Below are 121,896 nucleotides of genomic sequence, written 5' to 3'. Positions count from 1 at the left end.
ATTAATGAGAATCGATTGTATTTGGTTTAACTGAAGAAATTACTGTGTATAGAGCACATTGAATGATTGTAACTTTGATGGTTTAATCATTTCCTAAATGAACTTTAAGCTTACTATGTTAAAAATTGATTATGTGCCTGATTAAGTCTTAGGTACGAGTATGCATTAACCATATATATACTTCTAAAAACCTCTTCAAGATTCAAATGAGTCAAATCGTAAGTGTTTTTTTTGTCTCTCATGGTTTTATTGTGATTAGTTGCAGTGAATTTCTTTATTGAACTGCCGTATTTTTCCGAGCAAGGACTCCATAAAAAAATACTTCATGTTCTGGTTGCCAAATTGATTATGTGCAGGAAGCAAATGTGCATCTGTTATTGATTTCTATCAATGTTGCTACATTATGACCTGTATCCTCAACATGATTTCATTTTCTTAAACTGTGTGAACTGAAGTTTGCCTTGCCTGTTGTGATTACAGAACATTGACGGTTGCAAACGCAGACAAAGGTCCACAGCTTCCAAACCTTCCATTATGATGTCCTCTCAAGCAGTCATCAGTATATATTTGGAAAGTCCTATGGTTAAGCGTATGCAATTAATCATCTAAAAAATTTAGTGAAACATCAGATTTCAATTGCAGTTATCATTTTCCAATCAATTACTGCAAATTATTACATATTATTTATATGTTAAGGCATAAGTAGTTATATAGGTCCAATTGAGGGACACCGTTAAAGATGGTAGATACATTTTATGAGGAAATAGAGATCGGTATGCAGAAGGTTCATTCACATTTGGCTGAACTATAGGTTGAAATGTAGATAGAAGTGCTTAGTACTGAGGTTTTAAATCATTTGGTGACTAAATACACGATAACTTTGCTTCCAATAAATTTTAATAATAAATAAAATCTTCTTTTCACATATGAGCATATTAATGAATAGTAGAAATTCTTATTAAAAAAATGTGGCCATTTACTTTATGCTCAATTATGTTTGCAAAACTAGAGAAAAATTAAGCATAATGAAGCGGCCGAATCTGTTGCAAGAAATGTGCTAAGGCATATGGAGGATTACACAACTTAGTAGCGAGGGAAATGTGAAACACTACCGTGTGAAGGGCATTTCTGTTAGAACAACAGTGATATATTGCATATATAATTTAATAAACTGAATTATAAATAATTATAAAGCAGAAACCAAACGTATAACTCTAATAACGAAGAACACGAAAAGAAATTCAACCAAAATACTGAACGATTGGTGATGGAAGAACTAGTCGAGACGTGTGTGATACCACACTGTCCTTAAGACGTTTACGCCTCCTCTACCGGTGCAAGGATGTTTGGCGCTTGTCTCCCAGGATACAACGACTAAACATTTCTAGGAAGTTGCACAACTAACTAGAATCCTCAACGAACTCGAAAGATACCTTTTTCTATCACCAGAGAACAGCTAAGAACTATTGAGAGTGAGAGAGCAAATTGTGTTTTCGATGGATGATTTTACAAAGAAATAATGGTGGCTATTTATACAGTGAGGATTTGCAATCAGTAATGAATAAGATGGCTGTTATTGAAAACAAAAGATCATAACATATATGAGTTACATATGTTACAAGCATTGATTTCAATCTGTTATAATTCTTCATAACACACAATAACTTAGTTGTTACAAAAGAAGAATTTGAACAGTCAAGAGAATTTGAAACTTCCAAAATGAATTTTCGAAAATGCAAAAAGAATCTGCGTTCCGACCTTCAATTCGGTATTGCATTCGTGTCCGCAGGTCGCACGGGCATACATGAGTTTCCCTTGTGACCTAAGATTCCTGCGCGTGCGTGAGAGGGTATAAGGGAGCTTACACACTTTACAATCCATACACAATGGATTCTGTATAAAGTCTTTTCAACACTTCTCTTTTCCAATGTGGGACAAACACTTTTCCCTCATCCTAAGTAGCCATCTTTGAGTAACAATTTCTTATTCACCCACAAACCAAGTTACACAAACAAACATATAATCTCGTAGCCCTCATTATGGAGAACTCAAATTTATGTTCATCTTTGATTAATTATAAGTTTAACTTAATTTAACTAATCAATTAAAATTTGGTTTTAAATGGTTTATTAACCATTTTTCCAACAATTCCCCACATGAATGAAATTGGCCACCAAAGACTCGATAGAATTTGGTGATAGATTTCTACAATTGAAACCTGCATAGGATAGGTAGGTTTGACCCTTTGAACCTTCCCTTATAAAAGTATGTTTACTTTACTAACTAAATAGTAGATGCGATGTCTTTGAACTATTCGTCATTTGTGTAAATGATGACATACTTCACACATGAGTCTCCCTGGTACACTTCGGTTCCCTTTTTTGTGCCCATTTTGGCCATGAAACACACGCCTGGTTCTACAAGTAGTTTGATAAGAGTTATGCCCTCATTAACTCCTCTAGAAACGGCCCCACTTCTCTCTTGCATAGGTGATCTCTTAATTAAGAGTAACCCGCATTACTCTACTCGATTTCTCGACGCATAAGAATCATTAAAAGTTGTAGCTTAACCTCATCCTTACGGGTATCACTGTTTTTCATCATAGGAATGGACTTGGGGAACTCCCCACAGTGATCCGAACTAATCTCCACAATTTGATTTTCCCTTTTGAACCTAGATCTTGGGATCTCCAGTCAGCTAGGTTGGGTATCCACTATAGTGATTTTTAATTTTCAATGAGCTTTAGTTTCATTCTCTTCGATGATTTTTCAACTAACTCTCTGTTTAACCCTTTGGTTAAAGGATCAGCAATATTATCCTTAGACTTTACATAGTCTATATAGATAACTCCAGTTGAGTGTAGTTGTCTAATGGTATTATGTCTTCGACGAATGTGTCTAGACTTACCATTATACATCTTGCTATATGCCCTGCTAATTGCAGATTGACTATCACAATGTATACCAATCGCAGGCACAGGTTTTGTCCATCTAGGAATGTCCTCTATGAACTGACGTAATCATTTTGCTTCCTCCCCACACTTGTCTAGTGCTACAAACTCAGACTCCATTGTGGATCTAGTTATAACTGTTTGTATTGAGGACTTCCAGGACACGGTTGCACCCCCTAGCGTAAATACATATCCGCTAGTAGACTTTGAGTCTTTCATGTCAGATATCCAGTTCGCATCAGTGAACCCTTCTTTAACAGCTGGGTATGATGTGTAGTGCAACCCATATGTACGAGTATACCTTAGTTATTTGAGTACTCTTCCAATCTCTTGTCAATGCATAGCTCCAGGATTACTCGTGTACCTACTTAGCTTATGAACCGCATAAGCTAGATCTGGTCTTGTACAACTTATTAGGTACATGAGACTCCCAATTATTCTTGAATACTCTAATTGAGAAACACTTTCACCTTTATTCTTGGACAAATGTAGATTCATATTTACAAGAGTTCTAACAATTCCAGAACCTTCCTTATCAAATTTTCCAAGAATATTGTCCACATAGTGTGTTTGACTCAACACAAGCCCTTCTGATGTTCTTGTAATTTTAATTCTTAAAATGACATCAGCAAGTCTCAAGTCTTTCATGTCAAATTTAGAATTCAAGATGTCTTTAGTGGACTTGATCATCTTATCGTTGCTCCCAACGATAAGCATATCATCCACATACAGACATAATATGATATATTCATTTTCAGTGTCTTCGACATATACACATTTATCACCTTCATTTATTATAAATCCACTGGTGATCATGGCATTATCAAATTTCTCATACCATTGTTTTGGTGCTTTTTTTAAGCCATATAATGACTTAACCAGTCTGCACACCTTCTTACTCTGAGAAGGAGCATAATAACTTTCTGGTTGTTCCATGTAGATTTCTTCTTCTACATCTCCATTTAGGAAAGCCGTCTTTACATCAATTTTTGGCTGCAACGATGCTTGTTGCAAAACAATTAATGTTCTCTCTAAACAAGAAGAACAACAAGAGTTATTAATTGATTTAATTGCTAGAATTGATAACCCTAACTTAAAAACTGAATACCTCAAAAAATTAAAAAAATTAATTACCCAAGAAGATGTTAGTAAAACTCCCCCGCCAAAAGTCAGCCTTACCTCAACATTTGATAGGTTTAACAAAAATAAAAAAGAAATTACCATCCAAGATTTACAACAAGAAATTAAGAGCATTAAAATAGAAATTCATGCTTTACAACAATCTCATTCCAAGCTTATAGATAATAATATAAATATCAAACAAGAATTAAACATTATAAAAATAAATGATGCATTTTCTAACCTAGAAAATCCTCAATTAATGAAATATTATATGAAGAAAATAAAAAACCTAATGATGGAGAAGTATCTGAACAAAATATCCTTAGTGTTATTAATCATATTCAACTCAAAAAATGGTATACCAATATCCAACTCAGGATCAACGATTATTAACTCACGACAATAGTCATTGTAGATTCAGGAGCCGACCTCAATTGTATCCAAGAAGGTTTAATAGTTAATACCTTCAAAATATTTTGAAAAATCTAAAGAATCTCTCAGTTCAGCAAATGGTTCAAAGATGAATATCAAATATGAAATCCCTAGAGCACATATATGTCAGAGTAAAGTTTGTTACAAAATATCATTTGTCCTACTTAAAAACCTAACCGATAGGCTCATCTTAGGTCTACCATTTATTACCTTAATTTATCATTTCCTTGTTAATTATGATGGAATCATTACTTACCCTTTTGATGAACCAGTCAAATTTAATTTTCTTTCAAATCCTGAAATTCATACTCTAAAAGCGTTACAAGAAAATTTAGTTACAAAGACTATCAATCGTATTCAAACAAAAACTAAACAAATTAGTTTTCTCAAAGAATAAATTAATTCTAAAAGAATTGACAACCAACTTCAAGATGCCACTCTTCAAAATAAAAATAAAAAGTTTGAAAAAAATAATAATTAAAGAACTGTGTTATGATCTTCCTACGGCCTTTTGGCATAGGAAAAAACATATCGTTTCATTACCATATATAAAATAATTCAACGAAAGAAATATCCCTACCAAAGCTTGACCAATACAGATGAATCATGAAATCATGGAATTTTGCAAAAATGAAATTAATGAATTACTCAGAAAAATAATAATTCAACCTAGTAAATCTCCTTAGTCATGTGCCGCCTTTTATGTTCAAAAAAGTGCTGAGCTTGAAAAGAGTACATCTCGTTTGGTCATCAACTATAAACCATTAAATAAAATTTTAGAATGGACTAGATATCCTATTCCCAACAAGAGAGATTTAATCAACAGGCTAAATCAATCACCCGTTTACAATAAATTTGACATGAAATCAGGTTTTTGGCAAATTCAAATCAATGAAACTGATAAATATAAAACTACATTTGTTACCCCGTTCGGCCATTATGAATGGAATGTGATGCCATTTGGTCTTAAGAACGCTCCCAGTGAATTCCAAAATATTATGAACGACATATTTAATCTCTACAGTCACTTTTCAATTGTGTACATTGATGATGTTCTAATCTTCTCTCAGTCTATTAATCAACATTGGAAACATCTTCACCAGTTCTTTTCCATTATAAAAAACAACGGTTTAATGGTATCTGCTGCAAAAATAAAACTATTACAGTCAAACATCCGATTTCTAGGATTTAATATCCATCATTTACAAATCCAACCCATTAACCGAGTAATCCAATTTGTAGACAAATTTCCAGATGTCATACTAGACAAAACCCAATACAGAGATTTCTTGGATCATTAAATTACATAGCAGATTTCTATCAAAATCTTCGAAAGAAATGCAAACACTTATTTGACAGATTAAATAAAAATCCTCCTCCTTGGATTACTACTCATACATCTATAGTCAGAGAAATAAAAAATCATGTTAAAACATTACCTTGTTTAGGAATTCCCCTTCCAGATGCTTTTAAAATAGTTGAAACTGACGCCTCCGATATAGGATATGGTGGTATCCTTAAACAACAAATTTCTCCTAGTCATCCCGAACGAATTGTTCGTTTTCATTCTGGAGCTTGGAACCCGGCTCAGGCTAATTACAGCACAATCAAAAAAGAAATTTTATCTATTGTCTTATGTATTAGCAAATTTCAAGATGATTTATTAAATCAAAATTTTTTAATAAGGGTTGATTGCAAAAGTGCCAAAGATGTTTTAGAAAAAGATGTTCAAAACATTGCTAGTAAGCAAATTTTTGCCAGATGACAGGGCATTTTGAGTGTTTTTGATTTTGAAATTGCATTCATCAAAGGAAATGACAATCATATTCCAGATTTCCTAACCATAGAATTTTTACAGGGATCTTCATCATGTAGCCAGCTTCGGCCGTCCGACGGCGAAACACCGGAAAAGAAAAAGTCAATCCTACCACACCAGTAATCAATCTTGCAACACCATCTCCAGTCAAAACATAAATAATTAAGTCAGAAATTCCTGAGTCATCCACCAGTTTAGTCCCTCACACAGGCCATTCCTTATTGCCAATCACCAAAAGTACAGCCCGTTAGGTACTACTCTCAGTCCTATAAAACCAAATTATCAGTCAGCACTAGTTAGCTCATTTGACCCTTATAAGTATGATCACACTAGTAAACCCCCGGTCTTCATTAACATGAAGTCATCCCCTTATCAACTTAGGCAACGTGATTTCTGCCTTTTTGTTAAGCCAACTCTAAGTCATTTAAAATCCCCAGCCGCCATAATCAAAGCCTTTTTTTGCCCAAATAGTCATTATCCTTCTAATAAATCTTTATCATTTTATAAGGATATTTTATATAAAACCCAGTCGATCTCCATTAACTCAATCAAAGATCCCAATGACCCAAATAAAATATTGTATCATTCCCTTTACATTAAACAAATCATCTATTTATCACAGTGGGAAGAAACCCCATACATTCCTCACCAATCATTTGCATGTACTTACCATGAGTATATTGATGCATGGTACAAGATCTTCCTCTTCCAAACAGAGGATTTCAATCATTCATGGTTTCTTAATTTTGATAAGAATTTCAAACGCCAATTTCCCCTGTGGTTTGGTGAATGGTGGGAGTACTATGGAGCTTTCTGTGATCTCCTTCTCCCAGAACTTCAAAACTTAGTCACTAAGTATTCTGAAGTAGTTCCCCATTTAAAGTATGAACAAAATTTCACCCATACACTATTATTCATGTCCAAATATAAAATCCCTTGGATCATGAAATGACATTATGAATTACACGACATAAATGTCGTCTCTCGAATTTTCTTAGTCAAATGGTGGGACAAATTTAAAATAGAAAGAGTCATATAACAATTCACCAGAGAATTTTCAGTCATACCGTAAACACTAGTCACTACACAATCTCCAGTTGTTATCTAGTCTTCTTCCACAGAAGCAACTTTGGTCCACCAGCCCTTCACGGCATCTCCAATCCAAGCCCAAATTGCTCAAAGAAAATCAATTCAAGCCCAGTCTTCTTCAATCAAGGCCCAACCGACTCAATCATCTTCTAGTCAAATAGCAAAGTCAATTAAATCTGCCACTACCACTGCAGAAGAATTACAAGAAATGGCTGATAAGCTATCCAACTGGCTGTCAATCTCTCTCAGCAAGCTGCCAATTTATCAGTAAATAGTGAAGGAGGCGATATCGAAGACGAAGATTGTTCTTCATCATCTGAAGCAGCTCCAAGTCAACCGGCCAGATGGGCGGACTACCAAGATAGTCAAGACTCATACGAACTATAGACAATCCAGTATGTCTCAAACACAGTTAAGATTCAAGCTCAAGTCAAAGATCCAAGCAAAGTCAAAATAAGCTTTTCCACCGAATCTACAGTCACCCGGCAAAACACTATTCACTCACATGTCAGACAATCCACTATTCAGCAACAGTCAACAGTAAAAGCATATTCATTTTTTTATATAAGGAGGTCCTCTCCTTCATTAGAAACCACCCCGGAATTTTCCAATTCCTCTCTTCTCTCCCTCTCTGGACAATCCGAGAGTTTCTTCATTATAATAGTTCTTTCTTTGTAATTCATGCATAAGTTCTTAGTCAAATAAAGGTATATCGGATTCAAGTATGAGCTGTCCATGGGCGGCGTTCTCTCATTGCACAATCAGTTCCTCTGCTCCAGTACCTTTAAGTTTAATTTAGTTTTAATTTTGTAATATTACTGTCATCTAGTAAATAATCAATGACTTTTATAATACATGTTTCCGTGGTCTCTGGTATCATATATATATATATATATATATATATATATTGTAAAAGTAAATGGTGACTGCAAATAATCTTCTATTGCTGTTTTTGAAAATGATCTGATAATTTCTCAATGTGCTGGTTCAGGACAAGTGTTGAAGCATGAAAATCTTGATGACTATTTCAATCTAAAAGTTCCAAGCTTGAGAAAGTTTCACGATGAGAAGACAAATGGTGCTGTAAAGGTTTCGTCAATAAAACTGCTTGCTAATGTTGCACAGTTTCTTCAAAGGTGAGGTTACTTGGCCATTAGTGAATCTTATTTTTGATTTGGGAGGAAGGTGGAACTCTTGAACTAAGGGTTAGTGGATCATCTGATGATATGGTAATTTTATAGAAACAGATATTTGCAAAAATGTGGATGTCTGGAAATATTGGCTTAATAAACATATGCATTGAATTAGTGACCAATCATTAAGATTTAAAATTTTGATTTACATAACTCCAATCCTCTCTGCTGAAGATATGAAACCTATAATTATTCGAATTGCTCAATCTTAGATAATAACATATTCAATGCTGCTTCTAGTATAATTTGATAGTTGTACATGTTTATTGTTTGTTCATAAGAAGGCAGTTTCTCACTTTTTTTTTGTTTTCGTTCGATTGTCTTATCGTTTGTGGTTGCTTTGAACAGACATGAATTCAAACATAATCATGGCGAATGGATTAATTCGGTGAAGCCTATTTTGGATCCTGCTACTTCAGCTCAAATATGTGGGTCAGCTGAGCAATGTTTTAAAAAACTCGCTTCAAGACTCGCCTGAGGGTTAAAAAGTTTAAAACTACTTACATAATGTCTCTGTTTTTTGGTCTGGACACCGAGGCTCGCCTTTTACGCCTTATGTTACATTTTTTTACGCATTTTACTACGCCTTAGAAAATATCAAAATAATCTTTTTAAGTATCTTTTTATATTTATTTATATAATGTGTTTAATTTGATGAAAACTATCTAAAACGTTTGGATTATGAATTTCATTATATCTAAATGCAATAAATTGGTAAGTTCTTATGTATATTTTTTCTTTTTGTATGTGTATAATTATATATTTACACATTTAACTACTACATTTTTATAACATAAGGCGTAAGCGTCTCAAATTCTAAGATTCAAGGCCCTCAAGAAAACGCCTTGGGGTACGCCTTCGTTTTTTAAAACATTGCACCAGAGTCATCAAATATGGAGGTTGATATCTGCAAGTCCATTAAAGATGAATTGAATGCAGCTGTCAACTCTCTATTATAGGTATTATGATCTGTCCAAAGTGCTCAGGGGGAACAGTCCGTCAAGCTTTAACAGTAGTGTGAGAAGATAAGTGTTTATTGATTTATTACATATTACATACAATTGATGATCTATATATAGCCATATTATACCCCTTCTCTCCACAAATCACGGAGGAAATCACGCAGTGATTTCCTCCTTCAATTATGCTCAATCGCACTCACATCCCACTCACACTCCCCCTCAAGTTGGCACATATACATCAACCATGCCCAACTTGCTAAGTGAGTCATAAAAAGCTTTCTTAGACACTCATTTTGTAAGCATATCGGCAAGTTGCTCTTTTGTAGGAACAAAAGGAAAATTAATGATCTTTGTGTCTAGCTTCGCCTTTATAAAGTGACAATTAACTTCCACATGTTTTGTACGATCATGTTGCACAGGGTTATGTGAAATATCAATAGCCGTTTTGTTTTCACAGTACAACTGCATAACACTCTTAGGCTCAATGCCCAAATCTTGTAGCAAATTAATCAGCCATAACAATTCGCACACTCCCTGAGCCATACCTTTGTATTCTGCCTCAGCACTAGACCGGGCTACCACTTACCCCCAACAAAGGTAAAGTACCCTGATGTGGATCTCCGATCTGTAATATTTCTAGCCCAGTCTGCATCTGTGAAGCCATAAATTTCAAGGATTTTATTGTGATTAGAGAACATTACTCCTTTCCCCGGAGCTGACTTCAAGTACCTCAAGATCCTTACAACAGCATCCATGTGATCCTCGCTGGGATTATGCATGAACTGACTTACTACACTTACTGCATATGCAACATCTGGTCTGGTATGTGATAGATAAATCAGACGTCCAACTAGCCTCTGATAACGAGGTTTGTCAGTAGGGACTTGATCTGGATACTCTGCTAACCGATGGTTCTGCTCAATAGGAGTATCAATGGGAGTGCAGTCCAACATACATGTCTCTGTTAGTAGATCAAGAATGTACTTCCTTTGACACAGATAGATATCATCACTTCCCCGGGCTACTTCAATGCCTAAGAAGTACTTGAGTGTACCTAGGTCCTTCATCTCAAACTCTGTGGCAAGCTGTTTCTGTAATTTATCCACCTCAACAGAATCATTCCCAGTAACCACCATATCATCAACATATATAATTAGGGTTGTTACCTTCCCTTGTTGATGTTTGAGAAATAACGTGTGGTCTGAATTATTCTGTTTGTAGCCAATCTTCCTCATGAATTGTGAGAATCTTCCAAACCAAGCACGAGGTGACTGTTTAAGACCATACAAAGACTTTATCAATCTGCATACAGAGTTACTTGGAGAAGCGGCCATATATCCAGGCGGAAGATCCATGTATACTTCTTCCGTTAGTTCTCCATGAAGGAATGCATTCTTAACATCAAACTGCCTAAGTGGCCAGTTCAAGTTAGCAGCGACAGAAAAAAATACCCGGATAGTGTTTATCTTTGCAACAGGTGCAAATGTCTCATCATAGTCTATGCCATATGTCTGGGTGAACCCATTCGCTACTAAGCGTGCTTTATACCGGCTTACTGACCCATCTGGATTATGCTTCACTGTAAACACCCAACGACATCCTACTGTCTTCTTGCCATATGGTGGAGGTACAAGCTCCCAAGTATTGTTCTTTTGTAATGCTTCCATCTCTTCCTCAATTGCTTTCCTCCATTTTGGATCTCGCAATGCATCCTGCACTTTGTTAGGTACTGATACAGTAGATATTTGATTCACAAATGACTCATATGACTTAGATAATCTTTTGGTAGATATAAAATTCGCTACTGGATACTTGGCTGTAGTCTGAAGGGTAGGTTCATATCTTTTTGTTGGTTGACCCCGAGTAGACCTATTTGGCAAAACATATTGTCTACTATTAGCTCTAATAGAATGACTAACCTCAGGTGAGTGATCTTCTGTACCAGGAGAGCATTGGTCAGGTGTAGAAACAGTAGTATGGGAGATATGAGGGGCAGTTGTATTTTCATCTGCTGGTTCCTGAATCTCTGGAGTGACTACACCGCCTGAACCATCCGGTGGTGCCTGTGTAGCTGCTACATTGGTAATCTCAACTGAACCTGTCACCATATCTACTGGCTTACTTGTCTCCCCCTCTCCATGATACAGCTCTTCAAAATAGGAATTTTCCCCCTAAAGAGCAGTATCAGAAGGGGCAAAATAACTCATGTCCTCAAAGAAAGTAACATCCATAGTGACATAGTACTGCTTGGTAGGTGGATGATAGCACCGGTACCCTTTTTGATGGCCTCTATACCCAACAAACACACATTTAACCGCCCGGGCATCCAATTTAGACCGCTGATGTTTTGGAAGATGGACAAAAGCAACACAACCAAAAACACGGGCATGAAGATTATGAAAAGAGGGTAAGGAGACATGGGATGCAAGTACCTCATATGGAACTTTACCCTGAAGGACACGAGAAGGAAGACGATTAATGAGGTGGGCGGAAGTGATGATAGCATCACCCCAAAGATACTTAGGCATTGAAGTAGCCCGGGGAAGTGATGGTATCTATCTGTGTCAGATGAAGTACATTCTTGATCTACTAACAGAGACATGTATGTTTGATGAACAATTCCGTGTGAGTTAAAGAACTCCTGAAAGACATGATTCACATATTCCCCCCATTATCAGAACGAAGAACTCTAATTGTGGCATTATATTGTGTTTGCACAGTGGTATAGAAGGCTTGAAAAGCCGGGAAAACCTCATTTTTAGTTTTAAGAAGAACAATCCACGAAAGACGGGTGCAATCATCAATAAATGACACATAGTACCGCATTCCTGACACAGTAGACTATTTGGAAGGTCTCCAAACATCATAATGAATTAATTCAAAAGGAAGAGTACTTTTATTAGATTTACTAGGGGAATAGGTAGACCGATGACTCTTGCCCAAAACACATGTTTCACAATGTAAAGAGGACTCATCCACACTGAAAAACAAAGTAGGCATAAATTTTTTCATAACACTAAAAGATGGATGCCCTAAGCGACGGTGCCCCTGGTTTCTCCCCCGCATATGTCTGATCTAGATGAAACAACTGGCCCCTCAGATACCCCCGACCAATTAACTCTCCGGTGAGAAGATCCTGAAATATCACATACATAGGAAAAAATGTCACAGAACACTTAGCGTCAGTGTTTAATTAGGGAACAGATATCAAATGATGAGATAAAGCAGGGACATAGAGCACATTGTGAAGCTCTATAGTGGGAGTAATGCGAACAGACCCTTTTCCTAAGACGGGAAATGCCTCACCATTAACATTAGTAACATAGGGTACAGGTGAAGGAGACAATATGGTAAAATAAGATTTGTCATAAGTCATATGATCAGACGCACCAGAATCAATAATACATGTATCAAAGCCAACAAAGTGAGAAATATTTAGAGTTATACCAATTTTACCATGACCAACGATGGATGCGGTAGGGATGAACATTATTTGACAAATCAGAGGTTATACAGCGGAAGCACCAAAAAATGGATATAAACCTGCCTTGGGTGTACGTGCATTGTCAGTGAACCTGCACTGACAAACAAGACAACCAAATCTGGACCGGGTCGGGCAGAAGATGGACCGGGTCGGGTCGAGTGGAGCTGGGCTAGGCTGGACACTGGGCTGGGCCGGGTGTTGAATGTTGGGCTCAGAAATCCGGGCCGGGTCTTGGAATGGAGCTCCACCGAGAGAAGGTATTAGAATCGGGTTAGAGGACTTGGAAGTTGAAGATGGGAAGTCTAGAAATCGTGGGTCGGCTTCGGAAGCTCTACTGAGAATGGCGACGCGAAGGGGTTGGCGGCGTCCTCCTTGCCGGAGATGAGCTGCTCGGGGTGGAAGAGCTGGCGGTAGGTGCCGGTGTGGATCTCGTCGATGACGGTGGGCTCGAGGTCGACGAAGATGGCGCGAGGGACGTGCTTGCCGGCGCCGGTCTCGGAAAGAAGGTGTTGAAGGCGTCGTCGCTGCGGCCGACGGTCTTGTCGCTGAAGACGGCGGCCGGTGAAGTCTGCACCGGAGAAACTTGCTGGACGAGACTCGCTGCCGGAAGGGTCGGGAAGGAGAAGAAGACAAGCTTGCTGCCGGAAGGGAAGGAGCTCGCTGCCGGAAGGGAAGGAACTCGCTGACGGAAGGAAAGAGCTCGCTGGACGGTGGCCGGCGAGGTCTCTGCTGCTCCGCCGAAGCTCGTCTGCTCGAAAAGAAACACATAAAAAAATAAAGACATCCGATTTTTGCTATGATAACAAGAAGATAAGTATTTATTGATTGATTGCATATTACATATCTATATATAACCAGATTATACCCCTCCTCTCTACAAATGACGGAGGAAATCACGCAATTATGCTCAATCGCACTCACATCGCACTCAGTGTGCTGGGGGGCCATGATTCGGAGACTTTCACCGGATCCAGCAGCAGCAGTAGCAGCAGCGGTGATTGTTGCTCTGGGAATATTACGGAGGAGGATGAGGATGATGGCTGCCTGGATGATTGGGAGGCCGTGGTGGATGCCTTGGCGGCCGATGAGAAGCCGAAGAATCTGCCTTTGGAGCCGCCCCGGATGCATGAGCCGATTGCGAAACTGGTTCCTGCTCGTCAGGTTGAGAATTTGAAGCCTCAGTGTGGGAGAGTTATGCCGAAAGCAGCTCAGCTTGCCGAATTCCATCAGGAAAGGATTCTGTGGTGGTAATCCGTGGGCCTGTAACAGTGTGGTGTCTCCGCTGTCCTCGTGTCCTATATGCTATGAAGATTTGGATTTGACAGACACCAGCTTCTTGCCGTGCTTGTGTGGATTTAGGCTGTGTCTTTTCTGCCACAAGAGGATCCTTGAGGGGGATGGTCGCTGTCCCGGCTGCAGGAAGCCCTATGAGAATGAGCCTGTTGAGGCGGAGAAGAGTGTCCATGGAGGTAGTCTTACATTCCGGTTGCCTCGTTCGTGTATGCTGGTCGCGAGATATGTATGCTGGTCTCTAATTTCGTTTCTTGGGATTTTCGTGCTCTAGCAATTTTATTATTTGGTTCTACTAGTTAGATGTAGGTATAGGGTTTTGAGCGCTCGGGAATTGACCTGCTTCTATTATGAGTTGGTTCTTATGAGAGGACTCAGTGTTCGTATGTGAATAGATAAGGCGGTATAGAAATTCAATACATGAAACAGACATACAGTATGCTATGGTATTACTTTTCAATTTTCTTATTTTCTTCATGGTTTTACGTTTGATTCACTTACATCTTTATATTATGTATTATTTTTTGTGTTTTATTGTTTTGTAGTCATTGACTTTGGTAATTGATGATGCAGAAGGCATCATTGTAAATGAATGGTTCGAAATGGTCTAAACTGCATTGTTGTCTCTTCCTAGTTGTACGTCTTTAGATTTGGTTTCAAATCAGAGGTCCGCTTTCATTTATCTTTTGGTAATCAATATGCTCAATTAACTGCTGAGATTAATGTATTGGACCTCCCCATCGGTACTATGAATGGAGATGGTCTTTGTCCTCTTATGTTATGGTGTATAGGATTATCATTTGGAGCTTCAACAGGGTATGGTTTGTGCAGGATAGTTGACGCCCGTAGCATTTTGCTGTTGTAGCTTGAAACTTGCTTTTCATTTTCTGGTTTAAATCTATTTATTGTTCTATATTGCTGAACAGGGGTTGATAATTGATTACTTTTGCTGCACCTTATCAATTCTAGCTATGTGGTGTCAAAGATAGTATCAGTGTTGGTTTCTCTAATGAATTCTACTGTCAATTGGGTAAGATTGTTGCTCATCTTGCCGTTGTCCTTTTGTGACATGTTGATTTCATGTGTAGCTTTGCTTTTGCTAACGAGTCTCCTTCTGAGGTATGAAGGCCTTTTATGCTTCTGTAACTCCGCTTTTAAAGTACTAGGTACGTGTTGCTTCTTAACTGGGGTACCTTGAAGGAATATAAAGTTGCAAAACAGATATAAAAAATGAAAGATTTGTAGTTTAAAATGAAATAGGCGTAAGACTTGGCTGTATCTCTGATATTAATGACCGGGTCACTTGGAGGTCAATGAAACAAAGGAGTCTATCTGTTTCTATCATAGTGTGCTGTCTTGGTCTAAACAGGAATGAGATTTTATGTTGATCTTATAAGGAGATGGAAGAGGCTCGTTAGCATCCGATGGTGGATAGGGGTTTATAGGGTAACATGTCTCATTTATAGTGGCCTGTTTCCTTAAAGGATTTAAATCTTGATAAGGATGCTGGTCTAGGATTTAAGTCTGGTTTAATGTGGTTATTAAAGTTTAAAGTAATATAGGGGCTTGTACCTGACTTCTTTCCTTTTTAAGGTATTGCCACTCTCATATATGCACGTATCATCTAGTATTCTTCAATATGATTTTTGTGCTGGTGAATGGATATCCCATTTAATATGTGTGAAATGTATAATCAGCAACTGTGGTTTCCTTTTAAGGAATCAGTCTATCTTATAGAACCGTAATGCTGTTTTAGTCGAAAAGATAGTGGTGCTAGGAGTTGGTCGCCATTGTAAACTAAACATGTTCTTACGCATCTTCAGAAAGGTGATACATGACAAGGAAGAGGTAAATTAAATCACAATAATATAAAGTTAAGGAATATAGGTAACTGAATAGAATTCAAGTTCTATCAGGACTTTTCAAAATTAGTAAGGATGAGAAGGACAAGCCTTTGGTCGCCTTTCTTTCACGAAATTTTCAGGTGCTTATAAGTTGCTAGCTGTTAATACATGGATATTTTATAAGAATAACACAATTGTTCTAAAAGGATGCATAACTTCACTTTCTTGTTTAAAACCTTCCATTTTGAACGAACTACTCATGTCTATAATGATGCCACCCTGATTCCCCCCCCCCCCCCCCCCTCTCTCTGAGATAGTCATCATTTTCTTATCAATATTCAATCTTATTAGTGTATCCACATAATCTTCCTACAGGAAGAGAGAAATAAGGCAGCTGCCTTGAAGAACGCATATGTTTTGATGGGTAGGCATCAACCTGGAATTGGCTGGTGCTTTCTTTCTGCTTGGAGGTGATACTTCTTCTGCTGTCAGTATTTGTGCGAAGAACCTTGGGGATGAATAGCTTGCTGTTGTAATTTGCCGGCTTACTGAAGGGCGTGACGGACCATTAGAGAGACACCTAATTTCAAAGTCTCTACTACCATTTGCAACTGAGAGGGGGGACTCCTGGTTAGCTAGCCTTCTGGAGGTGCCTATTTTTAATAATCCTAAGTATTTCTCTTTTGGAGGACATGGTCACTAGCTGTGAGACAGTCCTGCATTTTCAGGTTTCATGCCTCACAGATGACTCATTTATTTGCAGTGGGAGCTGGGAAACTACTGTCAATCTTTTATAAAACTGCTTGGACTCCAGATAAATTCTGCAACAGAAATGTATGCTACTTTATCCAATGGTGGTGCTTTTTCAGACCCAAATGTTGGCCTGTATTGTCAATTGCTAACAACCAAGAACAGCATGAGGAATGGTATAGGGGAGCGAAATACTGCAATCCTCGGTAGGTGGGCAGCATTTATGACAGCTAGTGCCTTAAAGAGATGTGGACTTCCAGTAAGTTTACATTTAATACGTTCATGCAATTGTGTTGGATTATATATGCTGGGTGATTTACATGTTATTCTGAATATTCTTATTTATATGAATTTATGCTATGTGTTCCATTATTACAAGGATATGTGACTAATCTCTTTCGTACTTTTTGAAGCTCGAAGCTTTGGAGTACCTTTCATCTCCCACAACCAATGTTGGAGACACAAATCAAGGGACTGTATCAGATATTGGAGATTTTGAGAAGCTTCATGAAATTCTGAATCCTTCTCCAAAGAATTCTTCATATTGGTTTTCAAGTAATGTGGCTTTCCATCTGGAGTTCCATGCCCGATTAGATTTGGCACTTCAATACTTTTCAACGTTGATAAGAGAGCATCCAAGTTGGCCAGATACTGTTTTTGCATCTTTCGGAGCTAATTCACATACAAATGAGTGCGAGAATCATGAACATGTAATCGTTCTTCAGAGTTTCCACCAGAAACTACTCACAGCAGTTCATCACTTGGAACAAAAGTTTTCAGTGGTTGCTATTGATCTGATGAGCATGGTACATTCCCAGACTATGATATTAAGATGTTTAATTAGCTTATCTCGATCCTTGTTTCTCCAAAAGCTTCGTCGCCGGAAAACCACTCGTTGACCGTTCACACTGTGTTGAAGACGAAGACCACCGCATCCGGTAAGCTCTGGTCAACAAGAAACAGCTCCCTGCTGAACTTATCGTTCAAGGAAAGGCTGCAACTTTTCTTGATATGATCCTCACTGATTTGCTCTCCAAGTCTCAAACCAGCCATGTTTCTGAACTCTTTGTATTGATTTGGTAATAATATTCTTGATGTTTTAGATGCTCGTCTGGTGCCTTTATTTATAGAAAGATGGAGAAATGAGAATGGTGGGTGGAAAATTATAAGGACACCCCTTGACTTGTGCTCTGTTTTGGGTAATGTAGAATGATAAACGATGAGTCTTATTGTCATTACACCAGGTATTTGCAAGAAGCCAAAGACCATCAACCATTCAACCTGAAGTCGATTACAATATTGCATACAGTAAATTTAATAAAGTTATCGAGGAAGTTTCCCTCTTTACGCGTTAGTCTATCTTGATACTTTATTCCAGACTTGGACCAATTCGCAGGAAGACGATGCTCTGTTATTGCTAAACTATTGCACAAACTTTGTTTACTCATTTCATGGCGTTTCCCTTCTCCTTTCTACGAGTGTTGCTGCCTAGCTAGTTGGTACTGCAACACATGGAACTTTGGAAAAATGTAGAGATGTGGTAGTGTGAAAATCCCAGCACTCCGGGTTCCACAAGCTAACGTTTCATAATGGAACGGACACTTTTTTTCGAGTGATTGGCATGATGTTTGGTTCTTTATAAATTTATTCAATCTTGAAATGCTCATGTAATTGCTTTGTTTACTTTGGAAGTCTACAATGAAATTGTGTTGGAACAATCATGGAAGAAGAGCTCTACCTTTCTTTTTGAAGTCAAGACACAGAACTATATTTTGGTATTTCTTCTTATCAACTGGAGCAGACCTCATGGTCTTCTTAATTCTTATACAATTCTTTTTTGCTCCTCTCACCACCTCATGGTTTCTTACTTAGTAACTCCAAGGAAAAACAGAAAAACATGTCAGTGATGAGGCTTGTGCTGGGCTGCTGGCCGAGACTTGGTGACTGAAATTTGGAGTGGCCCTTTTGTTATTGGGCCTGAATCAAGTAGGTTTTGTTTGCCCTATTGTTTGAAATCTGGGATTTTCTATACATTTTATTGAATTTAAGCTGCAAAGGAAATGTAGGTAAAGTAAAACAACCAATAAGAATCATTTTACTTGAAAATAATTGCACAAGATCAACTTCTGAAATCATCTTCTGAATCACTGGAAGATGATGACCAAGACACATGTGAATTGAAATGTGAGTGGAAGTTCTGTAATTTCTTTGGTGTTAGGACTGAAGGTGACAATGGAGGCGATGCTGATCCCACAGTGGTTGTAGAAGTACTCTTCCTCTGTACCTGTCTTGAAATTTCTGCACAAACAAGATCAACCATGTCTAGGAAACCTCTAACAATCACAAAGAGCTGAAGTGGCTGAGCTTCTTTTTCTTTCGCAGCTCCGGCTTGGTAATACTCAGTGGTTCTCTTCACGAGTTCCATGACCCTTGTTTGCTCTTCTCTCACCACCTTAAGCTCCTCCTCACATTCCTCCAAAAATACTTTCATTTCTCTTGCAAAACCTCCTGTCTCACTCTCAGCACTGCAGCATTGTGTCAGAACCTTTCGGATTTCATCTACGCGGCTAGTGAGAGTGAAGCTTATACGAATGAGGCTATCGTAGTCTATTGTAGCTGCTTTCTTCACATTGGATAACTCAAAACTCAAGCCTCCCAACAGTGGTAGCCCTTGGATTAAGTACTTCTCTCTTTTCTCTTCGGCTGTCAGATTATCCGAATTTGGTTTACTAGTTTGGCTTCTCTGATTGATCACTAAGCCTCTACCCTCAGATTGAGCTACTTGTTCAACCACAAAGTGAAGCAGAGTAGTCTTTGCATCAGTGCTTTTGACATCAGATAGCTTCAGAAGAGCACTTAGGTTGAAACCTTGTGCATTACCTCTAGCAGTTCCAGCATTCATTCGATTTCCAGCTTTGAGAATTGCTTCAAGGAGTTTAAGGAAGAAACCTCGAGATCTTAGCTCCTTGCAACCGAGTTCAAGTGTTTGTAGTGACTCCTTGAGGTGAAGGATTTCAGGGTCATAATTTGCCTGAAAAAGCATTGCATTAAATCGACTGAAAGCCGAAGGGACAGCTTTGAGAATGTGGTAGAGGAAAGACTCAGCATCTGCAAGCTTATTTGGATTGCCATTGAATTGGAGGATCTTGATCTCTTCTTCTTTGGTTGGAGAAATTTTGGTGAGTTTTTCGAGTGTTTCTGAACCGAGCCCATGACCATCAAGAAGACCATTTATGATTTCTTTTCTAGAGATTGTGAGAGACTTTAGCACTATAGCTGTGTTTTGAGACTTTCTGGGGTCTAGAAGGAAAACTTGAGCTGTTGGGGCAGCATTAGACTTCGTTGAAGCAGACACATTATTATTTGTTTCTGTGGTTTGGCCTTTTGTGATGTTATATCCAAACAAATTTTCCATAAGCTGATCATCAAATCTGAAATTCACATACGAAATTGATAAGATTATATAATGAAAAAGATGTGATCAAATGTTTAGACTACACAAACGAATAACAATATAAAGGGGAGACTGAGACTAGATATTACCTGAACGATCCATCAGTGATTTGATCCCAGACCATTGAATGATCAACAGCAGCCATAACCTTGTCCCAGTGCAATGGCTTCATCTTTGTTTGCCCGATGACACTCACTCTTGAATGAGTTGAATCGTCCCCTGCTGAGGCCTCAGCCCTACTTTTGTTCTTCGGTATGCCTTTAGGTGTAGGTGGAGGTTTTGGTGTCAAAACATCACCACCAAGCTTAGGTGGAGTAGGTGGTAGAGATTTTTTTCTTACTATCCTAGGCAGTTGTGGCGGCAGTGGTGGTGGTGGAGGAACAAATGGTGGAGGAGGTGGTGGGGGTGGTGGCGGTGGTGCAGATACATTTATTGATGGTGGGGGTGGTAGAGGAGACAATGATTCTAATGCTTGCTTTTCCAACTTCTTTGGTGGTGTTATTCTGAATGGAGGTGCATGAGATTTTAGAGGAAGCCGTTGTTGTAGCTTTGGCAATGAAAGCAAAGCTTCTGAAGTTGGATTTTGTGTGAACGGTTTCGGTAATTTTCCTTGATTGATCAAATCAGATGGCTCATTAAGAGAGTGAACAGCTTCAGGTTTTGGCATTTTAGCTCTTTCTCCTTTAGTATCCACTCTCTTTTCTTCTTCTTCTTCATCATCGTCTTCATAACTCGGGTTGAATACTACTTTTGGAAAATGTGTTTGAACCTGGCCACCTTCTAGTTTCCTCAAGTAAAAAACATCCACACCATTCTCATCAACAATCAACCCCTTCACATTTCCACTGCATTGCCTGAGCTGATCTTCCCGAGTTGTCCTAACTTCCTCCCTGCGAAAGCTTCCACTGCCTTTATCATTTAGATGGCGCCGAGCAACTAGGAATCTGTATATGAAGAAGAAGATTCCGGCAATGAAAAAAGTCGTTGAAGCTGAGGCTGCAATGATCTCGGCAAGTACTATTCCATTTGAGGCTGCCATCCTCTATAATTTGGCACCTGGCACAGACAAAACAGAGAATAATCTGATAACGAGGTTCAATCTTCCTGTACAAGTAAAAGAGGAGAACTACTTCCCCAAAAAGCAGTAAGATGACAAGTGCTTTCTGAAAGAGTCCCAAAAGAAGCAAACCGAACTTTGTTAAGTGTCTTCTTTGTGTTCATCATATTCTGGTAGCAACTTCAATTGTTGTGTTTTGTTGTTGGTTTGCTGACACTTTCAATGAAGGTAGGTGTTGTTGCTGGGTTTTAGTTAGGGGAAATTACTAGTTTACTACCATGGCCCTTCTGCGTACAGCATTTGGCAGATGGCTGGTGTGAAGTTTATGATGGCCGTCCTTTCATTTCCAGTGTTGTTAAAAACGCCAAATGCATGAAACTAGAGTTTGTTGCTGGAATCAAATGAAGTCCGTGTTAAAATATTTAGGATACTGATTTGGATTGACATACTGTAGACTTCATACTCCAGCTAGGGTTTGTTGGCATCATAAATTCTTTGGTTAATGGATCCAAATTTCATCCTAATATGCATAGTACCAGGAGATACAGTGTACATCATTGTTATTAACAAAGTTTGAAGTCTGATTATTATAAGAAAAATTCCAAGCTAACACTGACCCACCATCACAAAGCTGTTGAGTGATCCGAAATGGAAGAAGAAGAAGAACCAACAACAACAACAAGAAACAGAATTAGTGGGCCTGCAGAAGAAACCAATAAACAAAAGGGCATATGAGCAAATCTTATTTGGGCCCTTAGAAAATCATGTGAACCTAAGTAGCTAACAAGTAATAATGTAGACGGTCTACATCTGTTTGCCTAACTTCAAAGCAAAATAATCATATTGCTGAATCTGGAGACAATTGCAAAATTCTGGGACCAAAGTAAGATTGAGCAAGAACACAAGCACGTGCAACGATTCCAACAAAAGAAAAAAAGAAGGGTAAAAAAAAATCACAAAATCAAATATTTGATTGATCGAAACAGGAATAAGATCATTCAGGTAAGAAAATATTCCCTTCACTATTTGGGATTTCATTGATGATTTTAATCTGGTTCCATATGCAACATCAGCAAAAAGTGAAACCCCAAGAGAAAAAAAAAAGAAACTTTAAATCCTAGACTTTTATACCGTTCCCTACTTTTCCTAGTCCCCAGTGGAAGTTTCATGTTAGAATTTACATGGTGGGAAGTGGTAACAGACATACATGGGAATCTCAAAATTGGAAAAAGGGGACAGTATTGAGTTACTAAATTTACTAATGGCAGACAATATTAATCCATGCTGTGCAATCTAGGTCTCTTTGAGGAACATCTGGGTAAGGGAGATGATGGCGATGAAGATGACTGTAGTGAAGCTAGATTACAAGCAAACGGACCCGACAATTGCGGTAATGGCGAGGGTGGCGATGATGCATTGTTGTAGTCAACTTGAAGCGGCCTTTTCTGAACCTTCCTCGCTCCATTTTCTTTTCTTTCTCCTCCCATCATGAAATTTTTCAAGCGGTTCACGTCTGAAAGTTTTACCGGCTTTACTATAAACTCTTCGGCTCCTTCCTCCAAACATCTGTTAGCCAATTGTGAAAAAATTACTGTCAGAAACCTTCCTAGAAGCATAATTATCAGTGCATCTTGTAAAATATAAACTTCATATTTAAGTCAGGAAATATGATATAAAGGCTCCTAGGGTCACTGGTAAAAGTTGTACAATAGCCTTTTGTATAGTCATTATGGGCAAGGCAATGATTAAGACAACACCATCTATACAGATCATGCCCATGGGCTCTTAGCATGGCTTATTAGACTCATGAAGGGGTCAGCTGTACTTAACCATGAGAGGTCAAACAGAACACACCATACCTAACATAAAATATGATTTAGCAATTGCTAATTAGTTGTACATTGAGTGTTTTATATAGTCAATGAGTTTAGATGATAAACAATATTCCTTTTCAGAAAAAAGGAAAAATTATTGCAAAAACCATGTGAAAGACTTTTCTTAAAGATTTGAGAATCCATTTAACAAACAAAAAAGATTTGAGGATCCCCACCAAAAGATTTGGAGAGTAAATGATCATTATAAAAGATTTGGGAGGGTTAAGGCAAAAGACAAGTCAGATCTTGTAAAGATTTGATCATAATTGCATATTAGACAAGTCATCTTGAAGATTCAGAAGACAAATCACCTAGATCCACAGATCATATCTTGTTAAGAATTTGCTACTATGTGATTAAGACACAACAAACCCTAACAACAATTTATGATTATGAACCTAATAGCTCTGATTATCACCAAAACTCTGTTTTAAATGGCATACAAATGAAACAACTACAAACATATCAAAGTATCACTGAAAAATTGCACAGATATGCTTAGTCTACGACCATACCTATCGATACGAGTGAGGATGTTCTCTGAGGACATGATCACCACTGGAACTTCTCTAAAAGCTGATGATTCCTGTATAAGATTCATATAACACAAATCAATCTCCTAGTTCTATGCTTCTAAAGACCCTTAATCATAAGCAAAATAACATATAAAAGTGCTACAAAGCCTAAAATGACTAACCTTGATCTTTTTCAGCAGCTCATATCCTGTCATTCCAGGCATTGAATAGTCTGTGATTATTAGATTCACCTTCATAGCCTGTAACCAAATCAAGCACCCAAATGTCAAAAACCCACCATAAACCCAAAACGAGTATCAAAATTGTTCCTTTTTTTTCCTTCAAACAACTTTCATGTACAAAATTTTAAAGAGACAAAGATTTCTTACATCAAAATCAACTGAGCTCTTCTTCTCTCCATCCAAGCCTAGATACTGCAGAGCCCTTGTTCCACTCTCAACAGCAGTCACTGCAAAACAAAATCCAATCTTTCTCTTAGAAACCAATCCAAACCCGCCATTTGGGAGCCAATCACAATTCATTCACAAGCATATGGCTTACCTTTACAGCTAGAAATCTTAAGCAGCTTCTCAATGACCTTCCTGTCTATGATGCTATCATCCACAGCCAAAACATGAAGCTCCTTCTCAGAAAAATCAAAACTTTCCGGCACATTTCTCCGTAAAACGTCACCGGCGGTGGCCATTATGATTCTATAGATGGGTTCTTTAAGAAAACAGTAAGTGCAGGGACCAGAGAGAGAAGGAATGGCAGAGTATGTTTTTGGAAGCGTTTGAGAAAATGTGGAGGTGGGTGTACAAGTTTTATAGTGGGTAGCTTTTTTTTTTTGTTTTTTTTTTTTTGGAAAGACGAGAAAAACTTCATTCAAAAACAAGAGGAAAATAGGAAAAAAGAGGTAAAGCTGAGATTGTGAGGATCCAATATTATCTGTGAGATTTTGTTTTCTCTGTGCAAATCTAACAGAGAGGATTATACCACCCAACTTGTCCATTGTCCTGTCAACCTTTCTATATTTATATTTATTGCCTCCTATTTATTTTCACTCTCTCCTTCTCTCTCTAGTAAATTGGTCATTGTCAGTCTTTCTCTCTCTTGTTGTGTATTTTGGGATTTTGTATTGAGGATTCTGTGGGGTTGCATTTTAGATTTTCTGATGATTCTCTGGTTGGTTTGAGTGGGAAGGAAGATATTGACTTGGCTACAGTTCTTTAACCTTTTCAGTTACTCCTTTATTTCAATTATATTCAGACTAGTCTCTTTGGGAATTCTCTTTCAGTGTGCTGAAACCATTGGTTTGTTAAGGTTATTTTTTACTACAAAAAAAAATAGTATGGTTTGCTCCACAGGATGTGACCTAGAAGTTTAGAGACAATCTAAATGAATAAAGATTTGATCTTGATTATGACAAATTTGACTATAAATCAAAAATCCAAACCAGTTGGTCAAATGGTCCACTGGGAAAATCTTGAGCAATATCTTGTGAAATATTTTGCATGGAACTTTCTAAATAATTTCTAGGAACATGCACTGAAACTTTCAAGTTGAAACCAGGTCTCCCACCTTTTAGTCATTTTGAATGAGGTGAAGACTTTTAGTAAATAGTAATTCTGAGCGAATTGGGGAAAGTGCTTGGTGGAAAACTGGGTTGTTTTCTGCTGGAGACATCAATATTCCTGAGGTCTTTGGTTGGGAATAGAAGCCATTAATTGGTTGTTAATGCATTGTCATATCCATATTGATTGTAAGATCTTGAAGATCAGTAAAATGAGATAGTCACTGTAAAATGGTATTACTAGTTCACCTAAATTAAGTACTTAACCATGATAGTTAGGTTTGGAAGTTAAATGCATTTACACCTCACCACCAGTAAAACAAGACAGTAATTTTATGAATTATATGATTTATATCTGATCAAACAATCTCTGGCTTTATGTAGAAGGATCATTTATATACTGAGATCTATGAACTCATCATCACATTGGCTTATATTAACACTGAACACATTTAGTATACAATGGAAGATTTTCTTAACTAAAAAATATATCTTTTTAGGCCTTTTTAAATTTTCTTTTAAATTTTCTGAAAGCTTCTATCTTTAGCACTAATGCATCACTAGATGTCTGGATCCTTTATCAACACCCATAGGTTTTCAGGTTATGTTTTGTATTCTACAAGTGATTGGTGCATGACAAAGCTAGCAGACACATTGGGGAAGTGGGATCACAACCAATAGCAGTATGATATTACACCAAATGGATACCAGCCTATGAAATTATATCATAGTAAATTACAGAAACAGGAAGCAAAATCCCATTAACATTAACAAAGGGATCTTTATTGTTTCAGAACCAGAAGAATGCAGGTTTGATGTGATGACATCTGAACAAGATAGATAGAGTAGTAGATCTCTGATCCTATGATTCCTATTTTCAGCTCTCTTTTTCCAGTCTTGACCGCTCCACTGGTCAAATATTAATTTACAGTGCATTCATTTTTATTTTTCAGGGTTATTTTTTGGCCAGTGAAATCAACCCCAGTCGTCCCATACCGGCGGCGTCAAGAAGGGGAAAGCCGATTTCATCACTGAATTATATTCACTGTTGTACGGACACGACGATATCTTTGCATGATCCAGGTGGGGTATCAGTGCCTCCTCCATTTGCGTGAACCGTCACCAGTTTCCTCTTTAAAATATAAATTGATTTGACAATTTGTCATCCCCAACTGTGATCATCATCTTAGGAATTTGGGCCCTGCTGGTTTGGATTTGATCTCCATGATCAACTTCGGATTTCCAGCACACCCCATTCTGATCCTCTCCCTGTGTGCTGTGCTGCCTGCTGTGTGTCTCTGAAGATCAATATATATATATATATATATATATATTCATGTATTGCTGACCTTGTTGATAATGAGAGGCTTGGTGATGATCACATTTTGGGTGTGCAGGTTTCATTTTGCAGGGTTGCTAAATCTGGAAAAGTCGAGACTTAGATAGATCTGCTTACGAAATAGTATCTGGAACATAATCATCTCTAAACTGTACGGGTTTAGTGTCATCCAGAAGCCCAGAGATCGATCGATCATATTTGATTTTATTTTTCGTACATTTGATTTGCATTTTAGTACTTGTTTGTCCATAGCAAGAGATGGTGGTCGAATACAACTAGCCAGGCTAACCACATTATTAAGGAGGGACGTAACGTTCTACGGGAGTGGTGCATGATCGACATTCGTGTCCATGGGGTGTTCGCGTGTAGCAAAATGCGATGCCTTATATCAAGTAATGTTCCAACTAATTCGATCCATTTCATCATTGTAGTGACTTAGGGGTTATGATTCGTTAACATATAAGATTGCATAGTATAACACGCCTCACGAACATAATGTATCGATGAAATATATACATGTATACAATAAATGAGTCATATTACTTGATAAAATCAAATGAAGATTCCAATCGAGTTTGGTAAAATAAAAGAACAAACAAGTCCATCCACAATTGCACATGCCTAGAACCTAAATTGGGAAGCAAGTAGGGCAAATCGGAGCAAGTGTTTGTTTGTTGTGTTTCTTTGGAGTGTAATCAACATATCCAATCATGTGATTCATGTCGATTGTCGAGTGACTCAACACCAGCTCAATGTATTGAACAATCACATCGCCTCCGAGCTACAGAGCTTAATTATGTACAAGAACTCCTAGAAAAAAAAAACATTAGCATTCACCACTGAATGGGCCTCTAGTTCCATTCAGGAATGGGCCGTATATGGCTTTTTAAGTATGCCAAGCCCAACCCATAACGTCGTCCAAAGCTGGTAAATAAATAAAAAAGGACCCGCCACCGATTCGGTTGTGCGTCGTCGGAAAATGGAGGAAGCAAAAGCGGCGGCGTACTACGAGGATCTGACCCGGCGCGGCGAAGGCGCCGCCAGGTTCAAACAAGGCCTCGGCTTCTCTTCGGCCAAGTCCGACTCCGAAAGTGTCCCCGCGCGTGGCTCGGCGCTGGCGTACACGTCGTCGTCGTCGTTCATGAGCAAATTCGTGAAGGCCTCTAGCCCTGGGAAGACGTCAGAGCTCGAAAAGCAAGCGCAGGTTCAGTCGATCCAGAACAAGCTGAAGCGGAAGAAGACGGAGGAGCTCGCTGGAGAGGAGGACAAGCGGCGGGCTAGGGTTTCGGAGAGGGATAGGGATTCGAGGAGGCGGAGCAGAAGTAGAGAGCGGCAGTCGAGGCATCGGAGTAGGAGTAGGAGCAGAGAGAGGTATAGAGATAGGGAGAGAGATAGAGAGAGAAGGCGGAGGAGTAGGTCTCCTCGGAATCCGAGAAAGGAGCGGCGGAGGAGCCGGAGCAAGTCGCCGGCGAGGGAGAGAGGTTTGGAGAAGAGTAGAGGTAGATTGGAGAAGGAGAGGATTGGTGGTGCTGACTATTATAGATTGATTCAAGGCTATGACAAAATGGTATGATTCTGTTACAAATTGAATTACTTTGTTTGAAGTTTTAGGAATGCAATGAATTTGATGCTTACTTTTTATTGCAATGATCATATATTTAAGCTTTATAGTTGTGAGACCATTGTATGTGTTTACCAATTTAGTTTTAGCACTGAGAATTTGAAGAGTGATACAATGTGTTATGACAGTCTGCAGCGGAGAGGGTAAAAGCGAAGATGAAACTCCAACTTGCTGAAACTGGTGAGTTCCGGCTGGTGTTTATGGGATGTGTGAGTCTGTAATGTTTGGGGTAGAATGGAGTTGTGGAAATAATTACCATATTGTGTTTAATGCAGCGGGGAAGGACACAACCAAAGGCACAGAGGGTTGGGAAAGATTTGATTTTGATAAAAATGCACCACTTGACGATGATGAAATTGAAGGTAATCAATATCGGCAATGCCAAGTTGTTTGCTAGAAAGTAAAGATTTTGCATCTTGTTTCTGGCATTTTTGCCAGTTAAGATTTGGGATATTTAGATTATCTTGGTGACTTCATAACTGTGTCATATGCAGAGAAGAAGATAAACGGCATACTTTGATAGTATCAATGTGTATCTTCTTGTCTGTCCTCGTCTTAATTGCTATGTCTGCATAAGCATAAAAGCTCTGACACAGGAGTTGAAGTATATCCTATGTGCAGCTCCTTTGATGATAATAATATTATGTACTCTCAAGCATCATATTCTTGAGAGTATATGATGCTTGTTATTAGAAAAGAGTATCACACAACAACAGGTTGTTTCCCAAACTAGATAGTATAGTGGGAATGTAATTATGGCCTGGCCATATCAATAAAATGTTTAGATGATTGTTTTAAGCTTGCACCCCCACTGCTTGGTAATCGTAGAATATAATGTTAATGAGTTGCATATTAGCTATCCAAGAGAAAGCCAGTGTGCAGATTATTTGTTAATTGATTATCATAGGTTGGATGAGAAAGAAATGTATCATTAGATTGCTGATCATCGATTTTCGACTTTATAATCAGTGATCAAATACACTGTCAAGTTGACCTATTTAGACTGTATGTTGCAACTCATTATAGCAATGTTACTATGTCAATAATTGCAAATCTTCACCTTCTTTGTAGTTGCTGAAGATGATGCAGCGCTTGTCAATCACATAGGCAAAAGCTTTCGGTTTTCGGCCTTTGAGGTATTTTTTTCATGTCTATTACTGTATACTTATTTAAGATCCAATTTGATGTCCAATTGTGCAATCTTGATTCCATAACATTTGGTTTGGTTCTGATGTTACTCATTCTACGTGAAGACGAAAAAGGAGGAGCAGATCAAAGCTGCTCATGATGAGGCAATGTTTGGTGCATCAGATAATCGGCCAACCATTGTGATAGACAGGGAGGTTGAGGCAGAGAATGATAATAAGGACTGCAAAGAGAGTGAGCCTCCAAGCCTCTTGAGTGAGAAGGTAAGTTAGTTATATGTTGCTGCTAAGCCAAAACAAAATAGATTTATGGTAGTGAGGAATACAATGGGTATGTGAATCCAAATTAACTGTTTCCTTGGTTTTATAGGTACTTGCCAAAAAACAAGGTTCGTGGCGTGATCGTATACGCCACAACAATTGACACAGATGGTTGGGGGAAAGAAGTCATTGATGACCTGATTCTGAATCACTAACGACTTAACAAACCTTGGTTGATAACTGTTGCCAAGTGAGTGTTGTGCATCTGTGCATGCAACCTTCAATTTTCATTTGAACTGAGCCTCACAGTGGAGAGGAGCTGCGTCGAAAATCAACAAGGAAGAAGCTCATATCTCTCACGAGGGCCACGAAACTGCACCGGTCCAGTTGTTTCAATTATGCAGTTATGCCATTTTACATTTTTACTAGTGATCAAGAGATGTTTCTCGCAAAGCGTCTAGTAAAAATTCTTTGTTGCTCACAGCAGTGATCTTGGTAATCTTTGTGGTTAACTTCCTGTATTATATATGTAAATCAGATTCATATCCTCTAACTGCTAGACCGGTAGCTGAAAAATGAAAAGCATACAATATACGAGTCGTTAATCTTGCTTCTTAACATAAGCTAATAAGCAAGAGAGTTCAAATCCAAAACGACGTCGTTGAGATAACAGTGCCAAGTATACCGCCTGTCTCACCGGCCGGTGACTCGGAACGGCGCCCATAGTATTTTGTTTCCCATTAAAAATGTAAAACCGGACCTTGAGAAGCTAAATTAGTGACGTGCCACTCACTGATTCGCCCCCGGACCAGCCAATCGAACTCCACCATGCCAATAAACAAGTCAGAAAATTACAGAGGATAAAGTCGGTGGCTCAGCTCAGTACTCTCATTTCTCATTTCTCATTTCCCAAAAGCCTTCAGCTCTCTCGAATTTGCTCCGTCCATCGCAATCAATGGCTAGCCGGTGGTTGAGGCCTGAGGTACGCCGTCAGATCTACCCCTCCGATTTTGCTTTACTATTTTTGGTTCGGTATTTCCACGGCTTTCATTTTTTGACCTTTTGTGTGCTAATCCGGCGTCGTTTTTGGTCTGTTTAGGTTTACCCGCTGTTCCTGGCCGTTGGAGCTGCCGTCGGTATCTGTGGGTTCAGTATGGTCCGCCACATGTTGATCAACCCTGAAGTCAGGTCTAACTCTACACGACTACACTAATACGCATACATGTTTATGTAGAGACGTGTATGGAAGTTTTGTGTTCAAAGTTTGTTGCTTTAATTAAGATTACTATTACTATTATGCGTTTGATTTCCTTTTTGGGGGAAGATTGGATTCATGAGTGAACTGAAAATGCACAATTAAAACTAGGATAAGAAAAGTCCAATTATTTTTGGGTTTTTTGTGGGCTTATTTTAAGCTTTTGATGCTTAATTTAAACCTATGCAAACCTGTGTTCAAAGAGTAGTGATTAGAGTGGCTGAGTAGATATTCAGGACCAAAAGAATGGGACTTTTGACTTTTTGTGTTCATTTGAAAGTCCTCACTTGGTCCTCATTACAAGGTCCTCAATGGAAGCTTTTTCATATGTATGCTATGCAGTTAGAAACAAAATCAGTGTGGCACGAGCAATCAGATCATTCAAATAGGTTTTAATCAGCTAAGTATCTAGGTAATTTATATTTGATGAAATTCATTTGGGAGTTTAGAGGTTGTGAAACTAAACAGAAGGCATTTGGATTATGAACTTCTTGGTGTAAAAACAACTGACTGATCTTTTCTTTGTAGCTATCATGGATGTTGTGATGACTTATAATAACTCTGTTTCTTGCTTTTATAACTGGATCAGAGTGTCCAAGGAGAACAGGGCTGCTGGAGTACTGGAGAATTTTGCTGAGGGAGAAAAGTACCAGGAGCATATGCTGAGGAGATTTGTCCGTAACAAGTCCCCGGAAATCATGCCAGGCATCAACAGCTTCTTCGCTGACCCAGCTAAGTAATTGAAATCATAATGGAAATGGGGCATTGTCAGACATGGTGACTTTGAAATCGCTGGTTGCAACTGGAACTTGAGTGGTTGTGTTAAATTTAACCCGGTTGTTTGGGGTAAACAATGGAAATAAATTCAGTGGATAATTATTATGTAACCTGAATTTGGTTGGGAGAAATGATTACCGATGGATGTTTCCTTAAGCGTGGTTTCATATTGTTTTTGCTGCTTATAGATCTTAGATAGAAATATTGTTCTTTTGCTGTGCTTCTGGCTTCTTTTAACAAGTTCAAGAAAACACACGGTGAAGTCCTACAGTTGGCCTTTGTGCATGATTTCTATTGTCACCAGTAAGGAACATATAAAGTTCATGACTACCAGTCTGCCATACACACAACACAAGATAAGCACAGAATGATATGAATTTTCCTAAATTAATAGGTTGCTGCTTACAATTCAGTCAAGCTTGTAACAAAAAAAAAACAGTAAAGCAAGATAAACCACAACAGGGAGCAGCAAATGCTTTTGAAGCTAAAATTATGCCCTAGAAAGACTAGACAAGACTACAGCGCTAGACTTGGATCGTCTGCGGCAATCAGACCCATAAACAATCTGCATAGCAGTTACTAAATTACACATGAGAACAGATTCAAAAATCTTGCTTCACTAATAGAGTCCAAACAATGCTCAATTGCAGCTCCCATCGCCCATGAAGTTGATACTTGTGATAGGTCATGGCGAGAAATCAAGGAGGAAAGCGCTCAATATCCATAGAAGGAAGACCAGTTTGTTCCATTCTAATTCCTCGAAGTAAACTTTTTGCTCTTTCCTTTTCCTGCATTAGTGGACAAAGAAATTACTAATTGTTATCAACTGATTCATATTTATAAAAGCTATCATAGGGGTAATACACATTTAGAGAGAATTGTAACTCACCGGACCGGTATAATCCATAAGACGGGTACAGTAGACCTCTGCTTCTTCAATTTTGTTCTGCTCTCTGAAGTACTTAGCAAGAAAGAAAAGGGTTTCAACCATATTTGGCCCTTCCCTCTCTTCTTCTTCCATCCTCTCCAGATCTTTCTTGTAGTAATAAACTGCCTCTTCAGTACGTCCAAGCTCAGCATTTAGCTTAGCTAGCTGGTTCAGGGCAATTGATTCCCTGTCATTACAGTTTGCTGCCCTTTCATAACATTTCATTGCTTCATCAATCATATTCAGCTGATCAGTTTGATAGCAATGAGCCATGGCAATCCATAACCGAGAATCACATGGCTGGAAAAACACCGACTTCCGGAAGTAATGGAGAGCATAAAAGGGCATACCCATCATCTCATAAGCCTGTCCTAATCCATACCAAGCACGATAATCACTCGGATTTATATCTATAGCATGCCGATAAGCGTCAACAGCAGCTGGTGTGTTTTTCATCTCAATAAATTCATGGCCCATAAGGGTCCAAGCAGATAAATAATTTCTATCCAGTTTGAGTGCCCTTTTGAAGTATAGAACTGCTTTCTCATGCAGCCCTTTTAAGCTGTAATAATTCCCAATAATGCAACAAGATTCAGGTCTGTATTTATCGGTCATAAAGACTCTATGGGCAAGGTAACTCAGTGCCGATGAGCATTCCTTTGCATATAACACATTGGAATACATATCCATGTCCTCCACTCGATAAGGGTCGTTCCTGAGAAGATCTTCAAAAATCCCTTCAACTAGATCAAACTCCCTCAAACTGTACTGTACTTTTGCAATCTGAGCCTGAATGTAATTACTAAAACCAAAAATGCCATGCAAATAATCATATTTCGACAAGGACTCTTTGTGCATCCTTAGTTCTTGGTAAGCATTGGCAAGAAAGAACTCCTTCATCCAATGATTATTGAGACTCAGGCTGTTCAAGATGTCAACCGTAGTGCACAAAGACTGCAGCTCTAACCAGGCATTCCAGTTCCACGGGTAGCTATTAACAGACTCCACAAGAACTGTACGAGCAAGGTTCCCATTCCCTTTCGCTTTCAGCACGAGGCCATACAAGTACAGTCCAAAAGGCTCAATCTTACCATTTTTCCGAATAGTCGATAGCTCCCTCTCAATGGAAACCAGCTCACGATTCACAATGTCGCTCTTTCCTAGTGGCCCCTCAAGTTCCATCAATTCTTCCTCTTTCCGCTTCTCTCCAGCCTTCATTAAGCAATTCAAACAAGAAAGTACACATAAATACAAGTATCAAACTAGGTAGAAAATAAGAATCTTGTACATTAAACTGAAAACCATCTATTAAATATCATGAAAACTAAACTATTGAAGTCTACCCTAATTGCGCAATCGGAGCTGCTGTTACACCAAACTCTACTATATGTTTGATCCTAAACTCTACTATTTAACGTAATAATTGAATCGAAACAAGCTCACAAAAGGAGAAGATAACTTTGAATTGAAGAGAGTGTAACTAACCTGGTAAAGAGCATAACAGCGTAAAAAGACTGATTTTTTACCACCTTGATCCCTAAGAGCATGAGCAGCTCTTCTATACTCCCTGCAATCAAAGTAAGACTTCGCCAGAAGGTAAAAATCGCCGTCCACAATCTCATCCTCCTCCATAATCGGAGTCGAAACATACGACACGCCGGCAATTGGCGTCGCGATGACGTCAGTGAATCTGCGGCGAATGCTGGAGCTGCCGCGCTGGAATCTGGTGTTGGCCGGCGTGAACTTGGCCGGGTCGTGCTCGATGCCCACCAATTGCTCCCCCGCCCTGCAAAAAATCAAACCCGGGGTTTAGGGTTTTGCAGAAATTTGGGGATTTAGGGTTTTTCGAATTTGGGGTTCTTACCATTTGGCCGCGGCGTAGAGACAACGATCGGTTAGCTGACGAATGGCGGCGCGGAGCTCGATGCGGTAGTTGTCTTTCAAGTTCATCGATTGGGGTTTTTATCAGTCGGCGACGGTGGGATTTGACATGCGGCGGTGGCGGCGGTTCTTCAACGTGCGCCGTGAGTGACGGAGCTCACTGACTAACACCCCGCGCCCAGATAGAGATTTTTGAAAACGAGGAGAAAGAATTCGGTGGACTGGTCCTTTGTGTAGGTTCTTAGTTTGGACAATTCTCATTTATGGGCCTCTTTACTTCCTAAGTTTTGCACTATTGCCTATGTTCTTTTACTCTTTATGATTCTTCCCATGTATCTTGCTTATATTTGCAATCAGGCCCTAGATAAGGTAACCTTTTTCTTTTGCTTTTGTTTGTAACACAGTTTTTGTGAACAAGGGAGTCGCCTTATTAGTCTACCAACATTATAAACCACTTGTGATATATTTGACCATCACATGGACATCGCATTACTGCAATATACTCAGCAGGTAATGAAAGAGTTTTAAATTAACTTGTTTAAGAGTTCGACTCTAATTATTATTATTCTATCGATTTATATTAGCGTTTATTATTTTGTTATATGGTAAATAACTAGACCTTCGCACATCTGCTAATAAGATGCATGAGTAAAATCCACTTCATATTTGCGAGAACGTGTAGAACGAGAATCTGAAAACAAGCATGAGTGCAGATACGTGTATAAATAAAAAGTGATTTATTGAATATCAAGCGCGCGGTTACAATCTTTGTGAACTCCTATGATTATATCTCCATATGTAACTTGGCTCAAGGGTAACGTGCACTTGATCTTGATAATTTGAGTTTGATTTGGATATGGATTTGAATTTGATGAAGAACGATCGATTTGTTAGCTTGATGATTCTTCGTGGACTTGAGTTCGGATTTAGATTTGATGAAGAACAAGCGATTTGGTAGCTTGACGATTCTTCGTGGACTTGAGTTCGGATTTAGATTTGATGAAGAACAAGCGATTTGGTAGCTTGACGATTCTTCGTGGACTTGAGTTCGGATTTGGATTTGATGAAGAACGAGCGATTTGGTGGCTTGACGATTCTTCGTGGACTTGAGTTCAAACTTGGATTTGATGAAGAACGAGCGATTTGGTAGTTTGACGATTCTTCGTGGACTTGAGTTCGGACTTGGATTTGATGAAGAACGAGCGATTTGGTGGCTTGACGATTCTTCGTGGACTTGAGTTCGGACTTGGATTTGATGAAGAACGAGCGATTTGGTGGCTTGACGATTCTTCGTAGACTTTAGTTCGGACTTGGATTTGATGAAGAACGAGCGATTTAGTAGCTTGATGATTCTTCGTGGACTTAATGATCTTTGTGGACTTGAGAAACATTAGGATTTCAAGTCTAATAGAAGCGGGTAATAGCTTTATACCCCTACAATTATCGGCCCAAACGTACATAAGTGATCTAACCCATTAAGTATATTTGTGATCCTAACATCTTGAAGTACGAGGGTTTAGGAGTGGCCGGGAATATATGAAGTGGGAAAAATGTAACCGCCAACGGTTGCAACCCCAGAAAATGCTCACTCTACTCCGCAAAGCTCAACCAACTTCATTTTCAATTCCATTACACCACACCCTAACCACCTCACCGCCGCAACCGCCTCAGGACGCCGCCTTTGCCTCCCTTATCCTCAAATCCGACCCGCAATCCATACCCCGGATCCTCCACGACCCGAACATCCACTGGACCCTGGACTCCGTCAACAAAACCCTCAAGCGTCTCTGGAACCATGGCCCCAAAGCTCTCCAATTCTTCAGAGCCCTCGACCGCCACCCCACCTACACCCACGCCGCCTCCTCCTACGACCACGCCGTCGACATCGCCGGCCGCCTCCGCGACTACAAGTCCCTCTGGGCCTTCGTCGCCCGCATGAAGGCCCGCCGCGTCGGCCCGGGCCCGAGAACCTTTGCCATCATCGCCGAGAGGTACGTCGCCGCCGGCAAACCCGATAGAGCCGTCAAGGTATTTCTCTCTATGCATGAACACGGCTGCCCTCAGGATTTGAGTTCCTTCAATACTGTTCTTGATGTGCTTTGTAAATCGAAACGTGTGGAAAAGGCGTATAATTTGTTTAAAGTTTTCAGAGGAAGGTTTAGAGCTGATTGTGTTAGTTATAATGTGATTGTTAATGGTTGGTGTTTGGTTAAGAGGACTCCCAAGGCTTTAGAGGTTTTAAGGGAGATGGTGGAGAGAGGAATCGAGCCGAGTTTGATTACGTATAACATAATGCTTAAAGGTTATCTTAGAGCTGGGCAGGTTAAGGAGGCGTGGGAGTTTTTCTTGGAAATGAAGAAGAGGAAGTGTGACATTGATGTTGTTACTTATACTACACTTGTTCATGGGTTTGGTGTTGTCGGGGAGATTAAGAAGGCGAGGAGGATTTTCGATGGGATGGTGGAGGATGGGGTGCTTCCTTCGGTTGCGACTTACAATGCTTTGATTCAGGTTTTGTGTAAGAAGGATAATGTGGAGAATGCTGTGGTGGTTTTTGAGGGGATGGTGAGTAAGGGGTATGTGCCTAATGTGACGACTTATAATGTGTTGGTTAGGGGGTTGTGTCATGCTGGTGATATGGACAGGGGGGTGGGGTTGATGGAGAGGATGAAGGGTGATGAGTGTGAGCCGAATGTTCAGACATATAATGTTGTGATACAGTACTTTTGTGATGATGGGGAGATTGATAAGGCGTTGGATGTATTTGAGAAGATGGGTAGGGGAGAGTGCTTGCCTAATTTGGATACTTACAATGTGTTGATAAGTGCCATGTTTGTGAGGAAGAAACCTGAGGATCTGTTAGTGGCAGGGAAGTTGCTAATTGAGATGGTTGATAGAGGGTTTTTGCCCCGGAAGTACACCTTTAATCGGGTTCTAGATGGGCTTTTGTTAACTGGTAATCAAGGTTTTGCAAAAGAGATTCTCAGATCGCAGAGCAGATGTGGCCGTCTTCCCCGTCAGGTTAGATTATAGACTTGAACTGCAGAGATTTGATTGTCATTGGATAAAAAACACCGTGACTGCTCCTAAGGGATTTCACGTTCCTGCTGAAGCTTTCACGCTCAATGTTACTGCAAAGCTCTTTCCTGTGCCGTCTCACTACAGTTTATAGAATGAGTGGGCTATATTGTAAACTAGCATTGAAGCAGATATTTATGTAGCACCCAATTTGAGGGTTATGATGACATCTCATACCGTTTGGAGATGGAGTACTCTTTGTGGGTTCAAGTCAGGATTGTCATTGTTCATGAATTTCAAGGTTCAACATAAGCTTGTTTCATCCTGATTAACAGTCAGAACAAGGTATTCATTGTGAAATGAGGCTTCACGGTGTTTTAACCTTTTTAAACAAAGTGGCAGTTGGTGTTATCATAACACGATGCTTAGTGCTTGCCCTGTCCACCATTGCATCCTGAATGTCAGCAATTGAGTCTGTTGCTTGTGTTCTCAATCTGGAATGTGTCAACAGCTTACAGAGCAGTGTTGAGGGAAAATAAATTGCGGGATTGACATACTCGTTCTTCAGATGCACTTGTACCAGGTTTAGCTGGAGTTCTTTTACCCGTGAAGCTGAAAGTGTCACTTATTGAACTGCAAGCTGTTGCTCTGCACTGATTATCGTTCGCCTCGGAAGATTTTACTCCCAGCACCAGGTTTCTGCAGTAAAGCAAATCAAACTTCAGTGCATATCTACTGACCGCAAATTTCCAGCCCCAGTTGGAGCTTCAATGTAACAAGAAAAAAATTCAATGAAAGTCACAAATAGTCGAGTACAAACAACTCAAACAGAAAAACCCAAGGACAAACTCCAGAAAAGTTGACCCGGCCCAATAATTGGAAACCATAAAGCGTTATATTTGGGTACCAAACCCAAATAAAATCCAAAACAAAATAGGGCGTTAAATTTTCCCGCTCATTCAAACATTTGAATTCTCTCTTCTTCTAGAAACCCAAATACTCCCATCCCTTCAATTTTCAAATCCCTAAACCTCTCCCCGCCTTAACGGACCTCTATTAACCCCACTCCTCCCACCTCCTTTCCCTCCATTTCTGAACAACCCCACCCATGGAGTCCGCCGCACCTCCGCCGCCGCAGAAGGAGAACGGTTCCAGGCACCACGCTTACAGCCGGAAGCAGAAGTCTCTGGGCCTCCTGTGCTCCAAGTACATCCCTTTCTTCTTCTTCTTCTTCTTCTTCTCTCTTCAATTTTTTTTTAATCTGACTGTTTGGTTCTGATTTTGACATTTCTCGAATCTGGAATCTTTCAGTTTCATAGCGTTGTACGATCGCGAAGGCGTCATCTCCGTCGGCCTAGACGACGCCGCTACTAGATTAGGTTCGTAATCTTTTATGTTAGTCTCTGAAATTTTTCTGGCCGTTCGATTTTGGGGATCTGAATTGGTGTGGGAATTGTGCAGGTGTGGAGAGGCGGCGGATCTACGATATCGTTAATGTTCTTGAGAGCGTTGGGGTTAGTTTTTTTTTTTGTGTGATGAGATTTGGGGATTTTGGATTTGTACCCAAATTTAGGGTTTTTAATTTTGGACCCCCAAATTTAGGGTTTTTGATTTGGGTGTTTACAGGTTCTTGCGCGAAAGGCGAAGAATCAGTATTCATGGAGAGGATTTGCGGCAATCCCTAGTACCTTACAGCACCTCAAGGTTTCTGCTTTTTTGCTGTTTATGAAGATTCAGATCTGATTTAGTCAATTTTAGTATTGAAAATGTGGAAAGTGATTTTGGGTTTGGTGGTGTAATAGGAGGAGGGTATGAGAGAGAATTTCAACGCTTTCCATGGCCATTCGCAGGGAATTGATGACCTAAAAGTAAGTGAAAGGACTGTTCTTTTGATTGTCAGTGTTCAATTTTGTTAAAGTTTTTTGTGGAAATTTGGTGGTTTGATTCTGGTACTCATGATACTGCTGTTTTGTGTTTTTGCAGTGTTCACAGGGTTCAGATGATGAGGAAGGTGATGAAAGTGGTCTGGCTACCGGGAGTCAGAATGATAATCTCAGTGTCAATCCCAAATCTTTATCAAACTCGAAAAATGGCAAGTCTTTGTTTCCTAAAATTTGGTAGTTAGTCAGGTCAATCATACGGTGCTAAGTTGGCTTCTTAGTTTGGTAGGGTGTGTGAAGCATTTCGGTGACATCCTGGAACTTGTTTTGGTAAATTTTTGCAGAAAATAGAAGGGAAAAGTCTCTAGCCTTACTTACGCAGAATTTTTTGAAGCTCTTTGTCTGCTCCACTGTGAGTGCAATGCTTATTGTTACTTATTCATTTGTTTATTATATGTTATTTTGGGTGAATTTTGATTGTGTAACCTATGAACTTGTAGGTAGAATCTATCTCCCTTGATGAAGCTGCAAAGTTATTACTTGGGGATGTACACAATGCATCTGTAATGAGAAGTAAGAAATCTAAACTTGTATTTGTTTGTTTCAAATCTTTGTGACATATTACTTGAAAAGGAGCTGAAACGCTTGCCTTTTTCTACTTGATGAAGCAGCTAAAGTAAGGCGGATTTATGATATTGCAAATGTTTTGTCCTCCATGAATCTGATTGAAAAGGTACAACTTGTAGAACTTGTAGTGGTGAAGTTTAGAATTCATCATCACTTAAACTGCATGTATAATGTACTTCCATGCTAAATTGTGCCTTTGTTCATAAATATGTAGACCCACACAGCTGATACAAGGAAGCCTGCATACAAATGGTTAGGATTTAAAGGAAAAGATGCCACGAGTTCAGCTTCAGATGAGTCTAGAAAGAGAGCCTTTGGAACTGATATCACAAACGTCAGTTGTAAAAGGGGTAGAGTAGAATCTTCTATTACTGGGAAATTGGAAGCTCAGAAACAAAAGCAACATGACAATACAGTACTGCGACGTGAGAGCGTAGTACGTACGGTTGATAGGAACAATTTAGAGGACTCAAAAGAAGGTACAAAGAGCTACCAGTTTGGTCCCTTTGCACCAGTTACTATTGCCAAGGCTGGGAATTTCAGCATGAAGAAAGTTGACTGGGACAGTTTGTCCTCTACTTACCGTCCCCACTATCAGAATCAAGGTATCATCTTATGCTTCAGCATGATTCACTTGGTAGTAAATGGTGTTGCTGTGTTTATCAATTATCATCAGTCACCTAATACAATACCTTTTAGGTATAAATTCACTCGTAACCAACAAGAGGTCTTGACTTTTGTTTATTGTATTGAGAGATGAATGATGGTTCCACCTTTTCTCTTGAGAGCTTCATTTTCTCCTCAATGACCTGTGTATTATTATCAGCCTCGGACCCCTTTTGATGTAGGAGCAGGAGAAAATTGTGAGAGAAAGAGGAAAGAGGAGGAAAGAGAAATAAACAGAACTGGAGACTAGGGGAGAGAAGAATTAGAGAACAAGAGGAAGTTAGGTTTCCATTTGCACAGGTTGCAGTAGGGATTATTTATAGGCTGTCATCGCTCAGTGTAGAAATAGTAGGCAACAAAAATAGTGTGGTACATGAATATAAAACTCCACACTATAAGTGACAGAAATCCCAATCTGAATACAGTTTTTGTTGTAAATTACCAATTTAATGGTTTTGTGTGATCTAATTTGCAGCTTTGAAGGAGCTGTTCTCTCATTACGTGGAAGCATGGAAGTCATGGTACTCTGAAGTTGTTGAGAAGCCAATTGAAGCTTGATCTTTCTCCCATATCGTTACATGCCCAAAATGATCGAGGATATTGCTTCTGTTGACTCGACAGGGAAGGGATCACCCCATGATCCATGTTAGAATAGCAATCCTCAGGATACTTTTCACATTTTGTCAATCTGTTTATTGGCATTCGATACAGATTCTATTCTTGATTTATGCAGCTGATTGTTAGGAATATGCTTAGGTTGAAGCAAATGTTGTATATTATACATGGCAGGCTTATTTGCTCCAGTCAATAACATTACTTTCGTTATCTTTCTGGAAACAAAAGTACGCAGCACTATTAATAAATTCAATTTTGCAGCAAGCTGATTCTTGTTTGGTCAATCTGGTAATCTGGTTAGTGCTCTTATTAGGTTTGAGCGGCTGGCCTGGGGTTAACATGCAGCCAAGTTCATGCCACTGTTGAGTGCAAGAAAATAAACTACTTGAAAATCAACACTAGATATGGTTCCCACAACTCATTTGGGAACTTAAGAGGGTTTATATCTGAACTATTAACATATATTTTTTATTAGCAGGACTTCAAATTACAAATGAACAATCACCTACTTGAATTACAAATCATGACACTAAAGGGCAATCAAAGCTGTATAATAGTGTGAGATACTGTAATGTAAAGTTGGGTGGCTAGCTACCCTTGGATTATCACAGAATTATTTCCTCTTGAACACTGAGATTGAGTGTCTTGTGGGGGAGGACAATGCTGTTGATAATCACTATTTCATCTTCAACTGTCACATCTTCACCTGCATTATTAAAGATAGTATCCAGATCAGATAGTGCAGCATGTGTTTTCAAACAAAAATCAGCGTGAAAAAGAACCATGTATAAACAAACATAAGCACAAGTACCAAGGATTGTGATCCCGAGCTTTGAATTGTAATCCCCACTAGCCTGAAATCATAGTAGCGAACACAACTAAGAAAACAAATTGCAACAATCGAAGGCATATACATGTTCTCTTAATGAACATAAATAGAAATGAAATATTTAGGCTCGCCTGGACACGAGACCATTTTCCAATAGAAGATTTCCATCCAACAATTGCATGAATAACGACTGCATTTTCCTGCCAAAAAACATTACAAATTTGTTAACACAAGGTAAATTGAGTTTGAGTTGCGCTCCTGATCTTTACTTAAGCTGTTTACCTTAATTTCAACATTGTCGAGTATGATACAACTTATGAGCCTCACACCAGCTCCTATACGAGCATTTGCAGATATAGAGACATTGGGGCCAATCTGAGGGACAAGATATCAGGAGATTATTAATATGTTACTAGAGCCATACATTAAAAATTGATCAAGACCAATGCTAATGCTAGGTTCAGTGTGCATACTTTAGCACTGGGGTGTACTTTTGCTGACGGATGAATGTAAACATCACCCAAAATATTGGCACTCTTTGTACCATCCCCACTCACCAACAGATGAGGGCTGGTGACTCGGAATTGTGAAAGATATAAACCAGAACATTTCAAGGACATTCTGCAGAGAGAGCAAAACATATACTAGATTATTAGAGAAAAATGTTATCAAAGCAAATGAAAACTTGATAGGCTAATTTTACCCAGGTGTTTTAATCTGTTCCCAAAAGTCCATGGTTTCATATGCATACAACTGCTTCTTTCCTGCCAGAGGGGATAGGATGTCTTGATCCAACCTTACAAAGTGTGTGGATGCACTCCTATCGAAAGAATATGTATCAGCTATTGAAACTTCAGGACATGATTTCTAAAATAAAGTTTTCTATCACCTAAAAACAATGTTTTTTTTCCCTCTTTCACAAGATGTTTTTCTTACAGTAGTTCTAAATGGTCATTTGGCTGAAGGTTTTCACTTTCTTTTTGTTGAGTGACCAATAACTATTCTGGGATAGAGAAAGCAAACAGGGTCTAACTAGTAACAGTTTCTAACTTTCTATATAGCTTTATTGTATACATAAGTCCTTCCATACTAGAGTTATGAGAAACCTTGTTGCGGAATGCAGGGCTTCAAAACTGGACAGACGTCTTAAGTCAGCTGCAAATACCAGAGAGATCACATGTCAACACGATGAAGATTTTTTGGTTTCAAGGTAAATGATACAATGAGCAATACTTGTGACAGCAGTCTAATTTGTCAAACTATCTCACCATTGATGCAAAACAAAAGCAGATACTTCTGTTAAAATCTTAGCTTTCATATCAATAGACATTTTTTGTTAATTTGGATATCTTATACTGAATATACACAAGTGCATTGCATACCTTATACTAAAGCACATAAGTACTATAGGATAGCCTACACATGGAGAATGTATCACTGACCTCTGTCCTTCCGCTGAGAGGAAACACCCTCTATGGCATTAAAAATATCTGGTGTGAATATGTAGACACCACAATTAATCCTGTCACTGACCTGAATAACATAACAGCATCATAAGAAGGGTTAACAGAAAAGCAAGAGGCATGCAGGAAAGAAATCTTAATTCAAGTCAATTGAGGCACTAAATGCAAGTGAAACCCGATTTAAAACATACAAAAGTCTCAGGCTTCTCTGTGTAATGGAGCAGTTCATTGGTGACCGGATCAGCTACAAGTTCCCCAAACTGACTTGCTGACTCGGCAGAAACCTACGCAGACAAAAGAAGATAATATAAACATGGAGAATTTTTAGTACATGATAAGCCATCAACAGAAGATATAACTTCGCAGAGTTCTATCTGTGCATATGGTGATTAACCTTGATGACCAGGATCGTTCCCATCCCACCATATTTTCTGTGAGCCTCTGCAGATAGGAAAAAAAAAGGCATTAATTAACTTATGCAGGCCATAAATTGAACAATTATTATGTTAATACTTCACAAACATCAGCAGCCCATTAATAGTTACCAAGCATTTCTGGAAGCGGAAAACTGCAGCAAACATCACAGTTCAGCAAGAATATGTGAGACTGCAAGCCAAATCAGCAATAATGTGCCATTAATACGAGTAAGCATGCCATCAAAACATCTATGAGCGTGGCCACTATGCACAATTACAGTGAGGAAACAGAAGGAAGCAGGAAAGATATAGACAACACCGAATCAATTAACCCAAACAGAAAGTAGTAGGGAAAATGTAAAAACCGGGCTGTCTTCCATGATCAGATCTCTGAAGTTATAAAGTCCACCAGCTGAACCATGTGGTCTTTCTTCCCTCAAATATCTAAACAGCACAAATGATGAGTAAACTAAAAGTCAGTAGCCAATTCAACATTTTGAAAACTAATGACTAAAGAAGAATGAGGAAAGAATTACCTAACGGGGACCTTAAGCTCATTTGAGAGTGAAGATGCATATAATGCTAACTCACGCTCCTCATAGAAACCAATGAGAAAGATTTGTGCCAGGTTAGAAATCTGTAAAACAAAACAAACATATTGAACTACTAAGCACGGAATAACACATCAAAGGCAAATAGAAGTTCAAGAATATACCTTTTTACAAGCGGAAATTGGATGATGGACCATTGGTTGTCCTGCTAAAGGAAAAAGTGGCTTCGGAATATTCAATGACAGTGGCCGGAATCTAGTGCCTGTATAATTTCATTTCAGAACTTCAAATATATTAAGAAATGCATAATGGATCACGTCATGATTCAACTACCGAACAGTGAGAACACTCTATCACAAAGTTCCAACATATTTGCCATAGATTTGAATGAGGAACTATACCAAATCAAGTCATATCTCTTCAAATTTACAGACACAAAGCAAATCATCTCATTGCAATAAAACTTCATCGTTGGATCCAATAATCACAGTAACTCTTAACAGGATCATACCTTTAGTGGGCCCGCCCACCATGATCACAGCAACAACTTTCTCATCTGAGCTCCCCATCTTGCTCTAACACAAAGCCGGATCCTTAAAGGCAACAACAACAACAACAACCCTTTTCTGCTACAAAACTAGAACCTTGAACGAGCTCAATGAACTCAGAGAACCCAAATGTATAACTTTATGGGGAACAGTTTTGTACTTTACAGAACTAGAAAGCTACAGTTTTGTACAGAAAGATTTGTATTTTACAACTCAGAAAGTCAGAGGAGTGATGCAGTAAAAAGTGAGTGACGGGTGAATATATGGAGAGAACGGTAGAAACATCACCACTCGAACAACGAAGCTTCCGTTTTGGTTTGTCATTGCCTTTTCGGGAAGATGGGGAGGAGCAGCGTGGGACCGTTGGAATATCAGAATATGAGCCCCCCGTAGCGCTATGAATTCGCCTCGGATCATTGGGGACCCATTAAGTTATTTACCCTAATTTTTGTTTTTTTTGTTTTTAAATTAAATTCTCCACCCTAAATTTGATTAATTTTTTTTTTCATCCGGTAAATAACATACATTTTCTACAACTAGTCTCGCACGGGAGACTATGAAGCTAGAAGAAATGTTATTATGCAAAGTTTGATCGGAGATCAAATTTGTTTAAACGTTTCTTTTTTTAATGAATAAAATCCCATGAAGTGAAGAGTACATTATTTTTGGCAGTCTTGAAATTGAAAGATGCAACTCTGAGATGTGGACACATGGAAATGAGCACATGAGATAAGATTTGGCAGATGAGTCAGCTAGATCGGAAAATGTTAGGCTGTGCTTCATTTTATAATAATGCTCTTTCCCTTTCGATTAATTATGGTGGTCACCTATGTTGACTATAGAAGGTAAAAGCTGAAAGCAGAAGTTTAAAGTTTAAACTTTGAGAAAGGTTGTAGTTCGCCGTAACTTCTGTGAGGTTTAACTCTCAACCCTTCTCCCTTGTGACGCAAGCAACAACGGAAAAACGATAACATTTGGAATTTTGGATCAACAATTCAAGACTTGGGTAGGTTTTGTATGTGTTCCACCTTCCAACTTGTATTAAATCCAGACTACGTAACTTATTGTAATCATTTCACATACAGGTGCACTAGCTCACGAGTGACACAGTAAGTGCAGTGCGGCTTATATATCACGACTATGATCCTAAATGAGTAAATCTGTAAATGTACCTCAAAATACAAAACATGCGACTCTCGGCTGTTAAGAAGACTTTAATCTAGTTATTTCGGAAACTTTTACATCAAATTAACTGCAAGTAACCCCTTATTTCTGCTGATGTAGAAAGCTTGCAGTTTGCTCAGTTCTATTTGGAGGAAACCTTTTCACAGTTTGGAAGTTGAAGGTGACTGGTACCAACCCCAAGGTTCATCAGATACATATTGAGTAACCTGCTTCACAGTCATGTAATTCTCAAGTCCCCTGTAGAAAAGAGAAAAGATATATACCATCAGCAGTTTGTTCATGGTAATAATTGGATGCAGTCTAGATTCCAGAAGTAACAGCCTGGTTGTGTTTGAGTAAAATTCAACTAGGACATGTTTCTATCAGGTAACAATTTGAATAAGAGCCATACCATGTTCCTAATTCACGCCCAAAACCACTACGTTTGTTGCCACCCCAAGGAGCCTGAGTGAAGCATGGTTGTGAGCAATTGATCCAGACAATTCCTGCTTGAAAGGCCTGAAAAACAGAACAGAGAATGCAACCCATGATTAAAATGCTGTTCTACGAATATTCGGGAAGGAAGACTCATCGACACTAGATATATCATGAGGAATCTCACCTTAGAAACGCGCTCACACCTCTCCAGATCATTTGATATGACAGCAGCACCCAACCCAAATCTGTTAAATATGAAAACAGTTAGAAAGGAGAACTCCCAGATCCACCACAAAATTAGACGAGGAAAGTGGACCCAGAAGTAACAAAACAAAACCAGTGAAAATAATTTCCAGTAATTAACGAGGAAAATAAGAATCAACTCACTGGGTTTCATTCGCTAATTCAATAGCTTCTTCTTCTGAACTAAATGTTTTGACACACAAAACAGGTCCAAAAACCTCTTCTTTCCAAATTTGCATGGAGTTTGTTACATCGGTGATGACGGTAGGTTCAATGTAAAATCCTTTCTTCAAATGCTGCCATCAATTTAGAGTTAGGGCATTAGTTACAAATCATAAGGCAAAATGGACTTAAAAGGTTATACTATAAAGGCAAAGGACATACCTCGGGACGAAGCCCACCGCACAAAACTTTTGCACCTTCACTCTTAGCGGTTGAGATGAACTTCAATATTTTCTCATACTGACAGATGGAGCAAATATTAGATGCTTCAATCATAAACTTATGACTTACTGAGACAAACTCTACATAGGAGGTATCTATTAATTCTGATTTAGTAGTTACAACAAAGTTTCCGGTCTTCCAGAATATTTCCCAGACACAAACACCAATAATTCATGATTATCATCTGCAAAAGCAAACTCTGCGGACTCTAATCTTTACACAAACATCACCATGCAATTTTTTCAGCCTTTTCAGGAGAAAAAACATCACCAATCTGTCTTGAAATTTTGTGTAAGCATAACTCGTTTGGAAAAGAAACCTTTTCAAGTTAAAAAATTGAAACTATTTACTAATAGTAGAACAAGTTTAAATTTAGTAGTAAAATCAACCTTCCCTGCCCATACCCAACCCAAGCGTCTTCGGTGAACACCAAACAAAAATCCTGAAATAGTTTCAGTGAGGAGGTGCGGCATCTTTTTAAGTCTCTAAGGACCCTCCCCTGGAATCTTCCTAGATTATTTCACGGAAACAATAACATCTTCTGGAATACGAATAGTTATGTAGATATTATATGAATCAATGTGGATAAAATTGTGTTCTCGAGTTAGAGAAAAGAAAAAAAAAAGCAAGGTATTGATTGTATTCTAGTACTTGTGTTTTAATGGACCTGTTAATTGAAAACCCTCTCTCTAGAATAGACAACATACAAATATAAAATAGAATAAAATGCATAAATTAATAAATATGTACCTGCCCTTGAGAAACAACAGGGCCAAGCCTGCAACCTTCTTCCAAAGGATCTGAAATCTTGATATTTTTGCACCATTCGGCAAGTCTCTCCAAGAATTTTGATGCGATGCTTTCCTGAAACAAGCAAAAGAAATTAAAGATGAGTGGGCAATGCTTGTTTTAAGATGGCACTATGGTTAGAACTCCTAGTCAACTGTTTATCTTCACTCTAACTACGCTCAGGGAGGTAGCAGACTCGTATACATTAATATTGTTTTAGTTGCACAAGATTACCACCAACTACATGATGTAGAGTTGTGGAACTGACAACCAATATCTGTTCTGTTCAAAGATATCAATTCAGAAGGGAATTGAAGCAAGCAATGTAAGATCTATCTACCATACTTACATGCAGTATTAGACGGGATGTGGCACTGCAGATCTGACCATTTGTCCAAAAGACGCCAAAGGCGGTCCATTCAGCAGCTGATTGTATCATAGAGAAAACAAATTATTATCGTGGTACAAGGAGTTGTTGTATGTTATTATTTTTCTTGTGTAGATTATATGTGACCAACTATTCTACAGGCAGTTACATATTTACCCAAGAAACACGTATTGTCAGTCATGTAAAGATGTCGTCAACAGAAACTAACCTTTGTCAATATCAACATCGTCAAAAACAACAATTGGGCTTTTCCCTCCAAGCTCCAGCGAAACAGGCTACCATAAATGAGATAGGAAAAAGTATATGAAGATCAACTGATAAACACAAATAAAAATGACCAATTGCCAAATTACAGAAATAGTATACCTTAACTTGTTGAGCTGCTGCTGACATAATCTTGCTCCCTGTGAGAGTACTTCCAGTAAATGCAACCTGTTGAATACAAGTTAATAAACTACTACAGCATGGTTGCTGAAAGAACTAAGGGAAACAACATATTTGCAAGATATAAACTGAGATTATCAACACAAGAAGAGGAGCCGGAGTTCAACCTTATCAACATGGGGATGAGATGCCAAAGGAGCACCAGCTTCATGGCCCAGCCCAGTCAGAATATTGAGGACCCCAGCAGGAAGACCAATCTCTCTACACACCTCAGCTAGCTCCAAACAAGTTCTGGAATTGAATTTTAAATGGTGATAAGCATACAATAAGTAATCTATGTAAGAACTGAAGTACATATAAACCAAAGGAGAACATACACTGATGCCAACTCAGACGGCTTTAGTATTGCAGCACACCCAGCAGCCAAGGCAGGAGCTACCTTCCATGTAGCCATTAGTAAAGGGTAGTTCCTTAACATAAGAAAGAAGCACCTCGTTAACATAAAAATCATAGAGATTCTCCATAGTCTCACCACAAGACCATCCACGAGATAAAACCCCGATGATACCCACAAATTTTCCTTGCGAACCAAACTTTTTAGGACCATTGGAAATCCACAAATTAGTTTTACAGATGACTGATCACTTTAAACGCCTCAAGCAGGAAATAAGTAGTGCATACTCGTTTAATTATAAGAAGCAGAAAATACCATGGAGTAATCAACGCAACTACACCAATCGGCTCCTTAAGAACATGAGTCTTAAATGTCTCCATGGGAAGAGCAATAGAAACCTTTTGCTGCTTATCCAAACCTTCAGCAAGGTCCGCATAGTACTCAAAGCACCCGGCCACATCTTCCTGCATTCCACACACCAGCACATAAGTAACTACGCATAATAAGCAACAAACTCAACTAAACAATCCCTACATACCATGTCCCATATCGCTTCATCCAGCGGTTTCCCACAATCAGTTGCTTCAAGTTTCGCTAGCTCAGTTTTCCTCTCTGTTATCTAAACGCAAAAACAACAACTCAGAAGCAGAAAAACACAACAATCAACACAAGAACAGAACCAGATCACTGTCGATCACATTAAAATAATGAGAGGGACTACCTTAGCAGCAATGGCTCTCAAATACTTGGCACGAACCACCCCCGGTGCCGATGCCCAGTCTTTCCCCTTGTTATTGGCAAGGGCTTTCCGAGCCGCCTCCACCGCAATCTCCACATCTTCAGCTGTAGCTGCCGGAATATCCCCTGCACAACAAACAAAACTCATTCATTAAATCTCAGATCATCACAAATCCACGACTCTGAAAAATATTATCCAAGTCGATCAAACTGAAATTAGCAACCGATCAAAGTGACAGTTGATGTATGAGTTGAATCAAAGAAGGAGAGGGAGTTTACCGATGGTTTGTTCGGTGGCGGGGTTGATGATAGGGATGCGTTTCTTGAGAGCTGGCTCCCTCCACTCGCCGCCGATAAAGAGTTGCCGACTTGGTATTTGGATCGCCATTGTCTCTGAGCTTTGTTTCGTAAGTGATGGGAGTAGTTTGAGTTCAACTATTTGATTGGTGAGACTACGTGAGAGATGATAGATTGATTGGTGCACGTTTTTCTATATATACTACACGCCCGTAACACGCGTGTCTTGCTATCTCAGCTCTGTTGAGTTACTATTCTATCTAACCAAGCTAAAGAGCATGTCAGTGTTCTAGTGTGTTTAGCTTTAGAATCATTATCAATATTGATATTGGTATTCTAGGTGAATAAGGAAATCAAAGTCTCATGAGCTCAAATTAGATTCTGAATGTGATTCAGTAAGTTACAGTGCTTTCTTATCCATATCAATGAAATACAAGTCTCTTTTGTTTTTCCCCATATATAGGGAGGTTCTAAAACGGACGTCCGCAAATCCGAAAAAATGGCATACTCTTTGTTAAATACGTAGATAGAATTGCACTATGTAAAAAAAAGGCTATTGGCTTCCTTGTGCATATAAATAAGTCTTTCATAATTGTATACATTGCTTCCCTATGGTCTTATGATAAGAACAAGTACGATGTGTAGAAAACCAGAACCATAAATGATAGTGATCGCGAACTCTTTGAGAAATTCAAATTCTAGTAAAGGATGTACCCAGGACAACTAGGCCTCCAATTTATTCCACAATGAAGCACATGTAAAAGCAAAACCGTCAAGTTTCCGATGTCTCGGCTTCGAGTGATTGTTCTGTGTCCCGCAATCGATTATGAATTTTTAATTGTGATCCAAAGTTTGGGCTTGAAGAATGTTTGGGCTCATGAAATTGGCAATGTTGGATTTGACAGGCTAAACTAGGATTTCCTATTCGGGCTGAACCGGCCAAACTGACCCGAATAATCAACATTCCCAAGTAGATTCCACGACATTTTAGCATCGATACCTTATGCTATAATCATCTGTAAATTAATTTTGGTCAATAATAAATTTATATAGGCGTGTTTCTTGCCAAAAAGGCGAAAGAGGATACATGAAGCCACAATATCACGCGTACGTAACCGTCAAATACCAAATCCATCTAACAGTTCAGCGAATCATCATATTACCACATCCACCAATCCAAGAAAACTAAGGTCATCCATTCAAAAAAAAAAAACTAAAGTCGTTTTATTAATCTATACATCAGAGATCGACGACGAAGATACGAATCAATCAAACGAATCATGAACAACACAACAAAAATCATCATAAACGAAAAAACTAAGAACTAATCAAAAGTTCAAAACAACCCTAGCGATCTGTGTCTGGGAATAATGTTTTTGATAGATCATAAGATGGAAGAAATGATAAAGATTACTATAAATCATGATCGATCATCACGCATGCGCGCATCAGCGTTTTTGAGTGGTCTTGTGGTACTTGTCCTTGATCCACTGGAAACCGGAGGCGGCGCCGTCCTTGACCTTCTTGGCTCCGGTGGAGGCCACGGCCTTGGTCTTCTCGAGCCCCTCGCCGACCTTCTGCTTGCACTTGGCGGCGGTTCCCGGCTCGCCGCCTTTGACGTCCATAGGGTACGACGAGTTGTTGTTGGTGTAGTCCCACTGGTCCGCCCACGACGTCGTCTCGTAGCCACTTGATTTCTTGTCTGTCATCGCTGGGTTCGGTTGGTCGTTCACCGGCGACGGAGAGGTGAAAAGAGATTGGGAGATCTAGAGAGAGGTTGGGAAGGGGGTTGATGACGAGGACGATGATATGTATTTGTGAGTTGTGACTTTGTGTTACAACAGGGAAGAGAGATCAGATCAGACTTGGGAGGGTTTTATAGGTCCGATCTCAGCAAACTCCAACCATTTTGAATGGGACACGTGATAGACGTTAATAAGGAAGGAGAAATATTTATTCCTAAAACAAAAGGAGAAAAATAGTTATGGTGATACGTGTCTTGGTGTGAGTGGTTGATATGTAAGTCAACAAACTTGTTCGCCGTTTTTCCTTAGAACATTGGTACCCTGGAGTAATTTTGTGCACTGACACACCACCACGTGACAGTGCCATATTATGTGTTTAGCCAATTATATTATGTTATGATATATAATTAACATATATACGGTGAAAATGACAAAAGTTTATTTTCATATAAGAATCAATGAGAAACTACAATTGTAAAAAATAGACCAATAACATTAATAGGGTACGCCACATGAGATATGTGGCGGGTATATATAATAATTTCTCTGTAGATAAGTAAATAAATCAGATAATTAGGTAAAAGGAGAATAAAAACACTATTTGGTTTTGGATTATGATGAATTGAAACTTGTTAGTCTTGTGGGAAATCAAGCATCATTGGATCATGTGAGCTGAATCGATTTATCATCACTTCCCGGACATATATATTTCGCATGGTAAACGTCTAAATTTCGTTCTTGTTGTTCTCCTCGTTAATCAACTATAACATTTAGTAGTTATTGATCAATAACGAAACTCATGAGTCAGACATCCCAGAATTCGATGGGCAAAATCATGAAGTCTAAAGCTAACTAGCGTGTGTTATTTCCACAGCATCTGGATTCATCGAGAACAAGACTTTTGACCAATGACATTAAACTATAACACACCGTCCAATTATTCTTGGCGGCCAACTTCAGTTGCCTCCTCGAAATTTCATCAACTTCGTTACATTTCCGTTAGTCAAAACTAGTGCCTCATTTCCGGCATGAAAATGACCCAATTCGCACTCTGAAAACGAAACCATCTGAAACATGTTGCTCTTACATATATAACTATATGCCTTACGTGCATGCGTGGGCGCATCACTACCCTTCTTTAATCCCCATTTGACTCATTAATCAGAGCAAAAAACTCTTCTTAATAAAAGGAATACAGTGAAGCAGTTTACTCGATCAATAGGCTACTGCATGATGGCAGCTTCATCCAGTGATTCTATGTCATCGCTTCGTAGGTACTTCTCGTAGAGCAACCGAGAATTAGTCACCGCATTTCCGGTGCTTTTCACCGGGAATGTGTTCCGGCTGTTTTGCCAGTCATTTGTAAGCTTGATCCACTCTCTCCTCCAGCTCTTCAAGTCAAAATCACTACTCTCGTCCAAGCTTTTTATCAGATATTTGAAGTATATGGCTGCTCGGGGACCATAGTAGTCTCGCAGAAGCCCACTCCAATACTTGTTTCCTAGTAACACCGGGAAATAGAAACACAACAACAAGTAATTTTCAGTATCTTTGATTGTGTATAGGATGTGAATTCTTGTGAAAGGGTTCACCAATTTCTCATACCGTAGTCGCGAAGAAGACTTGCTTCCTCTTCTGTGTTGTCGAACCACATAGTTATTTGAGTTCTAGCATTCCATTCAAACTGCATATTTCATTTTATCTTCACATATATCAATATTGGTATGATTGATGAATGATGATTCACAGTTTGATAGGATCCAAACCTGTATTTCCTGCTCTTTGTCTTGGGCGAGTTTCTTTGCGCTTTCCAGCCACGGTCCAAGAAGAAATCCATCATGGCATGCTAAGAGTGTGTCCATGTCTTCAATCAGTTCCAAGAACTTCTGGCTGAGGCCAACTACTTCGAGGGTATTACTTAAATGATAGGCTTCTATGACATTCAGAAACAGCTGATTTGCATACTTGGCTAAAGCTTGCCTAGTCAGGTCTACAAGGTCATACCTGAGTATATGTGACAAATTTGATCATAAAACTACTGGAGAGAGTAGTGTATAACTGTATATCGCGAGCAGTGTTATCAGGTTTCCAAAGTTGAAAGCGCTAACCTGTAAGTGTTGCTTTCTGAGAGTTCATCTCCACTTGCAATGAAAAGTTCTAATGCATGTACTACTTCTGAAGTCGAATACCATAAATGAGGTCGCTCAAATGAATCAGTGATCTCCTCCAGAAGTACTGCTCTTCTTGATATTAATGATTTTTCATTTTGGTAATAACCTTGAGGTGATCTTGCTATAAGGGATGGATGAACGTCCGGAAATGCCACAATCACATCGCGGTTTTTGTCCTGTTCACCATCAAGGATATCAAAATTTAGCACAGAGTGTGAAAAGATCTATTCTTGTAGCTATTAGTAATGGGACTAATGCACAACCAATAGTGAGGGTATAATTAAGAACTATGGTTTCACAGACTATGCATGCTTCTCGGAACAAAATCCGGCCGCGAATTTTGCAAAGTAGAAGAGATCAAATGCCCTTTTCAAAGGAATATATACAGGCCACTTTGTCACTTACGTAGGCACCATCAGTGCAATTATAGGTAGTGTGATGCAATATACTCCAGGCAGCTTGCACTAAAGGAACTGCACGACCATAACGTCTCGTTGAGTACAGATTAATCCAGTCCTGAAATAGCAAAAATGAGTAAATAATGTTCTTGATTGAAAAAGGAGATCGATCAGTAGGTATATCCTAGGTCTAGGAAATGAGTTGAGCTTACCTTAACATCGACTTTGTTCTGTTGAAAAGCCATCTCAGACATAAGATCATAAACAACAGGATTTTGTTCTATACCTTCCATTGACATTCCAAGCCCAACCTTAAGAAAGTAATAGAAACAGTAAGGACTACATATTCAAAATGAAGTTTCGATCTAGTGAAATGTGGAAAGGAGGACTAATGGAATCTGTAAGATGAAATTTAAATTGGAATTCTCTCTTTCTCAACTTTGTACTTTCTATTTGGAAAGAACCGAAGGTAAGAATATGATTGATCACTGGAACCACCAAACATGGCCAAGGGAGAAACTTCACTTATAATAGTAGGTGCATTGAAATAAATTTCAACATTTTACCATAGTTGAGTTTTCACTTGTCCAAGCATCAATTGGTCCAGATGCTATTGCATCCAAAACGCCGTACATCTCAACGTTTCCTGCAAAGTTGTGCAGCATACACCTGTAGTGTATAACCAAGTAAATGAGGATCTTCTAGAGAAGAACTGAGAAGAGCTAGCATATACTACAGAAGAACAGTGAAGAGCATACATAAGTTGTACCAATTGGTTTAAATTTATGTTAGTAGCCATCGGTATGGTTTATGTCAGCATGCAAATGCTAATCAATTAAAGGGTCATAAAAAAGGAGCAATGACTTTCCAGATGTAAGGAACACCATAGAACTGATCTGATGTAGTCCATATTGGTTTCACTTCAGCAAACAGATCAAGGACTACCATTCTCCCGGCGGGAACAGAATGTAATAGCGCCTGGAGACAAGCATGTTTCATTGTTAATGACAGCAGATAAATAGACAGGGAACAAAATACCCGACAAAACAAAAATTGTGAATATACCTTCATTTGTGCAGGCCTCCAGAATGGATCATATGAAAATAACCACCCCTGCAGAATTGTACTCATTAGTATACTGATACCAAATAGAGTGAAGTCTAGTGACTTTCGAGCAACAATACAAGTAACTAGCACTTAAGAAAGTGATCAGAAAATGAAAAACAAGAAGTCTTAAGCACAGTGGGTAAATAAATGAAGTATTTGACGAAAAGGAAAATGTATCAAGTATGTATGTTGATTTCTATAGAAACATAGATAAGAAGGCATGGCTACTGTTTTTTATTTCCAACGTAAGCAGCTATATTCACATAAAAGAGCTACTCAGAGTATTGTAAGAATCAAATCAAACCATTCCTTGTACCTGCATTAGCCAGACCCCATCCTTATCTCCACTTTGGAGTCCCTTAAATATTGTTTCACCTAATGCAGAGATGTACTCTGGATCATCAACAGGTGGAGTATTCTCATCGAAAGTATCACTGCAACAGGTTTGGTTACCAGTTTGATTAACAAACATTACATAGCACATGTCGAGGGAAAGAATAATGGAACAACAAGCTATAATAGAAGAAACATGGAGGGAGCTGTATACCAGTTGTATATGTGACTGGTCCTTCCATATTCTGATCAAACAAGTAATACAGCAATGAGAAGAATTAGAACAGAATAATCCTCACAAGTCTTGCATGTTAAATAATATAGGAGAGCAACTGATTCACACGGCCAACCTTTTAGTTGTTCCTTAATGAATGCTTTCCCAATTTCAACAAATAAGGGATCAGTTGCATCAAGAAGGTAAGTGCAGGTCCATCTAGGGTCACTCTTAACAGAGAACCTGAAGAAAGCTTGGAAATATTAAATAGGTAAAACCGACATATTCAGTTGATGGTTATGTGTGAAATGTGAAAACTAAAAATAAAAAAGGCATGAGATTGCCAATATTGCAGTTTGGTGGAGAATGATTAGCATGGAGAAGCATTTACCAGTTTCCTAACTGTGTTATCTTAGCTGATGGATATATAGTCTTGAGTGCTGCTGGAACATTCCCGGAGAATGCTGGAAGGACTGGAGCAGAAATACAAACATCAAGGTCATTAACCCCACACCTCCTGAGAAATTTAACTAAACTTATATTTTTTATTTCCTTTCAAAATATAATTTTGCAGTAGTTGCAAATCATAGGACTATATTTAGCAAAGTGATGCTGTTACAAATCTGCAAGACCAAAAATTGTGTTTGATTTTGTTCCCCTCTCACTCGAATAAAGAATATTATTAGTAGTTAGTACCTGGAGTCATTCCAAGTTCATACATTCTGTCAAGAATTCTTTTCTGCAGGATCAGCTGTTGATCAAGCCAACTTTGCGGGAGAGGTCCACCCCATCTGCAGAAAAAAAAATGTCATAACATCAAGGAAGCATATATACTGCAAATGTTATTGGTCAGATATTGTTGAAAACTAAGTATCCTTTAAACAAGATCAGCAAACTCACCCATGCAAATTTCCCATTCGAGACCATGCAAGGAATGCAGGGCCTCCAAAGAAATCATCCAAATCTGATTTGCTTATATTAAATTTCTGGTGGAGGCAAAATGACAAATAGTGCAAAGAAGTTAAAGAACAACCATCAGTTGGTTCATTAATGCTCGAGTACTAACAAGCAAAATTAGAGGCAGCAATTAATCACCTGGAAAACTTTCTGCCATATAGCCTCTTGACCTGTAAATGCTAGTGGCAAATTGATACCCTGGATGGCCATCATATCAATCTCCTTTTCCCATCTATTCCAGTCCCACCAAGCCAAAGAATCTTCAGAAACAGAAAACGAAGTATCATTCGCAATTCACAAAAGAACATATATGAGAATTATATCCACAACTTTAAGAATAGATTCTATGCAAGGAACACTAAAGAAGTAAACACAATTTCTTCAGTGTAACAACTTACAGCTAGATGTAACAGCATTCTGGTAATAGTTCCAAGGAACAGGTCTCTGGACTAAAATGCCACCATCTCCTACACGAGAGAGTAACCCTGCTTTTGGGACTGAAAACAGTTGCGCACCACCAGTTTTATCCCAAGATATATGTGAGCCACACCAATTCTTCAGATACCAATGCAGACCGGCCAAAATCTCCACTCCAGTGACTCCGGAAATCCTAGTTCAAGCATTCATTTGCATGTCACATGATTGTATCTTTTAGTTACAATATAATAGCCCAAAATGGTTTGATCAAATGTAAATTTTCTTGATCTGAAACTGCAGGTGTTCATCGTGTACAAGGGAATGAGAAATAAGTTAACTACATAGTACATACAGAATCTCTTGATCACCTCGTCTACGAAAAGAGGGATGATTCTTAATGATGAAGCAGGATGAACCACCACATTGCTCCTGAAAATAAAAAGAAATATGAAAAATCTACCGAGTGTGTGCAATTCTCAATAGGGAATTAGAAGCATCAGTAGTACAAAATTCCAGATATTGTACATGAGCTTTCAATAGTTGCATTACTTGCATATAACATACATGCAGCTATAAGTTGATGATAGAAACAACATAAAGCATCATATTTACCCATGAAATTAACATTCATTAATGTAAAGGTTATATCTTTATTCTTAAATTTCAAACAAAAATTGAACTTGCAGGAAGCTAAGGGAAAATAAAAGTTGAGAGACCTTAGATACGATGCGGAAGTCGAAGCTGGAGGAGTGAGAAGGAAGAAGGCGGCGGAGTACACCGCGAGCGGCGGCGACTTGGACATAGGGCGGGGCCCTTTCACGGTCCTGAAGCTCTAGAACGTTCGAAATGTAGCCGACTCCTATGGTGGATGAGGATGAGGGAACGCACAAGGTGAGGAAGAAGAAGAAGAAGAAGAAGAGTGTGAACAGGGTAGTGACAAAAATGGCGGGAAAAGTGGTGGAAGCCATTGGAGAGGGTTTGAGGAGGTTGAGTGAGCGAATCTAAGGAACATATTAAGGAAGAAGAAGAGGAGGGAATCACGAAGTAGGAGACAAAAGTGAAGGCCGGCCGGTGATAGAGACTTGGAGAGAGGCGCGCAACGCATTAGTCTTTCTTTTCTGTTTTGTTCCTTCTCTTTTGTTTGATTTGATTCCACTTCTTTTATTTAATTAGTTGCAGGGGCCTTAGGTTCTTTCTTTTCTAAGAAAAAAAAAAGATAGGCAAAACTAGAATAAGTTTGTCTGTCTTTTTTTTTTCTTTAATCATAAGTTTTATCATAAACATAGTTCATTTCAAAGACGAATCTCAACGACACTATAATATGTACAAATGTGAAATGTGTGTGTTGGTGGAAAGAGCCATGAACTTTAATTGATTGAAATAACTATGATCAAGATAAATAATCGACATAGAAACATAGGGTGATGTGATGTATATGTATTTCAAATAAAAGATGCTTATTCATAATGAAGTAATGAGCTTAGTCAACTGAAAATACCTTAAGATCATTATAATGACCTCATTCGTCTTCACTCATAACTTGGGCCCAGACCTGCTGCTAAATGGACTTTCATATTTTGGGCCTTATAGAGTGTTGCTTTATCTTAGTAGATTATCCAATAGTTCGACTCATTTGAAAAACCAGTTTAGTCAAACAAATAAAATGAAAGTATCAATAGCAAAAGGGTTAGGTCAAGTAGAGTGAGGGTGGAATCTAGTTAGGAATTTATGGAGGAGCATAAGGCTTCCGTAGGCATGAGCTAGCTTTACACAATAGTTTGATGTAGAGCAGCCCTTGATGGTTTGCTGACCCTATAGGCAATAATGTCATAGTATGCTTGGGACCAACAGACAAATATGGGTAGTGCGTTGTTCTAAGTTGGGATTTGTACTAGTGATCTGTTTCTGGATATAAGTTCAGTGATGGGAAGACAGACCCCATCATACATTTTCAGGGATCTTCATGTATTATCAAGCTGGAACAAATGAAGGTGGGTAAGGTTTTACTGATATATGAATACATATTCCACTTTCATATGGTTGCTTTCATCACCATAATAGAATTCATTACTTGAGAGGAAAGCTGATGTCCCTCCCTTCAATCCCCACCAATAGGTGGTTTAGTGCATCTGCTATATATAGTTAACATCACATGCATAATGGAGTTGAACTGGAATTGAAAGGGTTAAGTATGGCATACTTTGTGTTCTTCTTCTACCGTACACTACTGTATGACATACAAACGAAATTCAATGGGGGAAAAACGCTATATCTTCAAGAGCAGAAGGGACGACTCATAGGTTAAGAACCAGTTTATGTCACATTGATCGGTGCGATAGAAGTTTGATTTCCAATCTGGAAATGATAAGACACCAATTTCTTCACTATGCATTGCAGACATTAATGAAGAGAATAACCATACTTCTGACTTCTGAAGACTAGATTACTATAAACTGAAGTCACTTACAATCTGTATTATCCACTGTGTCTCCAATTCAATGTTTTGTTGCCATTTCTCAATACAATATTATGGGGGATGGCACATAAGACATGGGAATCACCAGAAATATCACAAAAGATGCGATTTTGTCAAGTAAATATGGGGAAATTGTACAAAATGGATCCATCAGAAGGCAATTTGACCAAGAAAAAAAAAGGATCTATCAGAAGGCAAGGACTTGTTAAAAGAAGTTTTCTTTAGTTCATCAGAAGGCGATTTTGAAAGAAATGATTTGGATACAAAAGTGTGCCAACCACTCAATTATTTTCAAACCAATTCATAATTTGTTCAAATACATTGAACTTATTCATGGGTTCATACTACTCGGTAGCTGCAGATGCAGCATTTAACTCTTTTTTTAGAGTTAAAAGTAAGATTAGGATTAGGATCAAAATAAGATTAGGATCAAAGGTAGGAAAAAGCATCTATAGTCTTCTTCAACTTGTATTTGTTCATCTTTGCCATAATAGACCTATCAATCACTAAGCAAATTGCATGCAAGAACAATTAGATCCGCAAAACATCATTTTCATTATCTCATTATGCTTTTTCAGATTGTCGCTAAAGTTCCTTTCAGGTCAGAGAGCGAGTCACTGTCAAGTACTGCACTTTACATAAGCCAAAAAGACCATAAATCGTTAGCCGAAAATACGAAAAAATGAAAAATTGTACCTAAAAGATTGTATTTTGATGGAGACTAGTATCAGAGAGTACATAACACTTATCACTCATTGATAGGTCCCAAGGGGTTTCAAACTTCCAATCATGGATACTTTGGCCCTCAAATTTCACATTTCTGGAAAAATAACCATACCAACTGATACCAGTAGCAAAAAATAGTGAGACACACTACGTGCATTGCAATAGGAAAAGACTACATGTCAAAATATTATGCACCAAGGTAAAGCTGAGCTCACATGGGACTACAACTATGCCTGGATTCGAATTCAAAAAATTCCTGTCCTCCTTTCTCTTCTACAGATCCTTGGATAATTTTAAGAGAAACACCAACGAACAAGTTCTTTCTAAGCACAAACAACCTTACTTGTATCATGCTTGTGTGAAGTAGGTGGCTTAGTTAACCTTCACAGAATGACAGCCTTGAGCAAAATTTGGAGCCTAAGTTTGTATTTAGCCAAAAGTTATGGTGGAGTGTTGTGGTTGGAGGAGTATTACTACAGGTTTAATTTCTCCACCAAAACAGGGGAGCTAAATATTTTTTAAAATACTATAGTGGAAGGTCACTGGGTCAGGCTGCTTAGCTCACTGATATGGACAAAACTTATCAGTCAAATTAGGGCCACAACAGTAGAAATTCATCTCAACATTATTTTGTTCTAATAGATATCAAAACTTTATACAGAGAACTGATTCTGTCCTCTTGCTTCCTGAGTTTTAGATCAATAAGGGAAGTAATGCAGAGCATTTGATAGGATCAAGATCCCAAATGAAGTGCAGAACAGCCAATTCCTATGCTCCACCCACCTAATTAAATTAGCCCAATATTGCTTCATCACTTTTTGCCAACAAGGTAGTATCTATTTGTATATATCTTTTAGCTTTATAGTTCATATAGGCCTTCTAAATGCTCCCATTTTCTTTCTAGCTTAGCTAGCCTCATTCTCCATTCTCTGTATAAAATAGCATACACTTCATTTTCTTCTCCCACTCTTCTCTATCATGAACCATGGAATACCACCAGTCCTATTCGTACTCAAACAATGATTTTCAGTCTCAGACAAATTATTTTCATGGTGATCAATCAGATCATTACCTTACTTCTGAGCCAAGCCTCAAGTCAGTTGCTTCCTTGACCTCACGATCCAACAACCAAGAAAATCAGCCCACATACCACCACTGCCTCACCACCCTGCAAGGCCACAACTCCTACATATCCTCTCTCACCATATCTGGAAACTTCATCTATACCGGTTCTTCCGACAGAGAAATCCGGTCGTGGAAGTGCAACCCTCATGTCGAGTCCAATAACGAAAACTTGAGTGCTGATCATTGCATGGTGTCAGCTGGAAAGGGAGCAGTGAAGGCCCTAGCAATTTCAGGTGACAAGCTCTTCAGTGCTCATCAAGATCACAAGATTCGAGTCTGGAAAATCGACAATAATGAACCAGACCACCAAAGGTACTCGCGCTTAGCCACGTTGCCAACGCTTGGCGACCGTGCTGCTAAGCTTCTGATGCCAAAGCACCAGGTCCAAATAAGAAGGCACAAGAAGTGCACTTGGATCCATCATGTGGACACTGTCTCTGCACTAGCCTTCTCATGGGACGAGTCACTTCTCTATTCTGTTTCATGGGATCGAACCCTCAAAGTATGGAGCACAACAGACTTCAGATGCTTGGAGTCTGTGAGAAATGCACACGATGATGCTATAAATGCATTGGCAGTATCAGTCGAGGATGGACATGTTTATACTGGTTCAGCAGACAAAAAAATTAAGGTGTGGAAGAAAGAGTCAGGAGCAAAGAAGTATTCTCTAATTGCTACATTAGAGAAGCATAACTCTGGGGTTAATGCACTTGCTCTGAGCAGTGATGGTTCTGTGTTGTACTCTGGTGCCTGTGACAGGTCCATTGTTGTTTGGGAGAAGATAGATAGTGAGGGTAACATGGGTGTTGTGGGTGCTCTTAGAGGTCATACCAAGTCGATACTATGCTTGGCAGTTGTGTCAGACTTGGTGTGCAGTGGCTCTGCAGACCAAACCATACGAATCTGGAGAGGGGTGGCTAAAAGTTATTCATGTTTGGCAACGTTGGAAGGGCATAAAGGTCCAGTCAAGTGTTTAACTGCTACAGTTGACCACTGGAACACATCTGACACTTCTAATTATCTCATTTACAGTGGAAGTTTGGATTGTGACATCAAGGTTTGGCAGGTCTTTGTTCCTTGTCAGTAGAAGACTCTTTCTCTTTTCCTTCTTCTAATCTTCTTCCTTCAGCTTAGTCTTGCCTATTGAGAGGAGATCTTGTTTTTCTGCTTCCTCTTTTGCTTATGTTAGGCCTCGTTTGGTATACGGAAAGGAAAGTAGTTCCTTTGGAATTTCCATTAGTTTCTCTTTCCTCTACTTACTGGAGGCTATTAGCCACTTGGGTTAAGTTAGGAATGTCTGCGTAAGAGATATCAGATATGAAGTGTATGATTCAAGAGACTGTGATCTTAGCGGGTGAGATATTGTTGCGGAGATGGAAGTATGATGAAAGAAAAATGTAGGCTGTCATATAATAAAGAAGATCAAGAATTTATAAACCTTCTGTATCTGTTGCTTATTTGAGTTATTTCACACGTCTATGAGAGGGATGACAAACTTGATAAACAAATATGCAGATGAGGTAGAACAGTCATATGAAACAGCAAAATTAAGGAGAAGATAACAATACTAAAGAATTATCAATAAAATTAAACTTAACTCACAGAAATCCAAGCTTAAAGGCATCAAATAAAAAAATTGGAAGAAAACTCCACAAAAGTTTCTTAAAAGAGGGAAATCACAATAATAAATAATATCACATATAATGCATAAGGTTCTATCTTTCTCAACAGTAGTGTGGTGTGCCCAACTGCCCAAGCAGGACTGGTTGGCATGAATTTTATATGTGATGCAGTGGCCAATGAAGTGTCACTACTTACTTTTTTGGCGAGGATTAGTTGGATTGTGGGGAGCAATCCAAAAAGACAGAGAGAGCTCATACAAGGGTCTGGGCTTAGTGAAACTCACACTCATTCTCTTAATAATCCTACCTTCCATTGTCCAAAATCTCAGTATATGAACATACATATAGCTTTTGATCTAAGTTGGGTTTCTTTCAGGCAATAAAAGCAAACACAAATCTATATCTACCTCAGGTAGGTATGCAAAGCAGGATTTATTCTAAGCTGAGCAATTAGAAAGCATAAACACGAAGGGTATTTAAATCAGTAATCAGCAATCTGATAAAGAAGGAATCACTTCATAACTTCACATAAGGATCCAACTTTGACCAGTAAAATGTATTATCAGAAGTGGAGGAGGTAGGTAACAGTCATTTTAGATACTAAACAGCACACCAGTAATTTAACCTAATTCATTTCTCTTTGTCTCAAATCCATTTCCCACTTATCATGCAATAACGTTGTTGACCAGAAAGAAGGGAATATGATATGATATGAGATTTATTTTACTACCAAGCTCTCTGATTGATAATTATCCTATTAAAGAAATGATAGAGTGATCTAATTTCAATTTCCTGTGTACACCTGTCTACTCACTGGCGTCACTGTGCAAGATAGCTTCCGTACAACAAAGCTCTATCAAGTATCAAGTACCTAAGTTAAATCAGATAATATGAAAACTAAAAAATAGTTCCAGCCCTCTACTTGTTCTTTTTGCCAATGGTAAACTATGAAAGTGCCTTTACTCCCTAAAATTTTTTTATCAAAAGGAAAAGATGGTGTTGGCCAAAGATGAAGCATAACATTAAAGTGTTTCTCAGAACTATAATGAAGAAGTTCAATATGCTTCCATAGACCAACAGGGAGAAAGAGGAGAATGAAAAGCATAGATTGAACCAAAGGGAGTAGAGGATACAGTTTGGCAAATGTAGGCAAAATTGCCTCCAAATGAGGTGCCCTAATGAATCAGCTAGCAGTCGCTTGGTGAAAGCACTCAATTACATCACTAGTTAGGCATAAGCTGACCTAGTTAAAACAAGTTTATAATTAGTCAACATTAGTTCACACTCCATGATATCAGTTGCTACGTGTTCTTGATCGCCTATTTCACCTTATTATACCATAATAATATTTGTCAATCTCTAAAGCTGTGAATGACTCTATTGTTTTAGTTTTACTCTTTAAGCGCCACAGCAGAACTCAATTTTGCTACAACATATCATATTACTATATGCATTTCCAGTTTTCCAGCAAAAGCAGCATCATTCAGGAAAATTACTTCGAACTAATTATGGTGAAATATAAACTAAAAGTGTTTACTGCTCCGGGAGTAGTCTACCAAGTTTTACTTCAATAATCATATTTTGGGTTTTTACATTGTTGTAAGATAGCAGTGCCTAGCCCTATAGGAATGCATTTCATCTGTATAATCACCCTGTACGTGGACTGCCTATTTTGTCTTTACTTAAAACATTTTACCTATCGAAAATCCTTCAAGTAAAACTGTTAGCTACTTGGATCGCAGGGGATTTCATTAAATTTCTCTTTATTTACAAAATGCGTACTTGTTTTCTTGAAATTCCTCAACTAATCAACACTACAAACAGTCTAAGAAGAATATATATGTGCATGATTGATTAGACTGCACATCAATCACAGTGGACAATAGTGGACCAGAAGTAATTTTATTCATTTTTATTTCCAAAGTGAAGTTGTTACATGGAAAACTGAAAAGGGGTCGAGGAGGTATGGCAGGCCAACAAAATAATACATACGAATTAGGCATATGAACTACTCATAGTGGTACTTTCACCGGGGTACCTGGATCACGAGGATACTTCTTTGGAGTGGAACTGGTTTTCAGGCATACAATGGCCGTTCTTTGTCCATATGGGCTGTGAGATTCCACTGAGTACAGATAGGGGTCACATCATTAGAAATAATTTAGCTATGAAAATAATACATATGTGCGTGGTTGATTTACTTTCATATTGGAAATAAGACATACCTGGGCACAGTTGCGATATTGATGCACCCAAAATTTGAATTGCTTTTTCTGCATTCCTAACTTCCATCTGTTCAAATGTAAAATATTCGTTTTACAGACTGATTAATAGTTCATATCTTCATAATTCAAGAAACAATGGACAGTTCCACTTGTTGCTAGAGAATTAAAGGTCCCCAGAAAATGTACAACCAAGATTTATTGTTAACATAGCTTGGCTTTCTGCATTTAATACTGATAAATAGGTTCCTCATTCATAGAATTCTATAATTAAACTTCAGAACGAACTGGTTAATAGATAAGACTTCTAAAAGAACAAAAGTTTTCATGTTATGGAAGTTCAAACACGAACCAAGAGAGGAACTTGCACTATGCACTCCTCTCAACCAAAATATGTTGCTCTTTAGGAATGCTAAACTATTGATCGGTGTATGCAGAACTAATAATATACCTGAGGATCATGTCCCTTTGCAGCTACAAACAAGCCACCAACGCGAACCAGAGGAAGACAGTATTCCGCTGACCACCAAAGTAACACAAAATCAACAACTCGAACATATAAGAACGAGTCTTTAACAGATACAAGCACAAAACAAACACAAGTATTATTCATTCCAACCTAAAATCCTCATTTCCGCAACCGCTCTGGCCACCGCTACATCAAATTTCTCCCTGAAGCAAACATCCTGACCCAAGTTCTGTCCTACACCAAAATTCAACACACTTAGTCCTATAACACTTAGTCCTATAACAAAGTTCCATCAGTATGTGTTTCGTCTGCAAAATACAAGACACACTACCTCTGCTCTTCCTCTTACAATCTCCACATTCGACAAACCAACATGACTAACAGCATTCTCCAAGAAAACACATCGTTTGTTCATCGACTCCATCAGGGTCACTTTCCATTCTACAAGCAACAATGAACTTAAAAATCATCTCCAAATATAAATGTCACTCAAAATTTAGCAAACAGATATTGTACCAGGGCAAGCAATGGCCAGAACCAAGCCGGGCAGGCCTGCGCCGCTTCCGACATCCACGAGGCTGAGATTTCGACAGGAACCACCACAATGAGAGAGATAAGAGTCAGTTATGGGCGGTATGATGGCCAGTGAGTCTTCAATGTGCCTCTCCATTACCTCGCCGGCTTCTCTAACCGCGGTCAGGTTCATTCTCTGCATAGATTATAGCAAGTGTAATCAATTCTAAGCTCAAATTGGCAATTGAGGAATGATGTGATAGAGTGACAGAGTGAGAAATAGACCTGGTTCCAGTCGAGAAGCGTGTCGACGTAGAGATGGATTTGGTGTTTCTGGCGGGAATCCAAGGCGTCGAAGTGGGAGGAGCACTGGATTGTGGTTAGGGTTTTGGGTGGAAAGATGGGACTTGGTTTTGAGCGCGGAAGGTGTTTGAAGAAAGTTCCCAGAGAGATTGGGACTCCTGGGAAGCAGCGGCTGCCCAACAACATCTTGGCGCGCGCGCGCGCTCACCTTTGTTTCGTTTTGTTATATATAATGGGCTTAAATTTCTTATTTGAGAATTAAAATGGAATTTTATATGGGCTATCTAAGCCCGAAAGCTCATGTTATTGTTCACACACTTGCCCAAGAAGGAAGTTATTGACCATTTTGTGAAGCAAGTTCGCGAATGAACCTCTAAGAGGATTGGGAATGGGCTTACTCAATGCCACAGTTGCCACGGATACCCAAGCATTATATAAACAGTGAAAACTAGTTTGGAATTGAAAGCTTCTGTGCATGCTCTGCTTGTCAGTTTGATTATTATTTGTTCACAACAGCTTTACAATGAAGGGTGGTGTCAACCCACTTTCTCAATTGTAATCATGATACTCCAGACTTGAAAAACCCAAAACAGTTCATAGTGCTTGAAGAATCAAACTCACTTTTCCCCTGTTGAGAGTCATAGGAGCCTCACTCACTACCACCTTTTTGGTTTTCTTCTCTCTTCTGTTTGGTATATACCGTATATTAGGATCCTCATTGCCTAGTTTCATCAACACTGTAGATGATTCACAAAGATTAGTTAGCAAACAGTGAACTAGGGATATAGAACTACAGACATGTCATTTAGTTACCATAGTCAATTATTCATAGCTGTGTATGCCTTTACAGATCAGTAAGTGCTAAACCAGTACCATGATCATCTAAACAATTGGCAATGTGTTGGGAAAATGATTCTTCTTTTGTGGGATATTAACATAAAGTTGTGAGTGAATGAGTTTCTTGCTTGTTGGATCCACGGAGGCAAGCATGGATGATCAAAGTTAATAAGCACAGATCGGTAAAGAGTACTCTGGGAGCGAGACATGAAATACTGTGAACTTTGTGAGCTTTGGTTTTGGACGATGTTTGGTGCTAAAAGGATTTGAATCTCCGGAAAAATGTTTGCGTTTCTGGTTGTTGTTAGCTAGCCCGGTTCTCCTTTTTCTTTAGTTTTCCAATCGGACTTGTATTGGTGGCAAAAACCTACAAAGTGGAACAAAAGGCTGGTTCAAAGTTGGTAACTTTAGCATAGTCAAAACATAAAAAGTCATTGCTTTGTATCATAGCAAGGAACGCCTGCTCCAATTTGTTTCCTTCACTTTATTCTGAGTGTTTAGTTTGGGATACGTACATGTTTATTACTGCTGAAAATAGGCTTCTGCAGGATTAAAAGATACTTGGAAATTAATTGAGAAATGTCCAACTATCCACTAAGATATGATGTTTGATGAATTGCTTCCTGATTTCCTATATATAAAAGATAGTAGTATACGCACGATATATTTTCATTTCATATTCCTAAAGTATCAAAGTAAAAGTATGAGTTGGTTTATCTGATAAAGTCTCTAATTGTGAAGTTGCAGCTAGGAGCCTAGGATTGAATATTCCTGCATGCCTTGTTCAGGATATTTAGGAATTTAGGATTTTCATATTTTTCACCTGCACAACAAGTTACACAAAAACCATGTATATAAGAGAATTCATGATTAATTGATTGATTACTTTCATCATCTCATGGTGATTGGAATAGGTTACAGGTTGCCATTGACTACTACTAAGTACTGAGATGACCCATTGATCAAAATATGCTCATCTGGGATTCTGGGAATATTATCTTTTGTCTCAAGAGAAGTACATATACATATTTTATTTATGTATTAATGTACATAAATATAATTAGTGTAATTCCCAGCTAGCTAGCTCCCTCAAATTTTAATCTTCATTCTTCCAATGGATAAGAAGATTGAATAATTAACCACCAGACTGCTTTTCCCCTCCAAGAAGAGAGAGAGAGAGACAGAGACAGAGAGAGAGAGAGACCAAAATGCTTTTGCAGAAGTACCCAGCGTGTAGTACTTATTTACTTTGACACTTGATTCTCTTGTATATGCCTTCTGTCATTCCCCAGTTCTAGATTCCTCTGCCAGTCTAAATTCCATTTCATATATTATACACTATGTGACAAGCACATGTAAAATATGATGTTGGCCTGCCAATTGCATCTTTAACTAGACCCAATAAAGCTAATCTTTGAGGATTACGTAAACTCCATATATATACAGTCACAAACAGCCTTTTACTGTAGACATAATTTAACAGAGACTGAATAAACAAAAGAACCAGGAAAACATTGACTACAAAGTACATCACAGCTGAGCTTCTTGTCAATAGCTACTAGCTACACACAGGCTGCGGTAGGCTTTATTCACTTTAAATTACCAAAAAACTTATATTTTTAATTAATTTTTAATGTAAAAATTTAAAATTTAAATATTAATTCATCCTAACATTCTATATATAATTTATAAATAATAGTAATTTTTTAAACTTAACCCGATATGAAATCCTGGCTCCGCCACTCCTTCTTAGAATCTCAATTACCAAAAAAAAAATAACCATATATTAGTGCAATTCTACTTAACCACTTACAAATCAAGTTTCTTAAAGAATCCGTTAAGAATATTTTATTTATTTATTTCTGATTAGTAAGATGATGTCTCTATATACTATTATCTATAAATTAATGGAGAAAGGAATAATTGTACAAATTAACAAAAGTAAGCATTTGGAGGTAAGTTGATTGGGGTGTGTTTGGAACAAAGGTTTCCAACAATTGCTGCAGCTGATTCCTTTACTCCATAAAAAATGAAAACCTCTTTTCTTTGGAACAGGAGCTGTGAGAGTGGGGGGCATGGGAAAAGTTAGGCTTAGCTTGCACCAACAACAAGGCTTGGTGATCATAAAAACGCAATAATAGCTATCAGCTTTAATTAGATTTAAGCTCAAAGTTTGAAACAGCAAAAACCCCAACAGCTAGCAATTATGATGCTCTCCTCCTTAGCCTTCTTAGCAGCTCTGACTCTCTACACAACCCTCATCATCATCGTCATCATCATGAAATATCATGATTACCCCCATCACCTTCTCTTTTATCATCATCATCTTCTTCACCTCTCACCACCAAAACCAACCCAATCTCATCATCACCAACAAGAAGGAGGAGGAGGAGGAGGAGGTCAAGAAGAAGAAGAAGCAGAAGAGGGTGCTGCTGGCTTGAGCTTCACTGCTACTGTTACTGATACCGGTACTGCTTATGATCATGAGCTCTACTTGTGATTATATGAGGGAGGGATCCTTTCTCGATCTTCTCTGAAACGAGGGATCCAGAACTGATCTTTGGCTCAAAGGGGAATCAAGCGCCTCGGTCCGATTATTTGCTAGCTAGCTTAACTACTTCAACCTAGCTTAGCTAGCAAATCCACATACCTTGTGAATTTTTTACTACTTTTCATTCCAAGGGTTTTTTTCATTTTTACCCTAGTACGTTAGCTTATTTCTAAGTAAATTTCTGTCTCCATCTCTCTCTCTAGTTTCAGTTAGATTGATTAGTGATCTTCTTCTACTGATCATCCTATTTAATCAGCATTATGTTAAAACTCTTGCTGTTTATTAATGAAGCAAAATATTATCGATCATGATCCGTTTGCTTATGTTCTTTAATCAGTATTATGTTTATTCGATCTCTCTTTGTTCCTTTCTGCTTTCTAGCTAGGGTTTAATATATTTGGTTTGGCTTTACTTTAACTGATGACATCTGATATCAAGAATTTAAGATCAATCTACATGTATATTAATCATCCTAAACTGATTCAATATATAAAACTCTCAGCTCTTCAATGGATCATGTCAAGAAAAGCTCTTCTTCTGTAGTTATCTGTACGTACTATCTTTAATTATTGTTCATAATAGAAGTGATCATCATGTGAAGCCAAAAGATACGAATGGGGTATATTTATTGAAGACGATGCATGTTTTGCAATTTAGTGAAACATGTTTCTTGTCCTTGCAGGAATTTCTCTTTGCCTATTCTATTATTGGTTTTAATTATTCTTTCCAAATCCATAAACACATTGCATATACATAATAAACAACTACCCTTCACGAAGAAGATTTAATGATTAAGCCTAGGCATGCCCCTTCACTATCAGACTATCAGGACGTCTGTCCAGTTCTGGGAATATCCAGTACTACTTTGAATTTTTCATGTGGAATAATGGCAGAGGGGTTTTTCTTTTGGGGTTTATTGTTTAAAAGTAGAGCAATTAGAAGTGCTTTATTCCGTAAAAACATTTGCATCTTCATAAGCGTGCATATGTTACTGGATTTATCTGTAAGCGACAGCGTGTACTTTAACTAGCTAGGTTGCAGCTGCATAGAGTAAGAACCAAAATATACTTCTCCGTAGTAGCATAGTAAAAACATTCTTACTCAGAAAAAGAGAGAAGTATGTGATTGGAATACAATGAAAACGAGATCTCACGGAGATGCGGGTTGATGTGTACTGAGACTAGCTTCAGCTTTGTTTTTCTTAGACAACTGATCGAAGAAGGCAGAGGGTGGATGAAGACTTTAGATAGGGTAACAGGTAAACGTACAGGAGGCATAAAAATATAATTCCTATGTAAGATGGTCTATATATCCAATTGCCCTTCTAATACCATAGAAGACGTCCAGACATCACCTTCTAAATCAAATGAAAGATCACCGTACTTTGTTCTTCAGTTTGAGACTTTAAATACTACGTACTTGCAAACAATATTCCAATTTCCAAACCTACAATTCTACAAAGCATATATATAACCGAAATTCAGATCATCTCTGCAATGCAATACGTAAAATTTTCAGTCTTGAATAGATAGAGGTGAAAACTCCAATGACATTACCTTGGCAGTCGATGGAATCCGAATTCTTTGTTGCCCTTATTTTTATTTTTTCTTCATTTCAGACTCTTCGTCAAATGTGTGCATAATCGTTTTCAATGGAAATAAATTTGACGACCACCCTTTAATTTTCCACCTTGTGCTCACAATTCTAAATTTATGTCATGTGTTTAATTGCTTAATTATTATCTAAATATAAGTTGAGAAAAGACACAAGATATGTGTTTAGAATAGTTGACACAAATTGAATAAATGAATGGTCGGTAAATTTACTTCAGTTTTTCAATGCCCAATCTTTCATTCTTGCGCTCGGACACATATCACTGGTCGAGTTCATTAGTCATTTAGTCATTACTATAAAAATAAGTAGACTTGAAAGCACTGGCCAGGTTGCATCTAGTTGGGCCATGATTTCATGTACATAAAGAAGCAGGGCCTATATTGTGGTCATGGATAAACAACCCAACGCACAAAAGGCTCATATCCAATTGGATATTCGAGTGTTCCCAATTTATACTTTTTTCTCAGTTGTTCCCATTTCCCAAATTACGGTTTATGTTACTCTTGGAAAGAGTACCGACAGTTGTTGTTTACTTGTTCTGATGCATCGTTTTCTTCTACTCGAGTAGAATCCTAGGCGTCTCAAAACATGTTTAAAGCTCAGTTTCAAACGTTTGGCCTTTTGGAGTTTAGGGTAGCTACAATTTTGCAAGCTGTGAACTTGTGAAGTTCTTGGAAGTTTATACGCGTACTATATGGTTCTAGAAACTTGGTTACATATATGATATATGGACCCCTGGCTTGTCCTTAAATTGAAAATTACTTGAAGTGGTGATTGATATTGGTGACACAAATATTAAAATGGGGCGATCGCAATCTCTGCTTGTTCTTTAGAATATTGTTCCTCTCATCTGAGCAAACTTGTCCAAATACCAAGTAAAGTTTTAATATCGATCGGAGATTTGACCTACAATACACTGGATAATTTGTGCTAATCAATTACTTAAGTGACTCACTCAACGAGTAGTCTGGGTGTGACATCCCTTTCGTTGAAGAGATCGACTAATTGTTATTCATGTGTAATTTAGTATGTTGTCTAACGCCCTAACCTGTCATTGGTTCAAACTTCAAACCAGGATTATTTAACTAGGAGGCAATTGCAATTAACTTTTCGGGTTCGTATATGTGATCATCATCATGCATGACATAAAGAGCTGACTTAATAGATTAATTAAGTAAACCCTAAATTGTAATTGTAATTGATCATTTCTGGAAGCCATATATTCCACGGTTTCCCCAGCTCAACTATATATCAAAATCAGAATAAAATCTGGCAAACCAGGAACGTGCACAATATCATTAATTTCATGCTTCTGATTCAGTGATTCTGATCTGGGACTTGTTCCTCCCCATCATAAGTCATATATATAACCACTACCAGTAGTTGTTGCTGCAATTCTTTATAATTAGTTCATGCTGATCGATCACTCAGCTCAGTCTTTTGGGTTGGCATCATATATATATTATGACAGCAACCACGACAGGAGTTGAGACTCTTTCAGATCAACTCTACAAAGCACAAACACAATCTATGTCACTCATTGTGTATGAAGATGTAAGCTGACTTTCGTAGGCGTGACTCAGATTTCTTCAACTACCAGTACAACCATTTCTGGGATGAGTTTAGTGCTTGAGACCAACCTGTCATTCTGTTTTGTTTTGGCTTTTACACAATAACAAAACTTTCAATAATAGAAGAATATGGTTGTTTAACATTGTTTGATTTTTAGGTCAAAACTTTCAATAATAGAAGAATAGGGTTGTTTAACATAGACAGTTGTTTGATTTTTAGGTCATTTGGAAATGAACATAGCTTTGATCAAGCATACGATAAGAACTTTAAAACCCGTTGATATATCATGACAATTTATAGAAGTAAAAAAAATATAGTTGAATTTGGTGATATATACTACCAAATATCCATCAGTACTAAACTAAAGCATGTATGATGTATATATATATCCTTATCTCTACCTACTCCCAAAATGACAATATCCCACTGTGAAACAACGTACCTAGCTCGAGTTGTTTGCAATCATAATAGTATCACGTTTAAAAGCTTTTAGTGGTAACATACACTTCTCCATCTAACACGCTGTTGCATTCACATCACAGAACATTATGTCAAACACTACACCTTTCAAAGACAATGTCAAATGTTCTTGCTTCATTGTCCTTGCAATACTTTCTTTCACTAGCCTAGCTCAAAATTTACTTCTCAGGCATCTTATTCGGTCCTAAACTTTGAAGAAAAAAAACAACACACCAATTTAAATCATCTCGAAATTATATTAGTCATGATACTTGAAAATAAATTTACCGACCACCATTCTTCTGTCCACCTTGTGCTCATTCTTTTATACTCCATCAAAGTATCATAATCTTCAGATATCTGAAGATAAATATGGAAAGGTAAAATATAAATATCACCCGTCCTTCTTCAAATGTTTGAATTGTGGTTTGATGATGATGTTAATTAAACACAGTAATTGTAATAATTTAGCGCCATAAAGCGGGTTCGTCTACCCAAGACTGGTCAAACAAACAGCTCACACAAAACGTAAAAGACCAAGCTTACCCAGATACTCGTTAATCTCGTTAAACGTAAAAGACCAAGCTCAACCTCACCAGTCACCACCGTACCCCTCTCTTCCCCAAAGTCCACTCACTTCTCCCTCGAACTCAAAAGCCCATGTCCCCCAAACCAACTCAATTCCTCAATAATTGAAACTCGATCAGTTTACTTCTCCGATGGGTGGTAATGGAAAGCACAGGTGGAAGATCTCCTTCCACCGCTCCAACTCCTCCTCCGCAAAGCAACCCCCTAAAGAGTTCATCTGCCCCATTTCCGGCTCACTAATGTCCGACCCGGTCATCGTCGCCTCCGGTCAGACTTTCGAGCGCCTCTCCGTCCAGGTCTGCCGCGAATTCGGCTACTCCCCCGAGCTCCCCGACGGCACCCGGCCCGATTTCTCCAACCTAATCCCCAACATGGCCATCAAGACCACCATCCTCAACTGGTGCGACCACAACCACGCCGACCGCCCCCAGCCGCCGGACTTGGCCGCCGTCGAGAAGAACGTCCGGACGCTCATGGAGGAGAGCAGAGTCGACGAAGGGATTAGGGTTTCGGAGATGGAGCTGCTTAAGGGAGTCGCTGACCGCCCGCCGATTATGTTCTCCCACGCCAACACCGAGCTCGGCCGCGGCCGCGTTGATCATTTCTACTCCAGCTCGTCGGAGGAGTCCGTCGTCGTCGCCTCCGGCTCCGGCAGTCCCTACACTCCTCTCCCCTTCGCGACTCGGCCGTCTTGCTACTCTTCTTCTTCCCCGTCTTCTTCGGAAATTGTCGAAGTTCCAGCCCTAAATCTCAACTCCGATTCCAATTCGATTAATTCGAGTCCGGAAGAAGCGGAACTGATGACGCAGCTGAGCAGCTCCGTCATAGTCGAGCAAGAAGAGGCGGTAATTTCGCTGAGGAAGCTGACGAGGACAGAAGAGGACCTCCGTGTTTCTCTCTGCTCGACTCGGCTTCTCTCCGCCCTCCGATCCCTGATCGTCTCGCGCTACAACACCGTCCAAGTCAACGCCGTCGCCTCGCTGGTCAACCTCTCGCTGGAGAAGCCCAACAAGGTGAAGATCGTGCGGTCAGGATTCGTCCCGCCGCTCGTCGACGTCTTGAAGAGCGGGTGCAGCGAGTCGCAGGAGCACGCCGCCGGCGCGCTCTTCAGCCTAGCTTTGGAAGAAGACAACAAGATGGCCATCGGCGTCCTCGGCGCGCTGCCGCCTCTGATGCACGCGCTGATAAGAGCCGAGAGTGAGCGCACGCGCCACGACTCGGCGCTGGCGCTCTACCACCTGACGCTGGTGGAGAGCAACCGAGTTAAACTAGTGAAGCTGAACTCGGTGCCGACGCTGCTGGCGCTTTCCAAGGCGCCGGGGACGGCGGGGAGGGTGTTGCTGATACTGTGCAACCTGGCGGTCTGCGGCGAGGGGAGGTCGGCGATGCTGGACGCGAACGCGGTGGAGTGTCTGGTGGGGATGCTGAGGAGGAACGAGTTGGACTCGGAGTCGACGCGCGAGAACTGTGTGGCGGCGCTGTACGCGCTGAGCCACGGGTCGATGAGGTTCAGGGGGCTGGCGAGGGAGGCGAAGGCGGTGGAGGTCTTGAGTGAGGTGGAGAAGAGAGGGAGTGAGAGGGCGAGGGAGAAGGCCAAGAGGTTGTTGATGATCTTGAGAGGCGGCGGCGGAGGGAGGCCGGAGGAGGGTGTGTTGGATTGGGAGGGGGTGTTGGATTCGGGTACTGGAGCTGTGCTTGGCGGGACCCGTTACAGAGTTGGGCCGGGCAGGAGCTTGAATGCTGCCAACTCGACGACCTTTTAGTATGTTTATTTTTATTTTTTGGAAAAAAAAGTTTTTTTCTTGTTAGGTGTAGCCTTGTAGCATGTAGGGTTGTAAATTATTGTTTAAAGATGGAAATGAGAAAACTAATAAAAAGAAAATGTAATATAGGGTGAGATGGTTAAGTACAGGATTGAGTGGGAGGATGTTCTTTGCTTTTGTTCTTTATCTTTATTGTGCTTTTTGGATTAGTGTTTGTGATTAGGGGTTTAAGGATTTTGGGATGCAAATTATGCACGTAAATGGTTCCAAAAGATTCAATGGATAAGGCCATAAGGGACAATTTGGGATTTTACTGGTGTTGTGTTTTCTTTTAATTCTAGTTTGAGGGATCTCTATTCTCTAACCAAATAAGGAGGATTTGCATTTTGTAATGCAAAATCCTTAAACCCCTAGACACATTTGGGGTAGGTGCTCAAATGTGACAAGATTATATATATAGCTTGGTGGGCATGTGATTCTAAAGACAAAAAGTTAGTAGCCTTGGATTCTATGATTTCTTAATAGGACTCTAAATTTTTTTTTATTCTTGAATACCTTGAGCCCCTATAGAGGTCATTGTGATTATCACTAGAATCCAACACATAATTGATGTTGGTTTGATGGGTGATTTAGCACATTAGCACTACTAAGGATTTGCTCAGATTTCTGAAACCAGAGTTTACAGGGCGATCGCAAATACTAGAATTCTGGGACCTCCTTTTATATATTCTGTCACCACCTTCTTCCACTTTATGCTTTGTAGAAGAACCTTTCCTGCTTATCACCAATTCACCATGTAATAGGAAAACGAGTGCAAGATAGGGTAAATGAAAGCACTTCTACGAAAGAGTGACACAAGTTGCAACTCAATTCTATTGAGAAATCGATAGGATGATGTTGTTGCTGTCTGTGTGGTTTTTGATTTGTACGTCTCTAGTTTAATATTGGCCTCTTGTTCTGGGATGTTGGTAGACGCCCTAGCTACTTTTCTCAGTTCCTACAAGCTCAGCCATTTTCTGTGTTTTAGACAAGAGCTTTTGCACATTGGCTTTTGGCCTTATCTGGCACCCATGCCCTTTAGATTGCTTAACCATGAAATAAACTGAAGTATTTGTCTCAGAACCTTATGTGTTATAAAATGGTGGGGAATATCTCTGTTTTAGCGAGTTGTTAAACTATGATCAGTGGCTTTCTTACCCAATGTGTTCGTCAAACAATCATAGTTGTTAGTTTTGTTTCACGGTAAACAAGACCGGCACATAGTCAAACCAGGTTGGTTTTAGGAGCTTTGACACTAAATAATTCAAAATGAATATGTATTTGCCATGATACTTCCATGTTCATTTTTCCAAAGTCAATATGATGAAAATTGATATCACTCTAGAACGTTAAGGGTTAGATCTTTTCGGTCAAGATTGTGTGTACATGATAACTCACTTCAATTGTAAATTATACAGTTCAAATGCATGTCAATGTCAATTGGAATCCCACAACCAGAGAGTAAACTAGTGAAGAATTCTCCACCCTTTTAACCGGTAATACTTGGGTAGAGTGAAAGATATGGTGATATTTGTGTTGTTTGAAGGGCAAATTATTCTTTGGTATTATAAAAAAAATAATGAAAATTCAATTATAAGGTGGTTATCACATTTAATTAGAAAATACAAAAAAATCAACAAGTTTCAAAACAAATTAGAAAAAATAAGGTTTTAAATATTTTGCTTACTATTTTGTCATTTTGCACATTTTTCTTTTTCATTATTCTTCTTATTTTAGTCATAACTTTTTCTTCTGACAATAGATTTGAGCGTGGTCAGTACCGTTTGAAAGATTTTTTTTTCTCTTTTTCATTTGGTATCATACACACTCTGAATCGACTACCGTATAAGGAGGAGAAACCCTCGAAAGGGGTTGCCGCCGTCTATGGCGATGCTCCAAACTTTTCCGGCAAATCCGGAGCCCAAGGCAAAGCTATTCTCTTGATTTGAACACATTCAACCGATATCCTTTAAATATTAACATATTAGCGGATTTAAAAAATTTCTCGGCATGTCACACTTGCAGTCACAGTTGTAGTCACACTGGTTGTAACAATAACAACATTGTGACTGTCATTGTATCTAGTAGTGTGATTACTCGTGTGTCTAGAAGTGTGACTGTTGTGAAAATAAGAAAATGTGAAAAAAATGAAAAAAAATAGAATTGATATATAACGAACTTTTGTTTACTGTAATGTGATCTTGAACTTCTTAAATAAACTAATACAATCCAAATATCGGCATTGACGTTAGGGGTGGACAAACTGACCCGAAAACCGAAAAAAACCGGACCCGAACCCAAACCGAATCCGAACAAACCGAAACCCGAATCAAACCGAACCGAAAATAAAAAAACCGAACCGAACCGATTCTATTTGGGTTGGGTTTTGGGTTCAGTCCTTTAGAAACCGAACCGACCCGAACAACCCGAAGTCAATGGTCAACGTTACAAAACGACATCATTTTGTTATATTTATAATTTTACATTATTTTTTTTAATAAAATAAATAGTGTGGTCGGTCTCACAGCCGCACATAATTTCTAACCTAATTGACCTAATGTATAAGAGGCGCATTATTTAGCCATCTTGTTTCCTTCATAATGCGATAGTTTTATTTTAAACCTAATATAAATGTTATGATACATTAGTTGACACTTAGGAAATCGTCAACTCTAATTCGAAATATGATCGATCGACACCAGCAGATGTGATTGGTATATATATTTAGGGACCCCGTAAAAATTTTGTCCGTTTTGGACATGGTTTGACCGTTCGTACCTACGGTTAACTAAAAAAGAGGCGTTTTCACATATTGAAACCCTATTGACCGGGACTTTGCCAAATATATTTCTTTAATGCGACCGCGCATGAAAGATAACAAAAATTAGGTGATTTCAGATATGCAAACGGCTTTCGGCGTTCGCATATTTGTAATAGGTCCTCCCTTATGGCATAATAGTGGTGTTTTCGATTTACCAAAAATTCTGACGGTTAAATGAGGTCCGAATTGGATGAAATTTTTATAGGGTTACTAAATATATATACCGATTACATCGGCTAGTGTCGATCGATCCCTAGAAGTTTCCTTCATATAGTCGCTTCATAATGCGATAGTTTTATTTTAAACCTAATATAAAGGTTATGATACATTAGTTGACACTTAGGTGATCGTCAACTCTAATTCGAAATATGGTCGATCGACACCAGCAGATGTGATTGGTATATATATTTAGGGACCCCGTAAAAATTTCGTCCATTTTGGACATGGTTTGACCGTTCGTACCTGCGGTTAACTAAAAAAGAGGCGTTTTCACATATTGAAACCCCATTGACTGGGGCTTTGCCAAATATATTTCTTTAGTGCGACCGCGCATGATAAGTAACAAAAATTAGGTGATTTCAGATATACAAATGGCTTTCGGCGTTCGCATATTTGTAATAGGTCCTCCCTTATGGCATAATAGTGATGTTTTCGATTTACCAAAAATTCCGACGATTAAATGAGGTCCGAATTGGATGAAATGTTTATAGGGTCACTAAATATATATAACGATCACATCGGCTGGTATCGATCGATCCCTAGAAGTTTCCTTCATATAGTCGCTTCATAATGCGATAGTTTTATTTTAAACCTAATATAAAGGTTATGATACATTAGTTGACACTTAGGTGATCGTCAACTCTAATTCGAAATATGGTCGATCGACACCAGCAGATGTGATTGGTATATATATTTAGGGACCCCTTAAAAATTTCATCCATTTTAGACATGGTTTGACCGTTCGTACCTACGGTCAACCAAAAAAAAGCCGTTTTCACATAATAAAACCTCATTGACCGGGGCTTTGTCAAATAGATTTCTTCAGTGCGACCCCGCATGATAAGTAACAAAAATTAGGTGATTTCAGATATGCAAACGGCTTTCGGCGTTCGCATATTTGTAATAGGTCCTCCCTTATGGCATAATGGTGATGTTTTCGATTTACCAAAAATTCCGACGGTTAAATAAGGTCCGAATTGGATGAAATTTTTATAGGGTCACTAAATATATATAACGATCACATCGGCTGGTGTCGATCGATCCCTAGAAGTTTCCTTCATATAGTCGCTTCATAATGCGATAGTTTTATTTTAAACCTAATATAAAGGTTATGATACATTAGTTGACACTTAGGTGATCGTCAACTCTAATTCGAAATATGGTCGATCGACACCAGCAGATGTGATTGGTATATATATTTAGGGACCACGTAAAAATTTCGTCCATTTTGGACATGGTTTAACCGTTCGTACCTACGGTCAACCAAAAAAGAGGCGTTTTCACATAATAAAAACTCATTGACCGGGGCTTTGCCAAATAGATTTCTTCAGTGCGACCCCGCATGATAAGTAACAAAAATTAGGTGACTTCAGATATGCAAACGGCTTTCGGCGCTCGCATCTTTGTAATGGATTCTCCTTTAGGACAAATTAGTGGTGTTTTCAGTTTACCGGAAATTCTGACGGTCAAACTAGGTCCGAATTGGATGAAATTTTTACATGGTCACTAAATATATATACTGATCACATCGGATGGTGTCGATCGATCCCTAAAAGTTTACTTCATATAGTCGCTTCATAATGCGATAGTTTTATTATAAATCTAATATAAAGGTATGATACATTTGTGGACACTTCAGCAATCGATAACTCCAGTTCGAAATATGGTCGATTGACACCAGCAGATGTGATCAGTATATATATTTAGGGAACCCGTAAAAATTTCGTCCGATTTGGATATTGATTGATCGTCCATACTTATGGTCAAGAAAAAAGGCGTTTTGACATTAAAATCCTCATTGACCGGGGCTTTGCCAAATGGAATTTTTTGGTGCGACCGCACACAATCGGTGACAAAAATTAGGTGATTTCATATATGCAAACGACTTTTAGTGTTCGCATATTGGTAATGGGTCTTCCCTTATGACATAATAGTGTTGTTTTCGGGTAAAAACCCATCGGGCTTGCGGGCCTCGACGAGCTTTTCAGATCCACGGGCTAAATGATGAGGCATAAGTCAATTAGGTATGAAATAATCATTAGACTATTAGTTTTTCATTTTTATGTTAAATTTTGTACTTTTAAAATTAATATATAATATTACGTATTTTACATACGGGTAAAACCGAAAAAAAAACCGAACCGAACCGAACCGTACGGGTTGGGTTGGGTTGTGGGTCACAGTCTCTAAAATAGAAAAACCGAACCGAACCGAACCGAATTTAAAATTTGGGTTGGGTTATGGGTTTTGTCCAAAACCGAACCGAATAGACCCGTGTTCACCCCTAATTGACGTTGTCACACCAGTAGTCACACTGGTAATCATGCCAATAGCCACACTCGGGGTCACACCGATGATAATCATATGATTAGACATTACATTTAGAGTCACTCACACGACTTCTGTGACTAGAAATCTAATCAGATACACTACATGTTACACTACCAGTCACACTAATATTATGTTGTGAATGGTAGTTTGACTACAATGTGACAAAGAAAGAGAAAAAGAAATATAAAAAAATGATGTGGGCACCCAAAAACTGCTTTGGGCATCCACATCTCCACCATTAAGCTCGGGATGCTGAGGTCTCATCCTATCCTATCCTCCTCATTGCCGTCACTCCATCTCTGCTACTCCGCCAGGGTTACTCCACCAAGGCGACTCATGCTCCGTCCAAAGAACCAACAAAAACAACCACCACCAAATTTTCGAAGTCGGCATCTAAATCCTGATGTTGTGCTACTCCTCCTCGTCGTTGATGTCAACATCGTCACTTTTCACAATAAATTTTCATTTCGATTTGTTATATATGAGGCCAAAACAATTACTAAACAAAGATCAAATTATGATACTAGAAGATTCAAACTCCAATTATGATACAATTTGATTTTCAGGCTTAGCTAATCTAAGCTCGAATCTACTTCACTTACTTAACAAAGATCGAAGTGCCTTCAGTCCTTCAAAATCAAAGCTCGAATAGACTCCAATTCAAATTCAACGCAAGTTATACTAAGATCCAACTCACTAGTCACAACAAACATAATAGTATGAAATTTCAAGTCGATTAACTTTAAGTTAACGAAAGTACAGAGAGAGCGAGCGAATTAAAAAAGCTAATATCGTGTTGGATAAACCTTCTAGTTGGATAATAAACATATGCGGTAATCTTCACCTTCTAGTAAACAATTTTGTATTGGATAAAATTATCAATATGTGGTAATCTCAACATGTGTCAGACAATGTTATTATACCACTTAATAATCGTAGTTTTCATCTCTTACTAAATAGTAGTTTCCTCCAATGTCTTACAAAATGTCTATTTGGCCTAACAATATTGAGAAGCACGCTAAAACCAGCTGGGAATCAAGTATAAAGTATTTTTCTTCATAGCAACTGCATGAGATTTGATATCACGTTACATATGTGGGAATAGAAAATGCAAAAGAAACTCTACTGAAGTTTCTTCTCTTATTCCACTGGAGCTAGCTAGCAATTTCCAAGCATAAATTACCCCTTTTCACATTAACTCTATATCAGAGTTGAAAACGCAAAATCAAAATCTTCCAACAACGCAAGGGTTTACACAACTAGATTACTAGTGTGTCACACTCAAATTCACAAAAGATTAGTGATTATCATTGCTGATCAGCCCAATGAAAAATGAGCTACCAGAACCACATGCAACGCCAAACAGCCGAAAAAGATAACTGCAGCTGGACATTGAGCAATAGTCTACATACTATCCAATAGGTTTTCTCTTTGTTTCTCATACTTGAGCTCTTACCTATACTTTATTCTTCTCCCCTCTTCTTGTTTTCCTTGATCCTTGCCTAAACTCAAGAGTTGATGATCAAAGTAATGTGGAATTTGTTTTCGAATTTTGCAGATGTCGTATCCGGAATCGGCAAAAGTTGAGAGACTGATGGCAACAAAGCCAGCAACAGCAAGCAAGCTAGACAGCCATGCGACTAGAAGACGATATTTCTTCAATCTGTGGGGGCACTAGGGTGACGATGTGCTCAGCCGATAGTGTTTTACCAAGTCCCCGCACAGAATATGAACCATGAGGGAGTAAAGCTGCGAATTATAAGTGTAGAATTTGAGGTAGAGGTTACATCATATCGTCTGCTGAAACCTGTGGAATTCAGTGTTTGATTAGCTCTAGTCCCACACTGGAAATATGAGAAAGTTTGCTTGGATTTATAATCCTCTGTGGACTTATTAAGTGCAACACCACTGGACAAGGCGATTGGGCTGTGATTATTGGAAAATAATTGGGCTCAGGAAAGTCCCCGGGCCACTACCTGCAGAGATGCAGACCTGGAAACAGGTAAGCTCTGCTGAGTTGGAGTCCTATTGCTTAATGTGATGAGGCTGAGACACGTGTGGAGCCTTAATGGGCTTCAACCCAGAGCATCTTGGCCGATATGTACAGTTATTCGCTTGGTCCTTTGGACTAACTGAACGGGGCTTATGATTCAGTGGTGGCAATTTTTTTATTCAAGAGCTACCAAAGAAGGCAAACACACTGTCATTTTAGTAGGGGTGGTAAATTTGCTCAAACCCAAATTACAATTCTCATACCCATACCGCACTTTTTACAGTAAACATGTTCATTGTAATGTAAAAAAAACAATGATAATTTTTACATTTCGTTGTAAGAAGTAAGGTTGGGGTGAGGGCTATATTTTGGGTGGTGCAAAATTTCACTACTCTTATTTACTTTAAATAAGAATATGAAAGGGGAAAATATTTGATGAGAACATAAGGTTATCATGCGAATCTTCTTCAATGGATTATAAAAAATTTATATTTATTATATAAGAAATTTCAATTATATTTTTGTAAGTTTTAACTCATAATTGAAAGATTTGATAACAAAAGCAAGTAACAAGTCTCGCAATCTTTGCATGTCATATTGCCATATGTACAACTCTGAAAAGTCTACATCTTTGAAAATTAATTACAAATAAATGTTTAAATCATTGTCGCAAACTAATGGTTTAGAAGATTTGATTGTTTATATTCACATTATACCACAAGATAAGGGCATGTCCAAAACAAAAGGCCTATTTTGGTAGCTAAATACATAGACCTAATAACTATAACCAGTTTGTTATTGAGATTTACTCAATACGTGAACTCAAATATAGCTAGAAGTTTCAGGTTTAAGTAAGTACTTTTTACCTATTTTATTAAAAGGAAAAATTAGCAAACAACTAGCCAAAATTCAAATAATATTTCAATTAACTAGTCTCCTGCCTTAATAAAAGAATGAAGGTGCTAAACTCAAATTCACCCCAGATTGATTGAGTATTGGGCTGGTCCAATGACATGAATCCGACTCCAGCCAACTTATTTACAACCGGCCGGTGCCTGAAAAAAGGTCCCCAAGGTGGAGCTACCTCAACAACAATGCCGAAAGGCCGCAAAAGAAAGCAGCAGGTGGAGATTACCCACAGCCCACAACCTTCACCCAAAACCACCAAACAGACCCCAAAGGACCCGTACCCGGATTACGCCCGACCCACCCGAGAAGAATGTATCTCCGTCCGAGACGACCTCTTGGCCCTCCACGGCTTCCCCCAAGAGTTTGCAAAGTACCGAGAGCAGCGGCTGAGTTCTCAAGCATCCAACCACTCCGACGTTGCCGTGAGCTCAGAGCCGTCGGATGAAAAAGAGAGTGTCTTGGATGGTTTAGTGAGAACTATGTTGTCTCAGAATACCACGGAAGCAAATTCCCTGAAGGCCTTTGCTTGTCTCAAGTCAGCTTTTCCAACTTGGGAAGAGGTAAAGATTTGAGCTTTAATATATGGGTTTTGAACTCTTGATGCATTTGTTGATAATGAATAAGAAAGGTTGGAACTTTGAAGTATTTAAGGACAAATGCATGTTGGTTTTCATTTCAAGTGTTGTTGTGTTTGTGAATGTTTGGACTTGCATTTTTGAATTGCATGGTTTTGTTTTGTGATGAAGGTTTTGGCTGCTGATTCACAAAGTTTAGAGAGTGCAATAAGATGTGGTGGTTTAGCCAAGACCAAAGCCTCTTGTATTAAGAACATGCTGAGTTGTTTACTGGAGAAAAAGGAAAAGCTTTGCTTGGAGTACTTGCGACATTTGTCAGTTGATGAAATTAAGGCTGAGCTCTCTCATTTTAAAGGAATAGGTCCAAAAACGGTAAATGTATATTTGTAATATTGAGCTGCTTTGCTTGAGATGCTATATAATGGTACTCTGGCTTTATATATTTTACTGTGTGTGTTAGTTGAGATGATAACCTTTGGGAATTGGATGATAGGTGGCTTGTGTTTTAATGTTCCAACTTCAGCAAGATGATTTTCCGGTGGACACCCATGTGAGTAATTATAATATGAACTTTATGTTGGTTCAAGTGGTTTATGACTAGTCGGCATGCCCTTGTTTTGATTCTTGGAATGGTAATGCAGGTGTTTGAGATTGCAAAGTCCATGGCTTGGGTTCCAGTTGGAGCAGACAGGAATAAGACATATCTTCATCTTAATGAATGGATACCGGATGAACTTAAATTTGATCTGAACTGCCTTCTGTATACACATGGTAAGCTCTGCCGCAAATGCATCAAGAAAGGAGGTAGCACTGGTAAGCAACAAGAAAAGGAATCCAAGGATAGTATTTCCTGTCCTTTGTTACGTTACTGTAAGTAAATTCTAAGTTGTCTCCCTTAAGGTTGAAAGAGAAAAGCATGCTTGGTTTAAGCAAGTGGAGATTAAGGTTAATCGGTCAAAAATGATGTTAACGGTTCCAACTTTATGCATTCTGCAATGAAAATGTGTTATCAGCAGAAGTACATTTTAGAGTAGTCATTAGTCATGATGCAGTTTTCTATAAGTAAAAAGGGTAGAAAGTAGAAACAGTTATGTTATTTTGGTGAATTATGGAGGCTTATCAACTTTTACCTGTTAATATTTGCCATTTGGTTACAGCATAAAGTATTGAATTGTATTTGCATTGTGTCCAAAAGTACTGCTGTGATATATCTAAGCAATAATCATGAATATATCGTCATCTTCAAGCATGTGAAACCATGAAAATCTTATTTTTCTTCTGCTTCCTTATCTAAGCGCTAATAGAGTTAAAGACATCACACCTGCGCCTCACCTCTCCCTTTCGGCCGGTCTTGATCTCATGAATACTAATCTTCTCCATGGCATGAGCAAAAGCTTTGAAGAATGCTGCCTGGTTTGTAGAGTAGAGCTCAACCAAAGGCCTTGTTCTTGGGTCCTTCACCAGGGCATGATCTGAAGACAAGAGCCCCAGCCCCCTCTTAAGATTCTGATAGTAGACGTTATCAAACTTGCCTGGTGTGATGACATCATTAAAGGCAGACATGGTCGTGTCTATTGTGTAATTGGCACAAGTCCTCTTCAATCCTTCAGCTAACTTTGGGTGGAGCTCTGGGTCCGTTGGTGTGGTTTTGCTGTAATGGAAGAGTCGGTCTGTGAATTCCTTGCAGTGGGAAAACCCGATTGTGTGTGCACCGGTTAAGGCAACCATTTCTTCCACTGTAAACCCTTTAGCAGCAAAGAGGTTGATGATGGAATCCAAAGTTTGGTTAGCTCTGGCTAGATTCCCCTCCACCATTGAAGCTTTGGAAACAAGTCCATCTTTTCGTCCCAATCGCACTTTGTAGTATGGACCACCCGCCATTATCACCAAGTCTCGTGCTGCTTCTGCAAGAATGTCAGCACATGACACAATGCCGGGACAGGTGAGCTCAAGGGCTGTCTTGGCGCGGGTCACAAGGTCAAAGGCATCTCCAGAGAGGGAGTGGTTTATCTCAGCGTCGCGCTCTGCCACGTTGAAATGGTTTGAAGCGATGAGTATTGATGCATCACAGCCCTCCACCATGCAGTCATGGAAGAAGACGCGGAGAGTGCCTGCTGCTGTGGTGGGTTGTGCAGATTGCTTCAGGGTTACCGTCTCCCGGACTATTCTCTGGAAATCGGGGCATGTTTTCTTGTAGTAGTCCACAGTGAGCTTCGATTCGGTGAAGGAAATGGAGAGAAATAGAATGAAAAGTATAGGAAGGGTCATTGTGTATGTATCACGAGGAAGAGCTGAAGAGCAGGCTTATTGAGACAGAAATACCTGCTTTGCTTTTTCCTCTCGGGTTTAATGTCAGCTGCTTAAATGGAACAGGGCTAGAGCTCCTCCTTATGTATATGGATGTGAACAAATTGGAAGGTGCAAATGTATTGGATGGAAGATTGAGAGAGGTTTTAGGAGAATTCTGTGTTTGTTTACAACTGCTAAAATATATAGTGAAAACTGAAAAGGTTGAGAGAAACAGAGTTTGTTGATGGCGTTGGGACTACGGTTTGAACTCTTCATTCTCAACAGATATGGTGTTCTACTTGAACAAAAGAAAGTATTCCAGTATTAGCGAAACACACCACCTGTTAGCAATGGTTCCATTTTCAGTTGGCTCTATAATATCATAAATTTGAGATATATATTTTTCTCTTTGAATAAGCACCCATCTGTAATGATTTATGTCTCGTATGTCTGAGATCTAGAAGGAAACTAAAAGCAGATCACGTCAATTCTTTTGACTTCAATTTTGATATCTATGAACTTGCTTAGGTAATGTGATTGTTGTCAATTCTAATCCATCCCATGCCATCATGGACCAAATATTTCATCAATGACAGACTGATTCATTTCTGTTTAATATTCACGATGCATTCTCTGATTTCTTTCTAAACTCTCAAAATGAAAGGCTAAAATCCTTGTTTAAAGTACTAGAAACTTGAGGAGAGAACTTCACTTTGTTCAATGGGTATAAGAAGGAAATGTGGATGCATGTGTGAATCTGATGGAGAAGGAAAATCAATATATTCTCATGTGAGTCATGTCGCATCTTTCAAACTTAAACCAGTATAATTATATACCCATACATCTCATTCATAATCATGATCAATCCCATCATCACATATCCCACCAACTCATGAATTTCCTTTCTCATGGATTATTAACAACATTAATATTAAAAAGAATAATTCAAAAAAAAGTTTATGTTTCTCTCTTCAAGTCCCGGATCTGTCGACAGTCTAAGATGTAATGACATCGTTAAACGTATCGCACCGGCGTCTCACCTCTCCGTCCTTCCCTGACTTCACTCCATAGAGACTGAGCTTCTCCATGGCCTTTACGAAGGCATCGAAGAAAGCTTGCTGATTGGTAGCGTACAACTCCACCAAGGGTTTGGTCCTCGGGTTGTTAAGCAAACCCATATCGGATGTCAATAGCCCTAGCCTTCTCTTCAGGTTCTGGTAGTACATGTTGTCGAACTTGCCTGGTGTGATCATGTCGTTGAATGCTGACATGGATGGGTCCTTAGTGAAGTTGGCGCATGTCTTTTTCAAGCCCTCGGCCAACTTTGGGTGCATTTCGGGATCGGTTGGGGTGGTTGCGTTGTATTTGAATAGTCTGTCGGAGAATTCCTTGCAGTGGGAGAATCCGATGGTGTGGGCGCCGCTCAAGGCCACCAACTCTTCGGCGGTAAAGCCTTTGGATTCGAAGAACTTGATCATTTCGTCTATGGTTTGGTTAGTCCTTGGGAGGTTGGCGAACACGTGCTCGGCCTTGGACACACGTCCGTCTAACCGTCCCAGCTTGACCTTGTAGAATGGCCCGCCGACCATGGTCACAAGGTCTCGTGTGGTCTCGGCCAAGATGTCGGAGCATGAGACTACGCCCGGGCAGGTCAGCTCGAGCGTGGTCTTGGCCTTCATGATCACGTCAAATGCATCACCCGAGAGGGAGAGGTTTTCATCTGCGTCCCTCTCGGCTTTGTTGACGTGGTTGGAGCTGATGAGAAGGGAGGCGTCGCAACCCTCAACGAAGCAGTCGTGGAAGAAGAGGCGGAGTGTGCCAGCGGCGGTGACGGGTTTCTCCTTCTGCTTCTCGGTGACGGTTTCCCGGATTACTTTCTGGAAGTCGGGGCATGTTTTCGCGTAGTAATCTTCGGTGAGCACCGGGGGCGGAGCCTGTGCGGATGTTAGTGTCAAGGGAAAGGCAATGTAGAGGATTAGGAAAGCAGGGAAAGCTGCCGCCATCGCCATAACAATAATGCGAGGAAGATCAGGGCTTGCTTTAGACCTAGTTCTTCCTCGGTTTCAATTGTTGTCTTTTTATCTTCCTCAAAAGTGGAGCTAGATTGTAGCTCCTTAGGCAATGGACAGGAAATAAGATATCTCAAGTATGTATATAGTTCGTGTAGGTGAGCATGGGGGGGGGGGGGGGGGGGGGTTCCTAGTTGTGGATGGGAGGTTTTGTAGTGGGGGCATTTGATGTGTTGTTGATATAACTAACCGTACACGAAGTGTCGTCCTTTTAGAATGATGGCTATTTTTTGCATGGGTTTATTTTGGTGTGCTATTTTTTGCATGAATTCATATATGGCTTTGGCTATATATAGTGACAACAGCGTTGGACTTGGACCAGAGAAGAGGAGCTGGAGCCATAATCCTCATGAGAAGAAGTTTGAGATTGACTTGGGTTAAGACAGTATCAATATTGCAACTTTGAGACAATTGAACCTTATGGAGTTATCTAAGGCGCTTTCGTTACACATGTAACTTCATTAATCAAAGATCTGGGTGAAATGTTCAATAAACAAAAATACTTCGAAACAATCATAAATCTTATATATAAAAAAAGGTGACCAAGTGAACTGTCACTTTGAAACCGGGAATTATTTAAGTATGATCTCTCTTTAAGGAATATGTTTTACAAGTTGATGTTACAACCAAGACATTCCAAAGAAGTCTTGGATTTTTTCCGATCCTTTCACAACTTAAGTATGCTTCAATTTGAGAAGCTCATGTTTCACGGGGAGTTTCTGATATAGCCAAGGCGCTAAGCCCATTGAGTTGCTTAGCTACTCACGATATATTTTGGAATTGGTTTGAGTATATCTAGATTCGTCTATGTCGCAACGCTGCATACTATACATATCGAATCAGACGGTGAATAAATAATGTTTTGAAATGTACGTGAAATCTGTAGAGTGTATGGACGATAAATTAGAGACGTTGCACTTGAGGAGGTCTACGGGAACGGGGGGAATACACTTCAATTGTGAAGTCCAAAAGTAACAATGACTTTTTTATTTTTCATACTTAGTCACAGGTTCGTATTATGGAGCTCTGATTGGTCAGGACAACACTTTTGCTTATGTGTAATTCATTCACTGGTTCGCAGTTCGCACTACCCTCTTTGGAGTTTGTACTCATCAATCCACCTGAGAGTGAGACCAATTGCAGCAAAACCCGCTTCTCTCTCTCTCACTCGAAATCCCAATTGAGCTTTTCAGCAATGTTGCCGCGCAAATCTGTGACATGGGTTCTACTTTTCTTCCTCATCTTCTTCAACTTATCGACCTCCCAATCCGATCCTCGCTGGGCAGCTAAGAAGAGACGCCTCCGAAATAAAGTCCGTACCATGTAAAGTCCCCACTTCATCTTCACCAAACTTATGATTTATTTGTTTGTGGTTTCGTGAACTTTTCATTGCTGAATTGTTTAGCTTAATGGGTAGTCATAATTGAGATAAAGATTGAAACTTTATGTGTAATTGGAGATTTGACAAAGTGGGGATGAACTTGTTTTGAGTGGTGTTGATGTATGGTGGTTCATTTGGTTGATCAAATACTGATGAGAATTGGATCTTGAAGTATTTGAGTTTGGGAAATTGAGACATTCATAGCTAATTGATTTCGTACAATGTGTGTGTTTTCTAATTGAAACAATTGTCTTAGTGTTCAAGGTTTGACTTTTAACTTAGAAGTTGCTTCTCTGCTTTCAGGTTTTACCATGCTTACGACAACTACATGATCCACGCTTTTCCGGTTAGTGTCTCTCTTGCATTGTTCTTGCAGAGTATGTATGTACTGTTGTGGCGTGATGTCGAGACTATTGTATTGTTTTGCAGCATGATGAGCTAAAGCCTCTAAGTAAAAGTTTCACTGACTCTCTTAGTGAACTTGGAAATTTGAAGGTAATTATATATGTGCTGTCGTGCTGATGAAGTGGATTATGATTAGTTACTAGAGTAAAACGTAGTGTTTGTTTTCCCGGTAAACCATAGATCAGCTGATAAAATGAATTATGATGAATTGAATAAGTAAATTGAAGTGTTTGTGTTCCCTATTTCAGCTTGAACACCTGCCACAAAACTATAATGGATCCGCTCTTACACTTATAGAGTCATTGTCCAGGTGAGTTATGAACTTAAATTAGGAAGTGTAGTCACACTGCACTTCTTTACATGAATTGTATGCTAGGAGTGTTTTACAATATATGCTCAATTACGCTGCTTACTTTACGCCATTGATGTAATTTATGGCTTATCTTCTGATGTATAACTTTTCTGTCAGCCTTGTCATTATGGGTAACAACACTGAATTTCACAACGCAGTTGTTTGGCTCTCTGATAATTTAACTTTCGATGTTGATGCGAGGGTAAATCTTTTCGAGGTATCTATTGAAAACATTCTGAACTAAGTTAACTTGTCTGGCTTGTGTTGTCATCAGCTTATATGATTGATCTGTTTTAATATATTTCTTTTCCACTTGATTGCTCTTCTGTAGTGCAACATAAGAGTTCTTGGAGGACTTGTTTCTGCTCATCTGCTTGCCACTGATTCTACAGACAGGTTGGGTCAAGGAGTTTACAAGAATCAGCTGCTTACTTTGGCCGAGGATTTAGGAAAACGCTTTCTACCAGCATTTAATACACCCACTGGGTTGCCGTATGCATGGATTAACTTAAAGGTAGCAGCTGAGGCATGCATGTTTCTAAATTCAAATTTTATTTTGATGCAGGATGTATGCATGATAAGGTCTTGTATATCATTAATATAAGTCCAAAGCTATACGTTAGTCATATCTTTCAAAATTGTTTAAAGTCTTCACCTTCCAAGTTTCAAATATATGAGAATGGTCTGGTGGTCTTGTTTGTAAGAAGGATATATGACACTACATCAGTGCGAAATTCTGTGCACAGTATGGAGTAGTGGAGAATGAGACTACTGAAACCAGCACTTCAGGGTGTGGTGAGGGGCTTTCTTTTGCAGAGTTGTGATGAGGTTATCAATAAATATGCCTTTCTGATTCTTTTGATTTTCCCATGAATTCAGGCTCTCTAATTCTGGAAATGGGAGCATTATCCCGATTGACTGGAGACCCCATATACGAATCTGCAGCTTTACGTTCTCTTCGTAAACTATGGAGCATGCGGAGTTCCTTGAATTTACTTGGTACGACATTGGATGTATCAACTGGGGAATGGATTGAGTATTCATCTGGGATTGGGGCTGGTAGGTTTACTCATGTAGTTGAAATATTAAAGGTTTGCATATGTCTCACAGCATTGGGTCTCCCAAAGGATTGGCCAGCATTTCATTCTGTAGTCTCTCAATGGCATATCACAGCATTGCAGACCATTTAACTTTATTCTTGATTGCATATGAAATGATTATATTTGATGTTTGCTTTCTTCATCTAGGGGTTGATTCATTTTATGAGTATCTATACAAGGCCCACATTCTTTTTGGAAAGGAAGAGTTTTGGAGAATGTTTCATTCTGCTTATATTGCTGTGCAGAAGTATTTTAGACATGGTCCATGGTACGTTACTAACTTCACCAAATTAAGTACCTACATGAGTTCTCATCAGTACATGAGAACTCAAATCTAGCTGTGGTTAGCCAACAAACATTTGGTGATTACATCTTGTTACTGTAATTAGGTATCACGAAGCTGATATGAGGACAGGAAAAGCAACTTATTGGCAACTGACAAGCCTTCAAGCGTTTTGGCCTGGCCTACAGGCAAGGAGTTCAAAACATTTTCATTGTAGTAGTTTTTAAGTTCAACCTTAGAAATAGCTTACTAAGCTTTAGATGTGAACTATGGTTATAGGTCCTGGTTGGAGACATTGCAGCTGCAAACTCATCCCACCGTGAGTTCTTCAATGTATGGAATATGTTTGGAGTACTACCAGAGAGGTATTCTGAATCTTCAAAATTGTTTTTCGTACACTTGCTACTCTCAAATTCTCGAGTATTTTGTGAGTTGACAAAAAAAAACACAAATGTCTAACATGAATTGTATGATGTATAGGTATTTGTTGGATCACCAAATGTTACATCCTACAGAAAAATATTATCCCCTGCGCCCTGAATTTGCCGAGTCAACATTCTATTTATACCAAGCAACCAAAGGTCTGATCATCAATTTGTTTTTATATGTAATCTTCATTTTCATTCGGGATTTAATATGCACACATATCTCTTCACGCATTAAAATTACTAATGCTTAAATCAGGTCATCTTTCATCAGCTTTAACCTGCAAAAAAAAAAAATCTTAATTTAGACTACTCCTTAGCTGATATTCACTGTGCTGCTTTGTCGTGATTGTTTTCTGTTAATAGTATATGTTGCATGTTATCAGATCCGTGGTACATAGAAGTAGGTGAATCAATTGTGAATTCTCTGAACTTGTACACGAAAGTGGAAGGAGGTTTTGCAAGCATTAGAGATGTCTCAACTATGCAGTTGGAAGATCATCAGCATAGTTTCTTCCTCGCTGAGACGTAAGAGTAGTTTCCAAAGTACAAAGAACACTATCTCACCCTAAATTGTTCAAACTGAACATTTATCCGAAAATAACTTCTGTTTTATGTAGGTGCAAATATCTATATCTTCTGTTTGACGATTCATTTTTGCTTGAGCAAAATTATGTTTTCACAACCGAGGGTCATCCACTTCCAGTGTTAAGTAGTTGGCAGGATAGGCTTCCAGATGCCTACATCCAAACCAACTGGACTTCTCTCAAGGTCTTGCTTGTACCAAATTGCATACTTATTTTTCCTTTTAAGAAAGTTGATTACTTCAACAATACAGCATTACTTCTGGCAGTACATGAACTTTTTCACTTGTGCAGACTGAAAGAGAGGTGAGACGAACTAGTTCAATGTCCAAACAGGTATGCCCGTCTATGTCATTGAATTCATGGGAATGTGCCGGCCAACAAATCGAGAGTGCTTGCCACATCCCTGATGTTCATAGTGACCATCGGTGTTTAACAGACGACGAATGTGGCGTCGATTCAACCAACTGCAGAAGAAGATCATGTAGCATGGCTGGCTACTGCGGGCTGTGGCTGTTCATATGACTCCCTCACAGGAACCAGAAGCCTATCTGGTTGACGATAACTGTAAACTTGCTGTGTAATCTAATACCTCGGCAATACATTACAAAGGAGAGAGATAGGCCTCGCAGGAATACATCGAGATCGAAAGTGAATATCACAGTTTACTCATAAGATTCTTGAGCAATGTACCAAGTAGAGAACACAGTACTGGTTGCTAAAATGATTCCTACATTCTCTTGATATAAATTTACATGTAATATTTTACTTTACCTGATTACTGCAGACGATGAAAGTAAAAATTATCTGAGGATCAGAGGATGTGTTCTTTGGACATCGTCAGAGGACGGGTTGCTCTTGTCCCGGCAGGTAAAAGGCACCACAGATAAAATGGGCCCAAAAAGCATTAAAAGCTAACCCAATGGGCCACCTGAATAGTTGTTTAGGACCTTTAACCCACAGGTCCTGACTGAATGACCAAATTGTCTCTGGAAACCTTCTCAACAAGACAAAGGGCATTTTGGGTTTTCAATGTAAAGAAGACAAACCTCAATCCAAGGAATAGATGGGCGACAAGTCCTACAACATTATATTCTTTGAAGCACTAAACTGTACTATAACATGATGGAGAGGAAGATTCCTGGAAATGGGATTAGGGAGTAATGGAGTATCTTATGATATATGCTATATCTCTTGTTTTAGGGAACGATAACTACATGTGCCATCTCTCATTGGAGGTCACTTTCTTGCTACCAATTTGTATGTCACCTATTTGTTTCTCCGTCGATGAAGGTTGAAACTCATTAACTTGATACAAAGACAACGACAATAAAGAGGAATAAATGGGATCTTAGGACAAGTGTATGGATCTTTCACACCGGTAGGTAGTCTAGTTCCATCCGATTTTTAATATATATTATTTTAGGAGTTTGCACACGTATTAAAAAACAATTCTAATGACAAGTTAATCCCTATTTAAGGTTGTATTGCTCTTAATTACTACTCATTGCTTTATAATTTTATCCATGTCATTATTGTTGTTTTAGGGATAAATTATAAAATACTATAAATTTTAAGTTAAAACAACTTATATTAAAAATCGAAAAACAAAATCTAAAACAACTTATATTAAAAAACAGAGGGAGTATATTATATTTTGATGCCCAATTTTGTCTCAACACTTCAATTAATCATAATGATTGAACATCTCATTAGCGAGTGGGGGAAGAAAGGGAATGATGATGATTTTATTTTCCTTTCATTTTAAATAAATTTCGATATAAAATCAAGACTTTATGAACAAGTGCATTGTAAGAACTTTATGAACCTCCCACCAACTGAACAAATCTCCATTAATCCATATCCAATTAAAAAGAAACTAGAAATACTGAAATAGTATATATGACTTACGAAGTTATACGTTTGTCAAAAACCAATCCCAGATTAGAAAATGAACGTATGAAATTCATTGAGTAATTGTACAGTGCATATAAGAATGTCTTTAAAATAAACAAGCGGCACTCTAATCTCCTCCCGATTTATTAAATCGTCACGCGTGCATGATCCACACACACTCTAAAACCCTAGTCAAAGCTGTTGAATGTTAATCTAGTTGGGGATAATAAATCGTTACTAATTTTATGAATTCCGGGAAAAATCGGGTAGGTCATTTTCTAATGGGGATAACCGGATAACCATAAACAAAGAAATCCATGTAAGAAAAAACGGTGGACCCTCACACTCCCAAACGCGCTTCGAGTGGGACCCACGCGCCATCTCTGGCTGCCTTAAGTTCTTCCGGGTTCCGAGCGAGGAAGACAGACACTGAAGCAAGTAGTAGAAGAAGAAGAAGAGAGGGCAGCAAAAACCAAAAAGCCGATAAAAGGGGGGGGGGGGGCGCAGAGGGATGCGAGTTGTGTTATCAGGTCGAACTGTCCGGGAAGCATCGCAGACGGGTCCAAATTGATCTGATGACAGACCAGAGGTAACACATAATACTAGTTTGGAGTTTTCTCATTCATTGGTTTTTTGTGATTATTGATCGGTTTATATTTTTTGTTTTTGGGTATTTATATGTGAGGAGTGTTTTTGCATTATTGCCACCATTGCATGTTGGTAATTTTTGCCTTTTGTTGTTCCCTTTCGTTCAGTGTTTTCATCGCCGCTAGTGAAAAATTGAGGTGGTGTTGCTGCTGTGCTGGGGTGAGTGAGAATGTCGCAGAAGAGACACCAAGATGATGGCAGGGCTTATCGGTCAGAAGGGTCCGGGAATCCGGACGATAAGCGCCGGAGGACTACTTTTCAGAAGTATGGTATTCATTAAGTTTTGTTTCTCGAGTCATGTGCCTGTTTAAATTAAGTTTGATGTTTGTGATTGATGGAATTTTGGGTTGTGTTTTGATGGAAAGGTGGAGTCCTGGAGTAACTGATGATGTGTATCTGTGTTTGTGAGTTATTGTTATTGTTGTAGTGTTGATGTGGGATTGTTCATTTTCTAAGTTTTGTCCTTTGATAGAGTTGAGGTGTATGTGAGTGCATTTGGCTCATGATAATGGAAATCAAATGTGTTTGTAAGTGAAGATGAGTTCTTTATGTTTAGGAAAAAATTTAAAAGAGAGTGAGAAGGTGGAATAACATTTAAATGATGACCGTTATAACTGAGTGTGCATCAGATGGAGTTTTAATCTTGAGGTCTGGAGTGAAAATTGATTATGCAATGTCAAGTTAACATGCAACTCAGTTTTTTTTTTTTCTAAAAAAAGTGCGACTAAAGGTTTTACATTGTTTTGTTTCTAATTTGAGATTACCGTTATATTTTCAGTGTAGTTTCGGAGATAATGAAGTTGCACACTGTCCATCATTTGCTGGAGCCGATTCTTGAGCCTTTGATTCGCAGAGTGGTACGTGTTTCCTTTTCGTTATGAAGTTATGATGGTGGATTTAGTATATGTTCTAGCTGGCATTGGAGCTTAATTTATGTACACCTTAGTCACACTGCTATCTAATTTGAAAATCAAATTGGTATATATGCCAGTGGTCACATATGAATATGAATGTGAACTTGATAAGTACATGAGTAAGCTAAAACAATTGTTAGAACTGAGCCATTTAAGCATTGAAGCAGGGTTCAGCTACCATGCATGGCAGCCCATTTTGTGGTCGCACTTACTCTGGCCTGACACCAGGTATCTTTCCACCTAGTAAGGGCTGCACTCTTCTTTCCGAGGAGCCCATTTTAAGTGCCACCTAGATAAAAAATGAGAATGTGTCATCTTATGATAATCCCCAAAACTCTTTGAATCCCCCTTTAGCTTCCCCTGTTTAGTAGTTATCAATCGTAGGTTAATGAAGACCATAATATCCTATACGAACTATGTTTATAGGAACAGTGGTATGTGTTGGGTATAAATTGCAGCACTATGTTATTATAGTAGTTGTTGATTATCCACAACGTGGATCATATCTTACTTTTGGTGTTGCTGCTTTGATGGATGGTTTGAAGCTAGTTGTTACATTTTTCAGGTCAGAGAGGAAGTAGAATCAGCCCTAAGGAAACATCTAAACAATATGAAACAGTAAGTTATTAATTAAAAGCTTGGTAGAGGAAACTCCTTAGGAGTGAAACCTCACAAGTTTTCATGCTTAGAAATCATAAGAGATAATGGATGCATCTTTGCATTACTGATCAGGAATTGTGAGAAAGAGACTCAACCTGCTGAATCAAGAATCTTAAAGTTACAGTTCTTGAACAGTCTGTCTCTTCTGGTATTCACTGGAGCTCGGGTAGAAGGAGAAGAGAGTTCCAGTATCCAAGTAGCTTTGGTGGATTGCTTTACTGGTCAAATAGTTGAATCTGGCCCAGAGTCCTCAGCTAAGGTGGAAATTGTTGTTCTTGAGGGTGATTTTGATGGTGAAGAGGGTGACAATTGGACCCCCGAAGAATTCAAAAATAACATTGTAAGAGAGAGGGAAGGCAAGAAACCTCTTCTAACAGGGGAAGCAGCCATCAATCTTAATGATGGAGTTGGTTCTGTGAGTGAGATTTCTTTTACAGATAATTCAAGCTGGACAAGGAGCCGTAGGTTCAGGTTAGGAGCAAGAGTTGTAGATAATTTTGATGGAACTAGAATAAGAGAAGCAAAGACAGAATCCTTTATTGTCAGGGATCACCGTGGAGAATGTGAGTACTTCTCATACTTTTCATTGTACATGCATTTGATTCTTTTGCCCTTTTATTAGAATGGATATTTCAGTTTTTCTTATTTTGATTCGTTACAACAATTGTTAGTCTCATTTTTATTATCATGCATGGCTTATGGTCTTTATGTTTATAATCATTTAACTGTCTAAGTAAACATACATAATACTTAACCTGAGTTGCTTCTGGTTCTTCTGCAGTATACAAGAAGCACCACCCTCCATCCCTGCTTGATGAAGTATGGCGACTAGAAAAGATTGGAAAAGACGGAGCTTTCCATAAGCGTTTGACTCGGGAAAACATCCGCACTGTGAAGGATTTCCTCACCCTACTCTCCATAAACCCTCCAAGGCTCCGCCATGTAATTCATTTTTTTGTTTTATCTTTTGTATTAGCTTGATGACTTCGGGCAAGAAGTTTTTTTATCATCTTCTGCATTTAAACATTAATTTCATAGAAAGGATCGTCCTGGATGAATTATTTGTTTCAGTCTAGAGATTACAGTTTCTTAATATTTGTTTTCATCTATACCTATGCAGATCCTTGGCACAGGTATGTCTACTAAGATGTGGGAAGTCACAGTGGAGCATGCTCAGACATGTATACTGGATAAAAGGATATACTTGTACGGCTCTCCCGGTTCACAACAGAGAGCTGGTGTTGTCTTCAACGTTGTAGGACAAGTAATGTACCTACTTTTGGAATGCGAATATATTCCTGCGAGTAAGCTTTCTGAAACACAAAAGGTAATCCACTTACCACCTTATTCTATTTTTGTTCTCATTGAATTCATTAATACATGTCTGATTTCTCATGATCAATATATATTTTTAGGTTGATGCCCAGACCTTGGTACTTTCTGCTTTTGAACACTGGGGAGAAGTTGTCTCATTTGATGATGAAGCTTCTCTTTTGGGTGGGAGCTCGTCCAATGTTGCCAATGTTCTTCAAACATCAAGCTCACCAAGAGGAGAGGATTTTAGTGGAAGCAAGTTTATGGCTACACAGAAAATTGGTGGGTTTGATTATACACAGCCACCCTCCGGTTCTCCTGATATTTCATCCATCTATTCTGTGGGGGGCACAAGTGGCTTGGATGATTATGCCTTGCACAACATTGATGGTATGAGTCTTAGTTATGACCAAGCTTTAACATTCCCTGGTCAAGTTGGGAATTCCCTGATCTGCGACCCAGATTCAATAGCTCATGCATTCTGTGATGACGATCATCTACAGTTTTTTGATACTGATCTTCAGTCCCAGAACATGCTTCCAGAGTCACCAGCAGATCTACAAAGTGCTGTAGATGGCTTCTTATCTGCACAACGTTCTACTGCTGCTGTTGCCGCCATAGATAAGGCTCAGAGGAGATGGAGAAAGTTATTCAGTGTCCTCAAGTGGTTCTCAATCCGGAGGAGCCTCCGGAACCGGGTTCGGGACATTCCAAGATACTAGTCAAGATAAAAAAAAATGTTCACTCAAAATTCCTAGTGTTCGAAGCTGCCCGAATTGTGTGCAGGGTGTTTGGGGTGTGAAGGCTACCATTGGAGGTTGTCTTAGATGTATATACATCTGGTAGTTTAACTTGCAAGTTTCTTAGTTCTGCTGCTTGGGGTTAATATGTAATATGTAAATGCCTATGGTTCAGTAGCTATGTACTTCCCAAGCTCAGAAAGGCATCATTTGATGCTGGCAAAATAATAAATAAAAGGATAAAATACTGGTCACTCATAGTTTTACAAACTCAACAATTTATTATTTCAAGTTTTAATTTCGACCGATCATTCTTTATATTTTTCAAATTCGAGCAACTGGTCATTTTTCCATTCAATTATCTAATTTCTGTTTGCCTAAAAAATAACTTAACACTAAAATTGGATGGAAATATGATTTGTGATAGTTTAAGGAGTGACTAGTATTTTGTTCTAAATAAAACTATTTTGCTCAAGTGAATTTCTAATGCTTTGTATCTGCGATTTAGAATTTGCAATATGTACAAGGAGTTTTAAGCAGCAGTCTGTTTAACTGTTTACATATGCTGTAACTGCATGTGGATGAAAATGCATGAGTTTGGTTCCAGTCATCTGAACTTGGAGATCAGCAAGGAATAGTATGAATTCTTACACGCCGTTTAAAAGCAGAGAGCAACTCCCCATTCTATTCTTTAACCCTGCACTTGATGAATGTCCCCCACTATTTCATGTGGCTCACACTTAGATTAGTAGATTGCAAATGGAAGCAACCAAAAGCCGAACTTTTAAACGTCCTGATAACTGCAGTTATTTTGGTAGTTTACAATCAGTTCTGTCGTTACATACGTCTCCCTGCATCAAAATACAGAATCTCCAATGTATTAGCACCGGATGAGTCAAATATTTATGTTCAGTCACACAATGAATTTAGATAGCAGCAACTGTCAACTTATGGTGCGAAAGCCTTAATGCTGGTAAAGGATAGTTGCTAACCTTGTTCTTCTTCCGCAATTCCAAAACTTCTTCTATAGGTGGTCGGCCTAAAACCAAAACACGTTCATGGTATCATATAAAATTTTACTAAAGTTAGCATATATACATTCCCATTTAAAGACAGTCAGTTGTTTCAGTGTTGCTCAGGAACCATGTGATAAACTTACCTGTGATTTGGAGACGATACTTCGCCCAAACACTATAAACAGCACCTGCTATTGTTCCAATCTGCAAATAAAATGCTTAGCCCCTAGATATTTATATCAAGAGAAACGAACTGTTGCAGACCACGATAGTTGCTAAATTTAAGTGCAGGTACATTAAAATAAACACAGATACTCACAGGTTCATATTTGGTTATTGCATAGACCCATCCGAGCCCAACCTGCTCGTATAACTTTCGGAATGCCTGTGGAAGTTTTGTTTAGCATGATGCCATGATAGATGATACAACTAGACAGCTTACGAAAACTCAAAAGGTTCAAACTTGGAACAGTCCCACCCTAAAACTACTAAAATTACAAGTTCAAATGTAGTATAAAAATTGATCTTACTTCGACATCAGTAACTACAGTTCCATCAGAGAGGATGGCATGAATGTTTCCCATAACCTGAACAAAAACGTATCTGTCAAACTAAATTGCTATATATATATATATGTATTTGTCCACTATAATGTTCTAGTATCAATTCATTTCAGTGGCACCAATCTATATCCGTATATCGCGATCTTCTGACATGCCTGAAACATATTGCAAGATGACTAATTCCATTAATATCTGACTTTGAACAACAGAACAAACTTACTGTTTTATAATCAAGCCCCATATTATCCTCCGGAGAGTAATCCTCTGAGCTTATGTCAACAAACTTGATCGTCCCATAATTCTTGTTCCTCTCCCTCAGCATGTTCACCTGAGAATGCAATGAACTTCAATATAATCCTCAAAACAGATTTCATCAGACCACTTAAGAATACCAACCTCTCTCATACACAGTGGACAATCCCCATCATAAAGCATCTTAATCTTCCAATTCTCAGGCGCTGTCTCTCTTTCATCTCCTTTACTAGGAGCTACAGGATTCGCAGCCGCTTCACTTATCGCTCTTATTCCAAATTTAAACCCTACAAATCAAACACACATCACATATATAACACAACTCCTTGAATATTCCTTGGTTCCATACAAAGCAACCAAGATTCCACACCCTATATTCTACATCCCAACCTAATCACGCAACTATATAAATCAATGAATTGGTTGTACACAAAATCATGAACAACTTATAAGACACTGACCAGATTGATGAATTGGAGATGACGTCAACTTTCGAGGAGCAGAGTGATGAAGATGAGGCTGGAGCTGCAGATATCGTGGAACCGATAACATACATGAACTCCTTTGCCTTCCTCCAATACTAAAACATACAGCTCTCAATGCCATTTTCTTCTTCTTCTTCTTTCTGTTAACCACAAACCAAGCAAGCTTGATTTTGCTGGGTTCATATACTACATAACGACCACGTCTACGTGGCAGCACCAGCTTCAAGCCTTTTGGCGAAACTAAAACGGTGCGTTTTGAATTGGGACTAAGAGGGAATATGATGAAACTATAGGGGTACCACGGCAAAACTAGACTGAGAAAAAGCTCTTGCGTTTTTGAGAGCTAATCAAATCATGGCGTTCCTGCTCAAGAGTTCGGTCGCTCCACATTTCCGTCAGGTAGAGCTCAGTTTTTTTTCCGATTTGAAATACGCCGTCGTTCTGGATTTGGTTAGGTTAAAATCTGATCTCCTTTTTTTTTTTTTTTTTTTGCTGTGAAAACCAGACGGCGAGGAACGACTCGCTTTCCCTCACGCGCCGCCAGTACCACGTCGAACCCGGGGCTCGCGAGAAAGCTGTGAGTCTCTCTTTTGATTTTGATTCAGTTTCGTTTTATTCGTTTTTGTCATTTGAGATTGAAGCACTGGAAATTGTTATCTGAGAATTGAGCTTGTTAGATAGGACTCGGATTTGAACAATAAGGTTGAATGTTCTTGGTTTGGGTCTAGAAGATTCCAAAGAGAGTGATTCTTTTTTTTAATCAAATGAGGTAGAAGTCTAGGGATTTTAGATTACATTGTGTTAGGAGTATTTGGGAAGCTTTTGTTTGTGCTTAGTTTTATTGTTGTTTTTCTTTTTTGATGGTTTTTCGGAATGTGGTGTTTGTGCTGTACTGAGCAGTTTGATATGTGCAGCTCTTGGCAGCGGATCCGTCTCTGAGACGATTCAAGTCGCATAAGCAGGGGGTGTTGGCAATCAAAAGGCTTAGGAAGGTTCTAACAGTCGCTGTAGTTGCCGGTACTTTGCTGTGATTTTTGTAGAAATTCTTTGAAAAAACATGGTTTTGAATTTACATTTGCTATTGTGTGTACTTTACTTTACTCTACTACTTGTGATTAGATGTATTTACACTTTTACAGAAGTCGTTTGATAGTCTTGAAGTGCTAGATACTCTACTTAAGGTTTGCGAGTTCTCAGATAATTTTTTTTTGGTTTTGGGGGTCTGTAGAAATGAAACCTGGCTCTTTGGAGATGCATTAGGAAAAAACTTGATTTAGACTGTTACTCTCTATTTGATTGGCTGGATACATTAGCACTAGTTAATCTGTGAAATGTGCCGTGACAATGAAATTTGAAGTTAGGATCATTAAGACCTCGTCGAAGAACTGAACTAGTTTTGCCCCGAACTGGGTATCGACTACTCTTTTGAGATCTTTTGGTTTCACTGCTTTATACTTCTCAACTTATATTGAAAACACTAGAATGACATGCTTTGCATGAGAAGAGAGGAAGGGACTGGGACTGATGTATATACTTGCGACTCGGCATTTAATTTGTAACTTGGTTTGTTTCAGATGTGACAATTTGAAGGAGTTGGTGCTATTTTACTTTGTTATAGTGTTCCAGTACTCATTTCGTTTATGATCTTATTCAGGTTTCTGCTATGAAATATACGTAAAAGTAATGATGCCGGAGGAGGCTAGGGCACAAGCATAGGCTTGAGGCCTAAACACGCGTGTATTTCAATGGTGTTTAATCTTGTATGGAAACAATAGCAGAACTTTATAGTTCTAAATGTGGTAATAAGCAGAGAACAGTTTGACCTGATAGTTATTGATATACCTGTTGTTGATTCTTTTTAGGTTTTACTTAATAAATCTATTTGGCATTTTCTCTGAATAATTTCAATGAAAGCAGTGGTGCATTATCCGGTTTTTATTGAATGTTCTGCATAACCACCCTAGTGTCGGTGTTCCTGAGTTGAAGATGCAGAAGAAAAACTTTAGAAGAGCTTTAATTTCAAGTACTATGAAGAAACTGTGTCGTTTCTTCAGACATGCTATTTGGAGGTTCAAAATTCATCATGTTTCTTAGCAAATAGTTATACTCCAGCCACTTATCATTGTAGATAACTGGATATAGACAAAGAGTTCATAGACTTCATACTAAACAGACCAATTGCTTTATTAGGTGGAAAATTATGCTTCAATTTGTACTTGATCAGTATTTGAAATATAATAAGGTTTTCTGACTTTGGCTGGGGCTAACCAAGATGTGCTGTTTCCAAATGGTTCCATGTGACTCAACAAAGCATGGAGGTTTTGGCATAAAAAACAAACACTAGCCATCAATTTTCGTACAGTACCTAACTCAAAAGTTTTTAAATTCAAATCCATTTTTGAATGTGACATCTTTGGCATCTTCGGTTTCTCTAATTTGTTCAAATGTTCTTGTTGCTTCAGTAGAGAGCCCAAATGGCCAAAGCCAGGGCAAATTAGAAGGTGAGAGCAAGTTCAGTGAACTAAAAAGTGCACACACAAGGAAGACAAACACCTAACTCTTGTCTCTTGAATAGTAAAAGAAGGAAAGGAGAAGCATAAATAGGTGGGGTGTGCATTTGCCTTTTTGAATTTAGAGCATCATTGAATTTGGGGGGTGAGTAAGATACTAAGATCTGCATCGTTATGCATATGTATATATGCTCCTTACCTGTGATAAATAATGTCAAGATATTTCAAAAGTCGATAACACACCCTGGCTGCCATAACACAGTACAAGAATGCATAATAACTTCTCTTTGATTTGGTATTTCATCGCAAATTCAACGACGTACTCTCATTGCATTCGGTATGGATATTAAGGCAGCAATGTCTGATTTTCCGATAATGGAATATCACGGTATATAGGATAAACGGCGGAAACAACGGGATATATGTTAAAATCCGAGAATTGAATATTTCCTTTTGACATTTCCAAAAAAAAAAAGAATATTTCCTTTTGCTCGTTAATCTTGCTGAGGACACCATGGTCATTTCAGCTTTCTCATTGGTAATTTGGTTTAGGGCTCGTCAACGGGTCTGACCGGGTTTTATCACGTTTTTAAAAAAATAGTGGGCCGGGCTGGGTTTTTATAAAAAGTCTATGATCCAAGCTCACTCGAATAAAACGGGCTTTTACTGGCCGGGCTAAATAACTTACCATGAATCCGGGCGGGCCAGACATTGTTTATAAATACATTTATAAGCTCACTCATACTAATTTTTTTTTTTTTTGAGTTTGGAACCCGTCAAGTTAGGGAGGCTCATCCACACGCGGCCACACCTAAATGAGTTTAGTGAAATAAAAACTGCAAGATACAAACTGTAGGTAATGATGCCATAAGCGCACCATATAAGCCTACATCAGTTCAAAGTCATTCCCAATTACTACATAAATTTTTGAACAAAATATTTTAACAACTTTCTAATTACATAGGAGTGGAAGATTGTAACTCATAAAGATAATAATGACATCATAATGTTACAAACAAACTATTTATTTATTTGTTCTATAACCCCATATATATTATGAACATTATATATATATATATGTAATTTATTAGCTTGTAACACTCACTGAATACTTTGAAAATGAAACATATGTTCAACTTCAAAATTTAAGATTACTCAAAATAATATTGTATTTTAAAATTCAACAAAAATTCTGATAAAATTTGAATTCACACATTCATGCATGTTAATATGTTACACATATAATGTACCCAAACCATACTTAATCGATATATTAGAATCAATCTTATTGCATATTCTCTCTATATATATATATGTATATTATTGTGTGCTTAATTTCTTTCTATATATATTTTGTGTACCTAATTGGCATCGCACACAAGATCATATTCTTTTTGAGAAAAAGAGTATGTAATCAATAATGATTACTGCAAATATACATGTATTCCAAATATACATTAGTTACATTCGTCACAACTTTGAAATTTATATACTTGCTTATTCTGTTTTTAATCTTTCAACTACTGGAAATTTACTTGATTAATCGAGATTTGCACTGATATATATTATAGTTGTTTTATTTGTATATATAAGTATTTGTTTTCAACATATTAGCATAATATATAATGATATTACTTGTATATAACTATATGTCTATATATCATATATTTGTAGACTTTCACGGGCCCGGCTCGGCGGATTTTTACAGGCCGGTCCGGTTTCTCACCCTTAAACCAAGTCCGGTCCTTTACCCACCGGGCCGGGCATATAACGGATTTTAATGTTGGTCGGGCTGGACTTTAGGCCCATCGAACTTACGGGCTTTCATCGGTCCACTTATCCGCGAGCTTAATAATGAGGTCTAATTTTGGTACGGCGCGACCAGAGGACACCCAGGGCCGTATCCCTAGTGAGAGCAGCTGAGCAGCAGCGGCAATTGATTGGGCCAAGTCCTAAGGATAGAGACCACTATCAGAGTCAGAAGCCATTTGCATTATAATTGTCTGAGCTGTAAACCTTGGACTGAAATTGAAACACAAAACTAGAGAGAGCAAGAGAGAGATAAAGTCTAAGTCTCTTCTATCAGTGCAGGAAAGAAAGTTGCTTTGTTTTTGTGGGTCTGAGAATTTAGAGAACAAAGTCTGTGTCTTGTGAAGTGAATTGGGTTGGGGATTAGGGGATGGCAACATTTGCAGGGACAACCCAGAAGTGTAAGGCATGTGAGAAGACTGTGTACTTGGTTGATCAGCTTACTGCTGACAACAAAGTCTACCACAAGGCTTGCTTCAGATGCCACCACTGCAAAGGAACCCTCAAGGTCTATCTCTCTTTATCTCTCTCTTATCAGACGCCTAAAGACTTTCACCTTCACATTAATTTCTTGGTTGTTGATGCTCTTTCATTTCCTGATAACTTCTGGATTGTTCTGTATGTGCTTTATTATGGGATATGATTGGATTATCATGAATATGTGCGTTTGTTATCATAGGATTGGATTGTAAGTTGTTTTGCCTAGTCAGAAGCTACTTGGCTGTTTTGGTAAGCATTGATCTTTGGATGTGGGCATGTAGATATAACCTGTTTCGTGTATTGCTGTTTGGAGCTCAATTGTGATGCATCTTGAGTTGGTTTTGTATTGGGATGTTATGTAAACGGTCTTTTACTTTGATTCATTTGTAACAAGATCATGATCGTTGTACGCGTCATAGCTATTCAGAACAGCTTGTCATTCAAACGTTTGGTGGATCTTAATTTGTTGTATGACTAGATTTTGTAGGATTATGAAAGCCTTAAGCTTGCACTGTTAGATTTCTTGAAGTTTAGAGGTTTTGGTCATGAGGTAGTGCGCTCTCTATCGCTAGAAGCAATATCGATTTTAGAGTTATGAATTTAGTCACCATTGCTAGTTCACCATAGTTGGTAATTCAGTTGAAAATTTTCCTCTTTATCACATTAGGGTAAAGTTTTCTACTATATGAGAATTCAACAATAAATTATACTGCCTTCTTACCTTGGTTAAACCATCTTTTGGTGAATTCTGAGCATGACTTGTTCATTTGAACTCTATGAAGTTAATGGTTATCTATTCTGGTATCCAAGCTTGTTTAAATTCATTTTTTTTCTTAGTCCCAGGTAAGCTTTTAACAGAATGTCTTTTTCTTTTTTTTCCAAATGTTATAAGCTCCTGGTATAGGTAAATGGCCACAAAGTTTTTTGTAAGTGGAGTTTCTGAACCTGTGTGGAGCAATTAATAGTTCCGCGTTCATGTTTCTTCGTTTGAACTATATATTTTCAGATGCAGAAACATCATCGCCAGTTCGCCACATTACATTCTGTTGAAATTTTGTATCATGAAATGTAAAATGGAAACCTGTAGTGATTTTACCCTTTTCTGGGAAAATATGTCATAAGCAGAAAGAGAGAAAAACTTTACTATATTTGTCAATATTGTAACTTATATTGTATTTAATATGGTATCCTTATTGATTACTCGTGTCTATGCAGCTGAGTAATTATTCCTCCTTCGAAGGTGTATTGTATTGCAAGCCTCACTTTGATCAGCTATTTAAGATGACGGGCAGCTTGGATAAAAGTTTTGAAGGTGATATAAGCTGTTATGCCGTTACCATGTCAAGACGTATCTAACTATGCTGATATCTAATTCTGAAATTGTAATGTTGGTTTTTTTTCCCTTATAATTGTGATGTAGGTAATCCGAAAACTGTGAGAGACAGGTCTGCTGATCAGGTAGGCCGTAGGTGCCTTGATTTCCCAATTCCTTCTTTCTTCCATTAATAAATTGATTTATATATGTTTTTTTTCTAAGAAATTGATTTATTTGTGGTACTTGTTCTTACACATTTTTACAAGTACAATTCTGCTACCTGTTTCTTGTGAAAAATTACATAGGCCAATAGCAAAGTTTCCAGTATGTTTGCTGGAACTCAAGACAAGTGCGTTGCTTGCAAGAAAACAGTTTACCCAATTGAAAAGGTAAAATGCAACTTAACCTAAATGAGCCTTTCAAGCTTAAACTGGATTGGATTCAATATTACTTTCCTAACTTTTCAGACAACTTTGACTTGCTTGGCCTTGCACTCACAAATACCCTAGCACTGTTGTGTGGTAGAGTCCTGCATTTCTCTTAATCTATATGCTTCCTTTTTCAGGTGGGAGTCGATGGAACATCATACCATAAGGCTTGTTTCAGGTGCACACATGGTGGTTGTGTGATCAGTCCATCAAACTATGTAGCTCACGAGCACCGTCTATACTGTAAGCATCACCATAACCAGCTATTCAAGCAGAAGGGAAACTTCAGCCAACTTGACAAGCATGAAGAGGCTAAAGAGGTGACTGAGAACACAGTGGCGGAGTAATTCTCTTAAAATTTTCATGCTAAGCAAGAGAGGCCAATCAAACTGTTGTAGCATATAGGAAGAGCTATTGCAGTTCCCTTCATTTATATGTGATATGTTTCAGGTACAGAAAGAGAATTTGGTTTTGCCATTACTGATACGTTTTGAGTGTGAGTTTGAATGGGGTTAAATAAACGCCAGTTTTCCAATAAGAGCTAGTACCTACTATTGTTCATCGTTAACTGAAAGTTGAGAGTTATATGTCTCTATAGCCTTGTAAAAGCCCAAGGCGGTTTTAGTTAAGACATCGAGTTCTTATCTTATTGAATAGAAAACTACCAGTACTTTCTAGGTTTCGAATTCCTATTATTTAAAGGAAAATCGCCAACACAATCCTAATTAGCAAACTTTTCCCAAAACTTCATGTCGAAAAAAAAGTTTTCCCAAAACTTCATTCCAGATATTCCAAGAATAACTAACAACACCTCTATTATTCCTATTATTTGAAGGAAACATACCTACCAAACTTTCCATGATGCAATTATATATACGTGTTTTCCGCACAAGCTACAACCAAATTAGATTGCCATCTCATTAGAAAACCCTCCTGCAAAAAGCAAGTATAACCTTCAAGTTTACCATGATGGACTCTTTGTACCTGCAGCGGATCATACTGGCCTACACTACAAAAAGACGTCCTATACAGTAAAAAAATTGATTCGGGTCAAAAATCTTGATCGTTCGGAAAAGCCTTACTACATCAAGGAACTGGCAGGAAAGTTGGGCTACCAATATACTCCGACAGTATATGGAAGTCATAAAAATAATATGCTTAGCCAACACAAAGTTAGCCGAGAGTTAATAGTATATCTAGTTGGATCCATAGCATATGAAACTCACAAAAATCTCAGCATTATATCGTGGAATTGCCGGGCCCTTAACAGGTCACCAGCTAGAGCTATGTTGGGAGTTCTTAATGATATATACGATCCTACCATTATCATCTTGATTGAGACCCGCCTGCCTTCCTCGGAGATTAAAAAGATTGCTTACTCGCTTGGGTTTCAAGAATCTAGAGATTCTGATGACAGACCAATTATGCCTCCTCTTCAAGATCTCAGTATAGGCACGAATGAGGACCAGAATAAGCATCAGGTTGATTCAAGTAGCTGGTTTGTTGGCACCCCTACTAGCACAGAGCTAGTATGGCATGCCACCGAGCATAAGCATCACTCTCTAGGCGGATCTACAAGTCACTATGTGGCTCAACCATGATATTCATAGCGTACCTCGTCATACAAGCTTTCCAATGATAGTCGGAACTCATCAAGACACCACCGGGAAGTCACCTTTCCGACCTCATCAAGATGACTCCATAGTAAGCCTAGAGGGGCACTTGTCCCACATTGAAGAATATGTAAATGAGAGGGGTTCCCTCACTTATAAAAGGAACCCATCATCCCACTTAGGGGGGATCACTACTTGTATAACCCAAGGCTATTTGCTTATACTAGTGGATTCAAGTGGACGTAGCCTACCCCAAGAGAGGGAGGTGAACCACTATACTTCTTGTGTCAAACTAACACTCATTAATAGCTAACCGTGTGATCAGCCACCCATCTGGTAATCACAACGTTAACATTGGCGCCGTCTGTGGGAAGCTGACAATTAGCTTCGTCGCTCCCCACCGACAGACCTCCCACGGTCCCCCACACCCCACAGTGCATGAGCTCACTACGGCGCAGTCAGATTTAAAAAAAAAAAAAATTTTGACCCTCCCATGGTCCATGCCTTCCACGGTCACGTTCTTCCACACTCCTCCTAGCACGGTGGACGTTCTTCCACGCTCCTGCTAGAGTAGCACGTGATTGCTAGCACGGTGCAAGATTGCTATCGTAGTCCTACGACTGCTAGCGTAGTACATGAGCCGTAGTACGTGACTTCTAGCACGGTGCACAGCTAGTCCCGTAGTCCCACGACTGCTAGCGTAGTACATGACTGCTAGCGTAGGACACGACTGCTAGCACGGTGCACGGCTAGTCCCGTAGTCCCACGAATGCTAGCGTAGTACATGACTGCTAGCGTAGTACGCGACTGCTAGCACGGTGCAAGACTGTTATCGTAGTCCCTTGACTACTAGCACAGTACGTGATTGCTAGCACGGTGCACGGCTGCTCCCGTAGTCCCATGACATGCTCCCATAGTTCCACGGTGGAACTCCACGGTCCTACTCCACAGTCGGCTTTTATAGTCCTGCTCTACGGTTGACTTCGCAGCCTTCCGTAGTCGCCAGAGAAAAGAAATCATTGGCACAACGGGACTTGCTGGCAAAGCCAACCAACCCGCAACAAACCACTACCATAACACAGAGAATTGAAAGGAAAATCTCTTCAAACCAGACATCTCCTCACTCAAATCCAAAGCGGCTACTTGCAATCATCCTCCGCGCAAAGGAGCGTCATGCTTAGACACCTCCAACATGATTTTGGTACTTGCATAAAGCGCAACTCCACTCCACATCGGCATAAGTTAAGTAAAATGCTATGCCTCCCTACTCCTACTGTAGAATTGATTATTACCATATCTTAGCATGATTTTATTACGCTATAAAGCATGCCTACAACATACCGCACTTGATATGCATGCCCGCATGGTTTTCACGCATTGGCTACAACACTTTGTAGAGTTAGCTAGCAATGGCACTTAGCCATATCTTATATACTTAGAAAATGTGTGACGCACACACTTGAATGTCTAACTTGATTGTGCTAATGAAACTAGGAATTTTTCTAACCATTGTTCAGGAGAACAATTAAATTCCTTATGCAGACTGTTTCATCACACAACACTCAGACGTCACAGAATCAGAAATTCTTTCCTCACCAAAAAGTGAGAGACTACGCCCAAGAGGGCTCAAGACGTCCTACGCGTAACGCTTACCTACGCTACGATGGATGCACTATGCCCAAAAGGGCTCAAGCCGCGTAAATACGCGCACTACGCCCAAGAGGGCTCAAGACGTCCTACGCGTAACGCTTATCTACGCTATGATGGATGCACTACGCCCAAAAGGGCTCAAGCCGCGTAAATACGCGCACTACGCCCAAGAGGGCTCAAGACGTCCTACGCGTAACGCTTATCTACGCTATGATGGATGCACTACGCCCAAAAGGGCTCAAGCCGCGTAAATACGCGCACTACGCCCAAGAAGGCTCAAGACGTCCTACGCGTAACGCTTATCTACGCTATGATGGATGCACTACGCCCAAAAGGGCTCAAGCCGCGTAAATACGCGCACTACGCCCAAGAGGGCTCAAGACGTCCTACGCGTAACGCTTATTTACGCTACGATGCATGCACTACGCCCAAAAGGGCTCAAGCCGCGTAAATACGCGCACTACGCTCAAGAAGGCTCAAGACGTCCTACGCGTAACGCTTATCTACGCTATGATGGATGCACTACGCCCAAAAGGCTCAAGCCGCGTAAATACGCGCACTACGCCGAAGAGGGCTCAAGACGTCCTACGCGTAACGCTTATCTACGCTATGATGGATGCACTACGCCCAAAAGGGCTCAAGCCGCGTAAATACGCGCACTACGCCCAAGAGGGCTCAAGACGTCCTACGCGTAACGCTTACCTACGCTACGATGCATGCACTACGCCCAAAAGGGCTCAAGCCGCGTAAATACGCCCAAGAGGGCTCAAGACGTCCTACGCGTAACGCTTACCTACGCTACGATGAATGCACTACGCCCAAAAGGGTTTAAGCCGCGTAAATACGCGCACTACGCCTAAAAGGGCTCAAGCCGCGTAAATACGCGCACTACGCCCAAGAGGGCTCAAGACGTCCTACGCGTAACGCTTACCTACGCTACGATGGATGCACTACGCCCAAGAGGGCTCAAGCCGTCCTACACGCAAAGCACACTGCGCTCAGAGAACGCACTACACCCAAGAGGGATCGACATTCTACGCGTAAAGCTCACTACGCTACGATAGTAGCTTTACGCTCGAATGTCAACGCTTAAAAAGACGTCATACGCGTAGCCTATTACGCTATGATTGACGCACCACGCTCTAATTCAACGTCCAAAAGACGTCCTACACGTAGGTCACTACGCTAAGATGTATGCACAATGCTCTGTGTCAGCGCTCAGACGTCCTACGCGCAAAACTCTGCGCTAAGATGGACACATTACGCCCGCAGTGGCTCAATGTCGTCCTACGCACACTGTAATATAGGACGCACCAGCCTATAGAGGTCTCACTAGCCTTCAAAGGCCATATTGGCATATAAAAGCCACACTCACCCGTAGCGGCCATATTAGTCCAAAGCGCCATCACGCAAGACTACTTCGCCTAAGCACACTGCACACATAAGCCATATCACTCGAAACCGCCTCGCTGACTAGGGGTTTCGGGGACTTACGTACACTCGCGTACTATATCATATTCGGGACCATACATACACACGCATCATCATGTGTCAAACACATATCGCGCCCGTACATTGTTATGATATCCATGACAACAGACATACTTCGTGCACATATGCTTTTATCTTTGTTTTGCAGGTTTGAGAGTCTCTTCTTGCTTAAGGAGTTCGGGGACTGGTAGGGATATGCCACCGCCCGGACACTTATGCTCGGTGACATGTTGATTGATAAACTCCCCAAGCAAGAAGTTCCTCTTACTTAGGGACTGCGGGGGGACATGTTGGCACCCCTACTAGCACAGAGCTAGTATGGCATGCCACCGAGCATAAGCATCACTCTCTAGGCGGATCTACAAGTCACTATGTGGCTCAACCATGATATTCATAGCGTACCTCGTCATACAAGCTTTCCAATGATAGTCGGAACTCATCAAGACACCACCGGGAAGTCACCTTTCCGACCTCATCAAGATGACTCCATAGTAAGCCTAGAGGGGCACTTGTCCCACATTGAAGAATATGTAAATGAGAGGGGTTCCCTCACTTATAAAAGGAACCCATCATCCCACTTAGGGGGGATCACTACTTGTATAACCCAAGGCTATTTGCTTATACTAGTGGATTCAAGTGGACGTAGCCTACCCCAAGAGAGGGAGGTGAACCACTATACTTCTTGTGTCAAACTAACACTCATTAATAGCTAACCGTGTGATCAGCCACCCATCTGGTAATCACAACGTTAACATGGTTCGACCAACAAGACTCAAGCATTTGAGCTAGGGCGGCCGTTTGCCACCTCTAAATGATAGTTTTGTTCTCCAATGTTTTAATTAGTGCTTTCACATATCACAACCCATAGAAAATATTAATGTTTACAATCCCATTGAATGATGCAGTATCTTCAACCTGTTTTCTGTACGTCTACTTACTTCTATGCTTACGCACTTGTCTGTCCATGGATGTTGAGCTCAGGCACCCAAGGAGACAGCAGCTAACTAGTAACAAGTCGGTTCTAAGGTTAGATTTCAAGTTTCAACCCGAAAAAGCCCAAGGCTTGAAGTGACCTCACCCTTTTGTTCGAGAAGATTAATGGATGATGGCTCGGGAGATTGGTAATGCATGATTAAGCATTCTGCACAAATGGCTAGTTAGTTTGCTCAATATCTTACTCGGTTTGTGGATTTTCGGTTCTGGGGCCATCGACAATGACAGAAAATGTTGATGGCTAGCCAAGCAGCCATTGCTTGACTCACAAAATACTGAGTCTCTATGAGGTATCTTTATCAAACACAGTTGAATTGTATTTTCAGTACTTATCACCTTCTCATTCTCTAGCTGATTCAATATATATTAGCGTACCGTTCAAATTGGATATTAAACTTTGAAAATGCAATACTGAACACAAATAAGTTTAGTTGCAACAATCCCTTGATTTTACAGTATGTATTAGTGTAGGTTAATATGACCATATATGTATGGGTCTAGATGGAAAAATGGTCCAAACCAGTTAGTCAATTACACTGCAGATACAAACTTTTTTCAGGAGCAATGACAATCTCTCATCCTCATGATGCTACTGAGAACTAAACGTGTGAACTTGAAGATGTTAGTTATTCCAAATAATCAACAATCACAACTCATTGATCGTGACATACGTTTAGTCTGTACCCTTAGATCAAAACGATGAACAATGTTGTATAAGTTGCTCTTAACGACCTAAATGCGCAAACGTGTGATGATGACCCAGAATGAAAAATGGGATTTCATATATTTCAGGCAATGGTCTAAATAACGATTATCGTTATCGTATCGGTTTTGTAAAATAAGGATATAACGGGAATATATCGGATTTATCGTTTTTGTTAATTTTTAATTAAATTTAATATATTTATAAACATATGCATCAAAATATACCAAATAAACTTGAGAAATTAAAACTTATAGAATTAAATGTACTAAATAAACTTCATAAAAAAATATTTGATTATTTTGACAATTAAAATATATAAATAGTATTAATTAATAAAGATATAGCATTCATCATAAACTCTCTCGTCATCGAATGTTATTGACGAAATTTTTATTTTCCTTAAATTATTTTTTCAAAACGACATGGTTTTAAAAAAAAATTAAAAAAAAGCACTGATATATCGGGTCATACTCGGTTTGACCCGATATATCGTCATTTGACTTGATTTTTCGGGTTGACCGATATAATAGACCGATAAGCAACTTATCATATCGTTTTTTTAATATCGGTAATATATCGTTGATATATTGAGGATATATCAGGATATTTAGAATATTATTTTCAGGGGATCTGATGACCCCAAAACCCAAATGCATGGTATTCAATTGAAAGCTTCATCTCGTAGCTTAAAGCTTCTTCCGGTGGTGACTAGCTGTTAGCAATTGTCCCAACTTGAAATAAAGGCTTCCTTCCTATGATTTCATAGTGGAGCAATAATATATATTCCCAGAGTGAATGTGGTTTTTATACATAAAGTTAAGGAAAATCCGTCTTTTGCTTTGTTATTTTTGGTCTGTCTTGCTCTGTACAGCGAATTATGAAAAAGAGAGGGAAGGAATCAAATCAATGATGCCAATGCTGGGGAAGTTTCCATTTTCACCTATGCTCTTTGGCACTAGTAGAAGGTATCATCTTGATGTTGTCTCAATTCTCAAAGTCAAAAAAGTATTGTGCATGGTGATTAAAGGTAACTTGGAGCCTCTTTTAGATCACTCCTGCTAATTATATAAACTTTCTGCAGTTGAATGCAGATTTATTTGTTCCCTTTAAACATCTTAATTTGTTATCTTATTAGGGTATGATGATGTCTCCAAGGGTTTGAAGGTGTATGAAAAATCGCTGAGCTTTGCAGAGTCACTATGATGACTCACAATATTCAGTCCCAATGTTTTTTTTTTGATGGAATATTCAGTCCCAATGTTAGAATCATTTAAAGCTGTATGTATGATTCTTAGTTGTTACTGCTTCAATAGTGTTCAAGACTAATTATGTTTTAACTAATTGCATAAGGGTTGGTAGGATTCGGCATGAGACCCTAGTTTCGAGCTTAAGTGGGGAAAGCAGCTGGTTTCTAGGTATCAGAAATTTGCATATAGTTCATTCCAGGTTATGCAGGGTACGTGTATTTGATTGAATGTGATCAGAAGTGATGTTTAAGCAACAACAAGATCAATTAAAACCATAGTAGTTTTCTTCTTGAAGTAAACTTTCATTTAAAGAAAAGCTCTCTTACAGTCATATAGCTACTACCTAGAGACTGCCACCCTTTTGCTATACACAACTTATTCAGGTTTCTTCACCTGAGCGTAATAAGTTTATGATCACCTAGTCGTTTACCATCCTCCTTCGGATGTCGATTTTCACATGTTCATCAAGAAGGCTGAGATCATCTGTAGGTGGAGTACTGAACCATTACTGCTGCTCCACTGTCGCTCACGCATCATGCGGCCGACGATTGAACACGCACATCATCATCTCCATGATCATCAGCTTGCAGATTCTGAGATGCTTTGCAATGAAGGTTGCCATGTTCTTGGTCTGGCTGTTGCTGCAGGCTGACTGCTGCTACTGCCTGACGATGAGGATGATGTTCTGGGTCGGTGGTGGTGTCTATCAGTCTTAGTCATCACCTGAAAATAATGCATATTGGCATGGTTAGAGTGTTTTCCACATTTCATTTGTTCATGTGAAAATGAATTTTCTGACTTCTGCCTAGTCATGAAGCATTCAAGCACAATTAATCCACCCAATTCACTCATAATTTATTACTTGCTAGCCCATTAGTATTGACTCCATTCTATTATATTGAAGGAGAAGCTCAACTCAAGCATGTATGTTCATAAAATACTATTTATCTTTTTAATGATTTGGGGGCCGTTACAGAAGGAAGCTGAAGCTTTATCCCCGATTTTATGGTGATTAACAAATAAAAGAATCTTTCTTTACGTATTTAAATATGTTCTTGTCTGATTAATAATGCTTTTACTTAAAAGTACATAAAAGCTCTTGATCAAGCACAACAGAACCAAATTTGGCCTTTGAAGAGTTGAAGAACTCAGGGATTTTTAAGTTAAATTAACCATAACAAATGCAGAATTGCAGAGACATGATTTTGTTAAACAAAGTTTTAATTACCTGGTTGTTGTCCTTGTACAGCTCAGATGCAGCCTCAGATCTTCTGCTAGCTGCTGCTGCTGTCTCTCTCTGCAACCTCTCTGCTGTTAGTGGCTCAAACTGGTTTGATCTCTTCCCCTTTGCTTGTTTCTTAGCCCACAGACCCTTCATAACCTCTGAAAACCAAAATCCAAATACAAAAAGATTCAAACTTTGGACTCAGCAGAGTCATAGAAAAACAGGGGTAATCAAGAAAATGACTATTTAGTTTAAAAAGAACAAACCTTGAGTGGTGATGAGTCTGTAAACTTGGCCAAGAACAAGAGTATCGGTCGGTCTGAGAAGCTTGATGCGTGTGATTCGAACAGAACCAGTAGTAGAAGCAGTCTTCTTCTCATTGGTCGTGTCAGAATTCTTGTGAATATGATCGTCGCCATTATTTTGATCAGGAGCATTGGTTTTGGATTTGGGATTTGATGAGGGACAGAGGGTGGTAGAGATGAGAAGAGCAACATAATGACCAGGGTTCATCTTCATAACCTCACTAGCACTCACTACCCCATATAACTTCTCAACCTTCCCATTTGGATGTTGTATCACCAAAGTTGCTGCATCTATGGCTTGACAATTTCCCATCTTCTCAGTCTCTCTCTCTTTCTATCTCTCTCTAGAATGAAAGTTGAAGAAGAGAAGGAGGTGGTTTGAGCTATGCAACAAGCTCTTTATATTCACCACCCACTTCTCATATTTGCTTCCATCTCTCTCTCTCTCTCTCTCTCTCTCTGCAGGCTTTTATTACACCAAGTGCAATTAAGAAATATGATTAAGCCTGGTGGTGGGGTAATTTGGTAATTTAGGTGGGAAATCAGTGTGGGGCTGAATAAGGTGGCGAGGTGTGGTTGGTTGGGCGGAGGAAGACCGGAAGCGGAGAGGTTGATGTTGTGTGGGCGGCGGCGGTGGTGGTTTTTATTTGTGAGTAGGTGCGTAAGTGCGTTACATACTTTCAATTGCGACTGGTCGTCTAACGTTTGCTTTATTATGCTTAACCTTAATTAGTAATAAGGACCGTACGTTAGTGTTAATTCCACGCGCCTCTGCTGTCAACTGAAATACACATAATTTTCATCAAAAAACAAACTGAAATGCACATCATAGTTCACATTTCTTCTCATCTTATTTCGTTCATGGAGATAAATCAATCAAAAATGTAATAAAATAACGAATATTAGGAACATTGAAAAATTAACTTCATATTATATATTACTCGACACTGATTCTGAAATAACATTTTCAATTGAAACGTAACATCATAGACTTGTACCGGATTTGAACCGACTCTTATTACTTTTGAACAAAGTTCAAGAATAATTTTTACTTTTGGACGATCTGATTTATTTTATTTGAACCGTGTAACACGATCAATATCCTCACATATTCGACTTTTCACTAACATAGATCTCAATTAATCGTTTCAATCATTAAATGATTTTATGTCATGTGAACTAGTCAAATATACCCTTTGATTAAGTCCACATGTCCTACCAACTAATAGACCTCTCCCTAATAATTCTTGAGTCTTCAATGTCACAACTAATTGACAAAATTAGAGGCCAATGTGACTCATCCATACAATTCGATATCAAGGACCACGAAGTGAAAGAGACCCCCATTAATTCCAAAATCCATTTTGCATTATCTCTCATGCACGCTCCGACGCCACGCGTGGGGAAGCAAACACCATCGTCACCCTTCTTCAAGGCGTTTCGTACTGCCCACCAAACAAAGACCACCACAAGAAGAAGAAATAAAACAAGGCGTGAGGGTTCCGTTTTCGTCTTCAGATTTTCCGGGGAAGTTACTGACCAAAAGCCTTCGGACCGGGGCCCAACTAGTCATGCCGTTTTCTAGCTTCGAACACGTTACATAAGTACGTGTCGCCTGCGACGGAGCTGACGGACGGATTTACGTTACGACGGGGAGGAGGAGGTGGCTGGAAAAGTGCTTCCAGGAAAAGCAGGATGTGAAGATCAAATCACCAAGCAGCTTTCCGCTTCTGGCTTTTTCTGCTTTCCTATGCGGCTAACCAAAGCAACCTCTTCCTTCTTTTAATCTTCGATGATATCATAAACTATGGCATGCTATCACCATAGTATGATAGTGATGAGAGACTTGGGGTATGATCGATTAAGCTAGATTAAACGTTTGAGATGAATTCCCTATAGGAATATAGTTGGATAAACGAATCAAGTTTGGCATAAGTTCTAGAGTTTGAATTCAAATTTGCCATAACTAAGCTATAATCGAGAATTTTTGTTAGAAAGAACATAGATAAAACCGCGATGAATTACACTCTTCGAGTATTCAAGGCTTCATATGCAAGTTCGGAATATGCATATTGTAACTAGGGCACATTATTGAGAACAATATCTCCCTAGCTCCCATGCATGCTTGAGCAACTATATGATCATTGTGATGGGGTACTTAAGGGACCACTATAAAGTTCCAATGCTCGGTTTTTTTTTCTTTTAAATTAGGATCAAACAATATTATTTGATACAGATCAAAGAAGTGGAGCTATTAGTCTGTCATATCTTGATGTCTCGAAAACTATGGCTACAAATCGATACGGTCCCTCTTATATCTCCAATAGCCATCGTAACACTTAAACGAGCTTTACTTCCCAGAACCATATGTATTACCTCGAGTTACATTCTATAATGAAAGAGGCAAGATCAAGATGTGTACAAGTACAACTAGGGTTAAAAGCTTCTACTTTTCATGCATATATATAATCTATCTAGTTCCACTTGTAGTTTATTGAACATGCCTGGATTCTTAAACAAAATTAACCAATTTTAATGAGTTATATCGTTATCTATTGGTGTAGATTAATCTTACACAGTTACACTTTCTTCTTTTAAACATTTTTTTTAGAATATCTACCACATGCTAGCTTCACCATATTTGATGTGAGATGTATAAACATGATGTCACGTGGTAAATTGTGCATTTCCAAATCTTGAAGTACTATACACATGATATAATTAAGAAGATCAGTTTAATATAATTGTGAAAGCAAGAAACCACAACAAGCAATCAGTGAATAGAAACTTTAGACATCTATCTAGGAAAACCCACATAATTTTGGGTTTGAGTTGGGGGAACAGTGGTCATCATTCAAGATTATGAAACTTTGACTCTTGTAGCTAGATTTATCAATCTCAAAATGTAGCCTTCCTTTAGTTTATAGTTAAATCCCACATTGTTATACTTAGATTCAGAAAAGAATTCGTGTCTATTTCACATGATTATTAGAATTTGGAAACGAAAAATAAACTAGTCAAAACTGCATTGAACAATTGAAGATGTCCCTTCTAAAATTGTATACAGATTTTTATGGCCAAAAATGTTCCCAACTATTTAGTCCTTTGTGATTTTATTCATGCACAAAACTAATGGGCAGCAATGTGCTTCTTCTCCCTTTCATGAATTGAAATG

General features: G+C 38.9%; 25 protein-coding genes across 27 annotated transcripts; 12 read left to right on the top strand and 13 right to left on the bottom strand.

Annotated features, from left to right (window-relative positions):
- Positions 1-13,243: 13,243 nt before the first annotated feature.
- LOC126795196 (uncharacterized) lies at positions 13,244-15,108 on the bottom strand. The gene is made up of 2 exons (XM_050522040.1): positions 13,970-15,108; positions 13,244-13,796 (listed from the first exon to the last, which is right to left on the bottom strand). The coding sequence occupies exons 1-2, from the start codon at positions 14,273-14,275 to the stop codon at positions 13,380-13,382; spliced, it is 723 nt and encodes a 240-aa protein (XP_050377997.1). The 5' UTR covers positions 14,276-15,108; the 3' UTR covers positions 13,244-13,379.
- Positions 15,109-15,327: 219 nt separating this feature from the next.
- On the top strand, positions 15,328-18,019 carry LOC126795198 (uncharacterized). Its single transcript, XM_050522042.1, has 4 exons — positions 15,328-15,368; positions 16,558-16,831; positions 16,946-17,191; positions 17,346-18,019. Exons 3-4 carry the CDS (start codon positions 17,015-17,017, stop codon positions 17,829-17,831), a joined length of 663 nt encoding a protein of 220 aa, XP_050377999.1. The 5' UTR covers positions 15,328-15,368; positions 16,558-16,831; positions 16,946-17,014; the 3' UTR covers positions 17,832-18,019.
- A 1,024-nt stretch (positions 18,020-19,043) lies between these two features.
- Positions 19,044-21,831, bottom strand: LOC126795188 (formin-like protein 4). Its single transcript, XM_050522029.1, has 2 exons — positions 20,476-21,831; positions 19,044-20,363 (listed from the first exon to the last, which is right to left on the bottom strand). Exons 1-2 carry the CDS (start codon positions 21,423-21,425, stop codon positions 19,052-19,054), a joined length of 2,262 nt encoding a protein of 753 aa, XP_050377986.1. The 5' UTR covers positions 21,426-21,831; the 3' UTR covers positions 19,044-19,051.
- Positions 21,832-22,444: 613 nt separating this feature from the next.
- Positions 22,445-24,592, bottom strand: LOC126795197 (two-component response regulator ARR5). Its single transcript, XM_050522041.1, has 5 exons — positions 24,394-24,592; positions 24,222-24,301; positions 24,015-24,092; positions 23,833-23,903; positions 22,445-23,009 (listed from the first exon to the last, which is right to left on the bottom strand). The coding sequence occupies exons 1-5, from the start codon at positions 24,536-24,538 to the stop codon at positions 22,718-22,720; spliced, it is 666 nt and encodes a 221-aa protein (XP_050377998.1). The 5' UTR covers positions 24,539-24,592; the 3' UTR covers positions 22,445-22,717.
- Positions 24,593-27,718: 3,126 nt separating this feature from the next.
- On the top strand, positions 27,719-30,254 carry LOC126795194 (uncharacterized). The gene is made up of 6 exons (XM_050522037.1): positions 27,719-28,311; positions 28,494-28,545; positions 28,641-28,727; positions 29,437-29,501; positions 29,619-29,774; positions 29,881-30,254. The coding sequence occupies exons 1-6, from the start codon at positions 27,724-27,726 to the stop codon at positions 29,932-29,934; spliced, it is 1,002 nt and encodes a 333-aa protein (XP_050377994.1). The 5' UTR covers positions 27,719-27,723; the 3' UTR covers positions 29,935-30,254.
- A 372-nt stretch (positions 30,255-30,626) lies between these two features.
- LOC126795199 (uncharacterized) lies at positions 30,627-31,959 on the top strand. The gene is made up of 3 exons (XM_050522043.1): positions 30,627-30,753; positions 30,871-30,959; positions 31,616-31,959. Exons 1-3 carry the CDS (start codon positions 30,727-30,729, stop codon positions 31,764-31,766), a joined length of 267 nt encoding a protein of 88 aa, XP_050378000.1. The 5' UTR covers positions 30,627-30,726; the 3' UTR covers positions 31,767-31,959.
- Positions 31,960-32,268: 309 nt separating this feature from the next.
- LOC126795189 (anaphase-promoting complex subunit 8) lies at positions 32,269-34,822 on the bottom strand. Its single transcript, XM_050522030.1, has 4 exons — positions 34,596-34,822; positions 34,217-34,517; positions 32,693-33,943; positions 32,269-32,591 (listed from the first exon to the last, which is right to left on the bottom strand). Exons 1-4 carry the CDS (start codon positions 34,679-34,681, stop codon positions 32,502-32,504), a joined length of 1,728 nt encoding a protein of 575 aa, XP_050377987.1. The 5' UTR covers positions 34,682-34,822; the 3' UTR covers positions 32,269-32,501.
- Positions 34,823-36,134: 1,312 nt separating this feature from the next.
- LOC126795190 (pentatricopeptide repeat-containing protein At1g74900, mitochondrial) lies at positions 36,135-38,140 on the top strand. Its single transcript, XM_050522032.1, has one exon. The coding sequence runs from the start codon at positions 36,149-36,151 to the stop codon at positions 37,643-37,645; it is 1,497 nt and encodes a 498-aa protein (XP_050377989.1). The 5' UTR covers positions 36,135-36,148; the 3' UTR covers positions 37,646-38,140.
- A 449-nt stretch (positions 38,141-38,589) lies between these two features.
- Positions 38,590-41,671, top strand: LOC126795193 (E2F transcription factor-like E2FE). Of its 2 annotated transcripts, none has more exons than XM_050522036.1 (11): positions 38,590-38,836; positions 38,942-39,009; positions 39,092-39,144; positions 39,257-39,334; positions 39,433-39,498; positions 39,614-39,722; positions 39,855-39,922; positions 40,011-40,083; positions 40,182-40,243; positions 40,352-40,742; positions 41,279-41,671. In XM_050522036.1, the coding sequence occupies exons 1-11, from the start codon at positions 38,739-38,741 to the stop codon at positions 41,359-41,361; spliced, it is 1,149 nt and encodes a 382-aa protein (XP_050377993.1). In that variant the 5' UTR covers positions 38,590-38,738; the 3' UTR covers positions 41,362-41,671. The 2 variants fall into 2 exon arrangements, with proteins under 2 accessions (XP_050377993.1, XP_050377992.1); XM_050522035.1 differs by having other exon boundaries at positions 40,179-40,243.
- Positions 41,672-41,872: 201 nt separating this feature from the next.
- On the bottom strand, positions 41,873-45,367 carry LOC126795191 (uncharacterized). The gene is made up of 15 exons (XM_050522033.1): positions 45,189-45,367; positions 44,842-44,939; positions 44,663-44,763; positions 44,492-44,570; positions 44,256-44,316; positions 44,105-44,151; positions 43,902-43,994; positions 43,690-43,780; positions 43,354-43,402; positions 42,951-43,067; positions 42,721-42,868; positions 42,530-42,622; positions 42,379-42,447; positions 42,230-42,272; positions 41,873-42,124 (listed from the first exon to the last, which is right to left on the bottom strand). The coding sequence occupies exons 1-15, from the start codon at positions 45,244-45,246 to the stop codon at positions 42,024-42,026; spliced, it is 1,248 nt and encodes a 415-aa protein (XP_050377990.1). The 5' UTR covers positions 45,247-45,367; the 3' UTR covers positions 41,873-42,023.
- An 865-nt stretch (positions 45,368-46,232) lies between these two features.
- On the bottom strand, positions 46,233-50,650 carry LOC126793128 (aminoaldehyde dehydrogenase 2, peroxisomal). Its single transcript, XM_050519569.1, has 15 exons — positions 50,487-50,650; positions 50,191-50,333; positions 50,008-50,088; positions 49,785-49,933; positions 49,453-49,545; positions 49,243-49,366; positions 49,058-49,123; positions 48,900-48,966; positions 48,653-48,729; positions 48,265-48,378; positions 47,455-47,532; positions 47,215-47,366; positions 47,012-47,072; positions 46,802-46,908; positions 46,233-46,647 (listed from the first exon to the last, which is right to left on the bottom strand). Exons 1-15 carry the CDS (start codon positions 50,593-50,595, stop codon positions 46,551-46,553), a joined length of 1,518 nt encoding a protein of 505 aa, XP_050375526.1. The 5' UTR covers positions 50,596-50,650; the 3' UTR covers positions 46,233-46,550.
- Positions 50,651-51,787: 1,137 nt separating this feature from the next.
- On the bottom strand, positions 51,788-52,397 carry LOC126795214 (uncharacterized). The gene has a single exon (XM_050522058.1). The coding sequence runs from the start codon at positions 52,211-52,213 to the stop codon at positions 51,953-51,955; it is 261 nt and encodes an 86-aa protein (XP_050378015.1). The 5' UTR covers positions 52,214-52,397; the 3' UTR covers positions 51,788-51,952.
- Positions 52,398-53,022: 625 nt separating this feature from the next.
- Positions 53,023-58,933, bottom strand: LOC126796371 (alpha-N-acetylglucosaminidase-like). The gene is made up of 19 exons (XM_050523183.1): positions 58,563-58,933; positions 58,199-58,275; positions 57,828-58,039; positions 57,568-57,689; positions 57,373-57,458; positions 57,169-57,263; positions 56,864-56,945; positions 56,609-56,715; positions 56,473-56,503; positions 56,242-56,359; positions 55,884-55,931; positions 55,688-55,796; positions 55,385-55,488; positions 55,031-55,129; positions 54,826-54,936; positions 54,358-54,596; positions 54,016-54,253; positions 53,855-53,933; positions 53,023-53,750 (listed from the first exon to the last, which is right to left on the bottom strand). Exons 1-19 carry the CDS (start codon positions 58,812-58,814, stop codon positions 53,473-53,475), a joined length of 2,487 nt encoding a protein of 828 aa, XP_050379140.1. The 5' UTR covers positions 58,815-58,933; the 3' UTR covers positions 53,023-53,472.
- A 3,007-nt stretch (positions 58,934-61,940) lies between these two features.
- On the top strand, positions 61,941-63,596 carry LOC126796373 (protein JINGUBANG). Its single transcript, XM_050523186.1, has one exon. It carries the CDS (start codon positions 62,034-62,036, stop codon positions 63,258-63,260), a length of 1,227 nt encoding a protein of 408 aa, XP_050379143.1. The 5' UTR covers positions 61,941-62,033; the 3' UTR covers positions 63,261-63,596.
- A 2,065-nt stretch (positions 63,597-65,661) lies between these two features.
- LOC126796374 (uncharacterized) lies at positions 65,662-67,511 on the bottom strand. Its single transcript, XM_050523187.1, has 7 exons — positions 67,285-67,511; positions 67,003-67,195; positions 66,818-66,927; positions 66,637-66,715; positions 66,469-66,536; positions 66,021-66,087; positions 65,662-65,920 (listed from the first exon to the last, which is right to left on the bottom strand). The coding sequence occupies exons 1-7, from the start codon at positions 67,486-67,488 to the stop codon at positions 65,808-65,810; spliced, it is 834 nt and encodes a 277-aa protein (XP_050379144.1). The 5' UTR covers positions 67,489-67,511; the 3' UTR covers positions 65,662-65,807.
- A 7,375-nt stretch (positions 67,512-74,886) lies between these two features.
- On the top strand, positions 74,887-76,822 carry LOC126796372 (U-box domain-containing protein 38-like). Its single transcript, XM_050523185.1, has one exon. The coding sequence runs from the start codon at positions 75,055-75,057 to the stop codon at positions 76,684-76,686; it is 1,632 nt and encodes a 543-aa protein (XP_050379142.1). The 5' UTR covers positions 74,887-75,054; the 3' UTR covers positions 76,687-76,822.
- An 8,273-nt stretch (positions 76,823-85,095) lies between these two features.
- LOC126796219 (putative DNA glycosylase At3g47830) lies at positions 85,096-86,471 on the top strand. The gene is made up of 4 exons (XM_050522983.1): positions 85,096-85,558; positions 85,745-85,945; positions 86,067-86,123; positions 86,215-86,471. Exons 1-4 carry the CDS (start codon positions 85,103-85,105, stop codon positions 86,449-86,451), a joined length of 951 nt encoding a protein of 316 aa, XP_050378940.1. The 5' UTR covers positions 85,096-85,102; the 3' UTR covers positions 86,452-86,471.
- Positions 86,472-86,861: 390 nt separating this feature from the next.
- On the bottom strand, positions 86,862-88,324 carry LOC126796218 (peroxidase 65-like). Its single transcript, XM_050522982.1, has one exon. The coding sequence runs from the start codon at positions 87,839-87,841 to the stop codon at positions 86,864-86,866; it is 978 nt and encodes a 325-aa protein (XP_050378939.1). The 5' UTR covers positions 87,842-88,324; the 3' UTR covers positions 86,862-86,863.
- Positions 88,325-88,857: 533 nt separating this feature from the next.
- Positions 88,858-89,871, bottom strand: LOC126796217 (peroxidase 41-like). The gene has a single exon (XM_050522980.1). It carries the CDS (start codon positions 89,869-89,871, stop codon positions 88,858-88,860), a length of 1,014 nt encoding a protein of 337 aa, XP_050378937.1.
- A 1,176-nt stretch (positions 89,872-91,047) lies between these two features.
- On the top strand, positions 91,048-95,327 carry LOC126796215 (alpha-mannosidase I MNS5). The gene is made up of 15 exons (XM_050522977.1): positions 91,048-91,254; positions 91,616-91,658; positions 91,742-91,807; positions 91,966-92,027; positions 92,187-92,286; positions 92,401-92,583; positions 92,816-92,864; positions 92,949-93,128; positions 93,317-93,437; positions 93,559-93,640; positions 93,732-93,817; positions 93,933-94,033; positions 94,264-94,405; positions 94,498-94,648; positions 94,756-95,327. Exons 1-15 carry the CDS (start codon positions 91,127-91,129, stop codon positions 94,984-94,986), a joined length of 1,725 nt encoding a protein of 574 aa, XP_050378934.1. The 5' UTR covers positions 91,048-91,126; the 3' UTR covers positions 94,987-95,327.
- Positions 95,328-96,793: 1,466 nt separating this feature from the next.
- On the top strand, positions 96,794-100,887 carry LOC126796216 (calmodulin-binding protein 60 A). Of its 2 annotated transcripts, none has more exons than XM_050522978.1 (8): positions 96,794-96,946; positions 97,113-97,269; positions 97,784-97,862; positions 98,485-98,537; positions 98,652-99,142; positions 99,361-99,521; positions 99,700-99,906; positions 99,995-100,887. In XM_050522978.1, exons 2-8 carry the CDS (start codon positions 97,175-97,177, stop codon positions 100,613-100,615), a joined length of 1,707 nt encoding a protein of 568 aa, XP_050378935.1. In that variant the 5' UTR covers positions 96,794-96,946; positions 97,113-97,174; the 3' UTR covers positions 100,616-100,887. The 2 variants fall into 2 exon arrangements, with proteins under 2 accessions (XP_050378935.1, XP_050378936.1); XM_050522979.1 differs by lacking the exon at positions 96,794-96,946 and adding an exon at positions 98,087-98,147 and having other exon boundaries at positions 97,251-97,269.
- Positions 100,888-101,078: 191 nt separating this feature from the next.
- On the bottom strand, positions 101,079-103,071 carry LOC126796220 (uncharacterized protein At5g50100, chloroplastic). Its single transcript, XM_050522984.1, has 8 exons — positions 102,926-103,071; positions 102,609-102,751; positions 102,433-102,540; positions 102,180-102,236; positions 101,969-102,034; positions 101,793-101,853; positions 101,626-101,672; positions 101,079-101,484 (listed from the first exon to the last, which is right to left on the bottom strand). The coding sequence occupies exons 1-8, from the start codon at positions 103,068-103,070 to the stop codon at positions 101,440-101,442; spliced, it is 672 nt and encodes a 223-aa protein (XP_050378941.1). The 5' UTR covers position 103,071; the 3' UTR covers positions 101,079-101,439.
- Positions 103,072-103,253: 182 nt separating this feature from the next.
- On the top strand, positions 103,254-104,892 carry LOC126794972 (succinate dehydrogenase subunit 7B, mitochondrial). Its single transcript, XM_050521778.1, has 4 exons — positions 103,254-103,348; positions 103,455-103,526; positions 103,864-103,966; positions 104,604-104,892. Exons 1-4 carry the CDS (start codon positions 103,304-103,306, stop codon positions 104,663-104,665), a joined length of 282 nt encoding a protein of 93 aa, XP_050377735.1. The 5' UTR covers positions 103,254-103,303; the 3' UTR covers positions 104,666-104,892.
- A 2,604-nt stretch (positions 104,893-107,496) lies between these two features.
- On the top strand, positions 107,497-110,071 carry LOC126793097 (LIM domain-containing protein WLIM1-like). Its single transcript, XM_050519527.1, has 5 exons — positions 107,497-107,776; positions 108,964-109,060; positions 109,169-109,206; positions 109,369-109,452; positions 109,629-110,071. The coding sequence occupies exons 1-5, from the start codon at positions 107,639-107,641 to the stop codon at positions 109,836-109,838; spliced, it is 567 nt and encodes a 188-aa protein (XP_050375484.1). The 5' UTR covers positions 107,497-107,638; the 3' UTR covers positions 109,839-110,071.
- A 7,383-nt stretch (positions 110,072-117,454) lies between these two features.
- Positions 117,455-119,166, bottom strand: LOC126796295 (uncharacterized). The gene is made up of 3 exons (XM_050523089.1): positions 118,683-119,166; positions 118,420-118,574; positions 117,455-117,914 (listed from the first exon to the last, which is right to left on the bottom strand). Exons 1-3 carry the CDS (start codon positions 119,032-119,034, stop codon positions 117,771-117,773), a joined length of 651 nt encoding a protein of 216 aa, XP_050379046.1. The 5' UTR covers positions 119,035-119,166; the 3' UTR covers positions 117,455-117,770.
- Positions 119,167-121,896: the final 2,730 nt, after the last annotated feature.

This window comes from Argentina anserina, chromosome 5, assembly GCF_933775445.1.
Source record: "Argentina anserina chromosome 5, drPotAnse1.1, whole genome shotgun sequence".
Taxonomy (NCBI): Eukaryota; Viridiplantae; Streptophyta; class Magnoliopsida; order Rosales; family Rosaceae; genus Argentina; species Argentina anserina.
This window is presented reverse-complemented; position numbering and strand designations above follow the sequence as displayed.

Bases quoted from the DNA above. Each gene is read 5' to 3' on its own strand.
- LOC126796218 (XM_050522982.1), bottom strand. From the start codon at position 87,841: ATGACCCTTCCTATACTTTTCATTCTATTTCTCTCCATTTCCTTCACC.
- LOC126796295 (XM_050523089.1), bottom strand. From the start codon at position 119,034: ATGGGAAATTGTCAAGCCATAGATGCAGCAACTTTGGTGATACAACAT. The intron at 118,575-118,682 runs GTTTGTTCTTTT...TTTGGTTTTCAG, and splicing joins CAGACTCATCACCACTCAAG to AGGTTATGAAGGGTCTGTGG. The intron at 117,915-118,419 runs GTAATTAAAACT...CATTATTTTCAG, and splicing joins TGTACAAGGACAACAACCAG to GTGATGACTAAGACTGATAG.
- LOC126795194 (XM_050522037.1), top strand. From the start codon at position 27,724: ATGGAGGAAGCAAAAGCGGCGGCGTACTACGAGGATCTGACCCGGCGC. The intron at 28,312-28,493 runs GTATGATTCTGT...GTGTTATGACAG, and splicing joins TTCAAGGCTATGACAAAATG to TCTGCAGCGGAGAGGGTAAA. The intron at 29,502-29,618 runs GTATTTTTTTCA...TTCTACGTGAAG, and splicing joins TTCGGTTTTCGGCCTTTGAG to ACGAAAAAGGAGGAGCAGAT.
- LOC126795190 (XM_050522032.1), top strand. From the start codon at position 36,149: ATGAAGTGGGAAAAATGTAACCGCCAACGGTTGCAACCCCAGAAAATG.
- LOC126796371 (XM_050523183.1), bottom strand. From the start codon at position 58,814: ATGGCTTCCACCACTTTTCCCGCCATTTTTGTCACTACCCTGTTCACA. The intron at 55,489-55,687 runs GGAAAGTCATTG...TTATACACTACA, and splicing joins CTATGGTGTTCCTTACATCT to GGTGTATGCTGCACAACTTT. The intron at 54,937-55,030 runs GTAAGCTCAACT...TTGCTATTTCAG, and splicing joins AGAACAAAGTCGATGTTAAG to GACTGGATTAATCTGTACTC.
- LOC126795197 (XM_050522041.1), bottom strand. From the start codon at position 24,538: ATGGCCACCGCCGGTGACGTTTTACGGAGAAATGTGCCGGAAAGTTTT. The intron at 24,302-24,393 runs GTAAGCCATATG...TTTGTTTTGCAG, and splicing joins TAAGATTTCTAGCTGTAAAG to TGACTGCTGTTGAGAGTGGA. The intron at 23,010-23,832 runs GTATGGTCGTAG...ATTGGCTAACAG, and splicing joins ATCCTCACTCGTATCGATAG to ATGTTTGGAGGAAGGAGCCG.
- LOC126796372 (XM_050523185.1), top strand. From the start codon at position 75,055: ATGGGTGGTAATGGAAAGCACAGGTGGAAGATCTCCTTCCACCGCTCC.
- LOC126795191 (XM_050522033.1), bottom strand. From the start codon at position 45,246: ATGGGGAGCTCAGATGAGAAAGTTGTTGCTGTGATCATGGTGGGCGGG. The intron at 43,068-43,353 runs GTTTCTCATAAC...TTCTTTCGATAG, and splicing joins GCCCTGCATTCCGCAACAAG to GAGTGCATCCACACACTTTG. The intron at 42,869-42,950 runs GTAAAATTAGCC...CTCTCTCTGCAG, and splicing joins GAACAGATTAAAACACCTGG to AATGTCCTTGAAATGTTCTG.
- LOC126795199 (XM_050522043.1), top strand. From the start codon at position 30,727: ATGGCTAGCCGGTGGTTGAGGCCTGAG. The intron at 30,754-30,870 runs GTACGCCGTCAG...TGGTCTGTTTAG, and splicing joins GCCGGTGGTTGAGGCCTGAG to GTTTACCCGCTGTTCCTGGC. The intron at 30,960-31,615 runs GTCTAACTCTAC...TAACTGGATCAG, and splicing joins TTGATCAACCCTGAAGTCAG to AGTGTCCAAGGAGAACAGGG.
- LOC126795193 (XM_050522035.1), top strand. From the start codon at position 38,739: ATGGAGTCCGCCGCACCTCCGCCGCCGCAGAAGGAGAACGGTTCCAGG. The intron at 39,923-40,010 runs GTGAGTGCAATG...ATGAACTTGTAG, and splicing joins AGCTCTTTGTCTGCTCCACT to GTAGAATCTATCTCCCTTGA. The intron at 40,244-40,351 runs GTACAACTTGTA...ATAAATATGTAG, and splicing joins CCATGAATCTGATTGAAAAG to ACCCACACAGCTGATACAAG.
- LOC126796216 (XM_050522978.1), top strand. From the start codon at position 97,175: ATGTCGCAGAAGAGACACCAAGATGATGGCAGGGCTTATCGGTCAGAA. The intron at 97,863-98,484 runs GTACGTGTTTCC...TACATTTTTCAG, and splicing joins AGCCTTTGATTCGCAGAGTG to GTCAGAGAGGAAGTAGAATC. The intron at 99,907-99,994 runs GTAATCCACTTA...ATATATTTTTAG, and splicing joins AGCTTTCTGAAACACAAAAG to GTTGATGCCCAGACCTTGGT.
- LOC126793128 (XM_050519569.1), bottom strand. From the start codon at position 50,595: ATGGCGATCCAAATACCAAGTCGGCAACTCTTTATCGGCGGCGAGTGG. The intron at 50,334-50,486 runs GTAAACTCCCTC...TTTGTTGTGCAG, and splicing joins CGCCACCGAACAAACCATCG to GGGATATTCCGGCAGCTACA. The intron at 49,934-50,007 runs GTATGTAGGGAT...TGTGGAATGCAG, and splicing joins ATGAAGCGATATGGGACATG to GAAGATGTGGCCGGGTGCTT.
- LOC126796220 (XM_050522984.1), bottom strand. From the start codon at position 103,070: ATGGCATTGAGAGCTGTATGTTTTAGTATTGGAGGAAGGCAAAGGAGT. The intron at 101,854-101,968 runs GTGAGTATCTGT...TTTTATTTGCAG, and splicing joins CAATAACCAAATATGAACCT to ATTGGAACAATAGCAGGTGC. The intron at 101,673-101,792 runs GTAAGTTTATCA...TTTTGGTTTTAG, and splicing joins GTATCGTCTCCAAATCACAG to GCCGACCACCTATAGAAGAA.
- LOC126796215 (XM_050522977.1), top strand. From the start codon at position 91,127: ATGTTGCCGCGCAAATCTGTGACATGGGTTCTACTTTTCTTCCTCATC. The intron at 91,659-91,741 runs GTTAGTGTCTCT...ATTGTTTTGCAG, and splicing joins ACATGATCCACGCTTTTCCG to CATGATGAGCTAAAGCCTCT. The intron at 94,034-94,263 runs GTCTGATCATCA...GCATGTTATCAG, and splicing joins TTTATACCAAGCAACCAAAG to ATCCGTGGTACATAGAAGTA.
- LOC126795198 (XM_050522042.1), top strand. From the start codon at position 17,015: ATGTATGCTACTTTATCCAATGGTGGTGCTTTTTCAGACCCAAATGTT. The intron at 17,192-17,345 runs GTAAGTTTACAT...TACTTTTTGAAG, and splicing joins TAAAGAGATGTGGACTTCCA to CTCGAAGCTTTGGAGTACCT.
- LOC126794972 (XM_050521778.1), top strand. From the start codon at position 103,304: ATGGCGTTCCTGCTCAAGAGTTCGGTCGCTCCACATTTCCGTCAG. The intron at 103,349-103,454 runs GTAGAGCTCAGT...TGTGAAAACCAG, and splicing joins TCGCTCCACATTTCCGTCAG to ACGGCGAGGAACGACTCGCT. The intron at 103,967-104,603 runs GTACTTTGCTGT...GATCTTATTCAG, and splicing joins AACAGTCGCTGTAGTTGCCG to GTTTCTGCTATGAAATATAC.
- LOC126796219 (XM_050522983.1), top strand. From the start codon at position 85,103: ATGAATCCGACTCCAGCCAACTTATTTACAACCGGCCGGTGCCTGAAA. The intron at 85,559-85,744 runs GTAAAGATTTGA...TTTGTGATGAAG, and splicing joins CTTTTCCAACTTGGGAAGAG to GTTTTGGCTGCTGATTCACA. The intron at 86,124-86,214 runs GTGAGTAATTAT...ATGGTAATGCAG, and splicing joins ATTTTCCGGTGGACACCCAT to GTGTTTGAGATTGCAAAGTC.
- LOC126795188 (XM_050522029.1), bottom strand. From the start codon at position 21,425: ATGGCAGCCTCAAATGGAATAGTACTTGCCGAGATCATTGCAGCCTCA. The intron at 20,364-20,475 runs GTAATATCTAGT...TGTGAATTTCAG, and splicing joins ATCACTGATGGATCGTTCAG to ATTTGATGATCAGCTTATGG.
- LOC126795196 (XM_050522040.1), bottom strand. From the start codon at position 14,275: ATGGAATTCGGCAAGCTGAGCTGCTTTCGGCATAACTCTCCCACACTG. The intron at 13,797-13,969 runs GTGAGTGCGATT...CTTTTCGAGCAG, and splicing joins CCCAGCACACTGAGTGCGAT to ACGAGCTTCGGCGGAGCAGC.
- LOC126796373 (XM_050523186.1), top strand. From the start codon at position 62,034: ATGGAATACCACCAGTCCTATTCGTACTCAAACAATGATTTTCAGTCT.
- LOC126795214 (XM_050522058.1), bottom strand. From the start codon at position 52,213: ATGACAGACAAGAAATCAAGTGGCTACGAGACGACGTCGTGGGCGGAC.
- LOC126793097 (XM_050519527.1), top strand. From the start codon at position 107,639: ATGGCAACATTTGCAGGGACAACCCAGAAGTGTAAGGCATGTGAGAAG. The intron at 109,207-109,368 runs GTAGGCCGTAGG...AAAATTACATAG, and splicing joins GAGACAGGTCTGCTGATCAG to GCCAATAGCAAAGTTTCCAG. The intron at 109,453-109,628 runs GTAAAATGCAAC...TTCCTTTTTCAG, and splicing joins CAGTTTACCCAATTGAAAAG to GTGGGAGTCGATGGAACATC.
- LOC126796374 (XM_050523187.1), bottom strand. From the start codon at position 67,488: ATGTTGTTGGGCAGCCGCTGCTTCCCAGGAGTCCCAATCTCTCTGGGA. The intron at 66,088-66,468 runs GTATATTATTAG...ACATTTGAACAG, and splicing joins CAAAGGGACATGATCCTCAG to ATGGAAGTTAGGAATGCAGA. The intron at 65,921-66,020 runs GTATGTCTTATT...ATCTGTACTCAG, and splicing joins AATATCGCAACTGTGCCCAG to TGGAATCTCACAGCCCATAT.
- LOC126795189 (XM_050522030.1), bottom strand. From the start codon at position 34,681: ATGAACTTGAAAGACAACTACCGCATCGAGCTCCGCGCCGCCATTCGT. The intron at 34,518-34,595 runs GTAAGAACCCCA...GATTTTTTGCAG, and splicing joins CTCTACGCCGCGGCCAAATG to GGCGGGGGAGCAATTGGTGG. The intron at 33,944-34,216 runs GTTAGTTACACT...TGCTTAATGAAG, and splicing joins GCTGTTATGCTCTTTACCAG to GCTGGAGAGAAGCGGAAAGA.
- LOC126796217 (XM_050522980.1), bottom strand. From the start codon at position 89,871: ATGGCGATGGCGGCAGCTTTCCCTGCTTTCCTAATCCTCTACATTGCC.